General features: G+C 41.4%; 5 protein-coding genes across 8 annotated transcripts; 2 read left to right on the forward strand and 3 right to left on the reverse strand.

Annotated features, from left to right (window-relative positions):
• Positions 1-3518: 3518 nt before the first annotated feature.
• LOC119736047 (Golgi pH regulator-like) lies at positions 3519-32797 on the reverse strand. The gene is made up of 13 exons (XM_038210047.1): positions 32574-32797; positions 31579-31638; positions 15110-15213; positions 14190-14296; positions 13076-13183; positions 12618-12738; positions 10697-10777; positions 9195-9304; positions 8460-8548; positions 6368-6556; positions 5355-5444; positions 4856-4921; positions 3519-3827 (listed from the first exon to the last, which is right to left on the reverse strand). Exons 1-13 carry the CDS (start codon positions 32613-32615, stop codon positions 3621-3623), a joined length of 1374 nt encoding a protein of 457 aa, XP_038065975.1. The 5' UTR covers positions 32616-32797; the 3' UTR covers positions 3519-3620.
• Positions 32798-34898: 2101 nt separating this feature from the next.
• Positions 34899-74375, forward strand: LOC119735609 (ubiquitin carboxyl-terminal hydrolase 25-like). Of its 3 annotated transcripts, XM_038209377.1 has the most exons (23): positions 40099-40218; positions 40342-40739; positions 42914-43187; positions 45077-45206; positions 47000-47159; positions 49658-49792; positions 51722-51886; positions 52731-52819; positions 53611-53696; positions 55633-55778; positions 57281-57408; positions 58218-58313; positions 59765-59965; positions 61396-61598; positions 62660-62730; positions 64097-64325; positions 65623-65844; positions 66851-67065; positions 68149-68330; positions 69177-69338; positions 69798-69927; positions 71692-71884; positions 73249-74375. In XM_038209377.1, exons 2-23 carry the CDS (start codon positions 40641-40643, stop codon positions 73425-73427), a joined length of 3495 nt encoding a protein of 1164 aa, XP_038065305.1. In that variant the 5' UTR covers positions 40099-40218; positions 40342-40640; the 3' UTR covers positions 73428-74375. The 3 variants fall into 3 exon arrangements, with proteins under 3 accessions (XP_038065306.1, XP_038065305.1, XP_038065304.1); XM_038209378.1 differs by lacking the exons at positions 40099-40218; positions 40342-40739 and adding an exon at positions 34899-35088; XM_038209376.1 differs by having other exon boundaries at positions 40099-40739.
• Positions 74376-78544: 4169 nt separating this feature from the next.
• LOC119735271 (melatonin receptor type 1B-A-like) lies at positions 78545-79660 on the reverse strand. The gene has a single exon (XM_038208971.1). The coding sequence runs from the start codon at positions 79658-79660 to the stop codon at positions 78545-78547; it is 1116 nt and encodes a 371-aa protein (XP_038064899.1).
• Positions 79661-82587: 2927 nt separating this feature from the next.
• Positions 82588-89638, forward strand: LOC119735272. Its single transcript, XM_038208972.1, has 3 exons — positions 82588-82776; positions 86332-88042; positions 88965-89638. Exons 2-3 carry the CDS (start codon positions 86347-86349, stop codon positions 89636-89638), a joined length of 2370 nt encoding a protein of 789 aa, XP_038064900.1. The 5' UTR covers positions 82588-82776; positions 86332-86346.
• A 4770-nt stretch (positions 89639-94408) lies between these two features.
• On the reverse strand, positions 94409-118863 carry LOC119735720 (nuclear factor related to kappa-B-binding protein-like). Of its 2 annotated transcripts, none has more exons than XM_038209618.1 (19): positions 118764-118863; positions 117537-117802; positions 116461-116684; positions 114484-114617; positions 112969-113164; positions 111005-111120; positions 110397-110427; positions 109863-109908; positions 108755-108892; positions 107661-107785; positions 106906-106999; positions 104650-104890; positions 103581-103861; positions 101903-102035; positions 101697-101757; positions 99807-99981; positions 98545-98772; positions 97387-97466; positions 94409-96855 (listed from the first exon to the last, which is right to left on the reverse strand). In XM_038209618.1, exons 2-19 carry the CDS (start codon positions 117799-117801, stop codon positions 94999-95001), a joined length of 4425 nt encoding a protein of 1474 aa, XP_038065546.1. In that variant the 5' UTR covers position 117802; positions 118764-118863; the 3' UTR covers positions 94409-94998. The 2 variants fall into 2 exon arrangements, with proteins under 2 accessions (XP_038065546.1, XP_038065547.1); XM_038209619.1 differs by having other exon boundaries at positions 118776-118855.
• Between the last annotated feature and the right edge of the window lie 25316 nt (positions 118864-144179).

A 144179-nucleotide genomic window follows, 5' to 3' on the forward strand; every position in this document is an offset into this window, starting at 1 on the left:
TGGAATCTCAGAACACATACATGTACATAGGTCTTTTCCTCAAACATGAACTCTGGTTGGTCCACATTTTTGTAGACTACTGACAAAATAAACTTAATATATTTATCAATAAGCAGCGATCACCTTTTGGCATGGGGGTCATTCTAAAACAATTGAGGTCCCTATTCCGTCCCTATTCCTAGGGCCAGATAAGTATTCCGTAGGCCCTAGGCACCAGAGTTCTGTACGCCCTACTCTCTAAATTCCAAAGAGTGAAAATTCACTCCATTCGAGTGATTCACTCCCCCAGTCGGAAACTAGGGACTAGACATTTTAGAGTGAAATTTCTTCAATCGTTAAGATCGAGTTTCACTCGAGCTTCGAATGAAGAGGTTCATTTTGCAGACTATGTCAATCGAAAATGAGAGTGATTTTATGTCTAGTCCCTAATTACACTCTTTGGAATTTAGAGAGTACTCCGCCCTAAGCACCAGCACAAATTTCATGTTGATGCTAAGCAGTACTTTAGCAAGCCAGGCCACACTGTGGTATTTTCATAGGTCCCCTAAATTTTTGTAGGCCCTCGGCAATGTGCCTGCTGGATTATCCAGGTAAAATCTGGATGCCCTTGAATGGCAAATTACAAAAGTTTCAGGGGTAACAATGTGACACTTTGTACCCTAACGTTAGAATGACCCATCTCAAAGTAGTAACAACCTCCCATGCATGATGCAACAATAAATGTGGAAAATGAAACAAAAGTGTGCAGATTGTACGTACACTAAACAAAGCTAAAAATATACAATGTCTTCTAGTTTTAAAAGCATGCAATACTGTCAATAACCAAAAGAATGTGGCACAGAGATGTTCATTATAAGATGGAATTTTGCGTCAGGATGATATAAATCAAATTAGGTTTTGCCCTTCACCGACGTTTAAACACTGTATACTCAGTGTGTTACCTCCCGAGTGAAAGTTGGAAAAAATCACTCGGGTGGGACTCGAACCCACGACCTCCTGCTTTCTAGTGCAGAACCTAAAACCTAAGGGCAAAACCTAATTTGATTTATATCACCCCGACGCAAAATTCAATCTTATAATAGTTTATGCGGTACCCGCTGCTATGTACATCAGATTCGAACCAGCCAACCGATCCCGTTAGCTCGGTGGTCGAGAGATGTTCATGTTTACCATTTTGTGGACCAGCAATGAATGCTGATTGACTTAATTTATCTGGTGTTGTAGGTGAAGCATTTGTGATGGACCACAAGTACATCATGAGCCCCGTCACAAGTAAATCCACATTTCAATCCCTAGCGGTGCGATGTTTCAGCGAGTCGCACGAGGCAGGCGCCTTTAACACACGCCAACAGGCTGCAATGGATCTCTTGGGAATTTTCCATTTCTGCTCGAGAAATTCCGAGCAGATTTGTGTGTGCATTTGTATGCGTGCATGACGTAAGCATGTACTTGTGATGGACAAGTGTAGTCTTGCTCCAAGTCTGGATTTTTACATTTTTTGTTCCTGAATGCAGCTAGCCTCAATCCTTGGCAAGAGCAGTCACGCGGCCACAGAGGGAGAAGTAATATCAACTAGGTGAATCAAATCCAGTCTGGGGGAGTTTGGCGCTGGGACCCAAGAAATTTCAACTATACCTCACGCGCACATTCAGCTTAACCCTAACAACCCTGAGCCCATCAAGCTCCAACAGCGGGTTTTGCTTGATTTTGGCAGGGTTGGTACCGAACACTGGCCAGCTGGTGTTGGACTTTGATTGACTGGGTACCAAAGGCCCAGGGAGACCCTGTTGAATTTTGTGAGGTTCGGGCAGAAGAGCATGAGATTTGTGAACACGTTGGAGTTTGAGGGAGTTCACTGGCATTTCTTCAAGGGTATGCTCATCCACGGTCCTCAGCACAGTTTGTGGTCAAATGTGCATGTACATATTGCTTTATTTTGTTAGGTTTGGTAACATCCCTATCCAATCACTCGACAATGCATAGGCCCATCCATACCAAGTCAATCAAACTCCAACAGTTGGAGTTTGGCAGGTTTAGTACTGTTCCCCGTACAATGCCTGTTGGAGTTTGGCAGTTTTGGTACCACTACTTACAGACCTGTATGCAGCTGTTGAAATTTGTTAGGTTTGGTATACTTTCTAGTGCAAGAACCTAGGGGGTTAGGGTTAAGTGCGGTGTGCTTTGTCAGGGATTGTCTGCATTAGGGTCATAAAACCAAAGCCAGTCTGCAAACAAGGCTAGGACTTGTGATCTACCACACATACCTTGAATGCAAAGAGTTTACTTCCAAAACGTAATAAATCCATTTTGAAAAAAAAGTGAAATATTTGCACGTTTATCAAAGTGTAACCCTAACCTGACCAACTCCATCAGAATCCAACATCCAATTCGGAGGGATTTTGGCAGATAAGCCATGTGTACCAAGTCCATCAAAATCCAAATGGTGGATTTCCATGGATTTGATCCTGAAGCATTTTGTGAAGCAGAGTAAGTGATGGATTTTGACAGACATGGTCTTCAACTTAGTTAACTCTTTCAGTGCCAAACTCGTAAACGTACGAGGTAATGTTCCTGATTAAAATCGTCAAACCTCGTACATGTACGAGGTAGAGTAGACATGTTATCAAACGGGGGCGCTCTTGCTCTTTCCAATGGTACCATTTTCATGCATGTACGACCTGTATTTATTTTTTATATTCGAGTTCTTGCGAGAGGGCGCGGCACTAAAACTCGTATTTTCTGCAAAAAGTGCGGAATTCCCCTGTGTGCAGGACAGTGTTTCAGGGTGTATCACTATGTATGTGACTACTATTGCCTTTCCAATATACCAAGGATATACCAGAGAGCAACAACAACAAATTTAGTGAGTAAAACTTATTTACTTTTTTTTTTTTACAAAATTTTGAACAATTAACAAAAACTCTTGAAGTTGGGCACTTTAGGGTTAAACTTTTCAAATTTCGCGGGCACTGAAAGAGTTAAACTAAGCAGGGAGCTAGGGTTAAAGAAGAACAGCAATATACCAGCTGTTTCTAAACTTAATTTTTAGGTTTATTGCCTTCTTAAATTGTGTTTAACTATACAGGGTGAGTAAAAAAAACCTGAAACCCAAACGTTGGGACTATTGTTTTAATGAAGTTCTGCATGTAACACTTTCAAAATTTAGGATATGAAAGCCCTGTTCATAAGCTTTCTTTTAGTACAAGAATCATTCAAATCACTTATGTACTTTTCAAGTTACGGAATTTTAAACACAACCACTGTTTTAAGGTTCTGTCCACGGATCACAAAAAAAAGAGGTGAGCGTTCTTTCAGCAAAACGAAAACAAAGCACATCCCTACTGTGATTTCTTTTCGTTTTGCTGAAAGAACACTGAATTTTTGTGATCTGTGAACAGAACATTAAAACAGTGGCTGTGTTTAAAATTCCGTAACTTAAAAAGTACATGAGTGATTTGAATGATTCTTGTACTAAATGAAAGCTTATGAATTGGGCTTTCATATCCTAAATTTTGTAAGTGCTACATGCAGAACTTCCCTAAAACAATGGTCCCAACATTTGGGTTTCCGTTTTTGTTTGACTCACTCTGTAAAACACTGTGTCTAAGATTCTCTGTACATCACGTGTACACAGGTTTCTCCCCAGTCTGCTTGTGGGCCAGATAGTGGAACGCGATGCTGGACAGAGCGCTGATCAGGAAGATGACGTCAAACCAACGATGGTAGAAGTTGAACTGCAGATCCCCGAGGACCTCCGTGATGATCATGCGATACTGGGGCGGCATGTTCATGCGCATGAGGAGCACCGACGACACAAAATACATGCCCTGAGGTAACAAGATGGAAATCATTCAGAACTATTACCAAATCAGCATTTATCCAAGAAAATAAAACGGCCGCCTGATTAAAACATTGGCATAAATGTGCGGCGTTCTGGCAAAATTAGACAGAAATGGGCACAGGCCATATTTGAGAGAAATGCGAAAAAATGGTAGCAATTTTTTTTTGATATTCAGAATTGTTAATATTTGCAATTTTTGATATGTCACTGCACGTATTTTAAAGATACAGTATTAAAAATTGTGGAATTAAAGTTTTTAAGGATAACCAATTGGCATCTTTCAGTTTCACAAATACAAAATTGGAAACTTCAAAGACCTTTTCCCAGTGTTTTACTTTTTGACATGTTGCTAAATCCGAAGCCAAAACTTGTCAACGGAATGTCCCATTGAAGTGCAACAAACAGTATTGCATGGAGAATTTTATTCTTTTTCCTAATACCTGCGAACCCTCATTTCAACCTCTGCCCAGTTACGTTTCATTTTGCTAGAAGACTCACAAGTGTGAAGAATATTTGTTCACCCATTTTCATTCGAATGCAGTAAAAAAAAAAGACACTCTGCTATGGATTCTGTTGAAACCTACCCTAAGTGATCTGTGCTTATTCAGGGAATTTTCTTGCCATAACTTAGGCCCCCCAAAAAAAGTCTCCGGTTTCTGGTAGGCGCACGTGTCGCCGTAGCCATGCGCGTCGGCAAAATGAAAAAGTTTTTTCCAATGAAAGATGATGTCTCAAAACCGCCAAACTCACTGGATTGACTGGAATCCTGCTGCTGCACAGTTTTAACGTGTTTTTAGATTGGGTTATGGTCGACAATAAGCTTTATGTGGCCTCTCTGGACTCCCATATATTTGCACTAAGTTTAGTTGGGAACCATTTGCAGTCATCAGCCAACTTTTGAGGCAAAAAAATCAGGTAAAAAAAAAAAAAAAGCCGCGTTGCCGCACCACTTTTTGGGCAAGCTCCATACCAGAAACCGGAGACTTTTTTTTTTTGGCCTTACGGTGTACTTACCATTGTTTGGGCAAGCAGAAGAACGATGACATTGGAAGACTTGCTGCTGGACATGGTGTAAAAAAACTGCAAGATGCAAAGAAATCAAGTTGACATGTAGAGTGTGGAAACCCATACCTGCCATATAACTCTATGCTTCATGATTATTACTCGCACATTTAACAGGCATGCAACTTGTAAGGAGCAAAACACGAGGAAACTCCAATCTTGACAAGACTTTGTAGAGTGTTTTTCAATTGTGAATGGCATAAGTGTGAAGTTAAAACAAAACGAGGAAATCAGCTGATTCAAGGAGAAGCTGCATGCCTGATTTAAAATTTCAATAAAATTGCAAAGAAATCAAGCACAGCAGCTACAAAAGCAAGTTTCTTTTTAATGAACTTAAAATATTGCATTTTAAATCAAACTGACAATGGATATTCTCCTTTACATATTAAGTTATAAACATATGAATTTTACCCTTGAATATATGAATAATAACCCTAAAATTTAACCTAACCTTTGTGAGTTTTATCAGCAGACCTCGGATCGACGTGACAATGATGATACCAACCAGAATAAATGACACGTGTTGTGACCAGAATGTAACCTGGGAAGGAAAGATTAAAAACTCAGTCATACACAAATTAACAGAAATTAAAAATATGTCAAATGTCTAAAAGGTTCTTGGTTACACGGTACAGATTTTTGTAAATTCACTAAATGTAGTCTTTATTCACATGCAATATACAAACAGAAAGCTTAGTGGATTTCCTTACAGCTAGACTATACTTCAGGGCCCAATTTTAGGTCTCTAAAATCCCCTATGCCCCCCCCAACAAAAAACCCAAAATTTGCCCCTCAGACTTTTGTTTTTAAAAAAGTACATGTAAATCAACTAAAAGGGGAATGTAGACACACAGTTTTCAAGTTGATGCTAATTCCCTTCACCCTATGGACTTTTGAAATAATTATAAATGAAGAGACAAGAAAATGGGGAAAGAGCGCCCCCTAGTGTCAAACAAGGTCCAACCCCCCCCCCCCCCTCGAACTTGCAGCAACTGGCTATGGGCCCCCGAGAACTTTTTAGGCACAATTTGTTAGTGTGCATCTGCCCTTGGTGTCCCCCCATAAAATGATGCTGCCCCCCCCCCCCCATTAAAAAAATCCTGGCTACGCCACTGTACCCCCCCCCCCCCCCATCTTTAATTAACCAATAAGAATTGGGGCCCCATTGAAAAAAAAATTCCCAATTTGCACCACGCCCCCCAACTTAAATCTTGACTATTTGGTTTTATGAATTCCACAAGGAATAAATAAAATGTAAAAAACATATAATGCAATTGTTAATGTTCATGTGGAAGAGCACTTATCTGAAATGAAATGGATTTACTCAAGTCAGTTTTTTCAAAATCTCTCCAAGCCAAAACCAGAGACAAAACTGAGGGAAGGAATCTCCCCCCCCCCCCCCCCCGGCCTCTACTCATAAAAATACAAATGTTCGACCATCCAAAAGTAAATGCAATGACTCACATCAAACTCAATGCCCAACCAATGGACAGCGATCTCCACGCCTTTCGTCACCGGATCCGTCTTGCCGACTCGATCAAAGATGATATTGATGGTGCAGATGACAATCTTCCAGAGGCAGTACATGGAGAAGACGTAGCCCATGATGTTGAAGTATTTCCCCTTGAGAGTTTTGGAGTACTCGATTCTTTCCTAGAGGCAACAAAGGCAATGTAGAAAAGTGTACTGTCACTCTAACTTTCTTGGCTTGTTTGCTAAGAAACTCCAAAAAACTTCAGAAATCCTCAACTACATGTACATGTATCCAAAATAAGATCTGTAACTTTGCATGGCAGAAGTGTTAAAGGGAATATACATCATTTGCTTTTGCTGCTATATTCAGAAATGGATGGAATTGGGGGGTTGGAAATATATAGCAAATATAGTTACACTGACTTTTTTGAAGTTTTGGGTTCGAAAATGCTATAAAAACCAAGAAAAACAGTCATGTTCCTGTAGTCTGGTTCCCTGACTCCATATAAGAAGAAACAGAGCAGTTTACATACATTGGGGAATTGTAAGGTCAGGGAACCAGTCTAGTTAACTTGTACCCGTTCATAGGTGTGTAATCCATTGCAAACAAGTGCGATGGTCAATTGGGGCCAGTATTTGAAAAAAGCCAGTTTTTTTCCAACACTGGTCGGCCGACCAGCGTTGGAAATTGATACAAAAATACCACTTTTCTTGAAAATGACAGTATACATGTACCAGGTGCCATGATTTTACAGGATGCTTTACACTGTCATTCACTAACAGTCCAGCAAGGTATTTCAAAATGATTTGGTAGTTTTATTTTTTGATGTTTGCAAATTTTGTATTTTCCCTTTAACTAGTAAGATTTTACGGTAACACCATTTGGAAGAATCTCTTTTCAGAAGATGTGTGGTTTTGAACTGGTTGCTTAAACGTCTTCGGGGGAAATAAAATGCAATATGAAGACCATCAGAGCATGCTGATTGGAACGTCAAGTTTCACACCGACCGTTTTTTTTCTTCAGAACCATACATTTTCTCAAAAGAGATTCTTTCACATGGTGTTACTGCCAAACACTCACTTGTTTACATGTATTCACAAACCAGTGGACAGATTCTTTGTTCTGCTAAATTCAAGGGATATCAAGCCCTGTGTAAAGTAATCATTGCAGTCCTTCTGATTTGAAAATCACAGGCGTGTGGGAAAAATGCACACCTGGATTTCTCTAGGTGTGTGTTTTTTCTAGGTGTGTGGTTTTCTAGGTGTGTGATCTGTGGTCCAGGGAAATGCAGGCGTGCAATTATTCACACTTCTCGGGAAGCTTTTAGGTGTGTGATGGTGTGGGGGTGTGATCCCACGCCTCAAATCAGAAGGACTGCATTGCTGCTCCCAACAACCTCACGGTAGACAGTTGGAAAATCTGAGAGGGTTCAAGTTCAAGAGGGTGGGATTATCCCTTCCTTAGAGAAACAAAGATGCAATACAAAGGAATCCAGCCCTATGTTTACATTTTCAAAAGAGAGGGGTGGATGTTGGACCCCCCCCCCCCCCTTCTCATCTCAAAAATGGCAAAAAATGGCGTGCTGGTAGGGACTTTCATGCTGAGTAAATATGAAAACTTGTAGCTCAATCGAACAATGAGTTTTGTAATAATGATTATGAGGGTTTTTTTTACAATGGGTAACAATTAAGGGTAAACACAAGATTTCTCCATCAAATTAGGTTTTGCCCTTCACCGACGTTTAAACACTGTATACTCAGTGTGTTACCTCCCGAATGAAAGTTGGAAAAAAATCACTCGGGTGGGACTCAAACCCACGACCTCCTGCTTTCTAGTGCAGACGTCTTACCACTTAACCACCGAGCTAACGGGATCTGTTGGCTGGTTCGAATCAGTATCCCTGATGAAAATGTGATTTTTTTTGGACATTTTTTTGTGACATCCATAAGACTGCTAATTCATAATAGATTAAACTCCCAGGGAGATGTTTCAAAAGAAATGTTCAGCCAGGTTAAGTGCCCACATTGGCTCGAAACAAAAATAGCAAATAGCGCCCTCAGTCATCATGCGTCGGACGAGTACCTTTGTGCTGTTGAGGTCAACCAACTCCAGGAACAGCTGTCTGCTGAGTTCTTCATATCCCGCGACCTCTTGCTGGAGTTGACCCAGATCTGACAAGAAAACTCAAGTTAAGGAATCCACAAGATAACTCCGTGCTGGCTTTGAAAACGACTACATAGAATTTCTGGCAAAAACTTTGAACAATTACTTGCGGTAACTCTTTACAAAATTTTGGCGATTCACAATGCAGTGCGCCACCAAGAGTTTGCCACGGAGAGTTCAGTTTTACCAGTGCATTGTGGGAAATGGTTGACAAACTGGCAGCGTGGGACATTTGAAATTGTTAGTTTTTTTTTTGGTCTGTAGTTTCGTAAGCGTATGATTCGAGTATCTGTTTACCCTTTTGTTTTCTTTTTATCAATATGGTGTTTTTTGTAAGGCGGCAGAACGCTATGCCCAAATCTATAACAAATTAGCTCAAGCTGTCTACCGACACTCATTCAAATTGTTCATGCTGTGTCGACCGTAAACTTAAAAAATAGACTCTCCATGGCAAACTCGTGGTGGCGCACAGAATTGTGAATCGCTCGAATTAATTCCAATGCGAATTCATGCAGCTGAAGGCGTTCCTAAGTAAACTGCTCAACACCTGTCACTGGTGACCAGACTTATGGTTTGCTTTCGACCAACCTCGTGATGGAATTGACTATGACAGAGTTCAAGAGTTCAGGATTTTACTCAAGCTGGAAAGGATACTGGCCCCTCCAGACGATGTGGCTACACTCTTCAGCATTCCCCAGATTCCTGACGCCTGCTTACGATTGGAGGATGCTTGCTGCAGCTGGTCCCTCTCAATTAGTAGTATCCTGTACAGTGACAAATATATATACACTGAAAACAGGTGTGCATAACACAAACAAATTAGTGTAGTCTGGGGAGACCACTGGTCTCTCTATCTGACGTGGATGGGCAGTAAGGTTGCAGTGACTGATGAAGCCATGCATCTGCCATAGTAGTTCACCCAAAAGCTACACGTGTCACACCGCGTGGCATGAGACAGTGTTGTAGTCCAGGCCCTGCAAGACCAACTCAAGACCATCACAAGACAACTCAAGACCATCACAAGACCAACACAGGACCACAACAAGACCATCACAAGACCATCACAAGACCAACACAAGACCATCACAAGACCACCACAAGACCATCACAAGACCAACACAAGACCAACTCAAGACCAACACAAGACCATCACAAGACCATCACAAGACCACCACAAGACCACCACAAGACCATCACAAGACCAACACAAGACCATCACAAGACCATCACAAGACCATCACAAGACCATCACAAGACCAACACAAGACCATCACAAGACCATCACAAGACCATCACAAGACCAACTCAAGACCATCACAAGACCAACTCAAGACCATCACAAGACCATCACAAGACCATCACAAGACCATCACAAGACCATCACAAGACCATCACAAGACCATCACAAGACCATCACAAGACCATCACAAGACCATCACAAGACCATCACAAGACCTCCAGTCTCAAGTCAAGTCACAAGCTATTCAAATGAACTGTTACAAAGGCATTCCTTTGTCATTGTTCATGCCCTGGTACTTGTGGCTGGTCTTGTGAATTGTCCTGTGATGGTCTGCACTACAACACTGGCATGGGAATAACAGTGTGTACGCTATGCAGTGCACAGCACGATGCTACATGTAGGTGAAATAAAATGGCTGCTCAGCAGCGTGTTGGCAATGATCACAGCCTATCCACATCAATAATGGAGTCCAGTTAATAATGCTAAGTATAATGCTACATAAATAAATAATGCTAGTTCTTGAAATAGAGTGATGAGCTAAGGAGTAAGTCTTTGAGTCATGAGGGTATGAATAAAAAGGTGTCTAGTGTACTGTAGGCCCATGTGTGTAATTTAATGAGCAAAGAATTTGTTTTATGCACATGCGTGGGATAATAGATTTTGCACATTTCCTTTCAACGACTGCTACATCAAGCAGTGAAAACAAGCACAATACAGCCACCAAATTGACAATTTGGATGCATCTTGCTTATGATGTGTTTAGTGACATCGGTCTTAGGACGCATCTTAGCTAAGATCCATCTTAGAGTGGGGACTCCTCGTAAGCCCTAAGATGAGTCGTAAGATAAGACTGGTTTGGTGAAATTGACTCCTATATTGTGAATTGCTTGAATTGGTGCACTTGTCATTTCGTTACCTCTTTTTCTTGGTCAGTATCATATCCATGACTTGCAACAGCTTCCTATCGTGGGCCTGAATGTCTGCATCACTCACATCCCTGTCAAACAATTTAAAAAAAAATTATATTTTTTGAGAAGTGTTTTTGTAATGGCCAATTAATGGTCAATGTCATCATGTGCACCCTGATCTCGGTCGATCATCTGCAAGGGCAGACATAGGGCGGGGCTGTTAGTACAAGCCAGTGTTGGAGCAAAGGCTTTGACCCTCAAGGCCAAGGCCAAGGCCAAGGCTTTGACCCTCAAGGCCAAGGCCAAGGCCAAGGCTTCGACCCTCAAGCCTCGAGGCCAAGGCCAAGGCTTAACCCTCAAGGCCAAGGCCAAGGCCAAGGCCCTGTTTTATGAAATGACCACTGATATAGAACTAATTATAGTCACGAGTGACACATCATCACGCAAGGGCGGATCCAGAACACAATTGGGGGGGGGGGGGGGGCAAAGAAATGTTGGTCCCCCCCCCCAAAAAAAGTGGGTCAAAAGATTACGGCTTGGGCTTCGGGGCCCGCTTAAGGGCCCCGAAAAAAAATTTGGATTCGAGATGCTCTGTGGTGCGATTTGAGGCAATTTCTGACCATTTTAACCGATGTTTATTTAGGAAAAGATGGTGGTGTACTCATTGCCTGCCTTTATTACGACGTCACATAAAAAAAAAATGGTTTCGTGTTTTTTTTGGGGGGGGGGCGTGGCCCCTTTTGACCCCCCTGGATCCGGCCTTATCATCACGAATTGCTCGTTACGAAGAACAACATTTCTTAATTGCAATCAACATGCTCGCATAGGCCTACACCGTTTTATGACTGCACTGTATCTATTAACGTATAAGTTCAGGTCTTCAATATGGTTTAACTAAACAAAATAATGATTTACTTCTATATTGACACACAATTCTCCCAAGTGTAACAAAAGGGGGATCCAAGAAACTGATTTGGGAAATTTTTATTTGCTGGCCCAACATGGTCAGAAATATCAGCATTATCTAAAACAGATACATGCAAATCTTTAGCACTTATCAGGGAGACATATACAACCAATCAAATCTATTCCATAGTTATATGCAATTAAAGTGATCATCTCATTAGCCCCACAAGTGTACGGAATATTGTTGCAGCAAATCTACTACAATGGTAACAACATGTGATGCTATAAAAGTGGAAGTGTGCCTAACACACAAATCTATATGGTGCTTCCCTCCTCCATCGTACATGTAATACGATTAAAATGGTAACAGCAAAATTTCGAACAGATTTATCTGGAAAATGCAAAACTCTATGGGCCTTGAAGAGCCTTGACTCAAAATTGCAAGGCCCTGAACCCTCAAGGCCAAGGCCAAGGCCAAGGCTTTTGCCCTCAAGCCTCGAGGCCAAGGCCAAGGCCCTAAAATCCAGCCTTAAGGCAGCCTTAAGGCCAAGGCCCAGCATCAAGGCACTACATCACTGGTACAAGCGGGCAATATAACGGTTGCTGAGCCAAGATATAATAATAATACCGGTAATTACCCTGGATTGGACATTTGGGAGACATCCCTATAGACTTGTGCACACAATTTTTCAAACTTCAATGTGCCCTAACCCAATATTCCCTTGTCCTTTTCCCACGAATTTCTGAATGTTTACTAATTAGACCACGAGCAACAAATATAACCTGATTGCTACAGCAAAATTGTGCCTCTAAAGGGGGGCTGTGACATTAGGGAGACATGAAAATGTCTCCCATCGAGCGTAGAAATTAAGATAACGTGTCTCCTTAATAGTACCATTACACGTATATGTGTTTCATTTTTTGAAGTTACACATTTTAGTTTCTTGACTATTGACTTTGTTAATTTCATCATTCCCCTCCCCCCTCCCCCCGGCACAAACTTACGCCAGTGGAGTCACTTACCGAACAAAATACGCCATGTAGGTGTATGGACAGTTAACGGCACCAAACCCGGACAGAACGGCGATGATTGTGACCCCAATGACCCCAATACGACTCATAACCTGCTCCATGGAGAATATACCTGCAAACAAATAAAAATCATTATAAAAATACAGCATCCTTATCGATTGGATCCATCAAATGATTGTTCCAGTTGTTAAATATAGCCATATACATGTACTGCCACCAATGCTCAGTATGCTGTACATATATAAAATGCCACAGAGATACGCGATGTGTGCGAGAAATGCATGCAGGTGAAGAACAAGTGTCTGGTTTTGCGTTTGGTCACGCCTAGGTAAAAGTGTCCTTGGTTATTTGTTTGATGTTACAAAACATGTTTCTGGTTTATGATCATGATAATGCACCCCTGATATATTGAAGAAAATTTAAAAAAACAAGTAAAAAACAAATCTCACCATGTTTGCGACTGAGTATGGGGAAAGGGTCCCCCAACTTCCAGAAGAAGTAGACGAAGACAAGCCACGCCCCCAGAGTGAGTGGGAAGGTCAAATGACGATTCTGAACTGCAGAGGAGAAAAGAATCCACGTGTGTGTTAGGGGAAAATATGGACAACAAGAGCTATCTCAAATTCAGGGAAATCAGGTTGGTGCACGGGTGCTTTCCTTTTTTGGCCCGGGTTCGAATCACACCAAACTGACCTTTAGGTCCTACCCCCGGAAATGTCATTATGGGTTTTTTTCACATGCTTAACACATGCACGCAACTGTGAATTTAGAAAATATGAGGAAATTCCAAACCACGCAAGACTTTGTACAGTGTTTTTAAATCTGTAATGGCATTCATGAGAAGTAATCCGGACCACGTTCTCGTTCAGCTGATTGGAGCTACGCGATATCGCGCACTGAACCGACAAATTATAGCAACCGTGCGAGCTTGTTTGTCGTGTCGACGCTTGCGCGCGCCCATTCAACTGAATGCCCCTCCAGCCAGTGGTCTCCCCCAACTCTCTCTTTGCAACCATTGAGGGGGTACTTGTGCACGGAATCCATAACTAAAGGCTTGCACGGCTTGTGTATTTCTAATCATTAACCAAAGGAGGCCCAAGGTGTATTTTGGATACCAATTGACGATGTTGGACATTATTATCCAACTCCTGCACAAGTCTATTAGGGTCATGAAAACTTAGCCCTCCTGCTGTCTGAACAGTCACAGACAGTTAAAAAAATAAATCCTGCTCCCTTGCCATGCCTAGGCTAGTCACCAACAGTCAGATCATATTTCCTGTAACCAATGTGACTAGTCAAATTCCATCGACAAAAGCAGGTGACTGGTAAGTACAGCTGGCGTATCTCCTTCAGTCAAAGCATCAAGTTTCATAACCAGTCACATGCAGTCAGTTCTGCTGTAAACAGAGAGCTCTTAACCTTGAAAAGCAGTCAACTGATTGATTTGACTACTGGCATGACTGGAATGGCTTTGCTGTAGTTGCCAGCCAGTGAGGGAAAGTTGAGATTAGGGTTAAGGTTGGGGGCATGGTTGTTCTTGCTAGAGGAAGTGCAACTCCTTACCGATGCGTATGTTGGTGAAGATGAACCAGGCGACATAGAAGGGAAGAATGACAATCAGTATGAAGAGGATGGCGTACAGGTCAAACTTCCAATGGAATAAACGTGAGCTGAAACACAACAAAAATAACATAATTGTCTACATTTCTACAGATCACATTACCGGTTGTGGCAGTACCGGTAGGTATCTAAAATAATTGAAAGAACACAAAATGTTTGCGAGGAATACTTCAGCCACAATCTTGAAGAATATTCCCAACTGGATACATCTTCAAAGTGTGGATTGCTATTAATCCTCCTGCTATATAAACAGCCACAGACAGTCAAAATTCACTTCCACTTCCCCTGCTATACTTTTAATAAAGGCCAGTCACCAGCAGTCAGGTCATATGTCAAGCAAGCGCTGTGACTAGTCAAACTGGCTCAACAGACAAAGCAGGCAAATTGTAGTCACAGCTGTTTTACCACTCACCGGGAGTCCACGCATACATGTAGCTGTTCCAAGCTACTTAAACAGTCCCAGCCAGTCAATCCTGATTTTATGTAAGCTGGGAATTCTTAACTGTTGAAAACAGTCACTTGTTTGATTTTGAAAGGACTTTTTGGCACAGAATGTATGTTTACTTTATAGGACGGTTAACATGTTCCATTAATTGAAAGATGCCATTTAGACCGATCTGATCGGCAGAAGCTAGAGAGAATAATGCTTGATATTTAGCACTACAAAACAATACAATAAAACTTTACAATACAATACAATAAAACTTTATTATCCCATTGCGGGAAATTCCATGGCCTTTTTACACGTTATTTGGTTTAAAACACATTCATAAAAAGCACGAATGTAAAAACTACACTAATACAAAAATACAAACATTAAACATTAAAAAAAAAAAAAAAAAATTAAGTGATGTTTAACCTACTTCGTGTTGAGCACACCCAGGATCTCAAAGATGATAAGCTCAAATAACGTGCAGGACAGGGCGAAGGTTGCAGAGAAGACCAGCTGTACAATCACATGGCGAACCTGAAAATAATTCATAACATATGAAGAAAGCTATCAACAGTGTTCAACCTTAACGTTTTTGTTCACTAGCCAGCTGGGCTACTGAAACAGACTCTTAACTTGCCCGCAGACATTTTTACAAGTCCGCATATTTTTTTTCTTTTATTGAGTGTCTCATAAACAACAATGTGCCTGAAAGTTGACCCCTGGTCGCACGCTTCAGGGCCCATCGAAAAGAAAAATTAACGTGTAAAAGTCAGAGTTTTTGATACATTGATTTCTTAAGAAAATCACCCTCGGAATTGTATGGAAATTAAAAAATCGCATGAGTTGAAAGAGAAATATCCTGATAAGGAATGGTTTGACTAGAACGCCGCTGTTTTTACTAGCATTTGGCTAGCGGGCTACCGCTAATTTCAAACCCTGTGTCAAGTGCATTCCACTTCATTTTGTAAATCAAGTAGTAAAACTCCAGAAATACATGTCGGCTTCATGTATTGATGTGATGAGAACTTCATTCCCCACTTTAATTTTCAATGAGCATGTGTGTAAGGTCCATGCATATGACGTCATCAGAGGCTATAGAGAGATGCACAATTGACCTCACTGAGGTCAAATCTGCATATAAGGAAAACGGCCGTGCATACCCCCTATTGTCAGGGTTTGGTCACCTTTTTCATGCCCCAGGGTTCGGATTTCGATCACTCAAAAACATAGTTACTATCGACCACTGGCGCATGGAAAGGCAATCACTAGTGCGCCCCAAGTAGTAGGGGAGGTGGGGGAACCGGAGCAAAATGGAAAAAATCTGCGGCAAGCCTGAGCACGCCGCTCTCGATTCTAAAAATAGTTGGGGAAAAATATAGGGGAATCCCCCGATCTCAAAAAAAAAAAAAAAAAAAAATCTGACGCCGGGTGTGGGGGAGAAAAAAAAAAAAAAAAAAAAAAAAAAAAAAAATCTGACGCCGGGTGTGGGGGAGAAAAAAAAAAAAAAAATCTGACGCCGGGTGTGGGGGAGAAAAAAAAAAAAAAAAATCTGACGCCGGGTGTGGGGGAGAAAAAAAAAAAAAAAAAAAAAAAATCTGACGCCGGGTGTGGGGGAAAAAAAAAAAAAAAAAAAAAAAAAAAAAATCTGACGTTGGGAGAGAGAGAGAGCAAAAAAAAAAAAAAAAAAATCTGACGCCGGGTGTGGGGGAGAAAAAAAAAAAAAAAAAAAAAAAATCTGACGCCGGGTGTGGGGGAGGAAAAAAAAAAAAAAAAAAAAAAAATCTGACGCCGGGTGTGAGAGAAAAAAAAAAAAAAAAAAAAAAAAAATCTGACGTTGGGAGAGAGAGAGAGAGTCACCACCACGTGACCTTGAAACGTGTTGAGGCACGATAAAAATTTGGCGTAAACAACGCGACCTTGAAAAATGTGTGAGTCACCACCACGTGACCTTGGGAATTTTTACTACAGTCAAGCTCTCATGGTTTATGAAATAATTGATCGCCCTCCAAAAAAAATGAGAAAAAAAATATTATATTTCTTATAATAAAATGGAGAGTAATATGTTCAGACCGACCGTCAAAGGATATTCTAAATGGAACAAAGCTACGCTGCGTGATTACGTGCAGCGGTATAATATACCGCACAATGAAAATGTTTCTCTTACTCGTAAAGTCTACATCGAGGGGATAAAAAATTATGAAAGTCAATTTAAAAACTTGAGGAAAAAGAAACTTTATGAGCTCAAACAGATTGTAGACGAACAAAATCTAGAATACGTACCGACGGGTTATAAAGGACGAGTTTTGAAAAAAGATTTACTCTCGGCGATTAAAACATACAGACAACCCGAATACTTTACAGAGTCAGCTTTTAGAGAAACGAGAAGGTTTAGAAATTACTACAGAAACTGGGAATTAAATCCCAGACTTTATAACCACGATTTAATCAAGTTTTTTGATTCACACAAGGAACAAATAGTCAATAAAATCAAGTCTGAATTGAGAGAGCTCAGAGGTTTAAAAGTAGAGCTTGTATTAAAAATAAGGTATCGAAAAATCAAACCGGATGGTACAATCGAAACGATCGAAGCTATTCATTATAGCAAACCGAAAGCCGTTTTAAATCAAAGTCAAATAAAACAGGTTTTAAAAGAGGAGATCGAAGAGCTATTCAAAAAGGATGAAAGGTATACGAATCAAGGATCGGGTTGGGCAGTCGATACAATACTCGCGTTATACATCAACATCAACAGATATAATCCAGCGAGAGGTAGTTCTTACATAAACCTACCCGAACATCTTAAAATTAAACAGGCGATGATCAACGTACAAAACAAAGACAACGAGTGTTTGAGATGGTGTTTGAGATCTGCCTTGGGGTTATACACAGACAAAGTAAAAAATCAAATAAGAAATAATCCTAAATATAAAATCAACGAAAGCAGACCGTCGATTTACACCAAAGACGACGGACTCAGTTTTAAAGGCGTTGACTTTCCGACACCGGTCGATCAGATACCCAAGATAGAAAGACAAAATAATTTATCGATAAACGTATACGGTTATGAGGGTGAGATATATCCATTATACGTGTCTAAAAACTATGGGTCACGAGAGATTGATCTGCTTTTGATTTCTAAAGGTGACAAGCATCACTATTGTTGGATAAAATATTTTACGAGGTTGATGTACGACGTTACGAAACATAAATGTAAGAAATATTTTTGTCGAAGATGTCTATGTCATTTTACCAATCAAAACAAATTAGACAGACATATCGCCGATTGTAAGGGTATAGATGCGCATCCATCAAAGATTGTATTTCCTATGGGTAAACCAAAATACATAGACGGGCAACCAGGCGAAAGAGACGTACCGATATTAGAATTTAAAAACTATAGGCACAAACAAAAAGCACCATTTGTCATTTATGCTGACTTTGAATCCATACTACAAACAACAACACCCACACAGACACTAACATCTAAACCTACTCACTCAGACAAAGAGACAAACACAAAAAAGATTAACGTTCACAAAGCTAGCGGTTATTCGCTAGTTGTAGTTCGATGCGACGCTAAAAATGTGTATCAAGAGACTTATAGAGGCAAAGACGCTTCAACTAGATTTATAACGACGTTGTTACAATTACAAAGCGATATTAATTGCATATTTGAAAAACCCCAAACCATGAAATTTAACGAGCGAGCTAAAGACCATCATGATAAAACAAACGCGTGTTGGATTTGTGAAAAACCAATTTATCCCAATTACTCGAGCAACTGTCAGTGCCAGAAGCCCAGAGAACCCAAGACGATAAAACAAAAGAAAGAATATCAGTACAAAAATAGTAAGGGATTTATCGAGTCTAAATGTCTCGACTGCAAAAAGAGCATTAATAAATTTAGAAAGGTGAGAGATCACTGTCACGTCACTGGTAAATATAGGGGTGCCGCACACGCTTATTGTAACCTCAAACTACAAATTAAACCCGGTTGTACACCGATACCGGTCTTTTTTCACAATTTACAAAATTACGACGCGCATTTAATCATGCAGGGAATGACAGAATACGATAGTCAAACAGAAATACAAGTGATCGCTAAAAATTCAGAAAAGTATATTTCGTTCTCGATAGGAAATCTACGATTTTTAGACTCGTTTAGTTTTATGGCATCGTCGTTGGATAAATTAGTGAAAGCTTGCCCAAAAGAGTCGTTTCAGCTACTCAAAAAGCATTTTAAACATCCTGACTTGCTATTACAAAAAGGAATTTATCCCTACGAATATATGAACTCGTTTGATAAGTTTCAAGAGACCAGCCTACCACCCATCGGCAAGTTTTACAGCAGACTAAAAGACGAACATATATCGCAACAAGACTACGACAGAGCTCAACGCGTGTGGAACGAGTTTAATATACAAAATCTAGGAGAATATCACGACTTGTACGTGACGACCGATACGTTATTACTTGCAGGCGTATTTGAAAACTTTAGAAGAACGTGCATTACAAACTACGGGTTAGATCCAGCCAATTATTTTACCGCACCCGGATTGTCGTGGGATGCTCTATTAAAACACTCGGAAGTTAAACTCGAACTATTGCAAGACGTAGACAAACATTTATTTTTTGAAAAAGCAAAACGAGGAGGCATATCGAGCGTGGGTGGAATGAGACATCACAAAGCCAATAATCAATATCTCGATGACTACGATTCAAACAAACCCTCGAGTTATATCGCTTATCTGGATGCTAACAATCTGTACGGTTGGGCTATGAGTCAATATCTACCGTACAGCGATTTTAAATGGACACCCTCGAAACCGTTTACCGAAGAAAGAATATTAACGCTTAAGAAAACGTCCAACACCGGCTACTTTTTCGAAGTAGACCTCGATTACCCGCACGATCTACACGCAAAGCACAACGATTATCCCCTAGCACCCGAAAATATGGTCGTACCCCAAGATTGGATGTCTGATTATCAAAATGAGTTATTGGATACCGAACCTAGTAGCGACGTACAAAAATTAACGTGTACGCTTAATCCAAAACAAAAATACGTGTTGCACTACGTTACGTTGCAGTCATACCTCAATCTAGGTTTGAAATTAAAAAAGGTGCATCGCGTGTTAAAATTTAAACAAGCGCCTTGGATGAAATCTTACATCGACAAAAACACGCAACTCCGAACCAAAGCGTCCTCTGATTTTGAGAAAGACTTTTTTAAACTGATGAATAACAGCGTGTTTGGTAAGACGATGGAAAACGTTAGAAATCGAATAGACGGTTACCTACTGAGAGACAATAATGAGAGCGATCAAGAAAAATACAAAAAAATAATTCAAAGACCGAGCTATAAAACAACAACGCCGTTTCCAGAATGTGACCTGTCGTTTGTCGAAACATATAAAACGACAACCGTGTTAAACAAACCCATTTACTGCGGAGTGAGCATCTTAGATCTCTCAAAGACGCTGATGTACGATTTTTATTACAACCGATTGAAAGACAAGTACGGAGATCAAATCAGGTTGATGTATACGGATACGGACAGTCTGTTGATTGTCGTTTACACGGATGACATATACAAAGACATGCAATCTCACGGGCAACACTACGACTTTTCGAATTACAATCTGGATCACGAGTTATACGATCCAACCAATAAGAAAGTGATTGGTAAATTTAAAGACGAATTTGGAGGTAAGGTCATTCAAGAAGCAGTTTGCATAAGACCTAAGATGTATTCGATTTTAGCGGATGACAACAACATCACTCTTAAAAAAGCCAAGGGGGTCACAAAATCGGTCACTGACAAAAAATTAAAACACCGGCACTACTACGACTGCATCTTTAAAAATAAATCTAAAACAGAAACGATGACTCACATTAGATCTGAAAAACACATCCTTTATACAATATCTCAAAATAAACTATCTTTGAGTCCGTTGGATACCAAGAGGTACATTTTACCGGATGGAATACACACGCTCGCTTATGGTCACCGCAATCTAGATATTAATTAGGCGGTAATTGCGTGTCCTCGGGTACGACTTGAAGCTCTTGTCTCACAAAACTCCTTTTTGGGCCGTTTTGAAGGTAATAAAGAGTAGGACCCGTCGTGACTTTTTTACCGTTAATCATTTTAAATTGACTCGTTCGTTTTTCCACGTTATAAATGTCTACGCTCCAAATGGGATCCGTGGCTCTTCTCGAGGTTCCACCCTCTTGCTCGCCCGGGTAATATAAATATCTAACCATGGCGTCTTGCGGTAATTGTTGCTCTTTTGTTTTAACGGGGTTAGCCGGCGATTGCCGGACCTGTTCTAGTTTAACCGCCTCTGACGGTGCTTTAGCTATTAGTCTCGTTGTTTCATCGTTTATAGCTTTGATCACGCTGGGTAATCGCTCGACCCATTGCGTGTTTCTACTCTCGGGATTTAACATTTCTTGAGCGTACTGATGACCAAACAGTCTCTCGGCTAGCGTTCGGTTAAATCTTTCTACGATACCCTGCGATCGGTGGTTTCCTGGTTCACCAACGATAATCTCGACGTTTTTTGAAGCCATCCATTTTTTAAATGCACCTTTAAATTCGGTACCGGCATCTACTCTCAACGTTTTTGGGTAACTCAAAGGCGATCTCGCGTAAATCTTGACGATAGCATCCTGGGTAGAATCCGCCGTTTTAGAAACCAAAGGTTCTGCTTCGTGGTATCGACTCGCAACGTCGACAACCGTCAAAGCGTATTTATAAGTCTTGCGTTTTACTTTATCCCAGGGTAGGTATAGCACATCCATTTGGTGAAAGTCGTTTGGTGTTTCAAACTCTCGCGAAGTACTCGTAGGCCTGGGTACATACGCGGGACCCGGTAGATAAATTTGCCAGATCGCTTGTTTTTTAAGCCAATCTCTGATTACCTTTTTATCGAATTTGGTTTTATCGTGTAAATGGTCGACGGCGCTTTCACCTCTCCAATAACCGCTCGGGCTATAATACAGTTTTTGAAGTTTATCCATCATTTACTATAATAATAATTTTAAAAGGCTTTATACATTAAATAGATGGCGTCAGCTGTTGCTATGATGGTTGGAGGTGCGATCATAAACGCCTTAGCTTTTACGGGTTCAAACTTTTTATTTTCAAGTCTAAGGGATGATGGCAGCAAAGAGCGTAAGAGACACGATTTAGCGACAGAACAACTCTCGGCCGCCAAATATCAGTGGCAACGAGAACGAACAAAACGACTCGATTTTCTCAACGAACGTATCAGAAAACAAAATGCCTCTAAAGAAACATTTTCCAACGTAGACCAAGCGTTGCGTTACTACAACGAAATGACCGGAGAAAACGTCGAGTTACCCCGCGAACCCAAACTCGAAGATTTTTACGAGCCTAGCGACCAACAAATAGAAAAAGAACTGGCGTTTATCGCGGGAGGAACGCTATTGGTGGGCTTCTTGGCTTACAGATATCTTTAAATTTAAAACTCGTATAAATAAAATGAATGCGTATGGAAAAAAGCTCAATCCCAGCAGGCTATTAAAAATACCCAGATCTATCAAGGGTGAGAGAAAAGAGGTGGTCATTACCCACAATCCTAGTAGTATATCGGCGGGGCAAACGCTGAGAGTTAAGTTTCCTCAATTGGGCGTAGACGACGTGATCGTACCCGGCACTTGTAAATTAGCTTTTAGTTTAGAACTCGACGGTGGAAGCGACGACAATAGAACCATTTTTGGTAATTTGGCCAGAAATTTAGTCAGCGAAATCAGCGTCAGACTTCAAGGTCACGAAATTATAAGTTATCGTCACGCCGACGTGTATCACAACTTTAAAGACAATTGGATCAACAGCTCGGCAACTCGAAACATGGCGTACTCGGGCATAGAAAAAGAAAACGTGTCTAAACTAAGAATTGGGGCTGGAGATGCTAACGCGGGCGCCAACAGCGGTAAAGATCAGGCTATCGCGGATGCCTATGGTAACAGATATTGTATTCCCCTAGACATTGACATACTGACTTCGCATCACCCTTTTTACCCCAGCGGTTTAAAACAACCTCTGACGTACGAGATAAAGTTTAACGATCACGAAAAAGTAGTCAACAGTTCAGATACGGCGGCGATGTATTCTATCTCAGACTTGTCTCTCGAATACGAAGTGGTGACCAACAGAGACCTAGCTATCACCATCAGGAATAAACACAAGGGGTTAATGCAATATCTGTTTGATAAAATCCACTCGCTAGAAGTTAGATCCGTCAACAAATCGGACACGCTTTGGAACGTCAGCGTCAATCAACCCATCAGGAGTCTCAAGGGTATTTTGTTTTTGTTTAAAGATCCCGCGGTCAAAAATCCGCAGCGATTTTACAATCCAAAACTAACCAAAACATCGGTGACCGTAGAAGGTAAACCCAATCAACTCTACAGTCAAGGCATGTTTCAATATCAACACTGGAATGAAATAAGCAAGTTCTTTGGAGACAGCGATACCGAAAGCGGGCGCGGAGTAGCTAAAGACTTAAATTTGACGGGTTTTGACCTCGGAGACTACCTAAAAGACAAGTACGGTCTGTGGCTCGATTTTAGAAGTAACGACGACAACTCCGCTCACGGATCCGGTAGGAAACTCGGAGACGGAGGAGGCATCAACATTCAATTTAACAGAGAAGCCGAAAGTCAAGGTGACCTCACGATGTACGTATTTTTGGTCATGGATGCTCAATTGAACTTGGAAGACGGGAATTTTAAATCTCTGTTAAGTTAAAATGACACAACCGCATTGCGCTTTAATCGTCGGCAAAACAAATTCGGGTAAAACCAAATGGATTTTGGATCTGTTAGAGTCAGACTATAAAAATACATTTGAAGCGATAGTCATCATTTGCCCTACCATATTTAAAAACAAAACGTACATCGAAAGAAAGTGGATTCAAGCAGATCCCGAGGTATACCTCTGCGATCCGGATTTGTACAAGATGACGCTCAACGAAGCGATCGATTTTTACAGTAAAATATTCGAAGGTGTTGCCACGCTGTTTATCGTGGACGATTGCTCTTCGGATCAAGAGATTAAATATCGTAAAAAGACGTGCGCGCTAAGCAAGATGGCGTTTAGCGGAAGACACATAAATCACAGCTGTTGGTTACTGACCCAAAAGTACAACAGCGTTTTAAAAGATTATAGAGAAAACACGGCTTGGTTGGCGTTATTTTACTGCAAAGATAAAACATCGTTTGATCAAGCGTTAGACGAAAATGACGTCGTACCCATTGAAGAACGAGATTATATAAAACGACGTTTAAGAGATGTGAAATATAGTAAATTGGTCGTATACACCGAACCTCCAGTTAGTTACGAGCTACTTGAGTAGGTCAATAACATAGCTCATCAACAAATAGGACCTAGCTCATCAACAGATATGACCTAGCTGCTTAACTAAAATAACCTAGCTGCTTAACTAAAATAACCTAGCTGAGTAATAACCTATTCAACAAGCTACACAGGTATTACAATTTGTTAATCAACAAACGTCAACAAAATACATTTTGCTGTTAGTAAATGATAGCAATATTCGAGTATTTGCAGTTTTTGGCTATTATCGTCATATCGATTAATTTATCGTTTTACACCTACGAGTACCTTCGCTTGTGTAACAAAGTTGCAACAGCTACAACAAAATTAAATTCCTTTCTAATTAAATGGAGGACCTAAAACTGACTTTAACGAACGAACAAGATCACAACGCAGAACATAAAGATCGTTTGTGCGGTGTCGTAGCAGCCGGAAACTCTAGAAAGTACCTGGGAAAGGAATACACCGTTAAATATATCGAAGCTCTTGACAGCAAAGAACTCGACAAATTATATCATCTGTACGAAACTAAATTTGGAAATGAAATTGTTAAAACCGTTGGTAAATACACTTTGAGTTTATTTTCGAGAGTGTTAGCCGTTGTTACACCCGTACAAGTTTTAGGCTATAACGTCACTATAGATTCTGAAGAAGAACTCACCAACGACTTGAGTTCCGATCCTATTATAAGCGCGAGTATGGCTGGTATGTTGAGCGACGTTTGTTACAAGTACGGAACTTTAATATCACCCCTAGTTGCTACGATTATCACAACAAAACATTTGAAATTTAATAAACCTAATATAATAAATGGAAGATCAACAAGCAGCGACAGCACCGATCACAGCTCAACCAGCAGAGACAGAGACGCCCCAACCGATAAAAACAACGTCGTCACCGACGGTAACGAGAGTGACCAAGACTAAAAATCCTAAACGAATACAGCAGGGTAAAGCTTTAGCCGAGCACAATAGACAGATGAAATTAAAATTAGCAAAAATGAACGTAACATCGGACGAAGCTACGAGCTCACCAGACTACAACTCTTGGGTGATGTGGGGGGCTATAGCGTCTATAATAGGAGTGGGGTTGCTGGTACTAACAAGAAAGACAACTGCGCCGGCCGTACAGCCAGTGCCGGTAGTCACGCAACCCACTACACCCATCGCCCCCAAAACGCTAGACATGGAATAGATCAGACCTTTTAGGTCTGTAGCTAAACCAGCAATTTAAAAATTGTTATATTAAAAACGATGAGTAACTTTGACACCAACGGAATAGCTAATACGATTTATCACGGAGCCGTCATATCGGGTTTGGTGATGGGATACGCCATGGTAGGAAATAAACTACTCAAAATGAAAGCGCCGGATTTAAGCAAACTAAGCGTAGAAGATGCGGGTAAATTGACGGGTATTATAAGTGGAGCTCTGGCCACGCAAAATTGGTTGGTGGCCCAGGGTATACTACCGGGCAGTATAATGAAAACGGCATAATTTAAATAGGTTTATTAAATAAATGGATGAGGGAGGATTTGACTTTGACCCTGTTGATGATTACGATTACGATGACGATGATGATGTAGCAGAGACCAATGTAGATGACGACTTTGATACTACTACACCACCGGTAGACACAGAAAGCGTCCTCGGCACGGGAACAATAAGCAGATTATCTATAAAAGTAATAAAAGAAGATGTTGATTCATTTTACAAACAAAATAATATAGACCCCGCGTTTATCGACCCCAACGATTTTGAAATTGGTAAAGACAGAAATCTATACGTTAAAACATATAAAGGTCGAGAACCATTATCTTATAGACGAGGTGGTCAAAGAATATATTACAAATTAAGTACCTTACAAAATAAATATGGTACCGCATTTATTCGCGACACCCTCAAAATCGCTGACTATAAACCAACACTACTTGTCAAACTAAAAGATAAACTCGAAAAGGTACAACCCGAGAGTATCCCCATGACAGAACTACCCAGAGCCACCGATGAGGTAACCGAGATTATAGACGATTTACAACGCGACACCGGCGCTCAAACAGAAGGATTAAATTACAGAGAACTCCAGGGTTTAGACAAAAGTCTTCAGACGTTGAGAGGTAACCTAGAACTTAATTTAGCGCGTCTCACAGAACTAGACCAAGAGATATTTGATGCCGAACATGAATTAGGTGATCATAGGATCAGCGAAGAAGAACGACGAGAGTTAAACGATAAATTGAGCGACTTAGACGTCGAAAGATCCGCCAGATTAGAAACCGCAAAAACCAACGAACGAGGGCTCAAAAGTCAGATCGCTAGAATCAAAGAAACGATTAATAAAATATTAGGCAACGACACGACTCTGGCAGAAAAGATTAGAACTCTGTTTAGAGAACAAGGTGTGACCGTAGTGAGTATTTTAGCCGCTTTGAGTTTAGCCATCAGCACGATAGTGAGTAGCATCGTCGCTAGCGTGAGAGGTGCTGGTGCCCCACCCGCACCATCGCCAACACCAACACCAACACCAACACCACCAAAAGGCGGTATCAAAGAGTGGATTTCAAAACAACTCGCTAATTTTGCATCTGCTCTTCAAAAACTCGGAGTGAGCGCGTTGGGTGCTCTGCCGGGCATCATAGGCAGCATACTGAGTTGGCTATTTAACGCGCTGAGTAAGTCCGTATCGTGGTTGGCCGAACACGTGTGGGCTTTGTTTTTGGGTGTGGGGGCCTTGGTGTTTGCGTACCTGCAAAAACGATGGTAGTAATAGTTGTAATCAAGTTTAAACAAAAAAATAAGCCTTACCAACTTTGTGCTGGTAAGGCTTTTTTTTTGTGTTGTGAGATTAGAGTGTGACTTATCGCGTTGCCTCGTAAGCTAAAATACCCATGCCAACGATAGCTAATATTCCTACCGTCAACGATAATTTTTCGTCTTGGTGAGTTTGTAGTTTCGTGGGTTGGGTTAAAACTGTTGGTGTTGGTGTTAGTGTTGGTGCAGGTGTGAGTGTTGGTGTTGGTGTTGGTGTTAGTGTTGGTGATACAACATCGGTCATAGGCTCTAGGGGTGTTGGTGGCGCGACGTCATCGGTGTCATCAAAAGAGTCGTCCGGTTGAGGTTGTGAGTTTAAATCTGGTACCAAACCAGTGTTCATACTCTGGGTAGCGATTTGAAGATTGTTGTTATAGCCGTCGTGCGTTCCAACCCTCAAGTTCATATCCGATGGAATTAAATATAACCCCGGTTTCACGACAAAATTTAAAGGCGTTCTGGCATACTGCAAAGAGTCTTGAAATTGATCGATACTCGTTTCCATGTCGTCTACTGCATTGATGATATCTTCAACGATGACGTTAAATTGTCTCTGAGCGTCTAATCCGGTGCCCGGTGATAATACGCTCGTTTTTGTTTGAGCCTGCGCACCGAGTAAAGCGTACACGTAAGATCTGATCGATTCGTTGATCTTTATGATTCCCGCGGAGGTAAACGAACTCTTGGCGGGTATAAAATCTAACCAAGCCATTTTGACGATGTCGTCTTGTTCGAGATAACCCTTCCAATGCTTAAAAAAAGCATCGTGTTTTTTTGGATCGTCTAAACCCCAATTTTTATCACCCGTGGGGTTGATAAAATCGTCGAGTGTGGTCGTGTTTTTATCATAGTCTAACGGCAAGAGTAAAAATGATTTTGTTTTTTCGTTCCAAAGAAAAAGCCGACCTAAGCCATAAGTCTTTTGATCTCTCGTCTGTTTAAAAGACTTATTTTGATCGATGGCAAACGTCCGACAGATGTTGGTAAATGCTCCACGATCATAGGTGTTGCTGAGAGCGTCAAACGAGTCTTCTCCCGGTATTGCTACGGCCATGTCGTTTAATATCCTTCTCACCGTAAAGTATAGATGAAAATTAAATAAGGCTTTAACGTAACGGTTGTTCGAGTTTAAAATATCGATTCCAACACCACAGCCCGTTGTAGCGCAATAGATCGCAAAGTTTAACTGATTTTGATAAAAAGACATGGGGTCTATTTTCCAACGAAGTACAGCATCGTTGGTATTGAGGCGAGATATTTTATAGTCCGAGATTAAGTCGGGAAACGGGGTTAAAAACGTGTTAGACGCGTTGACCGTAATCTCGAGTTCGCCAGTGAGATACGGACTGTCTAGTACATGCGCTGGGGTGGTAGCTTGTCGTTTAGCTACATTTTGATTTACTTGTTTTGTTACCTGATCAGCTATCGATTGTATCTGCTTTTTTAACGACTTAAAATCACTCATTATTTTAGTTTCAGTTTTAATATAAAAAGACTTTAAAATAAATGCATTCGTTTCACTTGTTTCAAAATGAGCAGACGTTTAAATTAGAAGACGTCGTAGATAATTTAAACGGTCAAAAATATATACGCGTAAAAAGGGTGTTGTTTAACGCCGGATATTTTAATATTTCCAGCGCCACGGAGATTGATTGGTTTACGCAAATAGATGGGAGACCCGCGTTTACCACGGATAAACCTCCCCTCATACCCGCGGAGTTTCTTTCAGATGTACACATAAGAACGCCGGATAGAGATTTTATAGAGCGATTGTTACCCGATATACCATACCACTTTTTAATTAACGATGAAAATGTTTTACAAAAAACTATAAACGATCTTATAAAAGCGTACGAAGACGATAGACTAGAATCCGTTTTAGAATCAAACAAAAGAAAAAGAGCTATTATAGCTGAACGGCGAGGGTTGATTTTAGCCGCCATGAATTCAGAAATACCAAAAACTGAATTAGAACTTAATACGCTTCAATCTTTAGTAAGAATATTATTTGTTAGAGAAAGAAAAATCTTTGAAGGTGAGGAATTGGCTTTAAAGTTTATTGAAGGAGAAATGGGTGCGAGCGAATTGAGCGAGTTGAGAGATAGTAGGGAAGCAGGGGTAATTATCAGGGGAAGTCTTATCGTGACGGGTGAGGATTTAGATTTTATTCCTCCGAGTCATTTAGAGCCGTTGCCACTCGGAGTCACCGGTTCGGTCATCATAGCACCGGGGTGGTACGACGTCGATTGGTTCGATTTCATTTTAAATTCTATACCCGGGGTAAGTTTTCGAATATTTAGAGAATCTAAAAAGGTGACATTGGTGATAACCGACGTAAATCTCAAATTGCGCTTGAACAGAGAAGTATCTCGATTACTCAATTTACCCAAAGGAAGACTGATACCTAAAGTGGTGTATACGGGGTCTTACGACGTTAATCCGTTTAAATTTTTGTTTATTCACTGCCCGCAATTAAGTACGAGTGAAAACTTTTTTAATGGTCGTCCTTCTGACATCTTAAAAATCGTACCCGTGGCTACGCGCAAACCCGATATTGATAGAGCCGAGGGATTTAAAAATCTTAAAAACGGTATAATCGACAAACTGACATTTTCTATCAGCGGTGAAAAAGGACAGGTATTCAACAATAAGGGTGAGGGTATCATTATCGAGTTGGAGATCTTTTAATTTTAAAATCTTTTTATATTAAAAACATGAGTGTAGATGGTAAGGCGTTATACCCCGATATTTCTGGAGATGTACTCCGATTAAATAGTAACGAAGAAACAAAAGTGTACAGACTTAAAAAGATTGAAGAGATTCGATCTTTAATCTTGAAAGAGAGAGACCACCGAGAGCGCACTTATAAAAAAATAAAGAGAATGATCGACACTATTAATTACGTAGAGATAGGATTAGAAGGATTGGGGACTGTAGCGGGGGCTGTCAGTATACCCGCTCTCTTGGGTGTTATATCAACCCCCGTTGGATTGGTGCTAGAAGGAACGTTTATAGGCGCTTTTGGTGTAGATATTCTGCTTAGAATCGCGTCTAGGCGATTATCCGCCAAGCTAAAAAAGCACGACCAGATTAAAATATTAGCAGACTCCAAACTTAACACGATTGAAGAATACGTGTCTCAAGCCATCAACGACGGAGATATATCGCACGAAGAGTTCTTACTGATTACGAGAGAGCTCGCCAAATTTAACGAGCTTAAGCAAAAAATTAGAACAAAGACCAGCACAAAGCTTCAAAAAATTAAAAACGATACAGACTTTGAAAAAGAAGTTAAAAAACGGGTAGACGAACGGCTGGCAAAAGAAAAAAAATCTCTTATCGAAAAACTTACAAGTTCAAATTCTCGGTAAATAAACATTATGAAAGCGATCCGCCGAGTTATACCTCTATTTCACCTCTTAGGGTGTTACCCTCGGCCCCGCCTTTATTGTAGTGGTCATCGTATATTTTTAGTGCTTTATTAAATTGATTTTGAGTCACTTTAAATAAATCTCTAACTCGTTCTTTGTCTAATCCAACGACGTGATGATAACACGCCGCTATTAATGACCGTTTGACGCAACCATTTCCCCTCAATGTTTTGTAATTAACGAGCTCGTTATATTTATTGATTGTTTCTTGGACATCTTCTGAGTCTTGCTCTGGACAAACAGACAAAATAAGTTTCTCCACAGTTTTTCTTTTGTTTCTCTTTAAAGTTGACCAATTGATACGATCTTCTTGCACATTTTCTGCCGAAAAATCAAAATAACGTGAAACTATTTCACCGCACGTTTCACAAATTAAAAAACCATTCTCGATGATTATATGATGATCGCACTTATCCCCAAGTTGTGACGTCCCAAAGTATTCCATCTATTTAATAAAAACCGATATTATTTTTTATTCATTTTTCAAATACTCGTCGGTCTAAACATATTACTCTCCATTTTTATATTAAAAAACAGCTCCTCACCTTTTACAGGGTAAGGAGCTAATTTTTTTTGTCTCGAGTTTCAAGGTCACGTTGTGGTGACTCACACACGTTTCAAGGTCACGTTGTTTACGCCAAATTTCTATCGTGCCTCAACACGTTTCAAGGTCACGTTGTGGTGACTCACATATTTTCAAGGTCACGTGGTGGTGACATCACCTCATTTTAGCGACGACAGATTTTTATTTTTTTTTCTCTCTCTCTCTCGGCGTCAGATTTTTTTTTTTTTTTTTTTTTTTTTTTTTTTTTTCTCCCAGCGTCAGATATATTTTTTTTTTCTCTCTCTCTCTCTCTCTCTCCCGACGTCAGATTTTTTTTTTTTTTTTTTTTTTTTTTTTTTTTTGCTCTCTCTCTCTCTCTCCCGGCGTCAGATTTTTTTTTTTTTTTTTTTTTCTCTCACACCCGGCGTCAGTTTTTTTTTTTTTTTTTTTTTTTTTTTCTCCCCCACACCCGGCGTCAGATTTTTTTTTTTTGAGATCGGGGGATTCCCCTATATTTTTCCCCAACTATTTTTAGAATCGAGAGCGGCGTGCTCAGGCTTGCCGCAGATTTTTTCCATTTTGCTCCGGTTCCCCCACCTCCCCTACTACTCCCCACGAAACATCATTGTCAGAGATTGTCACTTCAACAGTGACAATCCCCACGTATTAGCTGGGGCAACACACAGGGGTGGGGGGGGGGGAATAATTGATAAGGCACATTACAGGAACACATAACCAATAGGTCACCTCATAATTCTTGAAGAGTTGACGCATGAAGAAAATCCAGCCTCCGAGAAAGAACAGAATCTGCATCAGAAATAGGAATGAATTCGTTTCATTTCATTTATTATTTCGCAGGTCAAATTTACAATGGGTAAAACAAAAATAATAATAATATTACAAACAGCATAGACATAAAAAAGACACAGTTAAAAAAATACACATTTAAACCTTATAAAAAGACTAAAACCCTTACACCAAAATAGTTGCACGCCCCTGCAGGATTGCTAAAAAGTGAACTAAATCACTGTCAAGTAGCTCCCCCATAGCATGACTAAAAACCCTATTTTGCAAAAACACAAACATTATAATTTATAGCAGACTTTACACTCTTACACATAATCCCATGGGCGAAAAGAAACACCCTTTAAAATAGCACAAATTCCTGAAATTAATGGAATAATTTTATATATTGCACCATATTAACAAGAAAAAGCAAGGAAAACACCCCAAAGATAACTTAATTTCTAAAAAAAAAAAAAAAAAAGTATTACCCAGAGACTAACGTTATTCATCAACTGTAGCTCAATAAATGGGTCTCAAATACTGGACTTGCTGCGTATTTACGTAGAGGACCACCATGTCCACATCAATGTGCGCTAAATTTTCAGAACAGTTTGTTCCCTAATCTGAATAATCTGAAAAATATATTTTCTTCACTTGATGTTGATGGTCACTAGTGAAGGTAGTTTTCTAGTAGTTTATTACTAATCAGAAAATCCAAATTCCTTTCCTATACTAGGCCTAGACACGTCTAAGGGAAAACGTAGAATGGGAAAAACGTGGAACACAACTGTCAGAAAATATATAGCACACAATGCTGTGGCTCTCTAAATATGGTAGAAGTTTCGTTTTTATACCATTTATTCATTGGGTCCGGTTCAATTCCGTGCATAGTAGTATTTCAAAACACATGAAAAAAATCAATATCCACCATGACCACCAAACGTTAGTGCACGTACCTGGGTTGTAAACATGACAAAGGAATCCAGAAAGAAGGCCATATTTACACTTTACTTGAAATTTCAGATCAATAACAATTGTTCAGAAGAACACCAGACTCCTGCTGAAGTTGGAAAAACCGCCCCTATTTTCATGAGTCTATTTGCAACGTGTACGGACGGCGTACTGCCGCGTAGATAAGTCTTCCTGCCATTTTGATGGAATGTCGGACACTTCGCCCCATTTCCACTTCGCCCCTAACCACTTCGCCCCATCTCCACTTCGCCCCATCTCCACTTCGCCCCATCCCCACTTCGCCCACCCCCCCCCCTTCGCCCCATCCCCACTTCGCCCCAGCCGTTACATGTAAAAAAAAAAACTCATCTATTTAATTGGCAAAAACAATCCCAAAAGATTAACTAATTGCTGCAGCGAAAATCATTGACTAATATCTGCTTGGTGTCAGTCGAATGAGCTTTTTTTTTAAGCTCCGATTTTCTTTTAAAAAAAAAAACAAACAAAAAACAAACAAAATAACCTTTTATTAAACGGAAATGCAAACTGCATTTTAATTCCAAAATGTGAAAAACTTTGCCTGCACAAATTTCCCAAAAGCGGCAGCATTCTTGAGCAAACTGCGAGAAAGATGCGAGAAAAATAATTACATACAAGATTTCTGGCTACGCAACCGGCAGCTCCCATCCAGGCATCACAAGGGAGTCTCCTAGCAACAGTATTTCTAGGCAACCAGGTTGGAATGTGATAATGGACACACAGCCATGCAGCATGCACCTGTGGCTCAGATAGTTCGGAATTCCAGCATTATAACGTCATATTCATGAAAGCAGACGGTCCGTGATGAAACCAACCAATGGCGTATTTATTGCCGGGAACTGGCTCATTTCATTGGCTGAGATACTATCATCACTGTTTATCATCTAAGAATGTTCAAATTACTGGCGGCAGGTCCTCATCAAAGGTGGTCTACAGCTGAACCCGAATGTATATACTTTGTAACGAACATGAGTGGCACTGTATCAATTTGAACAATGCCGCTGTCGATCATTCTCCGGAAAGGCTTTTTCGGAGCTGGATTTTATTCGGGCATTTTTTTAAATTCAAAGACCGGGGAAAAGTTTATGACGAAAAGTGAGGGAAACTGAAATAAAAATGGAATTTCACCCCTGTAAAGGGCCTGTATCGTGTTCATGTACATCAAAATTGAACAGAAAATCAAAGATGATGAAATGAGCAAAAAGTTGATGTGTGTACGTGTCTTGGTCCCTGTGTCTCGAACACCTCATCAGAGAGTTTGTATTTTTCCTGATTTTCTAGAATTGGGAGCATTTATTATCGGGGTCTTTGGCTGTTTTAATATTTACTGATCTGTGCACCCCTAGCATTCACCTTTGTACATTGGGCGAAGTGGATATGGGGCAAAGCGGGGATGGGGCGAAATGGGAATGGGGCGAAGTGGGGATGGAGCGAAGGGGGGGGGGGGGGATGGGGCGAAGTGGGGATGGGGCAAAGTGGGGATGGGGCGAAGTTGGGATGGGGCGAAGTGGTTAGGGGCGAAGTGACATGGGGCGAAGTGGAAATGGGGCGTAGCGTCCGACACCCTTTTGATTTATTGGAACAGCGCCCTCTGAAAAAATCTTTTCGCTTGTTGTCGCTTGAGATATTTTTAAAACTTCGGCTTTGCTTCGGGAACGGCTTGAACACTGGGTATGGAGCCCCAAAAATATTCTCATATTCTGCAAGGGTCAGGTTTTTGGAAAGCGTGCCTCCCTGTGTTTCAAATATGTCGACTTTCTGCTGGCAGAAATTTGGATTTTACGACGGGTGCACATCCTATTCATTTTGCAGTTATCCCCTGCAGTAATCCTCACATCACCTGTGCACGTCATTATGTTAGCACATGTAAATATTGTAATACTTTGACATATATGTATTTGTGGACACTGTGGGAATAAAATGAACTGAACTGAATGTACTTTCCATGCATTTGCGCTGCATAGCGTGGTATTTTTGTAAACCTCCATGGGCGGATCCAGTACTGCCGGGATTGGGAAGGGGAGGGGTGTGTCGGGGCCGGGGGGTTGCGGTCGATTGGGGAAAAGAAGGGCTCTCTGAAGTGAAAAAAATGCCTTATATGAGAAAATTTCAGTAACTGCCGGATCCGCCACTGACCTTGGTTTCGTTTAACCATGGAGCCTACCTCCGTGATAAGACATTTAAGTTTTCAAAACGGTTTTGAAAACGGACAATAAAGCCATACCGAAACGAAGCCGATGTTTTCAAAACACCACAATCCAAATTTCTTTTTTATAGAGGGCGCTGTTAAAACAAAATGAACATGACAGATTTGCAGTTATTAAAGCACGCGGATGCGCGGATTGTGATCGTTTTGATGACTCGCAAAGAGAACTGTTTATGATCTGACTGAATGACCCACATTTAATGGGTCAAAGGCGAAACACTGTAATGACCGTGGAGCACGGGGTCTTTCAACAACGTGAACATGATGATTTGAAGGTGACGTTTGCCTTTCTACATGTTCTTTTTTGTAACGAAGTGGCTATCGTTACGGCATTCGTTGTTTAGCGCCCTCAACGATTCTTTTTTGATACGCACGCAGGTATATAATTATTTGTTTTCCCGTGTTTTGGTGAACAGTGCGACAGCTCAGTCGATAGCGGGTAGGATTTTGCACCGCGAGCGAGGTTGCGGGTTCGCATCTCAGTTTTGCACTCGAATTTTTTTCCTTTTCTAACCTGAGGCTTTGGAGGTTTTTTTTAAAAGGGAAATAAAGTCCGAATTTTATAACGTTCAAATTCACTTTTTTCCTTCGTATTTATATTTTCTTCTCATGTTTTTATAAAAGTTGCAGTACTACCGTAACGATAGAAAATGGGAAATGCGTTACGGCTGCCGTAACAATAGCCACTGCGTTTTTGTAATGCAACTTTGCAAGCCAATGCATTGGCAATGTCAACCTTTTCGCATCCATTCATGTTGTGGAATGGGAATGGAACAAACAACGCAGTTGCTATCGTTACGGCAGCCGTAACGCATTTCCCATTTTCTATCGTTACGGCCTACTGCAACTTTGATAAAAACATGAGAAGAAAATTTAAAATTAGAAGGAAAAAGGAAAAAAAGTGAAATTGAACGTGATGAAATTCGGACTTTATAAATATAATAAATATAAAGTTTATTTCCCTTTTCAATAAGAATCCTCCAAAGCCTGAGGTTAGAAAAAAATTCGAGTGCAAAACTGAGATGCGAACCCGCAACCTCGCGGTGCAAAATCCTACCCTCTATCGACTGAGCTGTCACACTGCTCGCTAAAACGTGGGGAAACAAATAATTATATACCTGCGTGCGTATCAAAAAAGTATCGTAGAGGGCGCTAAACAACGGCTGCCATAACGATAGCCACTTCGAACAAACAAACCAGGCAATTTGTGCACAAACCAATGGCACTGGTGTGTGCTGTGGGGGGGGGGGGGGCAATGATGGCACTGTTAAATAAAGGAATTAGTAAAGGGGAGAAAATTCTTATTTTGGAGGTTCCTTGCCACTTACATTCTCCCTGATTGTTTAGATTATATTATAAAACATTAAACCTATATGATGAATTACGGTACTTGCAACTTGTCTAGACTAAACAAAGCACATCACAGATTAGTTCCCAGTCGTCTGTTATTACAAAACTTCCTATGGGGGGGCAGAAAAAAGCAATAATAACAGCTTTAATTTAATTCAAATTATCGCAGTTCAACGAGTACAGAAGCATAGATCATTTTCTTTTCTCGATATATGAATTATTTCCCCTTTAACCCCTATTCATAAATACCTCAGACAGTTTAGCTGTTCCTATTGGTCGAGAGCCCGTCACGTGGCTGGTCTTAAACGGATGATAAAGACATGGCTAGCTGGTCTTAAACACTTTTCCAGTGTCACATGAAATGTGGACTCCTAAAATCCAGTGCCTTTTACCGTTTCATTGGTTGAACGTTCACAATCCTCACGTAGGCATGCGCAGCACTACAAGCGAGTCAGAATTTTATAGTTCTAAATTCAAAACGCAACGCCCCAGGTGCGTTCTGCGTGACATCGCGCAGAACATGTTACGCGCGCGTCAATCTCCATAAAAGGGTTGTTTACATCTTACTCGCCAGCTGAACACTCCATTATTTTGCTAGAGGGATGTTTCAAAAAGCATGAAGTGAACTTGTTGAACAAAATCAGGATTTTTTTAACGAATTATTTGATATTTTTTTACGGATAAGGTATTTATGAATGGGAATAAATATGTGCTCGGTCGGTATTTATCACTCTGTTTAATACCGCTTAGAGTCTGGGTGCTGATAATTACCCGAGCCGGAGCGGGTAATTATCAGCACCCAGACTCTAAGCGGTATTAAACGAGTGATAAAAACCTCCGGAGCACACATTTATTCCCTTAGTAATATATTTAATTTAACAAAAATTTGCCGTGCAACGTTTGTTATGATTGCACAAATTAATTAATTTCACACGTTATAATCCCATGCAATCTTAAGAATGAGCGCTCATCCTTCAGATTACGTGCTCATTCATAAGAATGCGCGCTCGTTCTTAAGAATGCGCACTCATTCTTAAGATTGCGCAAATTGCAAGAAAGTGCACAACGTCAACAGGACCGTGAACCAGTTAAAATATTCATTTGATTTCTCATTTCATATCAAGAATTTAGTGATCGTCTTTTTCACACATTGTAAAATTTGTAGCATTGTAATTTGTCAGAATAAAGTAAGTTTTGGGGAATCCCCATTTCCAGGTTCATTATCATGAATTGTGAATGGGCCTATTATTTTATTAAAATATTATGATCCAGCCAATATTGCCCAATCAAAATGAAGATTTCAAGCCAACGCCTCCAAATGCTGACCAATCACGATTGTTCCTCTGGGCCTGCTGACTGGTACCTGGGTTTAACCTGGCAATGCCTAGAAGGAAATTTCAAGATTATTTTCTTCCTTTTTTGGTTTGGCAGTAGATATTTAGCCAGCGCTGGCTTTTTTTTAAACGATATTAAGCTGGTACAGCACTGAACATGCACAGTAATTGTTCCTTTTTGGACTTCAAAAATTTTGCCCTGAAAAATCTTAGTCTAGTTCCATGCTAACATTGTCGTGAATTTGTATTCAGATGAATCAGACCATTTACAATTTTGGACTTTGTTTCCCTTAAAAAAAAAAAAAATTCCTCTAGAACCATGAATCAGCAACAGAAAATGTACTAACCCTACTTGCAAGTAAACTTTCTTCCACTTTCCCTGCCATGCATTTGTGCACAGGCTAGTAAAAAAAAACAACAGTCAGATCACCTTAGTGTAATCACTGTGACTACAATGTACATAGTCCAATTCCATCAACGGACAAAACAGGTAACTGGTAGACCTGTACAGCCGACGTATGTACTTTGTATATCAATCACCTCCAGTCAAAGCGTGGATATCGAATTAACAAAGGAATCTCAACTGTTAAAAACAGTTATTTAATTGATTTGACTGTTGTGAATTGGCCAGCCAGAGAGGGAGTTATGAGTGATGTACATGTACATACACATATGTACAGTACAATTTTTCTTTTGAACTTTTTTATTTGTACTTGTACTTGTGTTTTTAAGGACCCCGATGGAATTAAGCCGTCTTATAAACAGCTTTTTGGGTTATCCTTGGCTTTGTATTTACATGAAATACGTTCGTTTTTTATACCACTGTATGTTTGTTTGTTTTTGCCAAAATAAAATTTAATTTTAATTATGTAGTTCCCACATGACCATGTGAATTATTTTGTTGTCCATTTCAAAGTAAAATTCAAACAGTAGGCCCTACTTCTTGTTATTGTAGTGATGGGTGCACAGTACTGGTAGTTTGGGTCATCATGGAGGAAGGCAATAAACTTGCCTTGGAGAAAAAAATATTGGAGAGCTTGTGGAGGATGATAGGGATATGTCAACTACATTTTGTACATTGTACATGTTGTATATTGTGTGATTTGTCAATACAATTAACCCTAACCATCCCAAATCCTCCAAAGTCCTTTTTGCAAATTGGAGGAATTTGCAGTATTGAGGTTACATTGCAAAAGTACGTTGCTGATTTCGGAGGACGCACTTTGTCAAGGTCTTGGGCCGGACCTGGATTGGTTAACAGTGGTTTGTGTTCAGCCGTGCATAAATTTAGTCCTTGATTATACTTGAAATCCTCCGCACTGCTCCAGGATGTCACTGCCTCTGCCTCAGCCTATTGACAGTCACTGCCGCAGGATTTTGCAGGATTCAGGCAGTTGTCACCCCTCCACGGACCATATTCAAGAAATAATGGAGGAATTTGCAGGATTGAGGCTATATGCAATTTTTCCATGAGGACAATTGGAGGATTTTGCAGGATTGGGGCTACATCCTAGCAAAAAGGCCTAGGGAGTTAGGGTTAATAAAATTATAAAATCACAATCTTAACTGTAATCTGTGTGCAGGCTACAAGTACATTTTTGTACATACATTTGTACATGTACATGTACATGTACACACATTGTAGTAATATCCACCACTTGTGCATGTTGTCTACACGTACTTTGCTTGTAAAGTTATGTGGCAACATGTTCACATGTACAACTCTATGTTGAATATTTTCAGTATTTGAAAAAGAAGGTCATCATACATGTTGTATGTGCTGTTGCTTTGCAAAACACTTTGCTGACCTGTGTTCTATGTGACCTGGTTCTGTTCAAGGTGGACCCAATTTTCATTCCAGAAACAAGTTGTAACTGTACATTGAACATAGCCTGATCTAAAAAATCATCTCTTGGAGTCTTGCCTTGAGCTGAGTATACACTTTTTGACCATAACATTTCTCCACTTAGTGTACATTTTTGTACCGTACATGCATGTTCATGAAAAGCGTTTTTCCAAAGATAGATCGCTGTCAAGGTATTGGAGTTCTTGTACACGTCATACGTCACCACATGTCTGGGCTGGCATGTGAACTTTGTGTCCAGTGTAACAGTAAACTCATCAGGTGCTTTAAATTCAAACCCCTCCAAGTCAAAATGGAAGGGGCTATCAGGATCATGTACACCTTATAGATGACCCAAACCATTCATTCTCAGAGGGGTGTTCCCATGCAGGAGCACTGCCCTTCTGTGGAGGTGCTCCACTTTCCAAGTAAGGCATCCTGCAAATACTTGGCATTCCATACGCTTTACACACTGCCTGATGCACACTCAGAAGCTGCAGTCAGAGCTGCACGAACTCTAATTTTATGTTAGTGTGAATTTTCTTGGGTTGGGCTCCGTCTGCTAACGCCTCGGTAACTTTAAGTGATTGATACAGTCTGAAAGGACATTTACAGTGAGGACCCAAAGTGGATTTATAAATGTCACGGATGATGTGATTGCCAAGGATTTGATTTCATGTATTGAGTGACTACTCTACATACATGTACTTTTTCAGAGGACGGGATCTCAGCTTCACATACATGTATGAACAGACTTTCTGTCAAGTTGGAATTTTTGTTTTCTCCGGTTATCGTTAGCCGGCGTCACCAGAGCTGATGAGGATTGTCCACCTTTCTGACGTGTGGTATATTTTATGCCGACAAGCCTGATGAAATAGGTTCAGTTTTAAATCGTTGATGAAGTTCAGCAGTGATTTTTAGCCGGCGTCAACAGAGCTGATGAGGATTGTCCACCTTTCTGACGTGTGGTATATTTTATGCCGACAAGCCTGATGAAATAGGTTTACTTTTATGAACCGTCGATGAAGTTCAGCAGTGATTTTGCCAACTGATGAGATTACTACTAAATTGTCACGCCCAAACTGGTGGCCACAGATCCTGAATTTGACTGGAAGTCTCACCACATGACCTACATCATGTAAATTCTACATTTCACAATGTAACCCCCACACATCTTCACAGTTACTGATTATATCCAGCATTTATAACAATTTTGATCAAGCTCAACTACATGTACAACTGTTCGACTTCGACTTGGTGACAAGATCAATTGTTTTTTCATCTTGAATGCTGAGAAGCCATGCAGAGTTGCAGCAACATGTCTTTACTTGTTGACCATACCACATCGTCGGGTGAACCTGAGGTGTACTATAGCCGCTACATGAGACGTCGTCAGATGGTATGTGCTGGCACAATGTCCCATACAAAGCCATCGGGGTACATGTACATATTGTTGATGTACCCTAACGTGGCGCGGCCCCCAATGTGGCGCACTTTGATTTTTCTCCTGTAGCGCCCAGCTAGAGCAAAAGTTTTAACTGAAATTTCACAGAAAGTGACATCTCATCAAGTTCTAAACACTACCGTTCATAAATCGTGATTTTATTCACCCGTTACAAAGTTAGAAGAAAAAATTATTTTGGCGTGAACACTTTGAAAATGCCCCGAAAAATAAGAAAATAATTTTCTGACAAACATCTGGCTGGGTATGTAAGTAGAGATAATAATGATTTATCAGATTTTATCAAGTTAACAGAAATTCTTAAATGTTAATTTGGAATTTTCCAAGATTTATTTAAGTGCGCCACGTTAGGGAACACTCCGCGAATTTGTGCCCAATTTCCGGACGCCACCGTTTTTGAATTCCGGATTAAATTTTATGAAACTGAAATAGTTCACAGAGGTTCAATAGCATGCATTAATAAGGTCAAAGTACCAGTATTTTACTGCATGAATTTGAGGTTTGTCAACAAAGAGGTTTGGCAACACTACACAAGGAAAGTCGGGTAAGCTTCGAAGTGCCCCACGTTAGGGAACACGACTATACCCAATTTCACATTTGGCATGTTTGGTTTGACTACACAAATTTATTTAATATCAAATTAGGTTTTGCCCTTCACCGACGTACATGCATAAACACTGTATCCTCAGTGTGTCACCTCCTGAGTGAAAGTTGGAAAAAATCACTGGGGTGGGACTCGAACCCACGACCTCTTGCTTTCTAACTGCAGATCTCTTACCACTCGACCATCAAGCTAACGGGATCGGTTGGCTGGTTCGAATCTGATGTACATAGCAGCGGGTACCGCATGATTAACTATTCATAAGATGGGAATGTTGTTTACATTTAACATGTATGGGATTTGATTTGTTTGTGTACATGTAACAGCCAATACGAACTTGTTGTCTTAGTTCCTTTAGCTCAATTGTGATCACCTTATTTCTTATGATTTTCTTTTGATCCTCTATCAGTAGGCCTATCCCTCTTATGACCCTCTGGTGATAATTTTATGTTAATCTTTCTGACACTGTCTTATGATGTGTCTGTGATCATTTTTTTAAACCCTAATGGTTCGAAGATCCTTCAGGATCATATTACATGTATGATCCTCTTTTGATCCTTCTATGATGATCTTATGATTCTCGTATTTTCATCCGGAGATCATCATTCAATCCTCCTGTGATCATCTTGCTGCTCTCATGATCCATCCTTGTTTCCATGGGTACGATCTTGCTGCGCCATGTTGTTTCCCATCATGCCTTGCGCGATCGTAACCCCTGGAATTGTGTAATTTAAACGTCCTACTATTTTGTTTATATTTAAATTAGGACTGCAGTAAAGGTAAGCCAATTTAACACGCGACGCAATGCTTGAAATTTAGAAAATATTATTTTGTAGCATCAATCCTTTCAAACATTTTGACGTCGCGTTATTTAGCAAGGATTTGTACTAAATGTACGTACCTCTTTCGTCCCTTTACAACACAAGATACAGTTTTTTCAAGGGTGAAAAACGAGGCTTCCAGGATCCATATCATACAGGCATCCAACAGTCTTGAACAAAAATGTTCGTACGTGACGTGACGTTCAGGAACGCGCGAGCACATTAAGGATTGTGAAGGTTCAACCAATCAAACGATGCTGGCACCGGATTTCATAAGAGTCCAAATTTCATGTGACACTGGAAAAGTGTTTAAGACCAGCCAGCCATGTCTCTATCAATCGTTTAAAACCTGCCACGTTACAGGCTCTCGCCAATAGGAATGGGTAAACTGTCTTATTTATGAATGATCATTTATGACCCTCATGTACATGTACATGTGGTTAAACCCTCTTGCAATCCCCTCTATCACAATCCCGATTTACAGAAAGAGGTACATCTAGCCTTAGCCCCAACAGTCCAGAATCCTCCAATTTTCATATAATTTTTCACACCCCCTAGGGAGTTAGGGTTAAAGCAGCTCATTTGGGTCCAGAATGCCCTCTGTGATGACCTTTTTGATCTTCTGATGATCTACTTATGACCCTACTATGATCCCCTTACGACCCTCTCTTACAATCCTCTCCCTACAGAACCAGGAGATAGCCTTGAACCAGCTCAAGGAGATCACAGGCGTCCAGGATGCGCAGGCTCTCCGCCACGCCTACGAGGCCAGCCGGGGGGACATCAACCAGGCCATCGTCTTCCTGACGGACGGCAGCGCTGCTGAGAATGCCGCCCGCCAGCAGCCAGCTCTGCCTACCCCTGCAGCTGCGTCAGTCCCCAGGAATCAACAGCTAGCAATTGCTGACACGGGAACCAGCACGGACAAGGCACCGGTGTACGGCCCTAAGAATAAAGGACAAGGTGGGTACAGTGAGAATGATTTTACTATTAAAGTTATTATAAACTTGTTTTCAGTTTTGTGCACTTCTTTGTGTGTACATGTACCTGAATGTACATGTATGTATGTAGAATATGCAACACACATTTTTGATTTCATCCTTACACACTGCCCTGTCCACATACTCTTGTTTTACTTTACTCCCGAGGACAATGCTTTGTGTTTCCCTTTGTCCCTGTAATATAACACACTCCCATAGACTAAGCACACAAACCTACTATAGAGGACCGTTTTGAACAAAAGACCCAACTCCCGAGGACTGAAAGGATCTGTTCTCTCTTTGTGTGTCTGTCCTTGGGGGTTGTGTAGAACAAGTACGTGGGTGCTGGCAACTTTTGGACTCTTTCACTAAATCATCGTAAGAAATGAAAGCATGGAGGCCTGTAAGCAGAGACAAAACAAAAACCACAAAAGAAAAAACCACACGGGGGAGTCAGGTTGGTGTAGCGGTACTTTCCTTGCCTTCCATCGCTGTGACCCGGGTTCAATTCCTGCCTGGGCAAAGACATGTGGATTGGGTTTTCAGTCCCTGCCTGATTCGGTGGGTTTTCCTCAGAATATTCTGGGTTTTTCCTCCCACCTCTAAAGCTGTAATTTCTTCACATTGTGTTCTCTTTACTGGGCCCCATGGGAGACCAGTGGATGCCACTGAATGGGCTAATAAACTGTGTGATTGCATTCTTACACCTAAGCTATGTTATAAAAGACAAATACAGAAAAGAGGGACAACTTGTGTTGAATAACTTCCTATTTAAAAAAAAAGTTTTGCTATTAAAGGGAAAATACAACATTTGGAAACATCAAAAAATAAAACTACCAAATCATTTTGAAATACCTTGCTGGACTGTTAGTGAATGACAGTGTAAAGCATACATGTACTGTAAATCATGGCACCTGGTATACTGTCATTTTCAAGAAAAGTGGTATTTTTGTATCAATTTCCAACGCTGGTCAGCCGACCAGCGTTGGAAAAAACTGGCTTTTTTTTTCAAATACTGGCCCCAATTGACCATCGCACTTGTTTGCAATCAATTACACACCTATGAACGGGTAAAAGCCAGCTAGACTGGTTCCCTGACCTTACAATTCCCCAATGTATGTAAACTGCTCTGTTTCTTCTTATATGGAGTCAGGGAACCAGACTACAGGAAAATGATTGTTTTTCTTGGTTTTTATAGCATTTTCGAACCCAAAACCTCAAAAAAGTCAGTGTAACTATATTTGCTATATATTTCCAACCCTCCAATTCCAGCCATTTCTGAAAATTACAGCAAAAGCAAATGATGTATATGCCCTTTAATGCAGATGATATTTAAAAATGCTTGCATAGTAATATCTGCGCCTGACCGAACAATATTTTGCTAGGATGTAACCTCAATCCTGCAAAATCCTCCAACTGCCTCCATTAAAAAAACATGCACATGTGCAGCCTCAATCCTGCAGAATTATCAGTTATTTGTTGAATGTGGTCCTTGGAGTGGTGACCGCTGCCTCAATCCTACAAAATCCTCCAGCAATCACTGTCAATATGTTGAGGCAGAGCCAGTGACATCCTGGAGCAGTGCGGAGGATTTCAAGTATAATGAAGCCTAAATTTATGCACAGCTGAGCATAAACAACACAAGGTCCGGCTCAAGACCTTGACACAGTGCACCCTCCAAAATCAGCCACGCATTTTGGAATATATAGCCTCAATCCTGCAAAATCTTTCATTTTGCGAAGAGGATTTGGGAAGGTCAGGGTTAAGCATTAGTCCTCAATTTCTCATGCATTAGTAAGCAAAAAACTTTTGCAAAACAGCACCATAACTGGGCCCTGGTTTAAGTCTTTTGAATTAATAACAATCTTGCAGATGTGATTGACTTGACCCACGATCGGGATGAAAAAGATGACCTCCAGAGAGCCATTGCACTGTCGTTACGAGAAACGGCAGGACCGAGCACGACCATTGGAGTATCCACAGAAGAACAGGATATCAGCCGGTACAAAAAAAAAGTGACCCTTGGCGTTATGTACAGGGGTGTGAAATCTCCGCTATTTAGCGGATTTCCGCTTTTTTGTTCAGCGTGCCACATTTTGTTTTCCGCTTTTTTTCTTCCGATGGTCCAGATTCCCCCCCCGCTTTTTCCCCCGCGCGTAAGCTTTGATTTTATTTCCGTTTATTTTATTTTCCGCCGAACACACGCGATCCGCTCTCTACAACATACACGTAGCTCTGAGATGGGGTGCGTGCAAGCGAGTATTCAATGTACATGTACATTTACGTACGTACGTGAGTACTATACGATGCCATGTGCATGCATTTTTCAGCTCGAAGCCGCGTGTGTACACAACGTGTAAACAGCATCCGGGGAACCAACAGTCATTGCGCTGTGATTGGCTGCAGATAAATATGAATATTCACACATGCGCCATGAAGCGCGTTGGGACTCTTTGCGGCCGTTCCTGTGTCTATGCATGTAGTGACACGCGATGATCTCCACAATAACTCGCTGTAAACATCGTCTTGTTGCAAATATAAAGCCTTGAAATAAGACTAGTAAATTGTCGCCGCGCCGGTAGAGGGCATCATGCATGCGGGGCAAAGTTCATGTGTGCATTTCATTGCATGCACGCATCGGCCTGCTGCGTATTCCGCTGCATGCTGATACGTACGTTAGTGTGTCGTTTCAAATGTTTCAAACGTATTTTGACATTGATTCCGCAAGATGTCAGTGCAACACAAATGTGTTATTATCCCAAGAGGTTCGGAGTTTCATTCGGACATTGACAAGACCGATCCTCAGGTTACGAATCCGTGGAAATGGATTTGGATGGAACACATGGTTAATAATGGGCAGAAATTAGGCGACTCGATTAGAAGCCGGGACACGCGATGACGATGTGTATCAATCATCTGCAGTAAGAGGAGTTAAAATATGGAAAACGTGGTTGAATTTCCCAGTTTTCATATACAAGTTGGCCATTTAGGCAGTTTTAAGCAATTATGAAGGAAAGTTAACTTAAAAACATGCATAAATTGCAAAACATTTTTGACCAATAGTTGGCCCAGGCATGCCAGGGGGCTTTAAAATGCACCACAGAACATCTACACTTCAAATTTTTTTCGGGGCCCTTGGGCGGGCCCCGAACCCCACGTCGTAAGGGCTTCGCGCTTCGCGCTCGCAGGTTCGGTTATTTACAGGTTCAGCTATTTTCAGCTATTTTTTTTGGACTCCACTCACACCCCTGTATGTAGAGCTGTCAAGCACAGACTTAATTTGTTAAGCACTGAAATGTGTAAGGCGTTCTTGCAAAATGAGATGAAACTGGGTAGAGGCAGTAGTGGAGAAACATGCGAAAAAAAGCAAATTTGTAATATTTGATATGACCATAGAGCTAGGACCCGTGACTACTACACATATTTTACATTTTGTAAAGAGAATAGTGTAAAAGTCTTTGAATATAAGTGTTTTTATGGAAAAACAATTGGCATCTTGCATTTGCTTGACTACAGAACTTGAAACTTTAAAGGCCTTATAAGGAACTTGTGTATTGGTGTAAATGTGAGGGGTATGCATTGCCGACCTTTGTTCAATGAGACCTGGTTTTGCTTACGACGAAACGTGTGTTGATTTCAACGTGGGTAGCTGAGACGATAGTTTAAAATGGCCTGTAGTCACTTCACATGGTATATCTTCAAACCTTTCCCAAAGAAAACTCCCGACCATGCGAAGCCTCAATTTATGTTTAATTGAACTTGATTCTTTACTTTGCCATTATGTGCTATGTACAGGGCGTTGGAGCAGAGCATGGCAGAGAGTAAGTCTGGTTTACGGCCCGGCGAGGTCTGGTTCAGCGACCCTCTCAACCCACACGACCGATGCAGAAACAATGGCTGCCCGGTGGGGCTGAAGAACGTGGGCAACACTTGCTGGTTCAGTGCAGTCATACAGGTACATGCATAATGTATACTCACTCGTTTGTTTTGAAAGAAAGAAAAATGGGCCTCTTTATGAAAAGCTGTGTCTATATTACTAGGTTACAATTTACAAATATAACATGGTTTGCGGGTTGATAGGTGAAGAACTAGTTTGTCAACTTCCAGTATAGAGGTGTGCTAGTATACAAATATTGAATGCTTCGAGTGGTGTAGTAAAACTAGCCTCCCGAGGTGATCCATGGACATTCTATTTTCTATAGGGAAAATAGAATGGTCCATGGATCACCGAGGGAGGCTAGTTTTACTTCACCACGAGATAAAGCATTCAATATTTGTTTTATAACACTTCACCCACAGATTCTGCTTGGTTTTAATATCTTAAATTATTCAAATCTGGACACAGTTGAAATAAACCTCAATTTCAATACAAAATTGGTGGAAAATGTATTTCTCTCTTCGAATCTACCCCTTCACGATATGTTTGAACCCAAGTCTGCGGCGCGCTCTCTTTGGAACAATACGCGCTACGCGCAAGGCGCACACCAGCATCCATTTGCACACAAATACCGTGCCGTGGAAATAGTACTTTGGTTGCTAATGGTAACTTTTGTTGCTACACGTATAGTACTTTTGGCATTGCACAGAAAGATAGCAAAATTAGAAAGTAACATGTGACTCGCTCTCGGCCAATCAAGACACAGAATCTGCGGGTGAGGTGTTATAATATCGACTATCCACTCGAAACAAACCATGTTGTATTTGTTTGACTCTGTCTCATACATATGCACCGGAATTTTGTTGAGTAACAAATCAGTTATCTCTGCAAAACATTGCTGCGTGTACATGCTGCCATCTTTTCGTGTAGCTTGCAGTGTTCTCCAACTTTGAAAATCAAAGGTTGGCGCTGGGGTCGGCGGGGACTCCTGCGAGCGCGGAGCGCGAAGCCCTTACGGCGTGGGGTCCGGGGCCCGCTTAAGGGCCCCGGGAACATTTTGGATTCTAGATGCTCTGTGGTGCAATCTGAGGCGATTCTCCAGGCCAGTTCCCCCGATTTTTTTAGCATTCAAAAATTTCCTTTTCAACCTAAAACAGACTTCTCTCAGATCAAATGACACCTTTTTGTAATTTTGAAAAACAAAATGGGATACAAATTACGTTTTTTTTAACGCGATTTTATGGGTGGTGCCGGTGCCAATGCGATCGTCATCTTTATTTTCATGTTGCGTTTTGTCGTTGTCATCGTCATTTTCCCCCCAAATTTCCCTCTATTTATGACCTACCTGTATGTTCTTAAATGTCGCCAACTAGTTTGGTAAGTCAAATAAATGAAAAGTGGGTTTTGGTCTCTTAGGGAACCGGGCCCATACACGATCGCCAAACTTTTGACAATCGGCATGATCGGAACACATGTGCACGCGTGTTTTGGCCTCGAGCACGTTTGCCTCGTACTCGTACACATCAATGCGTATTATATTGTGCACCGCGCGTGCAAGCACTGAGAAAAAGAAAGTCGGTTGGCTGCACGTAAGATCTGCCGTACGTACTCCTGCTGGTGTGTGTGTGTACTAATACAGATATATATTTTTGCGGCGGGGTTGTCGCTACTTGAAGTATCGGCACACTCCGGAACTGGGGATTCAGTTGTCAGTGTGTGTGTACATCGCGCGTACTATAGTATAGTACGTACGGGTGCATGGGGAATCACTGGTGTTTACTCGGCCGGCCGTGCGTGTGATTGATTCAGCGAGATTTTAAGACAACCCCGATCAGGCTGGGATGACATCGAAAAACATTGTTAATGTGTGGAAAAACAACTGAAATCAATTATTTTAGTTGTAAATGTACACTGTAGAGTCAAAAAAATTAAACCTGGCGGCAGGATTTTAAAGCTTGGCGGGGACTTCTTAAACATGGCGGGCGCCGAAGAAAGCATGGCGGGGCGCCAGGTTTGTTCTACATGTTGGAGAACACTGAGCTTGGGCAATGTTTGCGCTTGCGCACTACTCCTGTTTGATAGTTCCACAATAAGCGAGTTTGGTCTGCCAACTGCGCATGTGCCCATCAAGATTTGCTGATTTTTCTTTCGGGATAAACTTTTCATCGTATGCATGCAAAAGCATAGCGGGGTACCAACAAAATTGAAAAGATCATCGTGTTCTGAAACTTGTATAACATTTTGCTTAAAAAAATTTGGACAGCGAAGTGTTTTTGGGTGTCTTGTGTGTGAAAACTTTTGTGCATACGAAAGTTCCATCTCTTTTTGATTGCATGAAAAATTGTACAGAATGCAGTTTTGGTTACCACGTCCCCCATAGCCTTGTTTGCATTTATCTGCTGCGGTTATCCCGAAAAAAAAATCGCCAATTTTTGCTGTGCACCGGACTATGTTTGGAAATCCAAACTGGCTTATTGCTTTGTAAAGCACATGTGTAGAACCTGTAGACTAACGCCTGGGTAACCCTTGACAATTGGAAATTCATGTTTACTTTTCTGATGTATCGTCATTTGCAGTCCATGTTTCATCTGCCAGCGTTTCGTCAGATGGTCCTCAACTTTGTGCCGCCAGCCAACATGCAGGCTCACCAGGCGGCAGCATCAGACACACCTGCTAACACGCCTGCCAACGCACCTGCCAGTAACACAGAGGTATGGAAAGATATTGAGCCTGTCAAATATGATCTTACAGTTCGCACAACTTGAAGAAGATGTGAAAATGTGTTTTATAAAAGCTTCATTCCGGCTTTTACTGGTGCAAAAGGAAGAGGTACTGTCGATCATTTCAGAAGCACCCTCCCCGAAACAAAAAACAAAAGATGTATTGTCAGTTCAGATGGCAGAGCTAATTCAGCCACTCGTTCTTAAACATTTTGAAATTGCAATGTAGTCATCATAACAATTATGGCTGTTCCCTTTTCGTATAATTTAGTATTCGATTATTTGGAACTGCGTTTCACCGAATATTTGATTATTCAAAACTCTCAAGTTTTGCACACGCCAGCTGCAACCATCTGCCGCGCGGGTCAAAAAATGCACGCAAAGCGCCGGTTAAAATTGACGTGCGGCAATCGGTATTATGGACTGCTGGAGTGTTTAACAGTTGGTATGTTATAAGAGTCTTATATTTTATATTAGGCTTTCCTTCGTTTTCCTTGTTACCTTTGTGCATTTTTGTTCTTTAATCTTGCATCAGCCTGGTTAATAAATATGACTTATGTTTTGTTTTGTTTGTCTTTTGTTTGTGTGTCCGATTGTGTCTGTCTTCTTGTTTTTTGTGTGATTATGTTGTATAGTCTGTCCAGGCTGTTCCACCTACAAGCCTTGGCTTACATGTATGTGAACAGCCTTGTACACGTATTATGTGAACAGCCTTGTATTCTCCTATTCTCCTATTCTATACTTTTTCTCAACATCGCTTGCTATTAATCCTAATTTAAATAATTAGATTCAAAGCATTACTTTTTCTGGTGGTAATTACCTTCATATTTGTAATCGCTTGTTTAAATATTGTACTTACATTATCCAGCTTTGTATTGGTTTATTGGAGAGTGTTAAATAAATGTCAACTGAATTGAATTGAAGGGTCAAGGGATTTAACCAGCTGAAAGGACGGGAAAGGAACTACCATCGACCAAAACAAAAGTGGCATCAACTTAACGTTTAATTTTTTTTTGAATCTTCAAGCCGGCATAAAGCTATTCGAATATTCATTTGATGATCAAATATTCAAATTTTCGGTATATATACAGGACAGCCTTAATAGCAATTGTAATTGTCGTTCAGGTTGTAACATGTTTCATGCATGTACATGTTAAAGAGGTTGTGGAATGCTCGAAGACAATTCCGTCATTTTTTGGGTATATGTAGTCTAAGGTGTGATGAAATAAAAACGACTATTGTTTCTGTCATAAAATGAGTACACAGGACTCGTTTATGCTACTCTGCATCGGGAGTCCTGTTTATTACGTCACGATTTACTGTGTTTTGTTTGCTGCCCGCAACGACGACTTTTACACAAATTGCACGTTCGGGTCGAAACAGGCATGACAGGACTTGAAAAAAAACAATAGACGTTTACAGAAATTGACAGAAACAATAGTCGTTTTTATTTCATCACACCTTAGGCTACATATACCCGAAAATGACGGAAATGTCTTCGAGCATTCCACAACCTCTTCAATAACCCTCCTGCTGTCTGAACAGTACGCAGTTGAAAACTCAATCTCCTCCCCTGCCATAGGTTTTATACATGGGCAAGTCACCAAGAGATCCCAGATCACAAATAAGATAAGCACTGTGACTAGCCAGAGTCCATCTACAGACAAAAGCAGGTAACTGGTAGGTACGGCTGGCTTATCAATCACCTACAGTCAAAGCTTAGCTGTATCAAGTTGCGTAAACAGTCACAGCCAGTCAATCCTGCTTTGTGTAGGCAGGGAGCTCTTACGTTTAACTGCTGAAAACAGTCGCTCAATTGATTGGGACTGCTGGGACGGCTTTGTTAAATTTGCCAGCCAGAGAGGGAGAGTACAGAGTGTTCATGATTGTCAGAACAGTTACCGTTTTTTTACCACTCAGTTTCCCGCCGGCCAGTCTGAACATCGCAACCTTCTCTTCATGACCGAGTTGAGGGCGCTGTTCGCCCTGATGCTGGGTACTAAACGCAAGTACGTTGACCCCAGCAAGGCGGTGGAGATCCTGAAGGGAGCGTTCAGCACCAGCGGGGGAGCCAACAGCCAACAGGTGAGGGAGTTTGGATCAGCCAGTCCGTAACTCTAACCCGTCAAGGTAGTTTGGCTAGAAACCCTGGTTAACGGCACGTAGAAACATTGGTGATTACCTTGAAACAGACCTGCCAAAATTAATAATGATAAAGGCCTTGTTCATAATTACGATACGGATGGTATCAAATACCTCGGGAAATTATTCCACCTTCAATCATTGAAGGTGGTTATAAAGGGAATGTACATCATTTGCTTTTGCTGTAATTTACAGAAATGGATGGATTTGGGGGGTTCATTATATATAGCAAATATTGTTACACTGACTTTTTTGACGTTTTTGGTTCCTAAATGCCATAAAACCAAGAAAAACAATCATTTTCCTGTAGTCTGGTTCCCTGACTCCATTTAAGATGAAACGGAGCACTTTATAAACGCTGGGGAGTTGTAAAGTTAGGGGAACCAGACAAGCTGGCTTGTACCCGTTCACAGGTGTGTAATCGATTGCAAACAAATGCGGACTAACTAAATATGGTCAAATGGGGCCAGTATTTGAAAAAAGCAATTTTTTTTCCAGCGCTGGTCGGCCGACCAGCGTTGGAAATTGATACCAAAATACCACTTTTCTTGAAAATGACAGTACACTAGGTGCCACGATTTTACAGGATGCTTCAGACTGTCATTCACTAACAGTCCAGCAAGGTATTTCAAATTAATTTGGTATTTTTATTTTTTGAAGTTTGCAAATGTTGTATTTTCCCTTTAAGAAAAAGTTGGCCTCTAGTACCTTTTTTTTTACGTGCGTCAGGAATAGAATCCAGTTATAAGACTAAAAAAAAGTGTGCATATTGTTTGTTCCTTTTCAGGATGTGAGTGAGTTTACACACAAACTACTGGAGTGGTTGGAAGATGCCTTCAAATCGGACTGCTCACGTCCCCCATCACCTCAAGCCGGGTAAAAAAAACAATTAAAGCATTAATAAAAGCCGAATCAGTCTTCCAACTGTGCTCAAAGGTATTGCCGAAGACGCGTGACGCTCACGCGTCTTTCAGAATAAATAAGTCGTGTGTATTTTGCACTTTACAGGGTGAGTAAAAAAAAAAACGAAACCCAAATGTCGGGACCATTGTTTTAGTGAAGTTCTGCATGTAGCCCTTTCAAAATCTAGGACACGAAAGCCCAATTCATAAGCTTTCTTTTAGTACAAGAATCATTCAAATCACTCATGTACTTTTCAAGTTACGGAGTTTTAAACACAACCACTGTTTTTAGGTTCTGTCCACGGATCACAAAAAAATGTCAGTGTTGTTTCTGCAAAACGATAACAAATCACATGAGGATGTGTGTGAATTTTGTTCATTTTCTTGAAAGAACGCACACCTTTTTTGTGATCTGTGGACAGAACTTAAAAACGGTGGTTGTGTTTAAAATTCCGTAACTTGAAAAGTACATGAGTGATTTGACCGATTCTTGTACTCAAAGAAAGCTTATGAATTGGGCTTTCATATCCTAGATTTTGAAAGTGCTACATGAAGAACTTCACTAAAACAATGGTCCCGACATTTGGGTTTCGTTTTTTTTTTACTCACCCTGTTCACGCATTAACCAGTACTCGCACACAGTGCGTCCCGCCCACAGGGCTAGAAAGTGGTTAAAATGCGCCCTCTTTCTTCACACGCGGACCCCGTTATTAATAAAGCATGGCTCTTTGGATTTCGATATTTTTTTTTTTTGGGTTTGAACAGTGAGGAAGAGGGAGTGGAAACGCCACGGAGGAACCCGATGTTAGATCTGTTCTATGGTCAGTTCAAAGCAGAGGGAATCAACGAAGGTGTGTACGGTAGATCAAGATCATATTTTCACCCTTCCTATAGATATAATTTTCTGTACATCAGACGGACATTCCCGTAGACCAATCTGAACACAAAGTCACTGTATACTCAAGGAGGCCCTCGGTAATGGCTGAAGCAGCGTGCCAGCATTTTGCACTACAACTCCTCCATGACATTAACCTGAACTATAGCTGGCACAATGCCTCCGATCTTACCAGTGATCACCCTGAGCATTGTTGACTCGAGTCGCTGACTTTAGTTCTGCTGCTATGTACATCAGATTCGAAACGGCCAACCGATCCCGTTAGCTCGGTGGTCGAGTGGTAAGACATCTGCACTAGAAAGCAGGAGGTCGTGGGTTCGAGTCCCACCTGAGTGATGTTTTCCAACTTTCACTCGGGAGGTAACCACTGAGTATACAGTGCTTAAATAACGTCGGTGAAGGGCAAAACCTAATTTGACTTTAGTTCTAGCTGACTTGGACTCAGTTGGACTTGAGTAGCTTCTTTTTTTTACTTGAGACTTCACTTGACTTGGGAAAAAAATGACTAGCAACTTGACTTGACTTGTAAAAAATGACTTGGTTACAACAGTAGTAATCAGATATTGCACTCTCCAATGCACTCCACAAGGAAGGTAGACAGTGATTGTATGCCTACTTGGTTTCTATCTTCCTTGAGGAATGCATTGCATGATGCAAAAGCTGATTAGTAAGACTCCAAATGATGTGAGTTGGAGGGTACATCAAATGACAGCAGAGTTGAAATGAATCAATCGCAAGCCGAGTATCACGATCACAAGTCACCCGCCTGACCAAAACTCAATCATAAGTCAAATCACAAGCCACTCAAGTTAAAAATAGAATAAACACCGACAAAGCCATGCCTTTAAAGTCACGATTCACTTGAGGCGCTTCTGAGTTGACCTGGTGATTATCTTGTGACTGACTCAGTCACAGCTCTGGCAGTCATTTTCCTAAAAGAGAATTTCTCTTGTACTTTGTTGTGCAGCCAATTGACAGCCCATGCAGTGCATATATGCTTTTTACTGTATTAAAGTATATGTTGGATTATAGTGGGAGGTTTTTTGCAGAGTAGAAAAAAATCCTAAGTACATTGTCAGAATATTAGCAGGACATTGTTATGGGGCACATCTGTATCTAGAGTAAAAGTTGGCAAAGCATCCTAGGGGAACATCACATCATCTACATTGACCTGTTCATATATTTTTTTATAACACCTCACCGACAAATTCTTTGTCTTGATTGGCTGAGAGCGAGTCACATGTTACTTTCTAATTTTGCTATCTTTCTGTGCATGGTCAAAAGTACTATGCCCATAGCAACCAAAGTACTATACCATTAGCAACCAAAGTACTATTTCCACGGCACGGTATTTGTGTGCAAATGGATGCTGGTGTGCGCGTTGTGCGTAGCGCGTATTATTCCAAAGAGAGCGCACCGCAGACTTGGGTTCAAACATTTCGTGAAGGGGTAGTTTTTAAGAGAGAAATACATTTTCCACCAATTTTGTATTGAAATTGAAGTTCATTTCAACTGTGTTCAGATTTAAATAATTTACAAAATTTAAATCAAGCAGAATCTGTGGGTGAAGTGTTATAAAACAAATATTGAATGCTTTATCTCGTGGTGAAGTAAAACTAGCCTCCCTCGGTGATCCATGGACATTCTATTTTCCCTCGGCTTCGCCTCGGGAAAATAGAATGTCCATGGATCACCTCGGGAGGCTAGTTTTACTACACCACTCGAAGCATTCAATATTTGTATAATATCGGTACCGTACATGCATGACAACTGGAAGATGTTCTGTAATCTTGTACTATGAGACTACAGTGAACTAGAGATTCACAGCAGAAGATAACCTGAGAATTGTCACAAAGTATAAAAGTGTTCGTGTGTTTGTTTCACCTGTACAGGCAAAGTTTTTATGAATCAAGAGACGTTTGGCCAGTACCCATTGCAGATCAGTGGGTATGAAGACCTGCATGAGAGCATCGAGGCATCCATGTCACATCGGGAGATTGAGACGGTACAACACGCCAAAGAGAAATCAGCGCAGGAGGTCTGTTTAAATAATGAACTCTGAGGGCGCTTTCTTATGAAATTGGGACTCCTATGAAATCTGGTCCCGTTTACCTTATAAAGAAGCTCAGCCTCACATGCATCAGTAAGTTCTCATTGTTCTGGTCGCTGAGCCATGCACGATACAACCAATGAGTCCGTATTTCAGAGGAGTCCCAATTTCACGCCACACCAGGGCCCAGTTTCATGGCGCACCATAACAGTTAGCCGAAAAGTTGTGCCTACTATAGCAGGAAAATGTGCTAACCTTAAAGATATAGTCCATCATTTGTGATTTGTGCATTTTGTTTTTGTGAAGCAACAAAAGTGTTCAAAATCTAATGAAGGATACTGAACAACTAACCTGATGAAGTTTCAGCTCAGCTTCAGCTGTATATTCCGAGAAAAGCAGCATTCTAGGATCTCAATTTCAAATCAAAAGTTGCTGAATCATGTTTTAAATTGTTTTGAATTGCAGCTATACGCGATGTCGCGCACTGATCCGACGAATTATAGCAACCGCATGTGCCTGTGCATCGTGCCAATGCTTGTGCGCGCTGCGCCGAATAATAAAACGAACAACTAATTTAAATTTTCCTACGGTGCTTCTTAAGAAGCACCGTTGGAAATGCCTTCTTTCGTTGATTTCTTCAAAATGAGAGCTTGCCAGAAAGGATAATTTCACAGGGAGTTTAGTCCCCTTACTATCTTTCAACATGTATGTTTTTCAACAATAATTACGCCAGTTACTTTTTTGGATAGCTGCAAATGATGGACTCGGGCTTTAAGCACTATGTCACGGCGTGGATGGGCTAACGGTTGCACGCGCATGGAGATTTCTATTGCGTCACTGATTTAAAGGGAAGATACAACATTTGCAAACATCAAAAAACGAAATGATCAAATTATCACGAAATACCTTACTGAATTGTTAGGGATTGACAGTCTAAAGCATCCTGTAAAATCGTGGCTCCTGGTGTGCTGACATTTTCAAGAAAATTTGTATTTTTCCCACCAGCGTTGGAGAAAACTGGCTTTTTTCAAAAACCGCTCCGAATTGTTCAATTGTTCCCGCATTTTCTTTGCAATTGATTATACACCTGTGAAGGGTACAAGCCTGCCAGACTGATTCTCTGACTTTACAATTCCCCAAAGTGTATAAATTTCTCTGTCTCATCTTAAGTGGGGTCAGGGAACCAGACTACAAGAACATGATTGGTTTTCTTGGTTTTTCCAGCATCTACAAGCCCAAAACGTGAGACAAGTCAGTTTAACAATATTAGTAAAACATACTAATCCTTTAAATCCATTTATTTCTGAAAATTGCAGCAAAAGCAAACGTCGTACATTCCATTTAAGCGTGCTTTTGCTGTGCTTACTGCTCGCGGTCAATGTCAAATGCATGCATGAACATGTGTGCATCCCTTCATTGGCTGCCATGAGTAATCTAAACAGCACCATCTACATGTAAATTTTGATATTTTTTGTTGTTTTAACTCACAGCATTGGTTTACAAGGCTGCCCCACGTGCTAACATTTGAGCTGTCGCGGTTCCATTTCAACCAAGTAATAGGAAGGCCGGAGAAGATTCACAATCGCTTTACCTTCCCACAGACTCTCTACATGGACAGGTAAACCAGTCTGTTTTGTGAAGGTAGACATAGATAACATTAAAAGGGCACATCTGCCTGAAGTTGCTCAGATTTTTTCGTTAACCCATTGGTCCTTGTTTTGCCCCAAACCACAAGCACTCTATGGTTTCATGGATTGTTGCACTCCATTTCTTTGCTTCACGCCTGAGTTCTGAGTGTAGAATGCCCCCTCCCCCCCCCCCCCCCCCCCCCCCCCCCCATTCAGGCTGTGAGATGGTCCCAAAAAGCTGGGCCCTTTAGGGTTAAAGGGAAGATACAACATTTGCAAACATCACAAAACGAAATGATCAAATAATCACGAAATACCTCACTTGATTGTTAGGGAATGACAGTCTAAAGCATCCTGTAAAATTGTGGCTCCTGGTGTGCTGTCATTTTCAAGAAAAATGGTATTTTTCCAACGCTGGTCGGCCGACCAGCGTTGGAGAAAACTGGCTTTTTTCAAAAACTGCTGCTAATTTTTGATTACACACCTGTGAAGGGGTACAAGCCTGCTAGACTGAAGTTCTCTGACCTTACAGTTTCCTAAAGTCACGATTGCTCCGTTTCATCTAAAGTGGGGTCAGGGAACCAGACTACAAGAACATGATTGGTTTTCATGGTTTTTCCAGCATCTACAAGCCCAAAACGTGAAACAAGTCATTTCGACAATATTTGCTATAACATACTAATCCTCCAAATCCATTGATTTCTGAAAATTGCAGCAAAAGCAAATGTTGTACATTCCCTTTAAGATGAGTTCAAATAGGTTCTTATATCATTGCATCTGTAATGTGTATTTCCTGCAGGTACATGGAATGCAATCAGGCTGTGACTCGTGTCAAACGGGCCGAGGTGCATCAGATCGTGCTACAGCTAGATGTGCTGCAGGGCAGGTTGGAAAGGTAGGTGGCTGGACGAACTCCACGCAGGAACAGGAGACGCTGGTGATTGACCCATTTAACTTTACTTTTTGTCAACTCAATGTGATTACTCATTGAAAGAAATCAAGGAGGTTCATTTTTTACATTTTGGGAATATTACATGTGTATTAAACAGGTTCGCGGTCCCTTTACTGTCCTTCGGACTTCAAATGTAGGGACCGGTAGCGGGCAATGAATCCTGGAGGAACTCCACCAGGTGTATGTAAATTAGCCTCGGTCTGATTCCTGGCCCCAGGATACAAAATCACAACGATAATGTAAGCGCGGCACCAGCCTATTCCGAAAATGACGACAAGGCTGTCGCTAATGCGCAGTTTGTGTGGTGATGAGTTTCGAAATTTCGCTGAATTTGAAAGCGTCTCTGGTAACTTTCAATAAAAAGAGGGGCACTGCGTTTCAGTATTTGAAACCTATGCAGTTGAAATGCTTGCAAGCTGCCTTCGTGGGGACACCATGGCAATTTTACTTACTGGTTATGGTAAGAGTCAGTTTTTTCATAGCCACGTGTTCAACTGTCATCCATGCGTGAGAATGTAAACATCATTTTCAAAAATAAAAAAATCATACTGCGCATGCACAGAGGTTATCCAGTCAAAGGCTTTACATAAAAACTAGCCACCGATCCCCATATTATGGGAGCGGGCATGAAAAACTCAAAAAGGCATATAGGATAATTTGTTTTTCTTGCATTTTGCTCTTTTCCAATAATTACACCATTCATAAAAATCCAAAGAAGAATGTTCAAAACCCAACTCTTATTTTTAGTTTCATCTCGGTGGTTGTTACACTTTTCGAGAAAACAGTGGACATGTGTGCATAACCTTTGGATCGTGAAACACGATTTCGTCCATAGCACTCTTTATATCCCAAAATCAGTCAAGTGACTGATCATTGGAAAGAACCTACATTTCTTGATTTGTTCTAAATGACAGCAACCCAGACAGAATAATTTCACCAGGTGTTTAGTACCAGTAGGATCTTTCATCCAAGTAAGCTTTTTAATAATAATTTCGTAGGTTACTTTTGGGATAAATGCAAACGATCTTATACCTTTAAGTAAAGTTAACAACATTTAAGTTGGGGATCTTGGTTGGTGTAGCGGTACTTTCCTCGCCTTCCACCACTGTGACCCGGGTTCAAATCCCGCCTGGGTCAATATGTGGATTGGGTTTTCAGTCCCTACCTGATTCCGTGGGTTTTCCTCAGAATACTCTTCTGGGCTTTTCCTCCCACATCTAAAACTGTAATTTCTTCACATTGTCTTCTCTTTACTGGGACCCATGGGGGATCAGTGGATTCCACTGAATGGGCTACCCAGTTAAAATAAGAAATAAATAAATAAATCTTACTTGCTTCTTTTGTGCCACTTGCTCTTGTCATTGTTGATGATTGATATCCTGGATATTCTTTAGGTATCTGAACTACGGCTCAGGACCCAAGCGTTTCCCCCTGCAAGACGTGCTGCAGTACGCCCTGGAGTTTGCCCACAGTACGTCCCCGGAGAATAGTCCCCCGCGCCGAGCCGTGCCGCTGTCGTTAAATAACTCCAATATACAGGACGTGGAGATGGCATCCCCGCCGCGGTCGCTGACTGGTAGTCCGCATTCCTCAGGGTAGGTCAGGGGTCCAGACGACACTCCAGACTAATTTTCAATTGGAAACTAACAAATAGTAGACCAATCACGGCTTGATTTAAATGTATGTGTATGTGCAACATGCGTTCATAAATTTGAGGCGTCCTTGCAAAATAAGACGGAATGGGCACAGGCTGAAGTGGACAAAAATGCAAAAAAAAAAATTAGTGGGTATTATTTTTTTTTGTGATTTTGAGAGTGATTGATATTTGTAATCTTTGATATGTCTACTACAAAGAAATAGTATAAAATTTGTGGAACAGATGTGTTTTTAAGGAAACACATTTGGCATCTTTCATATCGTCGGTTGCACCACGAACCGACGTATCGCATTTTTTTGTGTTTCGAGAAAAACCGATTTAAAGTTTGTCATTATTTTGTAGGCTCATTCCATATACTCCCTGTGTAAGAATTCAAGCTGTTTCGTTTTTGCTAGTAAATTATAGATTTAACTTTATTGTATGTTATCCGTGTGCATCTGAGTTGCTTAGTTTTTGAGAAATTAAGTTCCAAAGTTATTCGTCACTTCATGAAACAGATTTTTTATCATGTTTATCGTATGTCATACAACGCGCGTAATAGTAGCCGTGTGCCAGATACGGAGATACGCCGGTTTGTGAAATGCTAAATTCCAATTTTTCATGTCGACGCTCTTTTGTGACGTCATAGCACTATGGGAATTAGCGTGTAAAGCGGCGTATCGGGATACGCCACTTCGTGGTGCAGCATTTTTCATTTTTTAGAGATACGCCACACAGTCTAATTACGGTAGCGTCCTTAGTTAATTAGAATTCCGATCGAAATAAAACTTTCTGAGAGTGAGAACTTTGATGAAATAATAACGTTAATGACAAAAACTCAATTTGGCAAAAAATCGAGATACGCCGGTTCGTGATGCGATCGACGATATTCATGGCTACAAACCTCGAATCAACTTTAAAGGCCTTTTTCTCAGTATTGTACTTTTTTGACGTATCATAAATGAAAACTTTAACCCTCCTATGTAACGTGCATTCTGAGCCTTGTTATTACTGGGGTCAATATGGGTCAAGTGACCCTTGGTTCGTTAAGAGTATGCCAGGGGGAGAGGAAGGACATTTTGACCATCTGTGACTTTTTGGCATCTTTCATATTCATGACTACAAACCTTGAAACAACTTTCATATCCTAGATTTTAAAAGTGCTACATGCAGAACTTCACTGAAACAGTAGTCCCAACATTTTTGTTTTTGTTATTTTTACTCACCCTGTAAGTTGTTTTCTGCTGTCACATATTTCTTGTTTCTCGGAACCTTGGCTTTCTCTTTGGCTTCAGAGAAACTGCCAAGGTTTGCATAACCCCAACTTTGTTTCAGTCATCTGCAATGGGCTTACTGAAATAACCGTTTTTATTTTACATACCAATTTAGTTTCAGTCCAGACCGGAAGCCCCATACCTCAGCTCCGGTGCAAGACGTGGCCATGTCGTCCCCATCGTCTGTTCCCCACTCCCCCTCCACCTCCACGCTACCCACAGCAAACCCCTCACCAAAGCACATCACGGACACGGAGCTGGACATTCTGCAGGGCTGCCTGCGACGCTGGAGAACAGAGGTCGTGTCGGATGTCAAAGGTCAGGAAAAAATACAGAGATTTGGGGAAGGGGGGAAGGGGGGGAGGGGCAAACCTAAGATTTGTCTTGGGGTTCTGCTTTATCAGATGCATTCACATTGTCACACCCCAGCTATACCATTGGCCCCAACTTAAAGTTGTTTTCACAGTGTTTTTTAACAAATTCAATTGTTTGTTTGAAATTTTCTAAACATATGTTTTATTCAAACAAAAAAATTAGCCACTTTTCCTTTTTCGGACGTCTGCAACCATCTGTAAAAGGTTTTTTATTGTGCGAGCAGACTGGTTTCCTGTATGTACAGTGTAACGCCGCTATAACAAACATCGCGGGATCCACAGAAAATGTTCGTAGTAGTGATCGTTCGGTATAGCGATTTTAAGCTGCCGGTGCTCCGGAACTCACTTTTCAATAAATGGCGCCCTTCATAACTTCACCGTGCACGCCCTGGTAGTTACTGAAAGACGACTTCGAACACGTGCCGACTATTGAATTATGTAATTACACAGTTTTGAGCTTACTACCTACATCGATGGGTGGCTTTCCCCTTCTATGCCTTGGGGAAATAATAGCCACTTGTCGCTCTTCTGTTGACGGTTTTCAACAACAATGTTCGGTTGGTTTTGTACACAAAAATCGGGAGCCAAGGACAAGGTTTGGTATAGCCGAATGTTCGGTATAGCGGTGTTCGGTATAGCGACGTTCCACTGTACTTTATATCAATACTGATTGTTGAGGGGGGTAACTGTTTTTCATAATTTTAAACTTAATCATGGTCGCATTAAAATACCTATAAGGGCAGGTTCTTATTTCACGCGAATTCGAAGCGAATATGTCGTCACGAACATACGCTGTCACAAATTCATACTTCAAAATTTCATAATTTCAAATTCATAATTCATACTTCAGGCCAAGTATGAGTCGGCCTTAACAAGCTTCATGTAATGCAAGAAAATTTGCAAATTTAGTTTGAAATTTCAATTTTTTTCAGGAAGCCCCTGCCCCTTAACAAACCCTCACAGACATTATGACTTCAACAATTTCCCGATCTTCTTCTTGTACAGATTTACAGGACAAAGTCACAACCCTACAAAACCTCAAAGATAACGTCTATCAAGATGAACACCTCAGAAATGTAAGAACTGCACCTACGGGTATAATTCGGGCGATTCACAATGCAGTGCGCCACCAAGAGTTTGCCACAGAGAGTCCATTTTTCAAGTTTACAGTCGACAAAACATGGCCCATTTGAATGAGTGTCGGTAGACAACTTGAGCTAATATGTCATAGATTGGGGCATAGCGTTCTGCCGCCTTTCAAAAAACACCATGTTGATAACAAGAAAAGAAATGGGCAAACAGAGCCTCGAATCATATGCTTACAAAACCACTGACTGGAAAAACTAACAATTTCAAATGTCCCACGCTGCGAATTTGTCAACCATCTCCCACAATGCACTGGGAAAAATGAACTCTCCGTGGCAAACTCTTGGTGGCGCACTGCATTGTGAATCGCCCAAATTGATAACCAGGCCAGGTGAAATGGTTACCACCTGGAGTATTCAAAAGCTAGATTTTGGGCATTTCCAAGTGCATTTTTTATCAGTTCATTTTTGTGTCCGATTTTGGCTTCAACCGTTCAGCAAGTTTTTTGCGTTGGAGAATTATTATTCAGTCGCCCACGGTTATGAAAGGGTTAAACTCGTTTCCAATTTTTAATCCTGTTGAAAAATGTTGACCAGCTAACCCTGGCCAGTTCAGTGGTTGAGTGGTTAAGATACCTGCACTAGTTAACAGACGTTGGCTGTTTAGTCCCACCTGAGCGAGCTTTTATGTGACCGGCTCCACAAAAAAGGGTATTATGTTGCAAAAAGGTGAAATAGAGTTTTTATGGTGGAAAGCCCACAACGTAAGCTTTCACTTGGTGTATAACGGAGCTCCAAAGCCCCTCCCGTTCTGGAGATATGAAGTATTTGCATATTAATTAGTTCCTTGAGTTCAAATTGCACAACTGAGTAAACAGGCTTTGAAATAGCTGGCTTTGTTATAGAACATTAGAACGATGCACACAAAATGGTTGTTTTTTCCACTTTGTTCATCAAAATCAACATTTCTGTGAAAGAAACCTGAAACTGTAGGTACTAAATGACAAAAAATGAAAATCACATTTTGACGATGTTCACCCTCTCAATGTTGAGCGTGCCATTACACAATAATGCTCAGCGCGACTTATCCTTTTCTGTAGAGCCGGTCACATATTTTTTTCTTAAGCTCTCTGAAAGTACTGAGCTCAGTGTACATCATGACATCTGTATAAAGGACAAAATCAAACATTACGATTTACATTACTGCAGTGTAAAAGATCCATCAAAGCTACTGGTTCGTATGAAGTTTGAATTTTCAAAACGAAAAAAGTCTTGGTAATCTTGGTAGGGTTTTGTTGACTGTTGGATTCAGCAATGTCGGACTTGATCTGTTTTAACTGGTTCCCTCCAAACGCAGCATGAGTACCAGCTGCACGCCGTCTTGGTCCACGAGGGGCAGGCCTCGGCAGGCCACTACTGGGCCTATGTCCTGGACCACCAACGCAACGTCTGGCTCAAGTTCAACGACATCTCGGTCACGGAGGTCGCATGGGGGGACCTGGAGCGGGAATCAGTCGGTGGGTCCGGTAACACCAGCGCGTACTGCCTGATGTACGTCGATGCCAAAAGGCGCGACCTGTTTGAAGGTAGGCTGTTGATGAACATCTTCTCGTATACAGGGTTCCGACAGTCATGAAAAAAATCTTGGAATTTAGAGCTATTATGGAAAATCATGGAAAAGTCAAGGAATTTTTTTTTTTTTTTTTCCACGTCATATCTTGGGTTTGATTCCCACCCGATTTTACCCAAGCAAACTTGTGTTTACCTCTGAAGGTCTCGGAAAGCACTTAGTATTCAGTGCAAACATTCCATGCAAGTCAGTGAAGTGCCAAACCCAGTATCGAACATTTTCATCAGTCTGAAGCAAAGTTGGGAGGCAATCTGTCAAAACGAGCCTTAACTGGGCACAGGACGTAGTGAAGAACAATGCAGGTTTTAGATTTATTGATATCTTTGATATGTACACTACACAGATCTTAAAGAACTATTTAAAAATCGTGGACTAAAGGTGTTTTTAAGGAAAAACAATTGGCATTTGTCATTTTCAAACTACAAAACTTCAAATTTTAAAGGCCTTTTTCTCAGTACTTTACTTTCTTGACATATCGATAAATGCGAACTTTAAACAGCCATAATTTGTCAACGGAGTTTCTGATTTAAATGCAACAAACAATATTGTAAGGAGATTTTATTCTCTTTCCCAGTACCTGAAAATGCCCTGCCTGGTTCTGTCTCATTTTACCAGAACGCCTCACAATTATGTCCAGAAGTTCTTGTAACAAGTTAGGGTCCGTGACCATTCAGCCCTGGTATGAAAAGGGCCCCCCGGTACCTCGTCCGGTCCAAAGCCAGTCCGGTCTTCAGCCCAGTCTCGTCCGGTACATGGTCCTGTCTGACCAGAAGTTTTGAAGTCAGTCAGGCGCATCAATTTATTGCCCTTCAGAGAACGTCCAGAGCAGAACAATAGCAGATTTACCGGATTAAAGACAAAATCCTTCCAAACGCCTTTTTAATTTACGGTCCCATTGTGCGCGAAACCGCATGGCAGGGGTTTTGATCTGTGCCGACGAAAGTGTTCTATTGTTGCACGCTGAGAGATGAAAACCACAAGCAGGTTTCTTCTGGGACATATTACATGTGTCAATACTTGCAAACAATAGACCCCAGGATAGAGGAGTTCCTGATTAGCAACCGGACCAGCTCCTGGGCCGGTAGCTGGGACGGTACGAAAGGACTTCTTGGGAGGGGACGAGCTTACCGTGGGGCCCTTTTCATACCGGGGCTGAATGGTCACGGTCTCTTAGTGACCCCTTGAACCCCATGAGCAACATGCTACATTTGAAGGCAGCTTTATTATATAGAGAACACTCACTTTTCCGACAGAGCAAGAAGACGACGAGACGGGACACAGCAGCCTCAGTCTGGACCCCCTGGCCGACGACCTGAAACAACTGGTGACTGATGACAATACGCGCTTCGAGCTTGAGATCAGACAGTGGGACGAGGCGAAAGAAAAGAGAAAAACCAGCCGAGTTGCCAATGCTGCCACCTCCACCAATGAGGACAAGGTGGTGTACCTGGGAGAGAGTAAAGCACTCGCATCAGGTATGGGTATTTCAATTAAAGGGTATAGTCCATTATTTGTAATTTGTGCATTATGTTCGTTTGAAACAACAAAAGTGCTCAAAATCTAAGAAGGGTTCTGAACAACTAACCTGATGAATTTTCAGCTCAATGAATGCTGTATATTCCGAGAAAACAATATTTTAGGATCTCGATTTCAAATCAAACGTTGCTGAATCATGCTATGAATTGGCCCTGAATTGAGCGTCCGAGACACGTTCTCACTAGCCGATTGCAGCTACGCGATGTCGCGCACTGATCCGACGAATTAGAGCAACCACGCGCGCGGGTGCGTCGTGTCAACGCTTGCGCGCGCTTCGCCAAATAAAAAAAAGACTGCTAATGGAAATTTCCATTGAAAGACCTTCCTTCATTGTTTTCTTCAAAATGACAGCTTGCCAGAACGAATAATTTCACAGGGAGTTTAGTCCCATTATTATCTTTAAACCAAATATGCTTTCAACAATAATTTAATACGTCAGTCACTTTTTAGATTGCTGCAAATGATAGACTATTGCTTTAACCTATCTTGGTAGAATCGCGTCAATGCAGCTTGTAAAATTTTGTCCAGTTACATGATACACAAATGGAACGCACAAAATCTGCTACAAACCAAACATAACGTACAAAATTCTATGGGGTTGTCTAAGGGGCGCGGCTAACTCGCAAACGGCAATAGGTCAATTGTTTTGGAGGGTGTGGTATAAGTGATGGAGGACTCACATCCTGACTTGGACTGCAGTCCGGACTCGAGTCCATTTTTTTTTTTTTGGGACTCGTGACTCAGCTTTGTCTCGTGGCTTTTGGACTTGGCTTAACTCGGTCTCAGTTAGTGGCTGACTCTGACTAGCTGTCGCACTTGAATCGAGTCCATTTCAAAAAATTGTGTTTAAACTTGGGAAGAAAAAAAAATTGGTTTTAAAAACATGACCACAACATCAAGTTTGTGACAGCAAGTTTAGAAACTTTTGGTACTTTTGACGTCTAGGAGTCAAGAAGAACACGCCCCAGCCTCGGCCCGCATCCCCTGCCACCGTCTACCCTGCTGAGCGTCCGTTGTCGGCTGCTGTACCAGACGTGTCTGTCCCCGCACGCGGCCCCAGCTCCTATGTTGCTCCATCATCTGTGGCGTCACCATCGGCTGCATCGCTGTCGTTGGAGAGCATCAGCTCGGAGCATGACGCCGAGGCAGCGCTGGATCAGGTAAAACCATACAGCTATGTTAATCCTTACCCTGCCGGACGCAACACGGTGCATCAGGTGGAAAAGTCTGGTGCACTTTGATGCATTCAGCTACCAACACCAGTGCATGAACGGCCGCTTCTGGGACAATGAGAGCTAGTCCCATTGAACAATACCACAGTTGTGCAGCAGTTGGCAACCATGGACTCTGAGGCAGTTTGGCCTTGAGATGGATGGTACCATATTTCAATAAGGGGGCGCTGTTCAAAATCGTCGATTATTAACACTAAAGTACAGAACGGTGTACCGTATTTTGAACAGGCGGACATTATACCAGTATAATTTTTTTTGGGGTGTCACAGGGAGGGTTTTGACTTATTTTTTTTAGGAATTTGTATGATAATTTTTTTTTTTTGACAGAGCTGGGGGGGAGGGGGTTTGACCACCAAAACCCCCCCTCTGGATCCGCACCTGCCCTTGGTCAAATTTGTTTCCTCTAATTTCAATATATATTATGAACATGCACTTGTAATTGAACTTTACATTTCCCTGATGAAAGAAAAATCATTGAAAGTTATCAACAACGAGGTTTCGCCTTGCCCGCTGTACAGGGGAGGCAGCTTCTCCACCTGTTGCCCACTTTGCTGCCTGTTTCCCCCTTTGCTGCCTGTTTCCCCCTTCGGCGCCTCTTGCCCCCTTTCAAAGGCAATCAACTCGTGAACGATCAACTGTGAAAAAACTTGTATAGCGGGGATAATATGTGACCTGTCATAGCATAATGAGGAATAACCCCCACCTTTGACTTTTCACGTTATGTACATCATGTTTAAAAAAACGGCTTTGAAAAAAAAAAAGTTGCGCCACCAACAGCAGTGAAAAACGTTCTTCAGTTTTTCCACTTTTGTGGGTATTTTTTCCCAACAAAAATGCATAGTGTGAATCTTGGATACCTTGGCTACTCAAAAATACAAAACAATCAAAAACACTGTTCACATGATTTTCCTAGTATATCTGACTTCAGGCGTCGATTACTCAAAACAAGGTTTTGGGGGACATTCCTCATTTTGCCTCAGTAGGTCACACATGACACTTTGAACTTACCAGGTATGTTCAGAAGAGGTGCAGCGATATCGCGCACTGCTGGCCAATGAGCAGTGCCAATTGAGGGACGTGCGTCTGGAGAGCCCTGTGGCGTACTATCTGACGAACAGCGCCCCCAGGGTCCTTATACGACGAGCCGTCCTGGAGCAGTTTGCTGCCGAAAAAGGGACAAACGTGGACGTGCGGTAAGTTGTGAGGAAATAGGTCTCATACATGCCAGAAAAAAAAACCTGATTTAGTACAAATTTGTAGAGTTGTAGTAACCTTGTCCCCACGACGTCGAGCAGTACACTCCCACTAGCTTCTGACTTGCTTGGGCACTGGATCAATGGCATATCCAGAAATCTGGGATGTTACAATTAGGTTGAGTAGTCGGGTGCCTTTACAATACCGCAAGTTCATGTTCGTTTTGGTATGTGGTGTCTAGGGTGCAGGCTTTTAAGCGATTCGTTGCGATCAGGTCGGAAAACACATCATTTTCAAAATCGCTGTGGAAGGATAATCTCACACAACCAATAAAACACGCTAAATATGACAGTAAGCGAAACAGAAAGGGGAGAGATCTTTGTGTGTAGGAGACATAACTAAGATCATTTGCATGTCTTGCATTTTATTCATTTCCAATAATAACAACACCACTCAAAATCCAAAGACGAATGTTCAGAACCTAACCTGTTGAAAGTTTCAGCTCTGTGGCTCTTACACCTTTCCAGAAAACAGGTGAAAAGCATGGACAACCTTTTGATCACGAAAGCATGATTTCGTCAATAGCGCTCTTTATTCCGAAAAAAAAATCAGTCAATCGACTGACCCTGGGAAATCACCCACATTTCTTGTTTTCTTGAAAATGACATTAAGCCAGACGGAATAATTTCACAGGGCGTTTAGTACCAGTACGATCTTTAATCCAAGTAAGCTTTGTGATAATAATTGGTAGGTTACTTTTTGGATAAATGCAAATGATCTTATACATGTATGCCTTTCAAGTCATTTGACTGCCGTCGATGGGTGTTACATTTGTATCGTTTCAGATCACAGGCGTTAAGGGGAATAGCTCAGCGCAAGTTGGACAGTCAAGCCAGGTCACAGCAGGAGCAGGATATATACAGTTTATGGCAGGAAGACTACAGCGTGTTCTGCAAGGCCAACACGTACTTCATTCAGGGAATTCAGTCGTACTTCCAGCAGGAGCAGTGAGTATCAAATGAGCCCACAATCAGCCATCTCAAAAATATGGGTATAATGTGAGTAAAAAAAAATGAAACCCCAATGTCCATTGTTTTAGTGAAGCTGTGCATGGAGCACTTTCAAAATCTAGGATATGAAAGCCCAATTCATAAGCTTTCTTTTAGTACAAGAATAAATCAAATCACTCATGTAATTTTCAAGTTACGGAATTTTAAACACAATCACCGTTTTAAAGTTATGTCCACGGATCACAAAAAGGTAAGTGTTCTTTTCAGCAAAAACAAAAACAAAATCACATAGGGATGTGTGTGAATTTTTTTTCCTTTTAGCTGAAAGAACGCACATACGTATGACCCTCAGGACAAGGAAAATGCTATTTGGCGATTGAAGTTGCTGGTGTGGAAAGATTCCATACGCTATAACGAGTCGAGGTTAATCGCGAAAAAAATCTATTTGGATTACAGATATGGGTATCAGGAGGCGTTGCCACACTTTGTCCACGCCTGCAACATGAACGACAAGTTTATCGACGAGAAAGCAGGGAAGGCCATGGACTTCAACATGCTGGCTCACTTTAGGAGGCAGTGCTTACTGGTGAGTTGGTTTATCCAAAGATGTACGGACTCCGTAGACAAGTACTCCTTGATCAATTCGTCGGTCGCACCACGAACCAGCGTATCTCGATTTTTTGCCAAATTGAGTTTTTGTCATTAACGTTATTATTTCATCAAAGTGCTCATTCTCAGAAAGTTTTATTCCAATCGGAATTCTAATTAACTAAGAACGCTAATTAGACTGTGCGGCGTATCTCTAAAAAATGAAAAATGCTGCACCACGAAGTGGCGTATCCCGATACGCCGCTTTACACGCTAATTCCCATAGTGCTATGACGTCACAAAGCAGCAAAGACATGAAAAATTGGAATTAAGCGTTTCACGAACCGACGTATCTCTGTATCTGGCACACGGCCACTATTAAGCGCGTTGTATAATATAGAATAAACATGATAAAAATCTGTTTCACGAAGTGACGAATAACTTTGGAGCAGAATTTCTCAAAAACTTAGCAACTCAGATGCACACGGATTGCATACAATAAAGTGCAATCTATAATTTACTAGCAAAAGCGAAACAGCTTGAATTCTTACACAGAGAGTATATGGAATGAACCTACAAAATAATGACCAACTTTAAATCGGTTTTCTCGAAACACAAAAAAATGCGATATGTCAGTTCGTGGTGCAACCGACGAATTGCTACAAAGAGAGAATATGACAGTCACTTGCTCATTTGCAGTCGGTTTGTCCAGGGGTGAATACCACTTTTGGCCAGTCAGTCAGTCAGTTTGTTGACTCAAGAAGGCATGGCTTGAAACGAGCACGATGCCTGACATGCCACACGTCATGGTCGCCCATACAGGATGAGTAAAAAAAACGCAACCCAAATGTTGGGACCATTGTTTTAGGGAAGTTCGGCGCGTAGCATTTTCAACATCTATGATATGAAAGCCCTATTTATAAGCTTTCTTTCAGTGCAAGAATCATTCCAATCACTCATGTACTTTTCAAGTTACAGAATTTTAAACACAACCACCGTTTTAAGGTTCTGTCCATGGATTGCAAAAAAAGTTCAGTGTTCTTTCAGCAAAACGAAAACAAATCACATAGGGATGTGTGTGATTTGTTTTCGTTTTGCTGAAAGAATGCATACCTTTTTGGTGATACGTGGACAGAACCTTAAAACAGTAGTTGTGTTTAAATTTCCGTAACTTGAAAATTACATGAGTGATTTGAATAATTCTTGTACTAAAAGAAAGCTTATGAATGAAGCTTTTATATACTAGATTTTGAAAGTGCTACATGCAGAACTTCAATTAAAACAATAGTCCCGACATTTGGGTTTCTTTTTTTTTTTTTACTCACCCTGTACAGCTTGTCAGCCCTTCCTTGGTCTCGACTGCTGCTTTTGGGCAAGAGAGCCTGAAATACGCCATTTTGTCCTCGCGCAACCCGCGTATGAGCGTTTTACACTGGCTTGCCCTTTCTCTTGCTATAATTTCTCTTAAGAAATCAATGTACCAAAATTAACTGCAATTGATAGAATTTTGTGCACGATAATATTCCTATTCAAGGGGTCTGGAAGCGCGCCTCTAGTGGTGAATTTTCTGGCTCTATTCACAAATCATTACACAAATCAGTTTCACAAATCAGTTTCACAAATCAGTTTGAGTCCGGCAGCATATTGGTGGCTGTGCTAGCATAAGGATGGATGTTTGCACATCACCAGAATCCTTATTCCTGAGGTATCCGGTCCACATCCCGCTCCACTCATTTTTATTCGCCCTTTTTATATTTGATAGCAACTTAATGCCCAGTGCACCAACCAGTTTGAATCCGCCGAAGTCTCGGAGGCTCTGCAGAGTCTGGAGATCATGAACAATCTGGTGGTACCGTGCACCGGGATTCTAACCAGCTCCTCCACCGAGGAAGACGGGGCTGCCGCAGAGGAGATCCGAGGAGGATGGTGTAATTACCTGAGCCGGGAAGTCAGCAGTGAGTTCACCATAGTTTGCTGTGCAAATTTAATGTACAGATAAGGGGAAAATGCCAAATCAAACAGGCAGTAGCCCGAGGTTTATGTTGAAATTTACGTTGAGGTTTACGTCGAGGTTCACTTTGAGGTTCACTTTGAGGTTTACTTTGAGGTTCACTTTGAGGTTCACTTTGAGGTTTACCTTGAGGTTTACCTTGAGGTTTACCTTGAGGTTTACCTCCTGGTTTACCTTTAGGTTTACCTCCTGGTTTACCTTGAGGTTTACCTCCTGGTTTACCTTGAGGTTTACCTCCTGGTTTACCTTGAGGTTTACTTCCTGGTTTACCTTGAGGTTTACCTTGAGGTTTAACTTGAGGTTTACCTCCTGGTTTACCTTGAGGTTTACCTGGAGGTTTGCCTCGTGGTTTACCTTGAGGTTTACATTGAGGTTTACCTTGAGGTTTTACGGTGTTTTACAGGGTTTTATGGGGTACCTCGAGTAAGACCTGGAGTTGCCGCTTGTTTAATTTTGCATTCTCCCCTAAACCCCAACCATCGATGGTATTCTGGCTAGAAACCCTGCTAAATGCAGCAGCATCCAACACTTGTCAAAATGACTAGCCTGCCCAGTGTGGCAAGATCCATCAGGGCAAACATCTCAAGGCTAAAGTGCCTCAGAGTCTGGGAGCAACAACTGCAGTGAGATACATGTACAACTGTGGCATTGTTCAATGGGACTCGCTCTCATTGTCTCAACACTGGCAGTTAATACACTGGTGTTGATGTCTCAGTGCAGCAAGGTCCCACAGACTTTTATACCTGATGCACTGTATTGCGTCTGGCAGGGTGAGGGTTAATGCGGTGGCCACAATTAAACACAGGACTGAGGGCACAAGCAAAGTACAGAGGTCATACATACATGTACACCGTCTGTATGCCCCTTCAACCAACAGCCTGCTTACAAATTGCTAACGCACAAGAATCCTCGTTTAAATTATGAATAATTTTATTATTTATTGTATTTATGTATTTCTTATTTTAACTGGTCTCCCATGGGGCCCAGTAAAGAGCAGACATTATGAAGAAATTACAGTTTAGAGGTGGGAGGAAAACCCCAGAAGAATATTCTGAGGAAAACCCACAGAATCAGGCACGGACTGAATACCAAATCCATATATTGGCAAATATACCCGATCTTGTCATGTCTTTGAAGAGCATTGACGATTTTGTCGGCATAAAAGGGACCCCTTTTTAATGAGGGGGATTTTTGGTGTGTGCAGGGGGAACCAGCATGAACACAATCATACCAACCATAAGTTCAAACCCTTATTTCTAGACCAACAAACAGCCTGAGTGTTAATCTGCCGTTTCTTTTCCCACTCAGGCGATCTGCACGAGAAATTCCAGGACTTTCTATCGAAGCTCCTGGACATGTCATCCGAGCCGACAAGCATCAGAGCCCCGCCCCTTGTCCACACTCAGAAGAAGGAGAACCTGAGTCAGATGTTTACTGTCGCCATGGGCATGATTATTAGCAATGATCAGCTGTCGGACACAAGATGATCAGCTGACAGACACCTGATGATCAGCTGACAGCCATGTGATGATCAGCTAAAGGACATGTGACGATCAGCTGAAAGAGACGTGTTGATAAGCTAGTATGGACAGGTGATGATCAGATCAGCTGATGGACACTTGATGATCAGCTGATGGGAATGTGATTATCAGCTGATGGACATGTGATGATCAGCTGACGAACATGTGATTGTTGGCAAGCAAACAGATGGTAATCAGCTGACAGCCAGGTGATGATCTGCTCATCATGACCTAAAGTTAGACAAACCTGTGGTTCAGCAAATCAGGAAATCAACCCAAGAAAAGGACCATAATTTACAGTAGCATCGTGCTCAGTAAACCTCGAACCCTAAGGCTAGTAGTATGATCTGTTGTCAAAGGAGTGATGATTTGATCAGTATGGGCTGAATCTAGGGGGAAAAACATGATGTGGTCGAATAACCTGTAGAATTTACCATGTACCAAAACCAGCATCTTACTTGTAACTCTGTTACCCCAAAACTGTGACCTGCAAAACTGATCAGCTGGCAAACATGTGATGATCAGCTGGCAAACATGTGATGATCTGCTGACAAGCATGTGATCGTCTGCTTATCGTGGGCTTATGATTAGACGTGAACATTACGGTCCAGTGAAACACCCAGCATTGCATAGTGGATACGTCAATCATTCACAACAGTGCCTTGTTGACATAGTTCAGTTGTCGTAGCTATATGTGACCCGTCACCACAAAGTGAGCCAAAAGTCAAAGTTTTTAAGAATTGAGATATTTACATCTCTGTATTCTGCAGAACAAGAGTTTTCCCAGTGTGATGTAACTTTAAGGGGCACTGAGTTCGGTAATGGAGACAGTAAACTTACTTGAAGTTGTAAAACTGATTCTTGAGAAAATGGCATTTAAAATCCTGCAGTTGTGTTACAGTGAATAAAAACAAACAAAATCGGTTTTAAAGGGAAAATACAACATTTGCAAACATCAAAAAATAAAACTAAAAATAAAAATATAAATCATTTTGAAATACCTTGCTGGACTGTTAGTGAATGACAGTGTAAAGCATCCTGTAAAATCATGGCACCTGGTATACTGTCATTTTCAAGAAAAGTGGTATTTTTGTATCAATTTCCAACGCTGATCGGCCAACCAGCGTTGGAAAAAACTGGCTTTTTTTCAAATACTGGCCCCAGTTGACCATTGCACTTGTTTGCAATCGATTACACACCTATGAATGGGTACGAGCCAGCTAGACTGGTTCCCTGACCTTACAATTCCCAAATATATGTAAACTGCTCTGTTTCTTTTTAAATGGAGTCAGGGAACCAGACTACAGGAAAATCATTGTTTTTCTTGGTTTTTATAGCATTTTCGAACCCAAAACCTCAAAAAAGTCAGTGTAACTATATTTGCTATATTTCCAACCCCCCAATTCCATCATTTTTGAAAATTACAGCAAAAGCAAATGATGTATATTCCCTTTAAAGATGTTTGACAGAATGAACCAAACTGGAGAAAAGTACAACGGGACTGATCAAGGTTCACCTGAAAACAAGAAATCGACCACCCCTTTGAATTTTTGCCTTTTTGAACTGTGCTAAAAAAATGGCAATTTCCAACTTCATGGTGACAGGTCACATAATAGGCATGATCTGTAATAATTATGATTATAGTGACGTTAACCCTTGGTCCAGCCAGATACTGTGTGCTTTGGACCAGTACCTGAATAAAATGATGCCTAGCTCCAAAAAAAACAAAACAACCAATTGTAGCGGTCGGCATCATTTTTTTGTGAAAGGAATAACTTGAAAAACCCATGGTCTAGCCAAATACCGGTAACACAGGTTTGGGCATCAGTAAATGTTAGAATCTAGTGGGAAACTCTAAACATTATAGCCATGGCAGTAAGCAATATGTTTTAATTAGTCATAAGCTGACAAACACACTGTGGTCTTCCAAAATTGTCCATGGGTTTAATTACATACATCGTAATCCATTCAGAGGGCATGTACATGTACCCCATAGAGTAGACTCAAATATTTCCTTAAGTACACTATGGACTCAACGTATCCTATAGATTAAGAGCACCCTATAGAATGAAAGTTCCCAAATACATGTACTTAAAATAACCCACAGATTAAAAAAATTCCCTTAAACTTGATATTCCCCCCCAAAAAACTCAAAATATCCCAAAGACTCAAACTACCTGATAAACTTAAAGGGAATGTACAACATTTGCTTTTGCTGAAATTTTCAGAAATAAATGGATTTGGCGATTAGGATGTTATAGCAAATATTGTTAAACTGACACGTTTCAAGTTTTGGGCTTGTAGATGCTGGAAAAACCAAGAAATCCAATCATGTAATTTGTATTCTTGTTTTCTGACCCTACTTAAGATGAAACACGGCAATTTATAGACTGGGGGGAAGTGTTAAATCAGAGAATCAGTCTAGCAGGCTTGTACCCCTTCACAGGTGTGTGATCAATTGCCAAGAAAATGCAGAATAACTAATATGAAAAATTAGGAGCAGATTTTGAAAAAAAGCCAGTTTTCTCCAACGCTGGTGGGCCGACCAGCGTTGGAAAAATACAGTTTTCCTTGAAAATGTCACCACACCAGGAGCCACAATTTTACAGGATGATTTAGACTGTCATTTCCTAATAATTCAGTAAGGTATTTCGTGATCATTTGATCATTTCGTTTATTGATGTTTGCAAATGTTGTATCTTCCCTTTAAAAAGAACCCTCATTGAAAAGAAAACTCAAATACGTAATAGAATCGTTATGACTGTGAAAATCCATAATTTTTGTTTGTTGGTTGGTTTGGGTGTTTGGGTGACTAACGAGAGGACTTCAGAATCCCTCCGAAATCTAGCCAGGTTTACCCTTGTATTGTCTGTGCCTATTTCCTTTTGTTACATGCACGATGCAAGTTGCATTACGTTTATATCTTGTGTAATAGTGTACATAATATCCTCACACTAACAACAGACAGAATTAAAGGAGTCGGTTGATTGATTTAATATGGATTTCTCGGCTTGTGGTGAGTTTGTGCTAGCCTCATAAATGTGGCCAATTTACTGGACTACCTCCGTAAATAAAGGCCACACTTCCACCATGTACAAAAACATGTCGAACCTTGTCAAATTTTGATTTTCACATCTAGGCTTAGTTTGTAATAGACATCTGAAAAAGGCAGCACTTTCTGATTAGCCTATAAATTAAAGAGGATGAGTATGCTTCTAAAGCAAATATAAACTACAAACTAAGCCTAAATGTGAAAATCAAAATTTGACAAAATGCGACATGTTTTTGTACATGTTGGAAGTGTGGCCTTATTTACGGAGGTAGTCCAGTAAATTGGCCACATTTATGGGGCTATTTTTGTGCATTCTTAGACAGTGGTATGGTGAGTCTGCATTCTTCCAGAAGTCTTCTGAGAGGTTTCCTTCTTGTGTGACATGTTGAGTTTGATGTATGGGCTCATCGACCGAATTGTGCATGACAGATCATTGCACAAAACAATAACAATTCACAGACATATGTGATTCTTTGAGTCATGTTTGGGAAAAAAAGGACCTGATTTTGTAGGAGAACTGCAGATGTCATGTAACGCGTACGAGACACCATTTTCCACTGCGCTTGAAGTTATCAGGTGTAGTGATTTTCAGGAAGACACTGGTTCAATTTAGGGGTTTTCTGTTCAAATTGTGAACCCAAAACTTCCTGATTGAAAACATTTGTGAGAAAACTTTGCTCATAGGCTCACTATCATGTACTGAAACAACGAATCACCAACGAAAAGAAAATTTACGACTGCAAAATATCACAAATTCTGGCATAAAGTGGTGTTGAAACATTCGTAACTTGCAGGTTTCTGCCTGAAATGAAAACACGCTGGGCCCGTCGCCAGCCCTGAGGGTCAAGGGGGCTATATTACCAACTAAGGGGGAACACTACCATGAAAAATACAAAAATACACATGTATTTGCACCAAAATGCCCTTAAAAATTGCCAAATGAGATTTGAACACAAGGTTAAATGAGGCACAAAAGTGCATGTAAAAGGACTGCGTTAAAACTAGATTACATTGGCCCTTTAAAACCTCGTTAAAACTACAATACACACATAATTATGTACGCTTAAAAAGAGTGGGATATTTACATAACGGGATATCTGAAATGAGCCACGTGTGCAATCCACCGCTCATACCTCTCCTCTAGGCCTATCTGGCTCGTAAGTGTGACGTCACTTCAGTGTAAACCACGCCCCTACTTCACATGAAGTACATGTAGCATGAAAAGTTGCGGGCTTAACCAATGGTTGCTGTAATTAGTGGGGCGTGATTTTGGTTCTGCATTTGGATGTTGAATTGAGGACAATAGGGTTCCCCACGTCCCGAAGGTCCCAAAATGTCAGGCCGAGTGACGCTAATGATTATGCTAATAATCTACCATACGTTATTGTGTTGCTTGGCCGAAATCGGTGCACATGGGTTGGGTCGGGAAAATATTTTTTTTGATCTTCTTCGAAATTTTTCATGGAAATGAATCAAGCTGTAACATGAGCGTCTGCAACAACAGATTAAGCTGAAATTCGGAATATACTTAGATGATGGAAGTATTCAACTACTCGTGAAATAACAACTGGGATAAATTCCTAGAAATTGGGATAAAAACATACTTGGGGGAAGTTTTTGAACGATTTCTTCCAGACTTGCAGGTCAGCTTTGACAGTAACCAGTATTGAGGTTTCGGCATCGATGACGGCGATTTTTCATAGACATGAAGTCTGGAATTTCTTCTTTAGTTGGAATGTAACATTTCAATCATACCAAGCATATCGGCACGTGCTGACAACGTATACTAGTTATCTATCTTCCCACTTAATAAGCCAATTATAACATTCTCTTCCGAATATTAAGTGAAATATTGTAGAGTAATTGTGTAATATTATATCGTTCTGTGTTATCACTAACGATGTTCTTAATACCTCAATCGAAACCATTACAGCTCGGTTGATATTTATAATCGAACGGTTCATACCCTAATTATACAATTTCAAAGGGAGACCGTCCAAAGTGATGCCATCCAAGTTACGCTCAGACATTCTTAGCCACGGGTGCAACACGCCCGACGTTTCAGGGCCTTCATAAACTCCGAGGGTTCTGGGATTTGATCCCAGCGGCAGCGCAAGATACAGCCGAAGACGGCCTTGAAGTCTCGATGCTTGTTGGCATAGATCATCGGATTGAGGCAACTGTTGAAGAAGAGGATGGCAATGGCGTACGGTACAGCTGGCCCAGCGCCGTTTAACAGTAGACACACTAACCAAGGAGATTGGCAGACTAGGAACGCACACACGATGTAGAACATGTTCTTGGTGATCTCATTCTGTCGTCGGTTCATCATGAGAGCTTTACTGACTGATCGTGCGAATCGTGCGCTGTCTGCCGATTGCGTGTTGTCATTAGCAACCCCTCCCTTTTCTTCATCAGTGACTTTGTTGCCTGAAGACTCGTCGGGCTCATTTGAGGCTGAGATCCTCTTGGCGTGGTGTCTCAGATGTCTCCAGATACCTACGTAGCAGGCAATGATGGTGACGAGGGGGACGGGGTACAAGACTGCCGCAATGACGATATTGAAGACACGAGCCAGGGGATGATCGATGAATCCGCAGTGGTGGTACATTCTGTTGAACCCCAGGGCACCCACGCCAAGGAGTGGGGGCAAGAGGACGACAAGAAGTGGGACCAGCCACACGAGTACCAACCACACGGTGATCTTCTTGGCTGTAAAGATGGCCCGATATGTGACGGCTGGTCGCGTTATCAGAAGGTAGCGGTTGAGGCTGACCGATGCCAGGGTCATTATGCTACAACCGACGGTGGTGATGATAATGATCGTTGCTAGGCTGCAGACCCAATCGCCTCCTGCTGGGCCATCTCTACTGTAGATAACTGCGGCTTGCAAGTATATCACTAAAGATGTCAGTAGGTCTGCCAAGCTCAGGTTCACCACGAAGGCGTTAGTTGCTGTACGGAGTTTGTTGGAGAGAAGAACGGCAGTTATCACTAAAGTATTACCCAAAGTGCCAACGACAGCGATGATGAGATAAATTATGCCTACCACCACCCGCATCGTGAAGGCATTGGGCACAGATGGTGGAATCTCTTCAGTTGTAAACCACGAACCCACTGTTGTAACTTCACTAACATTTTCAGCCATTTCAAGAATGTATTGAAAGTCACTCGGTCCACTGTATTGTGAAGTGCTCCCGATGTGCAAACAGGAAAACCGTACTAATGTTGAATATCGTGGAGGCCTGAAGAAAAATCGCCTGTCAATACAGAGAGATGCACCGTTTTCGGAGCTTAATTGGTGTCACTCTGGTTATAAACAACTGGACAATGCCGCCGATGGATGTGGCCAAAAACGTTGGACTGGTTTGTGTATGTTCTGCGTGTCACAAATGGCACTTCAAAATAATTTCTCTTGTGGCGTTTGTCGTAAAACAGGGTGCCCTCATAAAGTCATGTAATAGGAAAATTCTGCGACGGGCAAACAAAAGTACAATTAATATCGTGTTTATTCACCTCCTTGTTTCGAAAGGATGTCACTCGACGAGGGGGGAGAATTGGATTGGCTCATAATTGCAAATTTAATGGACATTGTGTACAAGAAAAGCGAGGGAGGGACACCATGACACTAGATGCATCATCATTTCCGTACGAAAATAACATGGAATGTGCAGCAATCCCCTTTTGGGTGTGGGGGACGGACGGGGGCTTTAATTCGGCCGAGAGTGCTCAAGAGTTGTATGCAATACTTATACATATCTCGCGATATAGCTGATATTGTTGATGTACCATGTGGCGCGGACCCCTTTGACTTTTAGCCTGTAGCGCCTAGCTGCTAGTGCAAAAGTTTTAAATGAAATTTCATAGAAAGTGAAATGTTATCAAGTTCTAAACAATCCCGTTCATAAATCGCGAGTTTATCAACCCGTTACAAAGTTAGAAGAAGTGAACCCTTTGAAAATGCCCCAAAAAATAAGAAAAAAATTTTCTGACAAACTTCTGGCTGCATATGTAAGTAGAGATAACAATGATTTATCAGAATTTATCAACTTTACAGTAATTCTTAGATGTTAATTTGGAATTTTCCGATATTTATTCAAGTGCGCCACGTTAGGGGACACGTTAGGTTAAATAGCAAGCATTAATAAGGCTGAAGTACCAGTATTTCACTGCATGAATTTGAGGTTTGTCCACAAAGAGGTTTGGCGACACTATACGAGGAAAGTAACGTCAAAGTGCGCCACGTTAGGGAACACAACTATAATAGTGTAAAGGATGTGGCCAGTGGGTTTAATGTGGCTTCGGCGGTCCGATTTTCTCTCTGAACTTGGGAAAAGTTTCTTTCGTAGTTCTGAGTGCGCCACGTTAGGGAACACAACTATGGTGTAAAGGACTGATGTGGCCCAGTGGATTTAATGTGGCTTCGGTGGTCCGTGATGTACATTATTTACATTATTGATTTACTTACCTTTTTATATGGGCTAGATGCAACAGTACTGACAAAGCGGCCAAAATGATGTCACTGCTAAAAATTTATCATTTTTTAGGCTTTTTTTTTTTTTTGATAAAAAAGGAGGCGGCCTCAAAAAAGGAAGCGGGCGGGGGCGCCAAACATGATTTTTGCTTTTGTTATTTGGCCTAACAAGATCACGTAGTTTCAAAAGTCACTTTCACGACAAACCGGTTTATACAAGTGTACGTGTATTCATTATCGCGTCTAGTGAACGACTTTATAAAGTAGTAGGGTTAGTACTATCCGCTCCGTTCACAAGTACCCCCTCACCGGCAAAGAAAGTACAGTTGGGGGTGTTAGTTGGGTGACACTGTGCCCGACGCCATCTTGCCTGACTGCAATTCATTTGCCGAGAAGCGCGGCCACTGCGTGTAGGATGGGACGCCGTATTATCGCGGTACTTATCACGTTTCTCGTTTGGATTAGAGATTGCCCACTAACCTTCCTGAATTGTCCTTTCTTTTGTGTTGTATAACTCTTCCTTTTCATATTGATATAATAAAATCCGACGGTGGTGTAGTTTATTCCGTGTACGATGCCTGTGAAAATAGACATGCTCGGAGTGTGCGAACGGAGGTGGACTCCATATTATCGCGGTATGCGCGAAGTGGTTTTTATAATGATCTCAATTTTTTTTATTGTTAATGTTTGGCCAAAACATCCCCTGAATAAAGTCTGATATTTTCCCTGTAACGTTCAAGTCGATATGAGCAATATGCTTACAGAATGATTCCTTAATTAAGACGCCGCCCCTTTCCCGAAAGGAGAACAAAAATCACTGAGACAAGTCTACTGATTAGCGATTGGGGGCGCCATTCACTTTATGCGGTGTGCCGTTTTTAATTTTTTTTTTCACGCGCTGTCCTTATTTTGATCCCGCAAAAGATTTTGCGATTTCGCGGTGGAAATATCGTCCTTCGACTTAATTTTGTGTTTCCAGCTGTAGAAGGGGAACCAGACAATGGAACTTTTATGGACAGAGCACCATTAAAGATTTATTTTAAAATATAGACGGTACCTTTTGGCAGACATGGTGAGGGAAAATTTGCAAGTTTTGGAAAACGTTAATATTTATTAAAAATCGTTAAAAGCCCCGAAAGACGCACCATTTATTATCGTCCTTTTTATACAACTCGGCAAAAAGTCCTTAATGCCCGGTGAAATGAACTGGATAAAAATCGCCACTGAAGGAGTTTTGGCAACGCAAATTAAAAGAAAAATTTCCGATGCCGAGATAGTAGGGATGCCGCGATAATAGGGAGTCCGACTAGCCTGTCTCAATAATGTGAAGGCCAGTATTATCCTAGAAGAATCGGCAGCAGATATTATACACAATGACAACTGAAAGATGAACATTTTAATAAATACACATACATCTATACATAGTACAAATCCCCTGGTGTACGTGCGTCACACACAATGAACGGGTGCGCGTCAACCAGCGAAATGTCACGCCTATGCATGCGACGGCGCAAGTTGATGGTTGAATACATTATACTGTTATGCACATTAATGTGCACCGAAGCTGCACTTCAGGTATATGTATTGCAAGTTGTATGCATTACTGCATGCATGGTAATTCGGCTCACACTCGGCGCCATTTTCCAGGAAGTACCGTCGTCAACTACTGGGGTTCTCGAACAATTTTCGCAAATTTGAATGCATTTATGCTAGTTTCTCTTTAATTGTGATATTCATCCAATTTCACCAAAGGTGTATATCAGTCTGAAAAGGAAAAACCCTTGAAAATCGTGAGTATATGAATACATTTTAATGGCATATAGGCCTAGGACCTATATCAGTTTCTGTGTATGTAGGCTACGTGCAATTTTGTGGTGGTTGGCAGTCTGGAAATAATTGCTCTCAGTAAAGCCACGCCATATTGTGATAAGGATCATAAAATTCAGCCATTCCAGTAATTAAAGTCATTCGTTTTAACTCGAGAAACAAAATCCATCTTTTGGGTATGAACAATTTCATTAGGGCCTACCATACGCTTCGTTAATTTCCAGTTTGGTGAGGTCAGCAGTTATGTGCAAACCGAATACTGATTTAGTTCAGAGAGGATACATGTTATGTTAAAAATGCCCGTTAATTTGCGGACTCCGTTAAGTGAAATATTCCGTGTCATTTTACGGACTTTACTTAAATGCAAATATTAATTATGCTAATTAGCGTGATTACAATCAACCACATCGGCCCAAACACCTACACATAATATAGTACATCTAAAAAGTAGGCTACATATTGTTATTTCACCCGCAACCGTGTACACATGTCCAAACTCATGTTAAGGGTCTGTTTACTTTACGGAGTGAAAAAACCCTCACCTTTTCCGGGAATTTTGCTGCCAGCAAGAAAATAGCGTTCCGTTTCCTGCAGCAAAATTTCCGGAAAAGGTTTTTCATTCCGCAAAATAAACAGACCCTTAACATGAGTTTGGAAATGGGTACTCGGTTGTGGGTGAAATAACAACATGTACTTAGATGTACTGTATTATGTGTTTGGGCTGATGTGGTGGATTGTAGTTACGCTAATTAGCATAATTAATATTTGCATTTAAGGAAAGTCCGTAAAATGACGCCGAAAATACGGAATATTTCACTTAACGGAGTCCGTAAATTTACGGGCATGTTAACAGTAATTCATTATGAGGTAAGAGCCCGGGGTCAACGTTGTTTATAAACCTTTTCATTGTGCTCAGTCAAAATACTAATTGCAATGAAAAATGTATTTTAAGGTACAGGGGGAAAATGCCGTCACTCGCATTTCAGTTTGTCATTGCATTAAGTAGTGAAAAAATGAAGCTTTTTTTTCCACAATTCTTATCAAATTTGGGCGTTGTCTTTTCAAATGACCTACAAAGTTGGTTAAAAATTAGACTCAAAATATTGATTACAATGAAAAAAGTGTTTGTTTTTTTAATATATACTACTACTGTAATTTAGTAATCCTCAGCCGCAAAGGCACTATAGTTTCTGCAGTCCTGGGCTTAAGTTGTTAAAAAAATGAATTGTGTTCATCCATTTATGTAATATTTGAATAAACTCACAGTCTTAGGCCCCCCCCCCCAAAAAAAATAATATTTGGTCTCTGGTCAGACCAAAGTTCCGGAATTGACGCGGGGAAGCGGCTTTTGTTTGTTTTTTTTGGGGGGGGCTTTTTTTTTCTTCAAGCTTGGATTGTACAGACAGGGTGGGGTACTATTTTGCTTTTTTGGTGTCCTCATGTACATTGGTGTCCTTTCTTGGTGCTCTTTGGTAAAACAAATTGAGGAGGTGCGGCAATAAAGGGCGCTGTTGGAGCTAATACCGCGGAACATTTTGGGAAAAAAAGATTGACGCGCATGAAAATCGACGCGCGCGCTGACCAGAGACCGACTTATTTTTTGTTTGGCCTTAGCAACAGGAGCATGAATTATTTCACCAAAATTGACTTTCAAGAGTTACAAGTTTTATTCGTGTAGGGTCAGACTGTTCATACATCAATAAAACTTGGAACTGTACCTGTGGAAATACAATGCATCATGGGTACCATAAATGATGCCTGCCTTCTATAGGCCTAAGATGCATGCTCAGTGCATGCATGTACTATGCACTTCCCTCAATATTACCATCTAAGAACTTCGCTGTCTGCATTCTTATAACAGACAGTGATATCGTCTGATGTCGCATTTCGTTTGTCACTCGCATTTCATTTGTCACTCACACTTCAAATTTCAAGGGCTCTCTGTTATAGTGTGCTGTTTTTTTTTGGTTTTAATACTCGTTGCTTCTATACTTGGCATTGGTGGGAGAAGCAAATTATCAATTGTCAGCAATATAATCACTACCAGTTTAAAATAATTATAAAAAAGAGGTCTTTTCGTCACTTGCATTTCATATGGCCAAGCGTTCACAGCTGTGCATCTATGTCTTTAAGAAAGTTATGGGCAGATTTTTTTTTTGTGTGTTTAAATAAAGTCATACTACTAAATTGCATAATAATTTTTTGACTAATGCTTTTTCCAAGACAAATATGCAAACAAATGAGAAGTCACATAAAGTGGTACATTTTATAAGCCAAAATCACCAGGAAGAAACGTGACATATTTCATTGAAAACGATGAAGATTTGACTTAAAACGTTTATTTACATTGTAAATCCTGGTCCTTACATCAAAAAGCAATAAATGAAAAAGGAAGTTCAGGAATGAATTTGATTTTTTGGGGGCCAAGTCCCTGTTTGCTTGGAATTGCCCACATACTAATAATGCGCCTCGTCATTTGTTGTGGCAAAATCAGCCAACCTGAAAACTGCGTGTTGTTTTGGTCGGCAGATAGTCCTAGTCCGGTGCAATGTTTGCCTTGGAGAAAGTTCGAGGTGTAACACTAGCGTTTTCAAAAATAGTATGAGCTGAAATTCGGAATATATTTAGATGATATTAGACTGTTCAACTACTCGTGAAATAAAACTTGTGAGGATTCCTAGAAATGTATTTATTTATTTATTAACTCCATTTCTTTACCCAGGGTATGCCCTAACAGTTTAAAACTGGTTTCCATTGGGGCCCTGCATACAATAAATATTGACTATAAACAAGTATAATTATACAATACATTACAAATACAATAAAATTCAATACTGTAAGATAAATCATTATTTGAATAATGCATAGGTGTTAAGCAAATATTATTATAAATACAATATATTTTAAAACTATTATAACTACAAGTACAGTGTGAATGCTAAATTGAAATAAGTAAAAAGATTTGGGACCTTTTCGAAAGATTTGTCCCACGATTTTTAGGTCAGCTTTACCAGTAACCAGTATTGACGTTTCGGCATCGATGGCGGCAAGATTTTCCACTGACATAAAGTTCAGAATATCTACTTCTGTTATTATTTAATATTTCAATCCTTCTGAGCATATATACCGATAAACAGAACGTTAAAAAGCAATGTTTTTTTTTTTTGCCTGCATTGTTTTCACTGAACTGTTTTTAGCATCACTGTACGTAGTCGGATTAAGTTTGTTTAACAACGCCAGACACAAAGCCTTTGCAACCATAAGGCTGCTAAGTCAAGTGACAGTAAGTCAGTTAGTTAGTCAACCGTATGAGCCTAGGCCACGGGGCTGGGCCTCTTTCACCAGCAAAATCGTGTTCTCAAGGCCGTGTGGGTGAACAAACGTGTGCCAAACAGCCTACGATGCTTGTTTCTTTTTTTCTCACCACAAAAATCGAAACGTCCTAAAATCTTGAGTACAAAAGGGGTTATAAAAAAAATGCCTTTAATAATCAATCATTTTTAATTTCATTTAAATAGGTTTTCATTGTGAAGATGGCTGCAGGTGGTGAATCAGTGGCTACAGTTTTGGGTGAGATCAGCCGAGATCACTTGGAGTGTGGCATCTGTCACGAGAGGTACCAGACACCGAAGATTCTCAATTGTCTTCACAGCTTCTGTGAGAAGTGTCTTCTGTCGTACCAGAAAACACTCCAAGATCTGTCTGTGATGCCTTGTCCCGTCTGCCGACGAGAGTCAAACATCCCGTCAGACGGGGTCTCGGGACTCAAGACCAACTTCCATCTGAAGGAGATCGTTGAGGATTTGGGCCTGAAGGAGAAATTGGCGCAAACGAGAGGTGTGAAGTTTCTGTGCGAGCTTTGCGAGGACCAGCGTGAGGCGCAGTCGAGATGCATGGACTGTCCTTTCTTACTCTGCAAGCAGTGCCGAGCTGGCCACCAACGAATTGCCACCACAGCCAACCACGAGGTGCTGGCTCTTGACGTACTGCGGACGGGTGTGGCCGATCTCCAGAGAAAAAGAAAAGTGGAGCCCCTCTGCCAAAAACATCAGGGAGAGAAAAAGAGATTCTTCTGCGAGACCTGCAAAGAATTGATCTGTAGAGATTGCACGGTGGTGGAGCACCGGGCGCACCAGTTCACTACGATTGATGACGCTGCACCACGCTTGAGGCAAAACGTTAAAAAGCTGGTACAAAAATTGGAACATCAAATTTTGCCACTCTTTCAAAAATCCGAAACTGACCTTCATAACATGAACTCCGAGTTGGTTCGATCTGCGTCACTGGTTGAACAAAATGTGACGGAGCGAGCCTCTGCCGAAGAGACCAAAATAGAGGAAAATCTGAGGACCGTCCGTGAAGGCATCTCCAGTCGAAGTAACTATCGCAGTCAAACGCTTCAAGAACATGGAGTTACTCTCATAGAATCCCGATCTATGTGCATGTCAGCACTTCCGAAAAATAAGAACCCTATAGTCGCACAGGAAATGTTTTCAACCATTGATAAAGACCTCTGTGTTTTGAATGATAGCATTATAAAGCTTATAAAATCTGACCAAACTGTTCGTACCGTAATTCAACGGTTCATCAACACCACTGAAAAAGAGGCTAGAGATGGTAAATCTAAAGTCTCAACCAGACAGAAACAACTTTTGTCACAGATTGGTATCACGTCCTCCCAGAAACAAAAGTTCCTGAACGAGTCGATTAAGGTCGTGAGCACCGAGATAGGACGCATCCGTCATGCGTTAGAAATTGCCAAGGACCTGGTGACATCTGCCTCCGACGCTGATTTCCTCAGTCTTCAGTCGATCATTGATAGCGACATCCGGTTACTTCTTGAGCAAAGCCCACCTAAGATTCCCAGCGGTTACCAGAACATCGCCTTCCAGGGAAGCAGTGATAGTGAGTTAGGCGCAGTAGTAGTCGGTGCGACCTGGACATCACAGAGTGACATCGAGCCTCACTATACTAAGAAGACCACTGTACACCGCACAAAAAACATCCTTGCGGATCGCCGCAGTCAAACGATCGCGAGCGGATGGGAAAAGTATGCCGGTGAAAGAAGATCCCAGGATTGGCCCCAGTATAATGAAACGAAAGAAGTCAACATAACGAGCATGGCTCCATTTGGCAAAGACGAAGTACTGGTCGGATTTGAGGAGGCTGTTGTTGTGTACAATACATCCGGGAAGCGTACAAGAGATCGAGAGTACAATGCGAATTCAGGTAAAAATAGAAAAAGGTCTTAGAAAATCAGCATTAACTCAACAATTTGCGATTTATTAAAATACGGAAGATGTACGTTACGATTTTATTTGAAGCTTTGCGTGTATTATTATGAAGAGAAATACAATAGAAAAAAGGTAATTAACAAGTTTTCAATTGGTCTTATTTAATTTCTCCAAATGATAGGAAAGTATTTTTCTGAATGCCTTCTGCCCAGCCACAATGACAATAAGACTGGACAGTCACTCTGTTGTTTTATTGTTCATTTATTTATTTATTTGTTATTATTTTTTTTTAATTTAAGTGCATTTTGTGCTCTATATAACTGCAAATTTCAATGTTCATGGCATTGCGTAAGAACTGCATAACATAAAAACAGGGAATATAACAACCGTCTAGACATAATTCTTTTAGTTCAGAAGTGAAATCAGATATCGTTTGAAGAACAATAAATTCCTGACAATACTCATTGCCATCACAAATATAGTATGTTACGGATTTTCTTTTCACGACGATATTTGGGGAAGAATTTAACTGTAACACCTACACTATACACGCGGCCTAATCATTACTCAATCTTATCAGAGCAATACACTTTTTATAATTATTGCCCTGAGATTACAAAGAAAGGATAAGGTAAAACTGGGAATAGGGGTCAATAAAGTTGGAAAACATTTCATGAACAAGTCTATGAAGATATTTTCCCACTGACACTTATTACTATGCATGGCTCTCTTTGACTGAGAAAAACAGTGAGATAATAATAGTTTATAATCAACCGTTTTAGATTTTAATACACATTTTCTAGTATGCCAGGTTTAATTTACTACAAAGAAAAGTTAAAATGCTTCGAAATTTTGCCTGCTTCTTAACAGATTGTTTTCGTTTTTCTATTTTCTTCCCTTTTTTTTCTGATGGGGAGGAGGGTCAGTGGATCACTTAGTATCCTTTCCAAATGAATCCTTCGTGGGCGTCGAAGCAAAACTACCTACACTGACAATCTACTGCTTTGAAACCAAATCTTCTAAGCCAACCAGATCTTTCAAGAAATCTTATTCTGCCGGACAATGGACTCCGGGATCCATTGCCACTACGAGCTACGGACAGAGCATGCTTGTCATCGGCTGCAAAGGCAACAATCGCGAGGTCATGGTCCTTGACTGCTCCAATGGTTCCGTGATTAGCCGACAGTCCGTCCAAATCGAGCCTGATTTCCTGGCTACCATGGGGGAGGAGTGCGTACTTATCGGTGCAAGGAGCCCGGCTAGTGTGCAAGGCCTGAAGATCAACGGAAACACGTTCCAGTCGTTCCTGTCCATCGACCCTTCCGTCGACTGCTCTCTGGGGCCGGGGGTATGGAACCCATACTGCCTCGGCCTTTGTAGCGACGGCACGGACTACATCTATGTGGTTCTCTCGGTGAGCTCTGCACAGAAACGGGTGCATGTTCATCAGTACAACCGAGTTGGCAGCTTCGTTGGGTGCTCAGCGCTTGAAACTGAGGCACCAGTCAAAGGTACAGCAGTTACAGGAGACGGGAGGCTGGTGTTTGCTGATCAGCGCAAGTTGAGGCTTTTTGTTATGCGCCGAAAGTAGAATCATTCGACGACAAACTGTTTTATTGCGAAGTTGTCCTATGTTGCTGTATCTCTTCCCTCGGCTTAGTCTGTCAATGCTGCTCCGTCAACTGAATCAACTGGAAAGTTGAATCCGTTGATTCCACAGTAAGGCCAAAAAAAAAAGTCTTCGGTTTCTGGTATGCGCGCGCGTCGCCGTAGCCGTGCGCGTCGGCAAAATGAAAAGTTTTTTTCAATGAAAGATGATGTCTCAAAACCGCCAAACTCACTGGTTTGACTGGAATCCTGCTGCTGCACAATTTTAACGTGTTTTTAGATTGGGTTTTGGTCAAGAATAATAAGTGTTATGTGGCCTCTCTGGACTCCCATAATTATATTTGCACTAAGTTTAGTCGGGCACCATTTGCAGTCATCAGCCGACATTTGAAGCAAAAAAATCAGGTAAAAAAAAAAAAGCCGCGTCGCCGCACCACTTTTTGGGCAAGCTCAATACCAGAAACCGGAGACTTTTTTTTTGGCCTAATGTAAAGTACATTTAATGGTCGGATCAAAAGAGACACAAACAGTGACTTCAAAATGAACGCATATTGAGCAAAAGACTCCAGCGTTACGGAACTATTAAAGTTCTGAAGCTGGAGTCATAGACGAAGCCGAGAGTTAAAAAATTGCCTAGGGAAATTTGCACGATTGTAAAACTACACTGTGATGATTAAGAATTAGATACTTTTGTTCAATCAAACAATTTCTGTCCAGGCGGAAGTGATATTTTGCTTCTCTTTTTAAACCATGCCTGAAGTTAAGAACTCGAAAATACCTGAAATAAATCTCAAGGAACATATTTTGTGGTAATATTATATTATGTCACCATTATACGATTGATGGTAATTTTTGTTAGTATTGTTTTAACAGATATTGATATAACGTAAATTTGTACATTACTTGTATTTGTAGCCCTCAAACCTATTCAAAAACTTTCAATACATGAATTTACAATTTTCTTTGTATGCGTTGTTAACAATCATCATTTAGGATCAGTGTTCGGTGAGAAAAAAAGTTTTTTTTCAATCCGTAGCTTAAACCTGTCGTTTTTACCATTTTTAATATTGAAAAAGTAGTAAAACAATGTTATGAATAGTTTTTCAATGAAAGATGATGTCTCAAAACCGCCAAACTCACTGGTTTGACTGGAATCCTGCTGCCGCACAATTTTAACGTGTTTTTAGATTGGGTTATGGTCGAGAATAAGCTTTATGTGGCCTCTCTGGACTCCCATATATTTGCACTAAGTTTAGTCGGGCACCATTTGCAGTCATCAGCCGACATTTGAAGCAAAACAATCAGGTAAAAAAACAAAAAAGCCGCGTCGCTGCACCACTTTTTGGGCAAGCTCAATACCAGAAACCGGAGACTTTTTTTTTTAGCCTAAGGAAAACTCCAGCCAAATCTAACCGCTGGTTTTCACATCAGTATGGCCTAGATATGTTACTGCTACACTTGGCGTATGCTTCCCCCATAATTGGAGCTGCACAGAACTTTGGACTTGCCACTCAGTTTACTGTTTGAACGGTACAGTGGTGTGATATGAAGAGCCATATTAACGTACAAGCGGTCATGTTTCTCCGTTTACTTTTTAGTAATATCCATAATTGCTCCTTTCACCTGAACACACACGCAGACTTTAATCTGTACAACATTACTGGTATCATTATATGTAGCCCTTAAACTTATTCAAGAACTTCCAAAAACACGCGTACATGAATACATTTTTTTATCCGTCGTATAACAATCGTCATTTAGGATTAGTGTTCGAAAGAAAAAAATGTGTTTATTCTGAATCCGTAGCTTAGACCTGTCTTGTCACCATTAACAAGATTTAAAAAGTAGGAAGACTATGTTATTAATATATCAGAATGATATATCACACATTATAATGTACATGTACGTTACTTGGTATCCATGTATCCATATTCACAATCATTCATGGAATGAACCCCCCCCCCTTCTTTTTACATTATTTTTGAAACGGTGGCGTCCACTGAAAAATAGTGGCTGTATTAGCTTCTGTAAAAATGATTTCAACATTGTATATGATACTATGTCGCAGCAAATAATAAAAAGTGGTCAGTCTCTGGTCCCTCTTCTTGTAATATTATTCTGCTGTTTAATTTTAATTCAATAACCAAAAACACATGCAATTATTGAACGTATACATGTGAACTGTTCCCAGTTACAACTGTCAAATTTATATTTCACTTATTATACATCACTATTACCCACTCTTTTAAGCAATGTAAAGTAACTACAGATCATATAGTATCTGTAGTTACGTAACTAAAGTGCATGTACTACAGCCAACTTTCACATTATGCGCCTTTTATGTCCGTGTTGTGTTCGTTAGGCATTTGGGCTTACTCTAGAATGAATGCCGAACCCAAACGTACCGGTGACAACTTGCATATATGGAAACCGTTATTACGTTTAACCCTAAAGGGGCCGGGTTATTTTGACCATCTCTCGGCCGGGGGGGGGGGGGGGCGGATTCCGCCCCCCCCTAAGATCTCGGCCATCGAGTGACGAAAAATTTTGAAACTCGGCACATGCATAGAGTAACTCTCCCTAAACATACCCAAGAAATTTCATGACTATAGGTCAAAGGGTTTTGGAATTATGGCTAATTAATTATTCTGCTCTGTGTACACGACGTATATGCGAAAATTCAGTTTTCACGGCGCGTAGCGCCGGAAAATTTTTTACTACGCGGCAACCCGTGGTCCGATTTTTATGTTTGTGGTATCAAAAGATGCGCAAAGCTCGAGGCTAAAAAGTCATAACAGCTCGGGTCGCGAAATTTTTTTTTTAGAGGCTATCACGGAAAATGTTGAGGGGGGGGGGGGGCGGATTCCGCCCCCCCCGGGACCCTTTAGGGTTAAAACATTACTCATGTGAATCTTGTTAGAAAGAACTTGTATCGTAGTTCTGTAGCATGTACATGTAGTTTCCGCAAATGGATTTTAAAATAGGCTCGTTTTTTTTACTTCATATACGCTATTTTGGTTCAAACATTTTAAGAATTGAGAATGAGAACATGTTGAGAATATTATGGGGCATAACTGCCTTCTCTTCACCACAAAAACTAATTCAATATCATCGTTTCAAAACTATTTTCAAAGAAATATTCAATATCTGTTCCCATTGACATAACACTGCTCTCTTCATAACAGTGCCAAAAGCAGTTTGCTTTATAGATATTTTTTTCAACAAAAAATGGTCACTGAATTCGTCTTATAATCCAACAAGCTTACCCGATGATCGGGTAGGGCCAATTTTGTATTGGGAGTAACGTTAAGGGGTAAAAATAATTGAAATAGATTGTTGAAAATGGTAATATCATAGAAATATAAGCGCAAGAGATACATGTTCAAGTTTTGAAGGAAACCGTATTTTGTTTAATTTTATTTTTTTTCTGAATTTGTCTCATACTCAATTCCAGACCCATCTACTGTGCACTATCATTAGATACCATCGGAATAATTTTACATTATATAATGCATAATTACATAGCAAGTTCATTAAACCTTTAATACAATGAAGTTGGAAAGTTTGCTTTTCTATGATTTCTAATTTCTAATACGTGTTACATTTGTGGCATTTCGAGAAAAAAAAGACTCTTTTTGTTGCTCTCCTCTCCTACACTATCCACGGATCCTAGACACCAGGATAAACGACTGTTCTGAGCTCTAGTACAAAATGCACTCAGTGGACGCGTGATAACGGGCATAATCATTACCCGTTGGCGCGTAATCGCGAATTTTCCAGATGTGCCATTGTGTTGGGTTTTTGCACGACATCTAAAAATATTCATAAAACTGTAAGTAAAACTACTTCTTATTTAAGATATAATTGTTCCAAATTATTTAAAAAATAAATACTTCAGGGTATAAAAGATGGTACTGTGCAGTTTTTGTCGTCATAGATGAAGTATTTACCCGGTAAATAAACTTAAAATTCGAGGAGAACACCGTTTACCCAAATTTCGTTTTTAATTAGGCTTTAGAGAGAGAGGAGGCCGAACCGATGAAACAAAAGCGACATTTCATTGTTCATCCTAAAGCTAAAGATATTGTGCTCGGCATTACTATGGTTATGTAGTTATCACTTATCAGAATTCAATAATAATAAAGACCGAAAACATAAAATCATGAATATTCAAAAATATAATTCGCTGGCTTGACAGACTTCGAGGCCAGATCGGGCAAAGAGCCTTGCAAATCTGAAAGCCACCGCGCGCAGTGGTCTTTGTTGAAAAGTATTAATGGTATTTGCCACTAGTACAGGCCGTTATCACGCGTCTAACCAGGAGTTGGGCGAGTCGTTAATCCTTGTGTGTAGGATCCGTGCACTATCCTTGAGTGCAGAGGCATTTCATCCTATGAAACAATAGCTATTCATAAGATGGATTATTTTTGCATGGGGGTGATGTAAATCAAATTAGGTGTTGCCCTTCACCGACGTATAAACACTGTATACTCAGTGTGTTACCTCCTGAGTGAAAGTTGGAGAAAAAAAATCACTCGGGTGGGATTCGAACCCACGACCTCCTGCTTTCTCGTGCAGATGTCTTACCACTCGACCACCGAGATAACAGGATCGGTGGGCTGGTTCGAATCTGATGTACATAGCAGCGGGTATCGCACTAGAAAGCAGGAGGTTGTGGGTTCGAGTCCCACCAGAGTGATTTTTTTCCCCCAACTTTCACTCGGGAGGTAGCACACCGAGTATACAGTGTTAAAGTCGGTGAAGGGCAAAACCTAATTTGATTGAAGCAATAGCTACATGTACATGTATCTGTGTGCATGAGAGTTCGCTTTGTGAAACCCCCAAATGCTAGTTTCTGTTGCTATGAAAGGATGAAGGACATGATTTGATCAATGGCCGATTACATAAAGTAACTTAGTCTAGAAACACATACACCAGCTATGGTCAAATTTACAAATTTATAGAAGTACTTTAATCTTTGTCAAATAATCTGTTTGCTTGGGGTTTTTGCTTTCAATAAACAACCTTTTCAACATACATTGACTTGTTGTCTTCACATTCCTTTCATTCACCTGATCTCTTTTTATGAATAACTTAAAAGTGTCATTCAACTGGAAGATAGTGTTACAGAAGGTGTATCTGCTCAGGCATAATTGGACAAGCACGATCAGTTTTGAGAGCAACTCTGTACATTGAGTTTAACTGCAACATCCGATTGAACAAATCTATTGCCTTTATACACACTTAATACCTGACCATAATGTTACGACCTTTTAACCCTCATTTCTTTTAAAAAGGTCTTGGTCTATCATCAGAAGTGTTCAATGTGATCAGGTTTTTTGTTCATTCTTTGACGGCCTCTTTTGTGTGAGTTTCTTTTACGGAACCTTCCTTTGACTCTTGTACGGGTTTCTCAGCTTGGTTCTTTGATGTGCTGCTTGACCCCTTGGTCACCATTGGAGTCATGAGAGATGAGGTCAAAGTTGAGGAGGTCAGGATAACAGGTGCTGCGCACTTCTGCTTGCTGAGAGTGGCTGGTATGGTAGAGACCCGCTTGGAGCCAATAGGGACCTGAAGGATTACGCCTTTCCCTGGGGTAAGGCTGGCTGGAATCCCCGTGGAGAGTAACGGGTTTGTGATCAATGGAATGGTACCTTGGGGAAGAGAGTGCCCCAGGGATCCCACCACTGACACTGCTTTCACCCCTTGACCTGCTGTGCCACCCTGAGGTCCCGCTGAAGCCATCAGAAGAGACATGGGTATGGATGGAAGTTCTGCGTGTGCTGGATGACTGGCTGCGATGCTGGTTCCATCAGAGTGCGCTTTTCCTTGAAGTGTCTGCTGAGATGCTAAGGATGTCAATGTGCGCATGGCAGAGGCCTGGGATGCTGTGAAAACAGGTGTTTTTTTAGAGCTTGGGGTGGTAGTGGGCTGAGTTGACGAGGACCCACTTTGGGGTTGGAAGATGAGGCCGGAAGCTGATGGCTGGTGGACGCCAGCAGGAATGTTGCCAAGGAACATTGGAGATGTTAAGAGGGACCCCTTCTGAGGAGGAACCAAAGTAGCTGATGTGGCTGCCTGAAGAGTGATGACTTGGTCTTGGACAGGTGCATCAGCTCTTGGCTGGGACTTTCTCCTGGAGGCTGGAGAAGGGCTCTGAGAAGATGCTATCTTTGCAGCTGAAGCACGCGGAGGAGACTTGGACTTTGTTGAGGGTTTTCTTCCAGCCCTCGGTGTAGATACCCCTTCTAGCGACATACCCAATCCAGCCAGGAGTCCTCCAACAGTCGGGAGTTTGGTCTTTCCCCCATGTCCTCTTGATGAACCTCCACCTGTTGCAGTTTTCTTCTCCTCTGTTGCTCCCTTAAGGGTTAATGTAACATTCACAGGGAGGGTACCTGGCTTGGAGTGGAAAGCTAGAGCTGCAGGGATGGTGCTTGAGGGTTGTGTCTTGGATGTATCGGCAATTGCATTAGCACCAGTTAGCGTGAGGGTTATGGGTTGATTGGTTGATGGTGGCATGCCCGGCTTACTGGTAGAAAGGGTGTTGCTTTTCCTTCCTGGACTCTCAGTGGACAATTGCTGTGCCTGTTCAGGATGGGAGAGGAGTTGACCCATCATGAGTGAGGGTACCGGCACTGCCGTCATTTGTGGGGTACTGGTGACGCTTCTCATCACAGGCTGACTGCTTTTCTGTGGGGAGGCACCAAGCTGCTGACTGGCCAGCTGTGCCACAAACCCCCTTGGAGCAAGAAGCTGTGCCTTGATCAGGGAATTCCCACTCTGGTAAGGTCCGGCTTCGCTGCTGGCTGCGGAAGAACTTGGCACCAGGACACTCGGCATGGCTGCGTGGGTCAGAAGCGCTTGAACTTGGGATGAGAATGCATGACTTCCAGAGACCGCTACAGGTGATGACAGGTGCCTCTGAAACACCTGCGGTTGAAGAGCGGCAGGGGCTTTGGTGCCCCTCGGTCCAGCCTTGCCACCCAGGAGGCTACTTATGGGGCTCTGGGTGGTGCTTGAGGCGGGACTCTTGGCAAAGCTGTGCGGGCTGATGGAGGAACTCCCTGGGGACCGTGACGGGCTGGGTGTCTCCAAACCCATACCAACACTGATGATGCTATCGTTGCTAGTGTCACTCATAGCAGAGGGAGGGCGGCCAGCTTGATGGAAGAGCTGCATGTCCTTGATGACTGGTTTCTATGGAAATTTAATAAACAAAATTTAAACACAAATCTGTTGCATGCAAATCTTCTCTTTGTGGTATTTAAACACCTATCACATATCTACACCTATCTGTATTTGCATATGAGGTCATGCGCTAGAAATCCAGTGCAAAATAAAGAAAAACATAAGCTTTAGCCGACGATTGAACCAAGGCGTTCAATCGGATCCAAATGATTTGCATAAATAATGGCCGAATGAGGTCCCTGTTTACACAGTTTTTTGACATGCAGTGCATAGCGAGGATATGTCCCCGAATACCGTACCCATGGACGGATAATGACGAACGCCATGACCAAGGCTATATGCTGCTGCACACAATTTAAGCAACAGCTTTCAAGTTTCTGTCATATCTTTACATCAAAATAGCATCAAAGTCAACTAGCACCCTTCTCAACGAATTGATACAACTGATCCTCTTTGTCATTGGTTAGGAGATTCTTTTGCATAGTCTGGACAGAACTTTAATATCCAACAAAATTTTGCATTGAAGCAAAGCATACTCACTGCTCTATGCATCGGTTTAGGCTGCTTCTGTATGGTGCGCTTGGCCTTGATGGTCACAGCCTGCTCCAAATGAAGACGCTCTGTTTGCAAAAATGAAAACATAAGCATACGTATACAAATGTATCAACCTGTTAGCCATTGTACTTAATTGCATTACACTGAACATGTATTTATTCCCTGCGACATGCATAACACCATCAATTTTTTGGGCTGTTTGTGACTTTACAGTGAGTAATACATGTAGGATGGGCTGTTTAGGTGGTACACTGACTAAAGGGTTAACTGAGCACCAAACAGATTTAAAAACAGATTGCGAGCTCAAATATCACGAGATATCTATAGATCTCGCTCAAATGACGTCATTTCCTACAGACCATCCAAGTGCATCAGCATTTGGAGCGTGATCTTGCATAAGGCGCATCAGCTGCCTCGTATTTTGAACACATTTCGAGCAACAAGCGCGCGTGTTTGTAACATTTTCAACACTGCGCAATGCGTGCTTGATTGCGTGAAATACGCAGTTGCAGTTCTCCTACAGAGATGGCTGTCTTTGAGAGAGACATATTGTACAAATGGTTGAAGACAAGGTAATTCTAGTGACAGCTCTTAAAGGGAAGATACAACATTTGCAAACATCGCAAAACGAAATGATCAAATTATCATGAAATACCTTACTGGACTGCTAGGGAATGACAGTCTAAAGCATCCTGTAAAATCATGGCTCCTGGTGTGCTATCATTCTCAGGAAAAATGGTATTTTTCCAATGCTGGTCGGCTGACCAGCGTTGGAAAAAAATGGCTTTTTCAAAACGTGCTTCTAATTTTTCCTAATTAGTTATTCATTGTTTTCTTTGCAATTGATTGCACACCTGTGAAGGGGGACAAGCCTGCTAGACTGATTCTCTCACTTTAAAATTCCCCAAAGTCTATAAATTGCTCCGTTCCATCTTAAGTGGGGTCGGGGAACCAGACTACAAGAACATGATTGGTTTTCTTGGTTTTTTCAACATCTACAAGCCCAAAACGTGAAACAAGTCATTTTAACAACATTTGCTATAACATACTAATCCTCCTGTCCCATTTTTTTCTGAAAATTGCAGCAAAAGCAAATGTTGTACATTCCCTTTAAAAGTAAGAAACATAACAATATTCACTTACCAAACTCTTCCTCCGATCGGTTTCTATGCAGGTATATCCACAGCTTGCGGTTACCATCATACTTGACACAAGGGTCTTTCTCGTAGTGTAGACGGTCTAGTGCCCCGCTCACCACTGTGTTGATCTGATTGTCGGTGGCGTCGGCCAGGAACTTGGAGTCCTTCAGGAGCTCACAGACCTCGGCCCGGGTGCCCTCGCCGTTTGGTAACCTAGCAACCGCATCACGAACTGTAACCACGCACAGATTAAAAATACAAAAGTGAAGGTCTTGTGTAGAATATGACCTTCCACCACAAAATGCAGGTATCAACCTTTTGGTGCACACCGCGTGTTGCTAGGGAACACCCCCAAAACATTACAATCTGCACATCCAACCAAATAATATAGGCAACAAAAATTGCTTAATCTAGGTTTTGGGATGAGAAACTTGATAGAGATCCAGTCCAGTCCAGATAGACAAAGGAAGTATTCGTTCATTGCCTGATTTTGTGTGTATCTCGAAAGTACAGTCGAGTCTCGTTAATACAAACTCGTTCGGACATAGCCAAATTGTTTGTTATATCAGAATTTTGTATTAAGAGGAACATCAGTCCCATTCATTGTGCACATAAATGCACAGTCAGGACCAAGGCTTTATGTTTGTTATAACCAGAATTTTGTATTAACAGAGTTTGTACTAACGAGATTCGACTGTAATTATCTCAAGGTTTTCTCCTGCCTCTCCTAGAAATGTGGACAGACTATCTTGCCACAAGTTTTTCAAGCTGGGAGCTATGGTGCCATGGACACCCTTTGATGAATGCACGGATCCTCTACACAAGGATAAATGACTTCCCCCAATTTCAGGTTAGAGCCGTGATATGGCACTTGCGGGTCGTGCGTGTGTGAGACTGGGCGCGCGACTGCAGTCTTTCTGTGGTCAAATTTCTTGCAGGACGCCAGCTGTCTGTGATCATGGCGTGCCCGCATTATTCTCCATTGTTCTATGTGCAAACGCGGCATATCAAGCGTATCAAAAGTCCAGAAACAAGTATCACAAGTCAATTGGCATGTCTGCTCACACGAATAGCTTGTGAGTGGAAGACTTGTGACTGACATGTGATTGACATGTGACTGACATGTGCCTGACATGAGACTGACGTGAATGACATGTGACTGACATTTGATGACTTGTGATCCACCACAAGCAACTTGACTCCAACAACAGTCCTTGATTTCATTACCAGAAACATATAAACTTACAGTTACTTGTACAGGCTTACCCAGGGACAGAATGGTGACATATGGTGGTCTGTCAGACACAAGCAGCGAGTGTTCTCGTGCTTTATTCAGCGACGTTTCCTTGCCATAAACTCCCTTGACTGGCCCGACCACCGACTTGTAACCATGCATGCGGTACGTGTAAGCCTTGTGAGGCTGCTCATAACGTTCGTGCTCCTGGTAACAAGCAATGCAAGTCAAATGACACATAAATATTGGTTAGTTTTTTTAACTTGTGCATGCTGTATACGGATGCTGTGCCAGAACAAGAGCGTGCTGTTATAATGTACAAATGTACACCTCAGTGTTAAGTCCAAGAAAAGGTCCCATTTTTGTCCCATACACAACAGCACGTTTTCTTTAATTATTTTATCCTTGCAAAGACTTATAGCATATAAGAGTTCTTGTAGGTATTCTCCATGAAGATGCCATTTAGTAGAATAAAAAATACTGAAATCCATGAATATAAGAGGGTTAAACTTTGGTTACGTATGTTTGGGACATAGCGTACACGAATTCTTGGACTTGCCCACCTACTTATGAAAGCCAGAGTAGGGATGCGAACCGCACGCACTGGTCCACTGTGTATATGGTGCGTAATGCACATGACATACTTGCAACTGAACATTTACAAACTTGTAAGGTCTTTGCGCAAAAATGCACTGGAGAAAATGTCCCCAATTTTTCCAAATATAAACTCTGCATAACAGGGGAATCTTGCTGGGAAACTTCATGAGCCACTGCTTGACTAAGCAGGACTGTTCATAATATGGATTTTTTTTGTCTCGGGGTGATGTAAATCAAATTAGTTATAAGATGGAATTTTTGCGTCGGGGTGATATAAATTAAATTAGGTTTTGCCCTTCACCGACGTTTAAACACTGTATACTCAGTGTGTTACCTCCCGAGTGAAAGTTGGAAAAAAATCACTCGGGTGGGACTCGAACCCACGACCTCCTGCTTTCTAGTGCAGGAGGTCTGTTCAGGACTGTTCATGCAACTAGGGCACCCAGATAGTGCTGACCAAGATGCAATTAAGGCCCGTCTCAATTTATATCCGGGACAAGTTTCAAACAAGTTGAAGGTAGAACCAGAAGCAGCTCTGCATTTGTCGTGGACATGTTCCGGGAAAATTTTCATCAGCAACTGCTTGATTCATTAATACTGATAAATAACTTCTTTGCAGGGAGATTACAGCAAAGTTCTTCAGAATCCTGCAACATAATACAATGTTTGCCACTTGTCTGGAACTGTTCTGGATATGAATTGATGAGATGGGCCCTTAGCCTCAAGGGGAAGTTTCTCTGATGGGAATATAACTTAGATGAATCTTAAAGTGTTGAATACAGCAGCAACATTGACTTTAAAGAGGCTGTGGAATGCTCGAAGACATTTCCGTCATTTTTCGGGTATATGTAGCCTAAGGTGTGCTGAAATAAAAACGATTATTGTGTCTGTCATGAAATGAGTACAAAAGGTACTTTTGAGAGCTGTTTTTCAGGTCCTGTTTCGACCACTGCAATTCGTGTAAAAGTCGTCGTTGGGGGCAGCAAACAAAACATAGTAAATCATGATGTAATAAACAGAAATCGTTCATACTACGCTGCATTGGGAGTCCTGTTTATTACGTCACGATTTTACTATTTTTGTTTGCTGCCCCGAACGACGACTTTTACACAAATTGCACGTTCGGGTCAAAACAGGACCTGAAAAACAGCTCTCAAAAGTACCTTTTGTACTATTTTCATGACAGACACAATAGTCGTTTTTTATTTCATCACACCTTAGGCTACATATACCCGAAAAATGACGGAAATGTCTTCGAGCATTCCACAACCTCTGTAACGCTTTGATGTAATTAATAGGAACTGCACACAAAACAATTGCATTACCTGTGCCCTGAATAAAGCCTTCTCCTCAATCGTGCTGGGTCGGACAACAAAGTCAGTACGCCTGGTTAAAAAAAACAAAAAACTATATACGTGTACCAAACCTATATTTTGTATTCCGTGCTGAAACCATCAAGATGAAAAGACTTAAGGCTACACTCATTACGAGAATTCAGCCTCAACACGCATCATTTGTTTGAGATACTCACACTTTAATGGGGCTTGGCACCGTTGGGCTGGCCTGACGTTCTATTTCAGGGGGAGTAGGTTTGTCTTCCAGGACAGCAGTCAGCCATTGCTTGAACAGGATAGTCAGCTGTTCATCCGAGTCTCTTCCCTCCCCTTGGTAATGTAATGATAAGAACAGAGATCATTGATTGCTTAAGTTCACTGATTGTTTAATGCCCCAATTGGGCAACAAAAAGTGTTTTAAATGAGATGACAAGAAAAGTGGATTGAAAAGTAGAATATAAACATCCACACAACCATCCTTTAAAAACTGGGCTTTTTTGTGTTATTCTTTTGAGAAAAATGCGAAGAACGAATTTCGGGGGTCACAATTTTGTCCCAGAAACATCTAGCTGTGAGTGCTAGTTGTGAATCCAGCCCCACGATGGTTCGTACTCTGTGGATGTGTAAGAAACAACATTTGTGATACGATCAAGCTAAATCAGTGGTTTGTCGGGAATTTTTATTTGGAGATACAGGCCAAAATAGGGCCACTTCATCACATCACTTCACCACATCTCTTGGTGTTCCCACTTCCATAATTTTTGAACTAAAGATGGTATCAGCATGCGATTTTCACAGCAGTAATGCTGAGATTGTGCTCTTTTCAAATCTGTAGTAAAAAATGTTTTGACCAGGGTTGACAAATGACACATGTAGCTTGATCGCATCACATTTGTGGGTAGGCCTACACTGCGTTTTGGGGAAATTTTTTTATTGTTAGGCAAATTAGGACCGAGTTATGAGGACTTTCTGCTGTCCCCGCAGCGTTTTCAGTCCCCACAAATACCTCGTACAGACGAGTGTATGTCCCCACAACTACGGAACATGACTGTGTGTATTGGTGCTGTGCGTATTATTTGACACACACAGACACACACAAACAGTTCAATGAATAGACGCGACTTGAAATACGTCGCGTCCGATGTAAACAACCAGGTTTTTTTGTCTTTTCTCGTGAATGGTAAAGACATTAGGTTTGTTTCCTTTCAACCAGACACTTAAAATATTACATAGGGAATTTCAGGCCATAATGTTCGCTCATACCCACCGCCCTGCAAACAGGGCGCTGAGAAGGGCTGATGAGCTTCACAGAATCTTGTGAAGGAAGTGGGGATGGCATTCTGGGTAATTTATCATGACCTATGTATAAAGCATCTGGCTGCAGCTGTAGACCGCGGTTAGCCAATGCGCGCAAATGCTATCCGAAAAGTTTGCCATAGAAATGCATACACACCATACCGGATGTGATTTCTTTTTCACTGCGGACCATGTGGACAAATTTTGAGCGTCGAATGATATGCATTTTGACCCTTCGTGAATTCGGAACGGAGCCTGAGCAACTGATGGGAGCTGAACATTTACAAAACGGATAAGCTTTACAGATTTTCCTACATTATTACGCTTTTCAACGAAAAATGAATGAGAATAAAAGAGTGATGAATGACTCAGTCTTGACGGCCGTTTGAAACCTTGCAGAGTCGTGGCCGTGATGACTTGCAGGTCACAGGTCACGCAAAATCTATCCAATCAGAGCGTGAATTCATCAGCCCTTCCCAGCGTCCTGTTTGTAGGGCGGGGGTACGAGCAAAGCCATAATGCCCCTCTAATAGATACTGTTTTACTAGGGTTAAATAAATCCAATGAAGTGATATTTACCAATCCAGCCCCACATGTGCACGACGTCGTTGTATTCCACCATCGGAGCCTTAATCGGCATGCTCGGCAATTCACCAATCAGAAACTTGAGCATGCTGCCAAGGGCCGTGGACCACGACGACACGAGCATGAACCAGACGTTGAGGGCACTCACCGGCGCCGTCTGCCAGGTCTCGGTGTGCGCCTGCAGCTCGGCCAGGGTCATGTGACCGTCGGGGGACTCCCTCAGCGTGTCCCGCAGGAAACTGAAGAAGTTTGGGTAGAGCATGGACTTGGGGGAACTGTGGAGAACCAAAGAGAGTATTGGAACTTAAAATGGGTCGTTCTATTGATTTATTACTTCAAACGAGGCTAGTCACCAGCAGTCAGATAATATGTCAAGCAAGCACTGTGTCTAATCAAACTGGTTCAATAGATAAAGCAGGTAAGTTGTGGTCACAGCTGTTTGATCGCTGACCCGGAGTCAAAACATAGCTGTATCAAGTTACAGTCGACTCTCGCTAGTACAAACTCTGTTAATACAAAATTCTGGTTATAACAACCATAAAGCCTTAGTCCCGACTGTGCATTTTATGTGCACAATGAATGGGACTGATGTTCCTCTTAATACAACATTCCGATATAACAAACAATTTGGCTGGGTCCGAATGAGTTTGTTATAACGAGACTCGACTGTACATGTACTTAAACAGTCACAGCCAGTCAACCTGGGTTTATGTAGGCTGGGAATGTTCAAAACAGTCACTTGATTGATTTTGACTGAAAGGACAACTTGGCACAAATGTATGTTTGCATAGGAGGGTTAATAGTCAAGATCTTTACTGATATTACATAAGATAAATGTTGTGGGAAAACAGTCTGTAGGATAATTTTCCACTTTTTAGTTCTTCCCATGCGGTAGAATTCACCCAAAAAAATATAGAACAAAGTCACAAGTGGAGTTGTGCAACACATCATTTTTGTTTTGCCCTACTTGGTTAAAGGAATGCAATTATGATTTTTTTTTCAGCTATAAAAAAAAAGGGAAAAAAAAGGACTGACTCTACAATTTGCTTTATTCGTGTTTCACCTTTGCACATTGCCCATGTCTTCATCTTTCCCAGCATCAACCACCACAGTAGGCCCCTCCTGATTGGTGGACAGACTGCCAGAGGACTCCGTGGTAGCCAATGAGGTGCGACTTTCCAGAGAGACCACAGAGATGGGCGTGGTGGCCTTGGGGGGTCTGCCCTTCTTCCGTTTCTTGGCCAGTTTGTCCTTGACTTTGGCTTTCCTCTTCTGTGACAGTGGCATGGATTTGGCTCTAAAGTCTACCAGCAAAATGATAAAATTCTTTACGTGATTTTTTTATTCAGAGTCAATGCAGGGTGACCCCAAAGAAGTTGTGTAAGCAGATATCGTTAAATTTCTCAAAAAGGACCTAAATGAGCATTTTATTTTGATGGAGCATATTAATTATATTCCTGTGTGTAGTCAGTGAAAATGTCATGGAAACCCATTCATGCAAACCAGAGCTGTAACAGATTATAAAAGGATATGTGTTTTCCAACCATTCCAATAGGAATTACACATTTCATTGGAAATCACTCAACCGGCACTCTGCAATGGGTCTTTTCATTATCTGTGTAAATCACATTGGAACGGGTGAAAAACACCTTGCCATTTATAATCTCTTGGAGTGCTGTGGCCTTGAGGTTAAGGGCACTGATTCGTGGTCTGTGGGTAAAGCTGCAGGTTGTGGGTTCGAGTCCTGGCGGGGTCATGGTGCGTGTGCCCTTGAGCAAGGCACTTTGTCACTCATTGCGTCTCTCCACCCAGGAGTAAATGGGTACCTATGAGGGCAGAGATGGTTATTGTGATTGAATTAGCTTACTTGCGCCTAACAGGCAGCATCGAGCTGTATACTCCCCAGGGAGCTGAGATGGTATATGGAATGTTTAATTGGCCCAATGATCAGGGGTAATAATAATGTAGAGCGCTTTGATCTCAATTAAAAGCGCTATATAAGAACCTGTTATTATTATTGTATCTCTGGTTTGCGTGAATGCATTTTCATCAAATTTTCACTGTGATTATACACAAGAGTACAAACAATATTCTACATCAACCAGGCATGCAACTGGGAATTTAGAAAAAAACGAGGAAACGCCAAACCACGCAAGACTTTGTACAGTGTTTTTCAATTTGTAATGGCATTCATGAGAAGTAAAAATCGAGGAAATCAGCAGATCCAAGGAAAAGTTGCATGCCTGATCAACATGAAATGTTGGTATTGGATACTTTTGAGAAATTTAGTATGGAGGATGTGATCTTATCAACAGATCTGGACTCCTGAAAAAATTCCTGATGAAGAGTAACAAAAGCGTATCTACTTGTTTTGTCACAATATATTTAAAGTCGAAATGGGGCAAAAGATTGTGTGATTCTAGACACTGTTTATAAAATAACCTGCGCTAACCACTTTGTGCCAGGTTTATTTTTGCCGAAAATTTCAAAATTTTCAAAAGCCAAAATTTCCGAGCCAACTTCTGATATACAGCCAAACGTCACAAGTACTGATTCGCAAGAGTCATTTCAACAGTATTTGTACGATATTTCTTGCCGAAACTTCATATGTGTCAACACTACGGGGAGTGTAAATTGTACAATAGGCCGTGCACAATGGCCCACACAACGGTCAGCACACGGTCTGCTTCCACAGACTACACAGACTTTGTGTGTGTGTAGAAAAGGCACGAGGGATAAGCGTGTTTAGACGTCACCCGGACACGAATCGTGGCAATCTTGACGTCTTAACCCGTCAGCAGTGCCTGTGTTATCAGGGCCTCCCTTGCAAACTGGTTAAACTATCTTTTCAATTTTTGGACAGCCATCACATCTTTTGGTTTCATTTTGGTTTCAGAGTCTGAATGTCTTGCACTGATCGGAATAATTCCCAAGACAAAACATTGATACTGAGGGATCAACTTTTTTTTTTTTTTTTAATATGCGGCCTTGCCACATGAAACAGAAAATAACTTTTGACATGTCAGGGGCACGACATCCAAAGGCAATTTTGGGCAAGGCCATTTTTTTGGCAGTGAATACTTTTTTGATCCCTGGGCCCCGAATCGAACACCGGCAACTTGACAGGAAAATAACATCGACATTTTTCCCCTAATTTTTAAAAGCATAAATACATGTTAGGTCTCACCCAACCCCCCAACGTTCAGTTTCTTCACTTTAGAAAATGATGACAATTATGCATGACCCCTTAATACAACAAATGAGTAAGCTAAAGGTGACATGAAAACAGACTTTAAGAAACTACTGTAAAAGCACTAACCTCGGGAAGGTACAATGGGCGAGTTCTGGGTGGAAAACGTTCTTGTCATGACATCCTCCATGGTGATGTTGCTTGCATCCAATTCAAAGTGATCCTGGGGTGTGTGGAAAATTACAGTGTCAATTGGAGTACATAGGTTGCTCTTTAAGTCTTAGTTTTGTGCTTTGATCTTAGTTAAAGGGGCACTAGGTCCTGAAATCCCCGAAAAGTTCATGTTTTGGATTGTTTACTTAGCCTATTTCAAACATCTGGTTGAAAGGAAACCAACCTAATGTCTTACCGGTCCCAAGAAAAGACAAAAAAAAAACCGCTTGTTTACATCGGACACGACAGAGTACAAATACGTTTTTCGTGTCGTTCTCAGTGTATGATATACACATTGTGTGTCTCGGGAACAGCGGAGACCAATCACCAATGCAAAAAAAAAGTGGTTTCTTCAACGTCCGCAAAAGGCGAACACTAGACATACGAATGAAATCACAACTAGCGTCCAAACAGCTCGAATTTATGGGGTCGCAATAGTGGACCCCAAAATTCGTTCCTGCACGCATAATACAGGAATAACAAAAAAAATGCCCAATGTTTAAAGGATAGTTGTGTGGATGTGTATATCCTACTTTTAAAAGTTATTTCCGATTAACATCTCGTTCAAAGTGCGTTTTGTAGCCCAATTGGGCTGTTCCAGGATCTAGTGTCCCTTTAGAATCATTATCTAGTATTATTATGAAGCTCTGTGATCTGGAAGTTAACCATACCATTCCAGCATCTCTCCTGCGTTGGTGCTTGTCGATAATGTCCATGTACGCTGCCTCAGATAACTGCAAGGGAGAATCAGGGGCGGATGGAAGGATAGCAGCATCGTCCCTATCATCAGGGCTTCCTAATGTAAACAAGAACAAAATAGAGAAAAAGTTTAAAACCTTAACTCATTTGGCACTTGTACTACATTTGTATTACAATGTGTTAACCCTAAAAGGGCCGGGGGGGGGGCGCCCTCAACTTTCTCCGCCTAGCCTTGACAAAAATTGTTTCGCGACCCGAGCTGTTATGACTTTTTAGCCTTGAGCTTTGCGCATCTTTTGATACCAAAAACATAAAAATCGGATGAGGGTTGCCGCGTAGCGAAAAATTTTCCGGCGCTATGCGCCGTGAAAATTGAATTTTTCCATATATACGTCATGTACACACACCAGAATTACCACTCCTAGATGTTCACAATTAATTAGCCATAATTCCAAAACCCTTTGACCTATAGTCATGAAATTTCTTGGGTATCTTCATGAAGAGTTGCTCTATGCATGTACCGAGTTTCAAAATTTTTCGTCACTCGATGGCCGAGATCTTGAAGGGGGGGGGGGGGGGAATCCCCCCGTGGCTGAGAGATGGTAAAAATAACCTGGGCCTTTTAGGGTTAATCCAATGAAGAATGGAAAACATATAGTGATCAGGCAGTTTCAGGGGCTACAGTAATAGACTATTATCATGTTGCAGCCATTTGATTTTTTTTTCCCATTCAAATCAATGTAACCAAAGTGAGGCTGGAGGGAAAAATAGTCTGGTTCCTTTTTTGCAGAAAAACATTATCATTCAGTACTGTGATTGGATACAGGGAACATGACTAAAATGGTGGAAGCATGACATAGGTCTATAGGCAGGTCGGTTTGGGGTGCTACAGTAACTAAAGAGTTAAAGGGCTCATGTAATAGAATTTTTTTTAATGTAATCCTTTAATGCATCTTAACATGTATGTCCAATTTAGGTTCAAACCCTGTTCCAGTCAATTTCTATGTTCAACTTTACAATTCGAATCAATCTCTTGAAAGATGTAGTGCACTGGTTGCACACTTACCATCTTGGTTGGATCCTACTTGTGGGTTGATAGGTTTATGATCGAAGGTGGACTGCACTCGCGGTGTGAACTTTGGAAGGACAATGTCACTCGGTGCTTCGTACCAGGCTGAGGATCGCTTCTTGGATGGTGTTTTGTCTGGAAAGTAAAATGGTGTTGATTCAGGTTGAGGTTAGGTTGGGTTTGGCTGGGTACAGATGGGTTGGGTCGAGTTGAGTTGGGTTGGGTTGGGATTGGTTGAGTTGCGTTGAGTTCAGTTGGGTTGCTGAAGTTGAGTTTGTTTCTGCATTCAATAGGGAACATTGAACAATAGAGGACAATAGGGTCCACTATTCCCGAAGTTCCACAACTGACGATTGTGTACCAAACAAATGGGAGGTCTTCCTAAAAAGAAAAGAACAAACAAAAGAGGGAGAAGAGGGGGGCCACGATTGCAGGTGGGTTGAGATGGGTTTGTGTGGGTTGGGTTGGGTTGGGTTGGGTTGGGTTTGTGTGGGTTGGGTTGGGTTGGGTTGGGTTGGGTTTGTGTGGGTTGGGTTGGGTTGGGTTTGTGTGGGTTGGGTTGGGTTTGCTTGGGTACAGCTGGGTTGGGTATGGTTAGATTGAGTTGGGTCGGGTTTGGTGGGGTAGGATCAGGTAGGGATTGGGTGGATTTTATCAGGATTGTGTAGCTGGGATTGAATAGATCTGGATTGGGTTGGGTTAATGGGGTAGGATTGGGTCCGGATAGGGTAGGTTTGATGGGCATGGTAAAGCCATGTTGGCATGGATTAGAATTGGGCTGGGATGGAATGGGCTCAGTTAGGTTGGGATACAATTACGTTGAGTTCGTTGAACTTAATTAGGACGGTATAGCTGGGATGGTATGGATTTGGATTGATTTGGCAAGTTGACAGGGGTTAGGTTGAGATTGGTTGGGTTAAACTGGGACAGTGTAGCTGGGTTGGACTAGGCCTGAATTGGGTTTGATCCAGTCATCTGTACACAACTTCAAATGATTGTCCACCTAACTTTACATTAAGTCACACAAGAAAACATATAATACCAAAATGTAACCAGTAAAAAACAATAGGTGTTTGGTTTAATATACCAGTTTACTAAAACTCACCTCTGGCTACAGAAACATCATCATCTTCATCACTTGTATATAATTCCTAAAAAAAAAATTGAAGGCCAACTTTGAAGGAGTTCATGATCAGATGATGAATTTTTGTTTTTCATTTGTTCCACTTTCCCTCACCGAATTTCTTGCGAAACTTGAATGAATTAGATGTTCCCGATAATTTCAGCTCTTTTCAGAGTCAAGGATTTATTTGCTATCCACTCCGTGCACAAGTACCCCCTCAACGGTAAGAAAGGGAGAGTTGGGGAAGACCACTGGCACAATGACTGGGAGAGACATTCGAACGCATTGGCGACAACGCCCGACGCTCACGTAAAGACGCTATGGCTTTGTGCACACTCGGAATAAAATAAGTCGTGCATACTTTGCGCTATACGTTCGCGAACCAGCACTGTCGACTGGCCTCTCAAAAGTGCTCAAATAGCGCCCTCTCTTGTTGGTGCATGAAGCCCATACCTAATGAAAGCCAAGATTGTTTGGACCAAAAGCTGGAAAAACAAGATTTTTTTTCACACTTACCCCGCATTCTATTCTGCATTCCTTCAAAATCCTGATGGTTTAAACAAACATAAAACTGTTTTATTAAAAAAATACGGTAAGTATATATGTGGGAGTACAAGGAAAATATTGAGAAAAAGGCCTTTAAAGTTTTGAGTTTTGTCGTCGTGAAAATGAAACATATCGGTTGTATTTCCTTAAATACACGTTTATTCCACAATTTTTATATTAATTCTTTAAAACATGATACCATTCTTAAATTGCTAAATATAACGGCTTATGCCAAAAATACATGTCCGTCATGCATTGAGCGTAGTGCGCACTGCGTGACGCTTAAAATTCATTTATTTGAAAAGCAAGGCACACATGTCCATGTATCCGTATATCGTTCTCTGTATTGAGTTGTCCGTTTAAATTTAATACGCTCCAGGGAGTGATTCAATGGATGACGCATCCAATACGCATGAGATTTGTTGCCTACAACTTAAAGAAACACCTCTTACATGTATATCGTTGCGTCACTCCCACATGTACATGTATATGACAAGCTACATTTACACATTTCTTTTGTTAGACAGGCTGATTTCAAACTACAAATGCATCCATTTACATTCATGGATACAACTTACTTTCTGTACTTCTTGGTCACTACACCGTCCAGGTCTTTCTGGATGGTCAAAGGTCGTGGGCGCTTGACCTTAAAGGGTTCATCGGGTGCCGTGAACTGTGCAGCCTCAAGCAGCTCCTTCATGTAAATGCAGAATTATAAACAGTATGAAAATTACACGCTGATGAAGTGACTACCAGATTACAAGTACAACAAACACAATTCGGGCAATCCACAATGCAGTGCGCCACCAAGAGTTTGCCACGGAGAGTTTTTTCATTTTTCCCAGTGCATTGTGGGAGATGGTTGACAAATTCGCAGCGCGGGACATTTGAAATTGTTCATTTTTCTGGTCAGTAGTTTCGTAAGCATATGATTCGAGTATACATTTGCCCTTTTCTTTTTATCAATTTTTTTTTTTTTTTGTAAGGCGGCAGAACACTATGCCCCAATCCATAACAAATTAGCTCAAGTTGTCTACTGACACTCATTCAAATGGGCCATGTTTTGTCGACCGCAAACTTGAAAAATAGACTCTCCATGGCACACTCTTGGTGGCGCACTGCATTGTGAATCGCCCGAATTACCACTGATCAGCAAGTTAAAACTTTATTGTATTCCTGGGTCCGTTTCATAGTCCCAAAACGGCATATTTCTCGCTGGAAGCTGTAATTATACACTCCGGTATTGCAAACAGCTCAACCGTACTGGAATCTGTGTGTGCCACACTGAAAATGAGCAGTGTTATGCTTAAAATCAGATGCACTGTACTGTACAGAATCATTTTAAACTTTCACTTTCCTGCATAAAAATATAGTTCCTCTGCCTTCAACTTTGTCTCTTCCATTTTTTAAAGAAGTTCCTGTTCCAGCGAGGCAGTGTTGAATGATCAGTTTACTGCCTTCCCAAATCTTACAATTTTATTGTATTCCTGGGTCCGTTTCAAAGTCCCAAAACGACACGCGTCACGCTGGAAGCTGTAATTATACACTCCGGTATTGCAAACAGCTCAACCGTACTGGAATCTGTGTGTGCCACACTGAAAATGAGCAGTGTTATGCTTAAAATCAGATGCACTGTACTGTACAGAATCATTTTAAACTTTCGCTTTCCTGCATAAAAATATAGTTCCTCTGCCTTCAACTTTGTCTCTTCCATTTTTTAAAGAAGTTCCTGTTCCAGCGAGGCAGTGTTGAATGATCAGTTTACTGCCTTCCCAAATCTTACAAAATCTTCTACGCACAATGGAGGATTTTGAAAGAGTGAGGCTATATGGCAAACATGTGGCTGATTTTGGAGGATGCACTGTGTCAAGGTCTTAGGCCGGACCTGGTGTTGTTTACATGTGTGCTCAGCCTTGCATAAATTTCGGCCTAGATTATACTTGAAATACTCCGCACTGCTCCAGGATGTCACTGGCTCTACCTCGACATATTGACAGTGATTGCTGGAGGATTTTGCAGGATTGAGACAGTGTTCACCCCTCCAAGCCTAAGGACTAGTTTCAAGAAATAACAGATGATTTGGGAGATTGATGCTGTATGCAATTTTTACATGGAGGCAGTTGGAAGACTTTGCAAGATTGAGGTACATCCTAGCAAAAATACCTAGGGAGTTAGGGTTAAGGCCAAAAAAAAAAAAAAGTCGGTCTCTGGTCAGCGCGCGCGTCGATTTTAATCATGCGCGTCGATCTTTTTTTTTTCCAAAATGTTCCGCGGTAACTCATACAGCGCCCTCGATTTCCGCACGTCCTCAATTTTTTTTTACCAAAGAGCACCAAGGAATGGGAAATTGCACCAAGGCAGATGATCGAAAGCACCAAGGCAAATTATGGAGGACACCAATGTACATGAGGACACCAAAAAAGCAAAATAGTACCCACCTTGTCTGTACAACCCAAGCTAGAATTAAAAAAAAATAAAAAACTTTGGTCTGACCAGAGACCGAATATTTTTTTTTGGGCCTAATAGAGCTTAATTTGCCTACCTGTCTAGATATGAGCACCTCCTTCAGCATGCGATGGCATCGCAGCTCCTGCTGGTGTTTGTACTCGCGGTACTTGGCCTGCCGCAGCGCCCTCTTGTGTTTGAAGACATCCAGGTACAGGTAGCCGGCCCGCAGATCCTTCTGCAGCTTTCTGACTGGGTTGCCGAATTTGAGGTTCTCACCGGCAAACAGTCGTCTGTTTTACGAGACGATTTCATTGAGGGTTAGTGCATATGAGACGACAACAAAAATTGTTCGCGTCAACAAAACTGTCAAGACAAATCACAGCCTTTGTTTTCACTGTAAATGATTGAAATTGGAAATTGAGTTATTTTCCTTGTTCTGGTAAGGGTATAAGTTTTTTAATTACCTTCATGAGTCTGATTTTGGTATTTATATTCAGTATGTTATATGTTTTCTCATTGGTTTGAAAAAAAATAAGAAATTTTGAAATCTCCGATTGCTCCTGATTGTGGGGTGATGTGGTCCAGTGGTTATGGTGTTCGACTCGTGTGCCGTGGTACGTGGGTTAAAATTCTGACAGGGAACATGGTGCTTGTGCGCTTAGGCAAGGCACTTTACTACGATTGCCTCTCTCCACCTAGGTGTAGTAAATGGGTACCTGGTCAGAAGAAGCTCCTTCAATGCTTGAGCGCCGTAATGGCAGCCGTGCTAAAGCCAGGGTTATAATAAGAGCGCCAGGAGCGTCACTTTGTGTTGACATGAGCGCTATACAAGACGCCATTATTATTATTATTACCACTAGTATTACATGACAGCACATGGTAGTAACACACACACCTATGGGATGTTAGTGCATGCAGCCGCTTCAATAGGTGTATGTGTAATTGCCAGACACGGCCAAGTAATTCGGACTTGGCCTAAGATTCCTTTCACAGTCCATCATTTGTAATTTGTGCATGTTGTTCGTTTGAAGCAACAAAAGTGTTCAAAATCTAATGAAGGATACTGAACGACTAACCTGATGAAGTTTTAGCTCAGCTTCAGCTGTATATTCCGAGAAAAACAGCTTTCTAGGATCTCAATTTCAAGTCAAAAGTTGCTGAATCATGTTTTCAATTGTTTTGAATTGCAGCTATACGCAACGTCGCGCACATGATCTGATGAATTATAGCAACCGCGCGCGCCTGTGCGCCGTGCCAATGCTTGCGCGCGCTGTGCCGAATAACAAAACGAACCACTAATTTAAATTTTCCTACGGTGCATCCGTTGGAAAGGCCTTCTTTCGTTGATTACTTCAAAATGATAGCTTGCCAGAAAGATTACTTTCACAGAGAGTTTAGTCCACTTACTATCTTTCAACCAAGTATGTTTTTCAACAATAATACGCCAGTTACTTTTTCGGATGGCTGCAAATGATGGACTATAGCTTTAACCACAGCATGCAGGTGCGTCTGAATCCCATGGCAATGGCTTGCAAATACACAAGCACCTGTGGAAAAAGGCTCAAGCCAGCCGTAGCAAGGTAACTCGGACACGGCCGTACAATCTCACCTCAGTGTCTCTGTCTTCTCCTCGCTGTCGGACTCGGGGAATTCTGGGAGCATTTTGGACAACCGCTCCCTGTCCTCCTGTGATAGCACGTTGTTCCAAGTCTCCAGGCTGACCACCTGGTGAAATATCTTTGGCTACAAAGAACAGAAAAGGAAACAAAGGACAAAGAAGCTGAGAAAGTGTGACGTCACCTCCTCACTTCTTCAACAACGGTTCATGTACATTCCATTACGGAAAAAAATGTCATGTGTGTTTAACACACGATCACAGACAGCTATTTTACATCCTACTTTTAGCCTATCCGCTCCGTTCACAAGTACCCCCTCACCGGCAAAGAAAGTACAGTTGGGGGTGACCGACCGACGCCATCTTGCCTGACTGCAATTTTGCCGCAACCCGCGGCCTTACCACTGCGTGTACGTAGTACAAATCCCCTGGTGTACGTGCTTCACACACAAGGAGCGGTGCGCGTCAACCAGCTAAATGTCCTGCCCATGGGACATCGTTGCTATGTAAAAGGGCGCCCTCTTTCACTGGCGCACTGAGCCCATAGAACACTTTCACAAATTAGTACTTGAAAATGGCTCACTGCCTTTCAGCAGATTGTCACCACACCAGTTGCAACCACAGTTGTGCTGATTTTCACTTCAAAGAGGAGAATCGAGCCAACTATAAAACAGGTTTACAACAGCCACAGCGAAACCACGGTGTTACTTGGCCCTTGCAGTGTGCGTGAACCAGTAACCATGGTTACACCGAATTGACCTATGAGTGATGTCATGACTATTCAAGTGAATACACACAATTGAGCATTTGCTTTGCTTATGGGTGCACGCCTGTAAACTGGCCAAAAATCCGTCCCCCGAGCTCATGAATAAAAGTTATACCCTCAAAATATTGGAGTTTTGAGAGCCATAAAATTGGGGAATTGAAGAGATATGGTAATGCACCTCTGGCCCGGACTTGGGGCTTCCAATTCTGAGCATTTCGGATGCTATTGGGCTCGAAAGTGGCGCTATTTTGCCATGTTAAGGAGGGATCGTTTTTCAAGATGGCTACTTTTCTGCTTTGGGGAAAATAGAGGTCGTCTTCTTTGGGTGAGATTATCTCGAAAAGTCAATGGTCAAACCACCAAAAAATGAAAAGGAAATGAAAGATGACACATTGAACATCATTTTTCTGTGAAGCTTGAATACCTGTGAGAGTTCTGAGTATTTTTAAAAGAATTTTGAAGTATGCGCATTTAGCACTAGTTCTATGGGAATTTTTTTTCAGGGTTGCATCCTTATGTTGACAGAAAAGACCACCATCTATTGTCAGTGCATAGACTCAAAACAGGGCGCCAATTTCAAGTCCTGACGAGAAACTTTTTTTTAACTTGGCCTTAACCTTATACTCTCATCCAAATTTTTCACTTATTGACTTAAGTCCTCGCCCGAACTTCGGCCAAGACTTTGCTGTTCATATAGGTTCCGCTATTCGCACTCGCGATAACCCGCCGACAGAGGGCGTTATCACGACAAACCACTATCGCTCATGAACTAGCAGTTTGTCATGATTACGCCTTCTTGCGGCAGCAGGTTATCGTGAATCCAATAGACAACGTCATGGCCCAAGACTATGCCGCTATTCACGACAAACTAAAAGCCTGCGGCCGCAAGAGGGCGTTATCACGACGAACCGCTATCGCTCATGAATTAGCGGTTTGTCATGATTACGCCTTCTTGCGGCAGCAGGTTATTGCGAATCCGACAGACAACGTCATGGCCCAAGACTATGCCGCTATTCACGACCAACTAAAAGCCTGCGGCCGCGAGAGGGCGTTATCACGACGAACCGCTCTCACTCATGAACTAGCGGTTTGTTGTGATTACGCCTTCTTGCGACAGCAGGTTATCGTGAATCCGACAGACAACGTTATGGCACAAGACTATGCCCTAACTTGCCGACTGTGATCATAGTCAAGCATCTGTTTACCTGCTCAATGAGCTCCAATGGCAGCCACACTTTGGCCTTGTTCAGGATGCAAGCTTCAAAGCGTCTGTTCTTGTTGACCGTGGGAGCATCTCCCCTACCCGGTGAGGAGTGACTGCTCCTGGGGCTGGGCCAGCTTGCTTTGGGGCTCCTGGATGCGCGGGCTGGTGATTGGTGTCTTGCTGGAGATGAAGTGTTCTTGTGCCTGGATGCAGGCCTTGGCATTTCTGGAAAAATTGATTAACAATGTCTGTTCTCAGTCATCCAGTTGTTTAAAACAAAGCTGAAGATGACAGAGTGCAACACGAAAATATAGATGGTATGCACCGCAATGCACAGCATGCGCAATGTAAGTGGGCAATATCGTGTTGATTTGCATGCCATCAAATAAAAAAAATGTGTAAGAAAATAGCATTCTCTGCCACAAGATGTTGTTTAAAATTAAAGGGAAAATACAACATTTGCAAACATCAAAAAATAAAACTACCAAATTATTTTGAAATACCTTGCTGGACTGTTAGTGAATGACAGAGTAAAGCATCCTGTAAAATCATGGCACCTGGTATACTGTCATTTTCAAGAAAAGTGGTTTTTTTGTATCAATTTCCAACACTGGTCGGCCGACCAGCGTTGGAAAAAAACTGGCTTTTTTTTCAAATACTGGCCCCAATTAACCATCGCACTTGTTTGCAATCGATTACACACCTATGGACGGGTTCAAGCCAGCTAGACTGGTTCCCTTACAATTCCCCAATGTATGTAAACTGCTGTTTCTTCTTATATGTAGTCAGGGAACCAGACTACAGGAAAATGATTGTTTTTCTTGGTTTTTACAGCATTTTCGAACCCAAAACCTCAAAAAAGTCAGTGTAACTATATTTGCTATATATTTCCAACCCCCCAATTCCATCCATTTCTGAAAATTACAGCAAAAGCAAATGATGTATATTCCCTTTAAAAGTAACAGAGTCATTAGAAATATAACAAGTCTCCAAAGCCGTGTTCAGTACATTTTGTACACAAGCTCAGATGAGTCGTTTATCCTTGTGTAGAGGATCCGTGGCCCAAATAAAAATCACCTGGTTGTGGGGAGGTCGGAAACATTTTCCGGGCGGTTAGAGATGCGTCCTCTTCTGGACAATTGTCCACAGTGACCACATCTACCTCGCCGTTCTGTGGACTGTCCACAACCACCGTCTCATTCTGCGAGTTCTCGTTGAGGTCGTCCAGACTGATGCGTCGTCCCAGGGACACAGACAGCTGGCGCGTCATGGCTGATTCCAGTAACTCCTGATCTCTCCTTGCGTCGGGATCATCGGAGGCAACCACGTCTCTTGTAGCCATTCTGAAGAAAAAAATAAAAGCAAATAAGAAGTTTTGATCGTTGGGCAACTTTAAATTAAACGTTGTTCTCCTTGTGTTATTTCAAGTTTATCTCAAATTTTTTTTGGGGTAAATTTGCAATTTTTCTAGCAAAACAAAATTTATTCACTCGATTGGTTAAATGTTGGAGTACCAAGCTGAAGGGGGGGAGGGGGGGGCGCATAAAAATGCAGAATGTGAAGAATGAGAATGAATACTGTGACATCCCATATTGCCAATGCTATTTGGCACTTAAATTGATATTGTTCACACCCCCATCATTACGCCGCAGAGCTGGATTGTATCTAGTCAAAAAGAGCAATTTTGGCAGCTTCTGGACATCTTCTTTTTTTTCGTGACATGCATATGATACATACAGGGACTTGTAACTTGTCTAGCCTAAACAAAGCACTTCCCAGACTAGTTCCCAGTCCTCCGTTATTACAAAACTTCCCATAGTGGGCAGAAAAAAGCAATAACAGGTTTAATTCGATTCTAATTATCGTAGTTATACGAGTACAGAAGCATAGATCATTTTCTTTCCTCGTTATATGAATTATTTTCCCCTTTAACCGCTATACATTTCATTTAACGTAATTATGCCGTGCAATGTTTAAGATTGCGCAAAATTCATAAATTGCGCTCGTGATATTCCCACGCAATCTTAAGAATGAGCGCTCATTCTTCAGATTGAGTGCTCATTCTTAAGAACGCGCGCTCGTTCTTAAGAATGCGCTCATTCTTAAGATTGCGCGCTCATTCTTAAGATTGCGTGATTTGCAAGAAAGCGCACAACAGATCAATCATTCATGTGTGCACAACAAAGTTAGGAATTACAAGCTGATGGCTACACCATCATGACCATCGTTACTTTGTCGTATTTAACCCATTATTAACCTGTTGCAAGCGCAACTATTCCCAAAACACACAAAGCATTTAATTACATTGTTGTTCACCAATGATTGCACACGACGGTCGGTGTTTCGTTCCTCACACACCGTGCCGTGTATGAACGGCAGGGTGACCGTAAGGTCAGAGCCAAATTCTGCTAAATGCACATCAAAAATCTGTCAGATTTATCAAAAATCTGCCAAATTCCCCAGAATTACTCGAAATACACTATAAACACGTAATATCACATGCAGATTGGTAGTATTGCCTTAATTAAGATTTGAATTTCATAATAAACAATCTAGTCACATAAAGATGTTGTGAAAGTATTGGAAAGTTTCAGGCAAAACGCGGATCCGGCCACGACGAAGTCCGTTTCCCAGTGAACCTCAGAACCTAGACCAGCCAACCTGTCCCATTATGCAAGGGTTTGTTTGAAAAAGGACTGATTTTTTTTAAAATAAAGGTACACTTTTTTGTTCAAATTTGCTGTTTTTCTGTCAAATAACCATTTTTGCAGAATTCTGCCAGAAATCTGCCAAAAAAAATCCATTCTGTCAAATTTTCTGTCAAACTCGTTTTTTAACAAAAATTCTGTCAAAGTTAGCCGAGAATCGGCTAAAACGGTCACCCTGATGAACGGTAAACACGGTACCCGCATAAAACCAACACGACAAACATACCGTGGAAATTAAGCTAGGCTCTGGGTAACAGACTATTGTTTACCACAAGTGCCAAAGATAATTAGACTGGTGCACTTCTCGAGGCTTGCTGTTTTTTTTGTTTTTTTTGGAAGGCTTCGAGTCAACCCGGTCCGGAGTCCGGACCTACTCAACTCGGACCCAGGAAGACCAAGTCGGCCCCAGCCCAACTCGGGCTTAGACCAACTCGGACCTAGACCAACTCGGACCAGACGAGAGAAATGGGACCCGTGCCGTAACCAACACGCACCCAATGTTTTAAACTTACCTTGATGTTTTTCAAAACGTGTTAAATCATGACATGAAAAAATGTGAATTGTACGTGTATTTTAATGTTTTAAAAATCTCATTGATTCCTAATTTGTACAAAGGAGTCAATGAGATTTTTAAGCACAATTAATAATGTGCTCATGAAAAGTGCACTTGTTTAAAAAGAAGAAGTGGCACTTGTTAAAAAAAGGCACTTTTAAAAACATATGGGGGGGGGTGGTTAAACGCTGGTGAAAAGGGCACCTGATTGGAAAAGGGCAGTCTTTTACAGAATATTCTTCTTCTTCCTTACAAGTGCAGACATCATGGCTGAAAATAATCGCAAAATTTGGGGATCCCCTTACCCCCCCCCCCCCTCCGCTTGCTACGCCGCTGTTTATTCTGGGTTTTTTTAGGCTTCGCTCGTACCCCCTCCCCCCCCCCCCCCCCCCCCCCCCCGCAAACAGGGCGCTGGGAAGGGCAGATGAGCTTCACAGAATCTTGTGAAGGAAGGGGGGTGGCATTCTGGGTAATTTATCATGACCTATGTATAAAGCATCTGGCTGCAGCTGTAGACCGCGGTTAGCCAATGCGCGCAAATACTATCCGAAAAGTTTGGCATAGAAATGCAAACACACCATACGGGATGTGATATCTTTTTCATTGCGGATCATGTGGACATATTTTGAGCGTTGAGTGATTGGCATTTCGACCCTTTACGTGAATCCGAAACGGAGCCTGAGCAACTGACGGGAGTTGAAAATTTACAAAACAGATAAGTTTTACACTTTTCCTACATTATTATGCTTCAACCAAAAAGGGCACCGCATTTATGAATGGGAATAAGAGACTGATGAATGACTCAGTCTTAACGGCTGTTTCAAACTTAGCAGGGTCGTGGTCGTGATGACTGACAGGTCACAGGTCATGCAAAATCTATCCAATCAGAGCGTTAATTCGTCAGCCCTTCCCAGCGTCCTGTTTGCAGGGCGGGGGGGGGGGGGGGTAAAAGCGAAGTGTTAGGCCTACATACATTTGTCACACGTTTGCAGCATTTAAGTGTTAACAACTTTTGTGAGTCTTTACTACTACTAGGCTCCACCCCGAACTTCCATTTTATTTGGTGACGCAGGAAGTCGAAGCGCGGTGACAGCGCCACCATGCAAGTGGTAAAACTTCCACCCCAACATGCTGTTTCGCCCGGGATCGTACCAACCGTCCTGAAACAGGGCGGTGGGGAGGTCTAACTTATTCTGGGTGCATGACGTAATTTCTTCGAGTCCCTATTGGATAAAATTTTGTTTGAACATTAGTACGGGTCAATCAATCCGCTTGCGCATGAAAATGTACGTGCATTGGATGAGGCAGCTTTCCACATTGCTTTGCGCGCCCGTGCTTCCTTCACAACATTTTGTGAAGGAAATTAACCCTTTCCAGTGCCCTATTTGAGGGCGGTGGGTCCGGGTACGGGCGAAACACTCCCTTGCGGCTGACCTGCACGCAATTACTTTGCTGATCAATATCATGTCAGCTTTGCTTGAATTTCTGAGTAATATTGGAAGTATATCTTGCCAACTTGGCCCTGTTTTGTCTTTTGCCTAATCTACAGCCTCTTTAAGGGCACTCACGAACAGTCTACCGATTTGATGACAAAAATATTTGTCAAAGTGTCTTCAAGATATATATGGGTGTTACCAAATATCCTGTACAAGTATTCCACCTTAAAAACGGTATCGTTCGGAAAAATAAAACAATGATTAAAAGGTGGTTGAAGACAATAATGTGCCCGCGGGCTTAAGCAACGTAATTTTGTCCTGTTACGAAACCCCCAAAAATGTGCCCCCAAATTGTTTTGATGTTTTCTCAAAATGTGTACTTGCACTTAGCTAAACCTTCCACATGTCAGTTGTTATGCAACTCAAGTTGAAACTCTGTAACATTGGTAGATTGATTCAAAAGGATATATCACGGCTCTTGGGACCAGATTTGCGCAATGGAGTTCGTTTTTTGGACAACTCTCTGGTGTCGGACGGATGAAAAGCTTTTGCTCAATCCGTCATTCGGCTTCACCGGGATTAGAGACGGATATGGCCGGAGACGAGCAGCGGATTAGTGTACAGTCATTGGCGGGGATTTAAACGGGAGAAAATGCTGTATCCAGTTACATGAATTAACGACGTGCCAATCAAAATGGCAACACTATTATATCGGAACGAAAGACACTTAATCAAAAGTACTTATTGGAAGTATACGGTGTGCGGTAAATAATAACAAGAAAAGAGCCTACAGGCTAGGGGGCCCTTTATTGTGACTGTCCTTGACAAAACAAGTCAGGCTTTATCCATTATCCTCGACTGAATTTTTAATCTACTTTTAATCTACCGAATGTTTTCATAAACTCTCTCATTTCTAAGAATTTTCACAACTTGCTTGAAGTTTATACCATGCGCGTACAACAGGTATAGAAAGACGTTGCACGGACGTAATACTTTTAGACGTAAGGCGACTTTATTAATGAAATACAGGGTTAGTAAAGAAAAAACGAAACCCAAATGTCGGGACTATTGTTTTGTGAAGTTCTGCATGCAGCACGTTTAAAATCCGGGATATAAAAGCCCAATTCATAAGCTTTCTTTTAGTACAAGAATCATTTAAATCACTCATGTGCTTTTTAAGTTACAGAGTTTTGAAAACAATCACCGTTTAAAATTTCTGTCCACGGATCACAAAAATGGTGTGCGTTCTTGCAGTCGTTTTGTTGAAAGAACACTTACTTTTTGTGTGATCCGTGTCCGTGGACAGACCTTTACAACGGTGGATGTGTTTAAAATTCCGTAACTTGAAAAGTTCACGAGCGATTTGAAAGATTCTTGTACTACAAGAAAGCTTATGAACTGGGCTTTCTTATCCTAGATTTTGAAAGTACTTCATGCAGAACTCCACTAAAACAATGGTCCCGACATTTGGTTGTTGTTTTTTTACTCACCCTGTATAATTTAACAACTCGCAGAATAAACAAAATTGTTTGCCACATCAACATTTTAATATTCTGGAGCACTGAATTGGTTGTAGCTTTTAGTGTGGGTGTTCTTGGCCAATTCTTTGTGGTCGTTACTTAATTGTCACAATTTATATAAAAAATAACCCTTGCCCTATAATGTTAATCGCGAAATCGGCAACATTTATTTACTTTCACTATCAATGTTTAGCCAAAATCATTACATTTGCAAATTTACAAACATTCAGTTATATCGAATGAATGATGTTTTATGATAGAACAACATTACTGCGACGTAAACATTGTTGTAAAATATCACTGAATACAAGCCAGCCGACTTAACAAGAAATGCTGGTAAAAAAAAAGACATTCGCTCTGCACATGTTTCTTTCATGCGCCTTGTGATGTTAAAAACGTAACACACTGTTTAAATTAAATTTTCAGATAAATGACACCTCACATGAAACCAAATTTATGTTGTTGTTTTTCACTGTCAAGGAGAAGTCTACTCACGTTCGGCTTGGGGCTAAAGTATCATGACTGTAATTGGTTCGTGATGACTGTAAGACCCATGCATTTTCTGAAATCGTTCATCTGGAATAGAGTGGAGCAGAGTATGCAATTGATCGCATTGAATGCTCGCGGATCGGTGTGGGTCTGTTTGCATGTGCATGCGGAAGAGATATATGGAAAATACTTCGCACTTATATGGCGGGAAACACCAGCACAGTGCAGTGAACGGCTTTGTCACATCTCCCAAGGCAACCCCCCGTGATAAGACCACTTACATTTTTGCACTTAACGAATCTATAATTCCATTATGTCACGTTGTTACTCTTGCGCGAGTTGGTACTTTCAAAACTCCTTTTACAAGTTCCTGTCAAAATGTGAATGTGGAAAAGGGAAATGCATTGGATACGTCGATAGCTCAATAACAAAATGGAATGTATAGCTTCTAAGAATCGTCAGACCGTGGTTGAGACGAACAGCACTTATGTTAGAATCGTAAATCGCGTATTTGAATGGTTTCAATGTAATAAGTGTAGCTGTTAATAACGGCAGTGTAGCTCTCAACGAATTAAATCCCCAAATTGTGGCAAAAAACGCCAGTCAAATTTACTCCGACTAATTCAGCATTATCACACTCTCAAACCTCAACATGAAAAATTCAATTTAGGTAACTTTATTAAATTGGATGAAACGTCGACAAACTCAAACCTTTCCAGCGCTGCCCCGGCAAAAAAAGGCCCTGCATGACTGTAATTCGCTCTCTACACCGTGTAAACCCCAGAGTACTGTATTACCAGGGAATAAACACAATGTAGTACAATGTAATACAAGTGATATTCGGTTTGGCGTTTATACTCTCAGCAAGGCACGAGCCAGTTTGTTTGAAGTCTCTCTCACCCATCGCAAGGGCCTCCATGACTCTTTGCTGATCAAATAACCACGCACCTGACTCCACACAACGAGCAGGTGTCTCCTAGACGGGACCACACGGTCTCGCAACCGGCGGCATTTAGCGTCATTCTGATTCGATTTCAGACTATTAGCGACACATTTTATAATCCTCCTAGAGATGATGAAGTTGCTAACCCAGATATTTACTGTCCATTTAGTCTCCGCACGAAGCACCTTCCAATAGTTCAGTTTACTTTACGTCAACACATTACCGATTCAAACTATACAGCCTTTAGTGCAGTTTGAGTACTTTTCAACCTTCTCACCTTGCACGAAATGTCGCTGTTTAATAATTGCGGTGATAGTACATTATTATATCTTACTTGATAGACGTGAGCAAGTAGACAAACTCGGTGATTTCAGTAGCCTTGAGGGACACGTCACACTTTGTTTTCCTGTGCACTTTCCAATGGGAGCCAGGTGGGGACAAGACAAAGCGTGACGTCAGTATGTCTATTAGAAGCCATGAGGAAGGTGGAATGGGGTCTACCCGATGTTCCCCTGCAGTCCCTATGTTCCGCAGTCCCTATGTTCCCCAGTCCCCATCCTTAGTGACTGCAGGGGAACATAGGGACCAGGAAACATAGCACACGCGTCCCTACGTTCCCCAGTCCCTATTTACCCCGAAGCATTATGAACAGGGTCACTTTGTAGGGAACAAAGGGACTGGGGAACATAGGGACTGGGGAACAAAGGGACTGGAGAATATAGGGACTGGGGAACATAGGGACTGGGGAACATATGGACTGGAAACATAGGGACTGGGGAACATAGGGACTGGGGAACATATGAACTGGGGAACATAGGGACTGGGGAACAAAGGGACTGGGGAACATAGGGACTGGGGAACATAGGGACTGAGGAACAAAGGGACTGGGGGAACATTGGAACTGGGAAACAAAGGTACTGGGGGAACATAGGGACTGGGGAACAAAGGGACTGGGGGAACATTGGGACTGGGGAATATAGGGACTGGGGAACATAGGGACTGGTGAACATAGGGACTGGGGAACAAAGGGACTGGGGGAACATTGGGACTGGGGAACAAAGGGACTGGGGGAACATTGGGACTGGGGAACATAGGGACTGGGGAACATAGGGACTGGGGAACATTGGGATTGGGGAACAAAGGGACTGGGGGAACATTGGGACTGGGGAATATAGGGACTGGGGAACATAGGGACTGGGGAACATAGGGACCCGGTGGAATCACCACCTTCGAAGTTAACGAAAAGCTATTGCTTGAAGTTACAACAAACTTCTGAATACATGTATAGTGGACGTCACCAAACCTTTACAGTTTTTTTAATGCCTTAACTTATTTGCGAACTTATATCCCATGTCCTTTTCTCGGTCGGCTTGCGTAAAGTTTTGCATAGTGCACATAAATTGCCATTTGTCCATCAACGGGTGTGTGTTTATCATCAGTTGTGTATTCATCCCGATATCAAAATAATCGCACAATACCGAATTGGCTCACCAGACTTAAGTGAAATAAGATATCAAAACCCCAACAAACAAGCACTACACTGAAAACAAGTGCGAGTGCACAATAAGCTCTGGCAAAAAAATGCGACGCCGATGGAACATCATACTTTTGGTAAATTTTGGGGACATTTCCTCCTTCTGGATACCGTCCAACCACTACACAAAATGGCGTCCACGTTGTTTGAGGAAGATGTACAATAAGCTGAGGCCATGATGCAAGAAGTCTTGCATGAAAGTCTTGCATGAAATCGATCAAAATTATCCCTGCCAGAGCTGAAAATGCAACGCCGAAAAATGCGATGCCGATGGCACATATGGAACACCATACTTTTCGTCAATTTTCGGGGACAGACAGACAGACAGACAACAGACAGCACGACAGACCACCAAGTGACATGTAGAAGCTCCTGTCAGAGCTCTAAAAAGGTCGGTAACTCTGTTGGCAATGTTATTTGCCCAATTATGGTTTGAAGCATACCTCATTATTAGTTCATTCAGGTAAAAAATAACCAACTGTTGTGAAGAATTTGCCAAAGAATGTCGACAGTTACAACATCAGTCAAAATACCAACCCATTTGCCGAAATCATGCCTTACAATTTTGGTATTTCTTGAAGCATTAGTAAGTTTTTTTTAAACCGTTCTGGAGAGTGATTGATGACTATTTAATCTCAAAGCCACCTTCCCGACAGACCGCACTCCATCTTCTTTCTTTTGCCTCTTTGAAGATTAATGGTAGTATTATAAGAACCTCTCATCGCAAGGAAGAAAGATCAGTAGTCGATATTGTGCTCGGGAAGACACGAAGCACGTTCAGCATACAACGCCCAAACCGCAATTTGATTGTTGGGACCATTTCACGGCTTACTTTTTTGGTGTCTGGATTGTATCGTTCGATAGATTTAAAACCGCCGTTGGATATGCGTGATTGTGGGAATGTTTTGGCCCGTATTTTCTTTCAATTCTCAACGGATGCACTTTCCGACACTGCGTACTTACCCGTTTTTATTACTGTCGCTTAGAAATAGTCATTTTCTGTGATCGATAGGTGGTTTAGAATCGAGGTTCAACCCACGAGTATTATTGGAAATGAAGTAAGCTATTTTAAGCTCGTACTTCTCAGAGTCTCATCTAAAATTGATGGCAGAACTGGGAAAAGTGCAAGATTATTGGCGCTTGGAAGATTTGAAAGATTAGCCTATTTTTCCATTCGGCCAGTTGGTCACATCCGAGTAAAACTTTGTGTGGATGGAAAGTGGCTATAGAGGCGGAAGCTTCATTGACTTTTCCCAACTGGGGGCGGGGGGGGGGCAGATGAAAAGTAAACAGTTCAGGTGCAAATAAACTAAAATGAAAATTTGTCTGGAAAAATTCCAATTTTCCGTTTATTTTACAGATAATAAGCCGAGTGTCCCACAGTAAAGGCCCTGTCACACTGTCTGCGATCTTATATGCGCTCTCACTGCGTCCTTGAAAACTAGCTGGGGCGCAAAAACAACTACCAGATCGCAGCGACAACTGCATAGGTCGCCAGATGGGTGCCAGAGGGTCTTAATGGTCTCCGATGAGCGCCAAGGTCTTTGAACATGCTCAAAACAATCGCAACACCTCTGCGCCCTGGCCAGGACGCCGTAATGACGCATCTCGGGTGCTGTGCGAGCGTGAATCGTGCGACATTGAAGTGGCATTGAGGCAGCCTATAGGCGCAAGGCAGTCGATGTTGTCTCCATGAGAAAGTAACTCGACTGCGATGAACTTGTAGAATAATTTTGAAACTGGACTGTGTATTGACCGTTTTGTCGTGGTATTTATACAGCGCAAGTGACGTCACATGAGCGTATTTTGGTCGAATAGAGAGCGCGACGCGAGCTACTGGGACGTATCAACCATTGTCTGTGTATATGGAGATCAATGGTATCAACAACGAGCAGAGCGTAGTGTGGGCGCAGTGACAGCGCAGCGGCAGCGACTAGATCGAGTAATTGGGCTTGACAGGGGCGCATAGAGAGCGAGTTGAGCGCATCGTAAGCGCGAGAAGAGCACAGTATGAGCGTAGCTTGAGCTTCTTTGAGACAGAAAGTTGTCATTTTCTTGTGTCCTCGCTGCGATTGTTAAATTTACGAAATATTTTTGGTCGCCGTAAGGTCTCCTATGAGATCGCATATAATGTGACAGGCCCTTAAGAGAAGGGATTGCAATCTGGATAAACAAATCAACACTGTCTGCCCAATGATTTACTATGTACAAATCCGCTGTGCTGATGATAACTAAAAGATCATTTGAGGGTATTGTAGGATAGTTTGGAAGGGGGTATTACCTCAAAATGAAACTGCTTAAGAAAATCCTGATTTTTTTTGCAAGTTATATTATTTATAGTGACACGTAACGGTGACCCAAACCTTCAGTCAGACGAAATAAAAAAAAAATAATACTTTCGAAGGCGTTATATTTCAGAGTTGTTTAAAAAAAAAAAGAGCATTTGAAACTATAGTTATTTCAAAGTGAATAACGCCGAACCAGTCATGTACAGGTGTAGGTGGGAGAACTGACGTCATCCGATGACAACATCTATTCATTTGCACACCAGTTTCCATCGGTTGCTATGTGTTAATGTTATCATTCAACACTCCAGACTCAAGAACCATTGAGTTTCAAGAACATTATGTCTGGAGCTTGATAAGCGCATGTCAATGAAAAATCCCTGATGTCTGCGCACAGCTGTATATTCAATAAAAGCCACTCGCGTTCCTACTGTTACTTAGTACTTTACATCATGAAACGAAAATTGTCTGAGATGCTTTTAAGTTCCGGACAAATTGTCTGAAAGACGAGAAAAGTGGGTATAGTAACTATCGTCTCGTGCACTTGTCACCATTTCAGACATATTAACTCATGTCTGAATCGCACCTGGTGTCTTGAAAGTGTTAATAATTGTTCACGCTTCAGACGTTTTGTCCATAGCGAAGGCTTTTCAAACATTCTTGGTTTGTCGTTATAAGGGTCTCCTTTTAACTAGACACGCTTTTTTTTCGAGGACCACTTTCTTTTTTAATACAGGGTGAGTGAGTCAAAAAAAAAAAGCGAAACCCAAATGTCGGGAGTATTGTTTTAGTGAAGTTCTGCATGTAGCACTTTCCAAATCTAGCATTTGAAAGCTCAATTCATAAGCTGGATTTTGGTACAGGAATCATTCAAATCACTCATGTACTTTTTAAGTTACGGAATTTTTAAACACAGCCACCGTTTTAAAGTTCTGCCCACGGATCACAGAAAAGTTGTGCGTTCTTTCAGTTAAACCAAAATAATTCACACACATCCCTGTGTGATTCGTTTTCGTTTTGCTGAAAGAACACTTACCTTCTTGTGAATCGTGGACTGATCTTTAAGACGGTGATTTTGTTTAAAATTCCGTAACTTGAAAAGTTCATGAGTGATTTGACTGATTCGTATATTAAAAGAAAGCTTATCAATTGGGCTTTTATATCCTAGATTGTTAAAGTGTTACATGCAGAACTTCACTAAAACAATGGTCCCGATATTTTTTTTAGGTTTCGTTTTATTTTGACTCACCCTATACAGTATCTTTTCCAAATGACAACCGTCGATCTTTCGCTACTCTCTTTTCATTGAGCTCCATTTGGAAAGGGCGGTTCATGGAAGTCGCGGGGGGGGAGGCCAGGGGGCGCTTGCCCTCCCCCCCCCCCCCCCCCGATGAGCAAAAAAAAAGGAGAAAAAAAGAAAACAAATAAGAAAAAGAGGCGCGAAATCATATTGTTGTTAATTTAATGGGTTGGGGTGGGGGGGGGGGCAAACGTCCCTGACAAAAGAGCAATCGGAAAAATGCTGGAAACTATAGAGATTTTGGGGGTAAACGAATTTTACCGTGGTTGGCAACGAATTTTGCCGCTAAAACGGCAGATATAAACGCTCATCGTTTAAGAGATAGACACATTTATTTGGTCTATGGTTGTGGCCGTTAATTAATCAATTTTCATCACCAGAACTGTAGTTCGTAGCTTTGCTAATAATTCACGGCAGTGATAAATAAATAAGCTGATTGCTGTTCTCAAGATAATGCAAGCCCCCACAACGACACACTGCGCGGGGCGTGAAACCCTGCTCCCTTCCCCCGTAAAAAAAGTGTCTTCTGTTTTTTTTTTTATGAAAACGGCCACATAATCTAGCAACTTTGAATCTGATTATTTCACTGATGAAGTTCATTTTCGGTCACTGACTTCGTGCAATACCCTTGGGCTTGCTGCTATTAGCTGACGAATGGGCGAGTTTTATGAACGCTAATGTTACCTTCTGTCATACCATACGCAAAAGCGTCTATATCGGTAATCATAGCCACGTCCAACAACTTCAGTGTGTAATTGAACGCGAGTTTGAACCCTGGGGCCAGTAGCGTAACTACAGTCAAACTTGGGGGGGGGGGGGGGGAGCACGTGGGGTGCATCAATTTTTCAAGGAGAAATTAAAGCAAATGAAATCATTTGAACAGTTTTCAATTCAAGATTTCAAACGGGGAGGGAGGGGGGGGGGGACATCCGCGGGGGCACGTGCCCTGAGCCTTCTGTGCCCCCGTACTTATACACCACTGCCCGGGTGCCTTACAATTTTGAGGGGGTATACCCGATGTATAGGTATTGATAGGTATTGGGGGGGGGGGGACATAGGTTTGCACCCCATTTTGAGCAGAGATATTCTCTACCGCAGACACTCTGATTTCACACCGTGACTCAAGTTACTGTAAGGTAACCGTTTTGTAGTACACAGTTAGTTTCGCAAAGGATCAAGTATGTCAAATAATCTCAAGAAATTTAAGTTCGTTTTCTTCATGTGACGGCTGATATTTTTACATTTCAATCTAATTTTGCGCTGGTAAGAATTGGTGGGTATAGAGCCGATACAGCTCTATTAAGAAAAAAATCCTTATTTTCTGAACCTTTACAAATCTAGCTATGTATAATTATTGTATTGGTATGAAGAATAACGATCTTGTTTTGTGGACGTGGATGTTAGGAACCGTCACTTTAGCAATTTGCATCAAGTGTTATTGCAAGAGTGCAACGAAATCACGAAGCGGCCTTGAATCGCTCTGAATTTAGTCTAGCCGGTTACACACCTATGTTCCGACACACATATGTTCTGGAACATAGGGGTGTCGGAACACAGAGCAGTCACCTTCTAGCCAGTGGCGTAGCCAGGAATTTTTCAGTGGGAGAGGGGGGGGGGCGCTGGGGGGGGGGGGGGGCTGGAACATGTCATGGGGGGGGGGGGCGTCATGTAGGGGCGTCAATTGCTTCTCAAAAGTGTGTGTGTGTGGGGGGGGGGAGACACATCTTGATCAGAATTGATGCGAGCGCGAAGCGCAAAGTCCTTTACGGCGTGGGGGTTCGGGGCCCGCTTAAGGGCCCCGAAAAAAATTGGATTCTAGATGTTCTGTGGTGTGATCTGAAGCAATTTCTTACCACTTTCCTCCATGCTTTAACTAATATTTTCTTAGCAAAAGATAATTATTTGAACATCGTTTTCGAGGTTGGAGTCATTGAATCAGCTATCGGTATTCTGAGCTATAGGCGTGGAAGCGTGGGGTTCGGGGCCCGCTTAAGGGCCCCGAAAAAGATTGGATTCTCGATGCTCTGTGGTGTGATCTGAGGCAATTTCTTACCACTTTAACCAATAATTATCTTAGCACAAAAGATAATAATTTCAACATAATTTTCGAGGTTTTCTCAGCTAAAGGCATAAGAAAATGTTTTGAACATTGTTTTCCAGGTTGGAGCCATTGAATCAGCTACCAGAATTCTGAGCTATAGGCGTGGGGTTCGGGGCCCGCTTAAGGGCCCCGAAAAATTTTGGATTCTAAATGCTCTGTGGTGCTATCTGAGGCAATTTCTGACCACTTTAACCAATATTTTCTAAGCAAAAGAAACATAGTAGTACATAATAGGGCCCTGCAAATGAGACACGAGTTCAAAAATCTGGGGGGGGGACATTTGATATTGTGTCCCCCACCCTTCAAAAAGTGGGACTGGTTCCCCCCCTGTCCCCCCAGGATTGACGCCCATGGCGTCATGTAGATCAATGATAATTTTTTTAGAAACTCAAAATCTCAGTGGGGGGGGGGGGGGGGGGCGACTGGGGGGCGACAAGGTTTCATGGGGGGGGGGGCGGTCCCCCCACGCCCCCCCCCCCCCCCCGGTGGCTACGCCACTGCTTCTAGCCCAGTAGGTGTTTGCCAATTTTACAGTTAGGTTAAAAAAGAAACTGCGCTTGAATGCTCGAGTCAATTTACTGAGCGACAATATGCAACACTGCTGTAATATAACCATAATATAAAACAGTGTTCTCATTATTATTCATGGTTTATTAAAATTCAACTTGGTTGCCAACGGCAAAATTGCATGGAATTCACAATGAGTAATACAAGTTAGCAATAAAAGTTATGCTTCATTAAAAAAACATTAAACATAAACAGAATCATTGCACAATTTCAAAAATATTACACAGGTATACAAGAATTAAGAACGCAGTCAAAGACAAAACATTCAAAGTCAAGTGTTATAGTCCAGTCCATTACAATTCCATCACGATTTCGATCAAAAGTAAATCACAAGTCTTCTCACAAGTCAAGTCATAATTAAAGGGAATGTACATCATTGGGTTTTGCTGTAATTCTCAGAAATGAACTATTTGAGGGGTTACTATGATAGATCAAATATTGTTCCACTGATATGTTTGAAGTTTTGTGTTCGAAAATGCTGGAAAACCAAGAAAAACACAAATGGTGGAGTAGTCTGGTTCCCTGACTCCACTAAAGATAAAATGGATCAATTTATAGATGCGGTAGATAAGATGCAAACTCGAATAGGTACGTACTTGCAAGTGAATTTCAAAATTGAACTTGAAACTTAGAACAATATTGTGAATTAATTAAAGGTAAAGTCTACGCGGATCGAAAAAGAATAGGAAACACAAAGTAAAAGGCAACGAGATCGTCACATTATGAACAGGATGAACCATTTGCACATTAGTGATTGGTTTCCCTTGAAATCGGTTGAGTTTGTTTTTGACCTACCTTTATTTGAACACGAATCATTTCAAAACCTTTATGGAAAATCAAGCCAATACTTGTCAGGGATAAAGTTAAGATTCCAAGCTTTAAAATGATATAAATATAATGGCGATACGTGTTTCCACGGCGACGCTAGAGCCTCACAAAATGGTATTTTGTTTAAGGTTGGATAAACATAAATGTTGTATTGAATTGATTTGACTTGAACACTGATGGCGACATACGCATGCAGCAATCGCGCGAAAGAGTCTTCAGTTGCAAGTGCGACCCCACTTTTTTTCTTCCCCAACATGGTGCTTCTACAGGAAGAGCGAAGAACCACCGGGGAGGAATTTCCGACTGCCGACGCTGTTACTCGAAAGTATCGACGGACTGCCCACCTATCAAACGGAGGGACTAACACAGTCACCGATCGGCTATGGCGTCATTAGGCGTTAATGGTCATTTCAAATGTCTCAATAAATCATGGCTTCGGTGTGGTAATACCGCTTTTGACATTGGCTGATAGGCCTTCCGCGGAAGATGTTATCAGTGTTGACGATACACAGAGGAGTTGTTCCCGTCAAAAAAGAAGAAGAAGAAAACTCAAGATGAGCCGATAAGACATTACCGACTGAAACTGAATAACGACCGATCGGTCAGGCTGAGTGAGCTCCTGATATAACTCCTGAGAAGTAGTTGAACAAAAATCAGACGGGGGAATCGGTCAGGGTCAAATTTTGACGCTGTCTTTCATTGCAGATTTGACGTCATCTTGGTATACAGCTGAAAACTTAGTATCAAAGTACTGAAACGCCACTCCCGCGTCTTCTTACCACCCACAAGCTTAGCTTATCAAAAGTGTGCGTTTTTTTTGTCCCTGTCATCTTTGTGATGCCTGCATACCCCTTAGTTTACACTGCAGACCTTAATTACTCTGCACAAACTCGCACGCACAGAATTATAAGACGTCAGTATTACAAGGCAGGAGGTCTTGGGTTCGAATCCAACAAAGGAAGCTTATGATCGTCTTCTCGTCAGCTCTCCGGCAGCGCTGACTATAGGACATTAACAACACGTCATTGAGGGAACGTGCTGCGTCTAAGTTATGGAATCAAATCTAAGTTATAGAATAAAAAAGGCATTTATTGTTTTTATCTTCTTAGTCTATTATAATGTATTTATTATTTGTTTATTAGATAATTTCTCAGGCACGAGACAATTAAAATCTAAAAATATAAGACAGTTTTAAAATTCAATTACATCAAAATTGCTAGACACGACAACGAATCGAGAATGACTGTGCCATGGGTAAAAGAAAACGGTATTGAAATGCAATAGACCCAAACTTGCTACCGAATCTAGTGCCAAAATAGAATTAGAGCCTTACAATTTAATAATATAATTTTCGTCCTTAAATATGTCACAGGAGATGCTCATAGGATGCAACTCTGTACTGAAATTCCCACAGACACCAGTGCTAAATGCCCATACTTCTTTTACAAATACTCAGAACTCTCACTAAGCTGCACAGAAAAATGATGATCAACATGTCATCTTTCGCCTTTTCTTTTCATTTTGTGGTTGGTTGACTGTTGACTTTTCGAGAATTTCGCACCCACAGAAGACGAGCCCTATTTTTCCCAAAGCGGAAAACTACGGCCAAAAAAAAAAGTCTCCGGTTTCTGGTATGGAGCTTGCCCCAAAAGTGGTGCGGCGACGCGCCTTTTTTTTTTTTTTTACCATATTTTTTTTTTTTTTTTGGCTTCAAATGTCGGCTGATGACTGCAAATGGTGCCCGACTAAACTTTGTGCAAATATATGGGAGTCCAGAGAGGCCACATAAAGCTTACTCTCGATCATAACCCATCTAAAAACACGTTGAAATTGCGCAGCAGCAGAATTACAGTCAAACCAGTGAGTTTGGCGGTTTTGAGACATCATCTTGTATTGAAAAAAAAACTTTTTCATTTTGCCGACGCGCATGGCTACGGCGACGCGCGCGCATACCAGAAACCAGAGACTTTTTTTTTTTGGCCTAACCATCTTGAAAAACGATCCCTCCACAACATGGCACAATAGCGCCACTTTCGAGTCTATTGCATCCAAAATGCTCAGAAGTGGAAGCCCTAAGTCCGGGCCAGAGGTTTATTGCCATATCTCTTCAATTTCCCCAATTTTCTGGCTCTCAGAACTCTCTAATATAGAATATTTTGCGGGTATTCATGAGCTCGGCGGATGGGTTTAGGCCAATTTACCGGTGTGCACCTCTCAGTGTTTGTCGCTTCCCCGCCTTCCTCCGTAAATTAAAAACTCATCTTGGGTAAGCTCATATCATAACATTCCTGTCAGTCCAACACTGTGTGGTGAATTTTCTAAAGCTGCCGTATTCTTTCCCCGAACTACCAAATCAGCTCCTTGGGCGTTACAAAAATACTACGGTAGGACGGCCGACCTCAAGGGCGCCAGATGGTGAGGCCTTATTGCAACGTGATGGCTTGTAAATCGCGGGGATTAGGAATTACTGGCAAGAAAGAGATTACATTCTCGTCTAGAGGAGTCATCTCGAGGAAAAAAAAGGTGTTATTCCAAACGATCGGATGTTTCAAAATTGACGGTGTGTCATCAGAGGATTTGAAGTGGTATGGAGAGCTAGTAGATGAGAGGAAGTATAGAACACGAGAGACATGAAGTGAACTTCATCCTTTTTTAGGGGCATTACTTGAATGTGATTTATTGGAGAGTTTTATGAAGTGCCTGCAAGCATCTGTTGAGCATTGTGACTTAGAGGACTGTTGTGTCTACACAGCGACATGCTCCATACCTCATGACTTTGACAAAATCATTATCGAAACGAGAAGGGTATTGAAAATGTGATTTACATCAACCGCTTTCCGTTATATATCCAAACCGAGTGAAGGTCCTCCTCCATCCGGTTCTTTGTAAAATTTTCGCGATTTGCTGGATTTACTTCTCAAGGCGAAAAAAACCCATTTAGTAAAGTTTTAATTATTGGTTTTCTGAATGCTGTCCAAGATCAGTCATTTCCAGAACAAAAGTCATTTTGTTAGAGTTTACAATAAATGCACTAGGCATTATCCCTTCCATACATAATAATAACTTGGTCAAGTAAAATGATGAACAATGGCCTGTTCAACAGCTGCGGTACGGCCTTGGAGTCTTAAGAGAAGTCTTTCGTAACAAAACGTGACGATTGCACTAAAGAGTTCCAACAAGTGCATAAAAGTGAAGAAGTAACCAATTTCGTCATTGACCCGGTGTGAATCATGCACTGCATTCAGCAGACATGCATGTGAAAAGGGACTGCATATTTACACCTTATCTCTGTTTATATTGACTGTCCAAATGAATATTACTTTTGATTAAGCTGATAATATTGTCATCACTCACCGTGAACATAGCAGACTCATTAAGCCAACATTGTGTGGTGCTGGTGATGGATGGGTCCAGGAAACCGCACCGAGCAGCAGAGGTTTTAATCTTTAATTCCGCTCAATTAGTGATGGGCTATGGATGATTGATGGTGACCAAACATCGGCGGGGAAATTATGCCGTATGGGGGCAGCCACCGGATAGAATATTATTATTGATATCAATTAGTAATGAGTGATTAGACTTCGGTGTGGTTGGCTGTGGGAATTTATACACGCTTGCTTTCAAAGCACGTATAAGAACAGACTGCGGATCGGCCTCTCTCCCAGGATGCTACTCCATCAAAAAGTGACATCCTTACTCTTGAAAAGCCTGCAGATCGTGAATTTACACAATTCAACAAAACGTCTTTTTCGCGCTCTCAGTCCCTATTCATGTGTTTGCAATGATTGCGCTCTGTATGCTAAAGAATAAAAACCATTAAGCTTGACTCCCAAATTGTATAGGCTCACGCCTCAGTTTATTTTGAGGAAGTGCGAGAAGGCAACTCCCCCCCCCCCTTCCCACGATTTCATGAGCAAAACCATTTAATAAGAAAATATCAGCGTACTATATTCTGTTTCTTATTATGTTGGAAACCCTTCAATTGAAAATATGATTTGTCCTCCCCCCCCCCGCCCGCGAATATTTTTTTCCCAAACGACATCCGTTCCCATCTTCTGATTAGTCCATTAAATGGAGATCTAATGCCTTGTTCTCCACAACACAAACTTAAGATAGGCTTAACGTCTTGTGAGAAATGTTCTTTCCTCACTTTGGTTATTTTAAAAGGTAGAATGAGAAGAAGTGAAACACTCTCTCGCTAAGATATTTGAATCACCTGATTAGAAGTCAGGACTACTTCCAACCAGCCCACGAATCAGCTGCCAATCGTTGGTGATTTAAGCACCATTATTTCTCGTTGTATAGCGTATTCTGTAGAGCCCTGGGCCCAATTTTAAGCTAAGCTTACGATTTTCTGCTAACAGAGCCTCCGTCTATTCCATGGAGACCGTTAACATAAGCGCAGCAAAAGACACGCTTGCTTCAGAGGAAAATTTTGCTTAACTTAACAATAGCAATCTCCATGTACACGCGACCGTTAGCACATCCACGCTGTGAAATAGTGCTTAAGGTTAGCAAACATTTCTGCTATGCTAAGTACAACTTTTCTGCTAACTGTTAAGCAGGGCCGTGAAATTGGGCCCAAGACATCATGAATATGTATAATGCAGAGAAAGCACCCGCTTTTGATATTGTCCGATCTCGTTTGGGAAAAAAAGATCGCCCGCCCAAATTTCAGGTGACACCATTTTTTAGATAATGTTTTTTTAATATTTTTTTTTCAGGAAACAAAAGTGTCCGTAGCTCACGGGCGCTATTAGTAGTGATATCCCACAATGCCTTTTATGATTATGACTTAGCGAATGAAAAAAAAAAAAAAAAAAAAAACATCTGGCTACTTTTTTCGAAGAATTACACTTTTGCCTCCCCTAAATCAAAACCTGGATACACGCTAGTATTTCCTGAGGGATATTCTGATGAGTGTAATCCGCGGTCATGGCGCAATCTTTCCAGGAACATGGCGCCGACGTTAATTGTTTTAACGGGAATGTGTTTATAAAGAGTATCAGGGCAGGGAATTATTTACGGAATAAATTCCACGAAAATTACACCACACGTCCCCAGAGCGTTAAAGTGGCACCTCCACTAAAGTGCACGAGGAAAAGAGCGGCTACTGTGGATTCACTGTAAAAAAAAGTTGTGTACACCGTACGGGAAATTAAATTACATTTCTCTGAAATTTACATATCAGAGTAAATCAAATTTAAACGTGCGGTTTTGAAATCTTCATCTATTTTTTCTTCGTTGGATAAATTTGATGAAATATCTGAAGGCCGAGTGGCCGCAAGCAAAATTTATTTCATTTCATTTCATTTCAAAAACGGCTAGTGACGTATTGTTTTTGTGCGAGACCCAAAACAAGAAGGGAATGGAATCGGAGGCACTGTGTTGATAGATTGTGAGTCAACTAGATTCCTACGTTGATGAGTAAAACATATAGCTCGCCTCGAGTATGTGGTCGAGATGAGGATATTCAATTTGGGATGATTTACTCTTCTTCTGCGTGTGCAGCAGTTACTTTTAATGAAAAGTTGAGGAAAATCTGTAGCCCAAGGCCACACGCAAAATTCTACTCCTTTTTTATTACATTTCATTTCAAAACCTGTATTGTATTATTGTTGTTCGACTCATTCTTCATGTACATCCAATGAGCAAGTCGCAATGGGAGTCGAGTTGTGATATCTTTATGGATGGGGCAAAGCACGCCTCGGGTGTGCGGTCTAGATGGGGAAGTTTAGGCACCTTGCTATTCTCAAGTATGGGTGTCTAGCGGTAGAGAGGAGGGCGAGGGTGGGGCAACTTGCACCCCTTTCCCCGTGCAACAACTGCTCAGCACCTTTCCATACTATCGGAAGCGGCTTATCTTACCAACATTGGATTATGCGCGTTGTACGCCCATTCCCCGCAGTATACTGTTGCACTTCGAGACATATGGGATCATTTGCATGCATCCCAAAAGTAACCCACCGAATTATTTACAAAAAGATTACTTGGATTAAACATCGTACTGGAACTAAACCCCCCGTGAAATTATTCCGTCTGGCTTGCTGTCATTTAGAAGAAACCAAGAATTGTCGGTGATTTCCAACGATCAGTCAATTAACTGATTTTGGAAATAAAGAGTGCTATTTTGGACGTAATGGTGTTTCGTGATCAAAAAGGATGTTCATCTGGTTTTTAAATTTCTTTTCTCGAAAAGTGTAAAATCCACCGAGCTGAAACTTCAACAGGTTAGGTTTTGAACAGTCTTCTGTTGATTTTGAGTGGTGTAAGTATTAGAAACGAGCAGAACGCATGAACAGCAAGTGATCCTGTGGAGAGAAGACAATGAGAAGGAATTAGAGGTGAGTGGAAAAGCCCAGAAGAATATTCTTGGGAAAACCCACGAAATCAGGTAGGGACTGAAAACCCAATCCACATATTGGCTCAGGCGGGATTCGAACCCGGGTCAAAGGCGAGGAAAGTACCGCTATACCAACCTGACTCCCCTTTAAGTGGAAAAAGGGGGCGCACAAGCAATGGCGTAGAGCAACCACTTGTGCTAAAAGACGGAGGGTACTATATCGCATTTCTTTATTCCCCTCCCCAGAAATAGAAATTGAATTCTCAAATGATGTACACTGTTCGAAAAAAACCTAAACGATTGAATGAACAGTTCTTTCTATTGTAGCAGGCAGAACTAGTGTTCAATTTTCTTAAGGGGATCTTTTTTTCTTTTTAATAACATCTTAGGAAAACCAGTACCAAACTATACACCATCTTGTGCACAGGTTTTCTAATTTCCACAATTTAGAGAACTCGCCATAAAAAAGCGCCGCTGCAATTAGTTAAATGGATGAGCGGCTCCATCGCTGCCCATAAATCACCGTTTTCTCGCATTCTGTTGCTCAAGTGACCTTCCATGCAATCCATAAAGTGGGTGTTTATGCAACCTTGTCACGTTTGATGTAACACCAATGGCTAGTTTATCGTGAACACCGCGGGGAAATAAACAAAATATTCTGTTGACATCGATGTGGTAGGAATTAAGGTCTGTTTTCTTGCATGTACAACATTACCAATCGTAACAGCAAGTGCTATCAAGTGTCCGACCAAAAGGTGAAAAGAGTTAATGCCAGGGTAGAATTTATCCGTAAAATGTCAGGGTGAAATCTGCTTCGTTAATATAGGGTCCACCTCCCCCTTGAAATTTATTTGGATTTTAGTATTCTACCTACTCCCTTTGGAAAATCCTGAATCCGCCACTGTAGCAGTTAAAGTATTCTCAACATAAAATAAATGCCTTGACGTCAGTCGCGTTATTAGAGTGTTTTTTGGAGCTATCGTTTCATGGGCTTCAGTTTCAACAATATAAAGCTCAATTTTGTCTGCTTCAAAATCTGAGTGGGGGCGGGGCTCACAGACTAGAGGGGGCACAGGCATCAAGCTGATAGGGAGGGGTGCTCCACTAGTCACGACACCGATTAACCTTCCCGTGACTACACACAACGAAGATAGCCCCCTTCAGTGTTTTTGATTTCATATTCTTACATGTAAAATGAAAATTGTAAACTTGGTCTGTCTGTTGGCATTCCCGCGTTGAAACACCTGTCTCTGGTGACTTGATGTTTTAATCACTCGCACACGCCCTGTCAAGCGGGATGATGTCTCGTGTCAAAACACGTCTTAATGGGAGGTAAGCACCAATATTATTCCCGTATTACGTTAATGCTGTCACTCATGCTTTGCATGTTGAAAGGGGGAAGGCTAAACACGATATATAATTAAACGCTCAGTTCAAGGTCATTGGTATGACAATCCCGAGCCAACCAAAACATTCAATTAGTTTGGGTAATTTTATGGTATAGAAGTAGTTTATTGGTGCTCTTTAAAGCATTTCGTGGACCGCTGTCCGATGGTGACTCAGATATTTAGGTAAATTTGCTTTGTTACCTAATGGAAATTGTGTTAATCATTATTTATTGTAAAATTACTGTGTGTTAAACTTGTGTGGTACTACCTTGCATTATGATATAAAAAAGACTTTGAACATAATGTGAAAATCTGTTGCTTTAGAAATGAGTAAAATAATGGTAAATTCTGCACATTGGCCTACTCCCCAAGATGAATTAAAATGAACTACGGGGAGAAAGTTACCACATGTAAATTTTTAATCCAAATTGAGTTAAAGTGGCTGGATCGGCTGATGAACCTGCACATCCGAGGTCGCGGGTTCAAATGCTGCTGTACTGATGTATTTTTTTTAAAACAACTCTCTGACTTCCGAAGAAGAAGCAAGCAGAAATCCTCTTTTAGTATGTGTTTCTGGAAACTATTCCATCTTGCCTATCCAGCCATAGGATCCAAAAGAAGGTCTCTTCTATATCGGATTCGTCTAAAGCCATGCAAAATACCGCTTACGGATGCACGTGAGCAGGGGCCGGGAGGGGGGATTAAGGGGGTATTTCCCCCTCCCAATATTTTGTATATAGAGTGCCCTTTTTTCACAAGTGCCTTTTTTTCACAACCGCCCTTTTTTAACGAGTGCCCTTTTTTGTAATGTGACGCGAACTGATGGACTCCATTAGATTAAACTGAAGCTGGACACCCTTTCAAAAACCTAGTTTTTCCCACTCTAGAATGTATGTGGTATAATACTTATCATAATGAATTCCAGACTGGTAAGCTTTTGGTATAACACTGTGCATAGGAAAAAAGCAGTTTTGGACATTTAAACACTTGTAACGGTAACCCCTTTTCGCTCGTAATTTGGAGCGTTTTTATAGGCCTACTCTAAGGTATCTGTATCATGGCCTTCACGATATCTTATTTACTATACAACAGAGAGTCAAAGGAGGAGATACTAGCATTGGGGTGAGTCCCTCGTTCTTAAGCAAACATCCTCCAAAATGGTAACCATGGGAACATTTCCGAAAATGTACTTCTGTTGCATCTGCGATACTTGCCAAGTGGCGCCGGATAGCTTTTGAAGTGCCTCTCATCTAACTGTCTTTCGAACTGCCCCCTTTCCTTCCCTCCAACACGGCCCAAGGTAAAATGGCATTTACTCTGCAACATAGCCCTCTACCTCTTGAGTCGTGAGTGGAAAATTACAGTTATCCGTTGAAGATCGTGGAACCTCGCTCGTTGAAGTTACAACATTTAGAAACAGCTGAGAGCAAGTTGATATGAGAGGGCAAACGCTTGAGTACAATCCTTCCGGACATGAAGACAGTATCCTCTTGCCACGAGCTACTCCCTGCATCTACATCGATCGAACATCTCAGACATGTTTCCAATTCTAGACACCATTATTTACAAAACATTCACCTAAGATAACTCATTTTCGTCCCACTGTTAAAAAAAAGCTGTAGTGTTAAGTAGACTGTAGGCGGTGTTCTATTTCCCGTGCTTATTACAACTTACCACCATTGTATATCGTATGCGTGACGGCCATCTTAGATGACAGCATTTGTTATCGTAATTCAGTAACAATGAATGCACAATTTTAGTTCACTCATGCATATCCCAGCAACACAAAGGCATTGCCCTCTGAGATGGCTGCTATGCATAAAGTCTATTCTATGACTCGAACCGTTAAGGCGCCTAGCCTGTTAAGGGATTTCATCGTAAAATGTGTGGCCGTGACGCATGTTAGGATTCACAATGCTTTCTGGCGCTGTAGCTTAGGGCAACTTAAGGGTAGAGTATATCATTTGTCATTTTTGCATTTGTTTAGTTGGAAGCTACGAAAGTGCTCAAAATCTATAACGAAGGGGGTTTAACAACTAACCTGATGAAGTTTTAGCATGTGAATGATGTATGTTCAGAGAAAAACAATATTCTAGGATCTCAGTGTCAATTCAAGAGTTGCCAAGTCATGTTTGAATAATTGCGCCCGAAATCAGCGTTCGGGACACGTTCTCATTCAGCCGATTGCGGTTTCGCGATGTCACGCGCTGAACCGACGACGTCGTGTCAACGTTTGCGCGCACCCATTGACGGCCGGCCTCGCCGAACTAAAAACGCACTGTACTGACGGAAGTTTCCTAGAATCCGTCTTGAGACGCATCGTTGGAAATGTCTTCTTTAATTGTTTTCTTCAAAATGACAGCATGCCAGAGAGAATAATTTCACAGGGAGTTTAGTGCCATTACTATCTGGAAACCAAGTACGCTTTTCAACAATAATTTTGTCTGTTACTTTTGGTTATCTGCAAATGATGGAGCTGCAGCTTTATATCTGTACATGCGTAGAGTAATTTTCTTAAAGCTACAGTCCATCATTTGTAATTTGTGCATTTTGTTCGTTTGAAGCAACAAAAGAGTTCAAATCAAAAGTTACTGAATCATGTTTTGAATTGTTTTGAATTGCAGCTATACGCGGCGTCGCGCACTGATCCGACGAATTATAACAACCGCGCGCGCGTGTGCGTCGTTCCAATACTTGTGCGCGCTGCGCTGAATAACAAAACGAACTTCTAATTTAAATTTTCCTACGGTGCTTCTTAAGAATCACCGTTGGAAATGCCTTCTTTCGTTGATTACTTCAAAATGACAGCTTCCCAGAAAGAATGATTTCACAGGGAGTTTAGTCCCCTTACTATCTTTCAACCAAGTTTGTTTTTCAACAGTAATTACGCCAGTTACTTTTTGGATGGCTGTAAATGATGGACTATAGCTTTAACGCTATGCCTACGTACAGCGCGGATGGGCGTAACTCTTCCCCCCTTTTCTTACTATCGAGGTGTCATTTAGAAGAAAAAAAACAGTTTATGTTTAAAAAATAAGTATTAAAGCAAAATGCTCTTTGTCTTTTTATCATGCTTACAAAAAAAAGTGCAATAGGCCGTATGAAAGCCATGTATAAGTACACTCTCAAAAAGATCTGTAAAAAATAATTAGGTAAAATTTGTGATGTAAAATAATACACAATTTCGGTAAAATTCGCCGGCAAAAAGTACCTTGAAAACATGTAAATTGTACAATACATATTGGATAAGTAAAGCAGTCAGTTTACCTTGATTATGTAAAAACGTGCTGCAATTAGGTAAAACGTACTAAAACAAGGTGAAAACGTACACGCGGCGCACAGTGACGCGATGCAGCACAGCATAGCATAAGTGAAGAAGGAGAACACCATGACGTCTGTTACAACGATGGGAGTATGCCGCAGCTAGTTTCTGTCTTTGAAGGTAACATGTTCTAAAGCTCTTGTGATTGTCAAACCGTCCCCAAGCCCCAGAAATGCCTGGACACCAGGATATTCTTAATATAAGTAGTGTATAACTCGGCCACTGAGCGTATATGCATGCCACACGTACGTAGGCTAGGCCTACATCATGACTGCATGGAAACAGAACATCGCGTGCGCGAACCAACTCGTACGCGATAAAACTCGTATGTGAACCAACTCGTAGCGAGACAACTCGTACGCGGGCCAACTCGTACGCCAGCCAACTCGTATGCGTGCTAAAA

This window comes from Patiria miniata, unplaced genomic scaffold, assembly GCF_015706575.1.
Source record: "Patiria miniata isolate m_02_andy unplaced genomic scaffold, ASM1570657v1 HiC_scaffold_29, whole genome shotgun sequence".
NCBI lineage: Eukaryota > Metazoa > Echinodermata > Asteroidea > Valvatida > Asterinidae > Patiria > Patiria miniata.

What these genes read in the sequence shown, in the direction of transcription:
- LOC119735609 (XM_038209376.1), top strand. Translation starts at nt 40,641, where the DNA reads ATGCAGAGTTGCAGCAACATGTCTTTACTTGTTGACCATACCACATCG. An exon ending in GGTCGTGTCGGATGTCAAAG is followed by an intron (nt 61,599 to 62,659) that starts GTCAGGAAAAAA and finishes CTTCTTGTACAG; the next exon opens with ATTTACAGGACAAAGTCACA. An exon ending in GAGTAAAGCACTCGCATCAG is followed by an intron (nt 65,845 to 66,850) that starts GTATGGGTATTT and finishes TTTGACGTCTAG; the next exon opens with GAGTCAAGAAGAACACGCCC.
- LOC119735271 (XM_038208971.1), bottom strand. Translation starts at nt 79,660, where the DNA reads ATGGCTGAAAATGTTAGTGAAGTTACAACAGTGGGTTCGTGGTTTACA.
- LOC119736047 (XM_038210047.1), bottom strand. Translation starts at nt 32,615, where the DNA reads ATGGCCTTCTTTCTGGATTCCTTTGTCATGTTTACAACCCAG. An exon ending in TTGTCATGTTTACAACCCAG is followed by an intron (nt 31,639 to 32,573) that starts GTACGTGCACTA and finishes TTTCTGATGCAG; the next exon opens with ATTCTGTTCTTTCTCGGAGG. An exon ending in TACATGGCGTATTTTGTTCG is followed by an intron (nt 10,778 to 12,617) that starts GTAAGTGACTCC and finishes ATTGTTTGACAG; the next exon opens with GGATGTGAGTGATGCAGACA.
- LOC119735272 (XM_038208972.1), top strand. Translation starts at nt 86,347, where the DNA reads ATGGCTGCAGGTGGTGAATCAGTGGCTACAGTTTTGGGTGAGATCAGC. An exon ending in AGAGTACAATGCGAATTCAG is followed by an intron (nt 88,043 to 88,964) that starts GTAAAAATAGAA and finishes TCTGATGGGGAG; the next exon opens with GAGGGTCAGTGGATCACTTA.
- LOC119735720 (XM_038209618.1), bottom strand. Translation starts at nt 117,801, where the DNA reads ATGGCTACAAGAGACGTGGTTGCCTCCGATGATCCCGACGCAAGGAGA. An exon ending in AATGCAGAATAGAATGCGGG is followed by an intron (nt 109,909 to 110,396) that starts GTAAGTGTGAAA and finishes TTTTTTTTTTAG; the next exon opens with GAATTATATACAAGTGATGA. An exon ending in GTGCCAAGCCCCATTAAAGT is followed by an intron (nt 101,758 to 101,902) that starts GTGAGTATCTCA and finishes TTTTTTAACCAG; the next exon opens with GCGTACTGACTTTGTTGTCC.